The 104,195-nt window shown below is 48.3% G+C and overlaps 4 protein-coding genes and 1 long non-coding RNA gene across 8 annotated transcripts; 4 read left to right on the top strand and 1 right to left on the bottom strand.

The window, feature by feature from the left end:
* The first annotated feature begins 27,516 nt into the window (after positions 1-27,516).
* On the top strand, positions 27,517-38,973 carry CREB3L3 (cAMP responsive element binding protein 3 like 3). Of its 3 annotated transcripts, none has more exons than XM_036241049.1 (10): positions 27,517-27,612; positions 28,108-28,236; positions 28,891-29,191; positions 30,037-30,149; positions 32,516-32,653; positions 33,202-33,308; positions 36,036-36,104; positions 37,479-37,563; positions 37,783-37,879; positions 38,066-38,973. In XM_036241049.1, exons 1-10 carry the CDS (start codon positions 27,586-27,588, stop codon positions 38,377-38,379), a joined length of 1,380 nt encoding a protein of 459 aa, XP_036096942.1. In that variant the 5' UTR covers positions 27,517-27,585; the 3' UTR covers positions 38,380-38,973. The 3 variants fall into 3 exon arrangements, with proteins under 3 accessions (XP_036096942.1, XP_036096944.1, XP_036096943.1); XM_036241051.1 differs by having other exon boundaries at positions 28,888-29,191; positions 32,522-32,653; XM_036241050.1 differs by having other exon boundaries at positions 28,888-29,191.
* An 862-nt stretch (positions 38,974-39,835) lies between these two features.
* Positions 39,836-50,567, bottom strand: SIRT6 (sirtuin 6). 2 transcript variants are annotated; one of them, XM_036240381.1, is made up of 8 exons: positions 50,450-50,567; positions 48,389-48,516; positions 46,400-46,582; positions 44,302-44,361; positions 41,452-41,547; positions 41,288-41,368; positions 40,541-40,664; positions 39,836-40,453 (listed from the first exon to the last, which is right to left on the bottom strand). In XM_036240381.1, exons 1-8 carry the CDS (start codon positions 50,513-50,515, stop codon positions 40,106-40,108), a joined length of 1,086 nt encoding a protein of 361 aa, XP_036096274.1. In that variant the 5' UTR covers positions 50,516-50,567; the 3' UTR covers positions 39,836-40,105. The 2 variants fall into 2 exon arrangements, with proteins under 2 accessions (XP_036096274.1, XP_036096275.1); XM_036240382.1 differs by lacking the exon at positions 48,389-48,516 and having other exon boundaries at positions 50,450-50,541.
* Positions 50,568-53,950: 3,383 nt separating this feature from the next.
* ANKRD24 (ankyrin repeat domain 24) lies at positions 53,951-80,684 on the top strand. Its single transcript, XM_036241631.1, has 22 exons — positions 53,951-53,986; positions 63,534-63,620; positions 63,726-63,856; positions 63,934-64,022; positions 64,976-65,040; positions 65,565-65,622; positions 67,125-67,195; positions 67,383-67,489; positions 67,668-67,855; positions 68,304-68,341; positions 68,931-69,011; positions 69,152-69,259; positions 70,176-70,220; positions 70,308-70,406; positions 71,552-71,624; positions 71,848-71,966; positions 72,146-72,505; positions 72,536-73,663; positions 78,088-78,255; positions 79,844-79,969; positions 80,433-80,498; positions 80,607-80,684. The coding sequence occupies exons 1-22, from the start codon at positions 53,951-53,953 to the stop codon at positions 80,682-80,684; spliced, it is 3,321 nt and encodes a 1,106-aa protein (XP_036097524.1).
* Positions 80,685-81,962: 1,278 nt separating this feature from the next.
* Positions 81,963-90,728, top strand: EBI3 (Epstein-Barr virus induced 3). Its single transcript, XM_036241579.1, has 6 exons — positions 81,963-82,011; positions 82,135-82,215; positions 82,819-82,939; positions 84,821-84,999; positions 86,361-86,518; positions 90,431-90,728. The coding sequence occupies exons 2-6, from the start codon at positions 82,149-82,151 to the stop codon at positions 90,581-90,583; spliced, it is 678 nt and encodes a 225-aa protein (XP_036097472.1). The 5' UTR covers positions 81,963-82,011; positions 82,135-82,148; the 3' UTR covers positions 90,584-90,728.
* Positions 90,729-92,807: 2,079 nt separating this feature from the next.
* LOC118616215 lies at positions 92,808-100,307 on the top strand. The gene is made up of 3 exons (XR_004956534.1): positions 92,808-92,882; positions 95,229-95,332; positions 100,270-100,307. It is a non-coding gene; the product is annotated as an uncharacterized LOC118616215 (long non-coding RNA).
* Positions 100,308-104,195: the final 3,888 nt, after the last annotated feature.

The raw sequence follows: 104,195 nt of genomic DNA, 5'->3' as shown, positions 1-104,195 counted from the left end.
GACCCCACCCTTTGGGGAAGCAATTTAACACTATCTGGAATACCCTCCCTGCGACCAAGGAATTCTACTCTTAGGCATATAATCTAGGAAACTCTTGCCTTTGTTTATGACCAGGAGATGCATACATTAATGTTCTTGATGGCACAAATCTGGAAATGACACAAATATCCACCAATGGAAAAATGTCTTAATATGTTCTCACAAAGAAATGTTAAGGAGCAGAAGACTCACAAATGACAACAACATAAAAAAGTCTTAGGGCCCAGCCCATGTGGCTCAGTTTTGTTGACCAGGAGGTCACCAGTTTGATTTCTGGTCAGGGTACATACCTGGGTTTTTGGGCTTGATCCCTAGTGGGGGGCATGCAGGAGGCAGCCAGTTGATGTTTCTCTCTCTCTCTTTCCCTCTTCCTTCCTCTCTCTGTAAAAAATCAATAAAATATGTTTTAAAAAAGTCTTAGGAACATAAAGTGATGGAAGACTCTTTATGACACCATTTATATAAAATGAAAATGGCTCAACATCATTAGCCATTGGGGAAATGCAAATTTTAAAATAAAATTTAAGTGCAGCCACTATGGAAAACACCATGGCATTACCTCAAAAGATTAAAAATTGAATTGCCATTTGACCCAGTGATCCCACTTCTAGAAATATACCCTAAGAAGCCCTGGCCAGTTTGGCTCAGCGGTTAGAGCGTTGGCCTGCGGTCCGGAGAGACCCGGGTTCGGTTCCCGCTAAGGGCACGTACCTTGGTTGCAGTTTGTCCCCGGCCCTGGTTGGTCGTGCGGGTGGCAGCCACTCGATGTGTCCCTTCACGTCGATGTTTCTCTCTCTCTCTCCCTTCCTCTCTCTCCCTCCCACTCTATCTGTACAAAAAATGGAAAAATATCCTCGGGTGAGGATAAAAATATATATATATATACCCTAAGAAGCCTGAAATACCAATCAGAAAGAATATATGTACCCCCATGTTCATAGCAGCACTATTTACAATAGCTAAGATCTGGAAACAGCCCAAGTGTCCATCAGTAGATGAATGGATAAAAAAGTTGTAGTACACATACACAATGGAGTACTATGCAGCTGTAAGAAAGAAAGATCTCTTATCCTTTTTTTTTTTTTATCCTCACCCGAGGACATTTTTCCATTTTTTGTTCAGATAGTGTGGGAGGGAGAGAGAGAGAGAGAGAAGCATCAACGTGAAAGGGACACATCGAGTGGCTGCCACCCGCACAACCCAACCAGGGCCGGGGACAAACTGCAACCGAGGTACGTGCCCTTAGCGGGAACCGAACCCGGGTCTCTCTGGACCGCAGGCCGACGCTCTAACCGCTGAGCCAAACCGGCCAGGGCATGATCTCTTATCCTTTGAGATGACACGGAGGGACTTGGAGAGTTTTATTTTAAGTGAAACAAGCCAAGAAGAGAAAGACAAATATCACATGATCTCACTTATTTGAGAAATATAATGAACATAACAGTCTGAGGAACAGGGTAGACCCAGAGATGTTGAAGTAGGGTACAGACTGACAATCCTCAGAAGAGGGTGCGGGGAGGGAAGAGATAAACCACAGAACTCACATGCATGTACGAATAACCGATGGACATGGACAACAGAGCTGGGAATGGGGGGGATGGGGAGGAGGGTGTCAATGGGGTAAAAAGGAGAAACATCTGTAACAAAAATAAATTAATTAAAAAAAAGAAAAAAGAAATGAAAAAAAAAATTAAAATGCTGACAATACCAAGTGCTATCAAGGATGCTGAGCAACTGGGGCTCTTACGTTGCTGGTGGGGATAAAAAAAATGGTACAGACCCTCTGAAAAATGATTTGGCAGTTTCTCAGACAGCTAAGCACACACTTACATATACCTAACAATTCCACTTTGGGGTATTTACCCTCCTCCCCTCCTTACCCCTTCCTTCCCCCCTCCTTCCCTCCTTCTTCCCTCCTCCTTCCCCCCTCTTTCCCTCCTCCTTCCTCCTCCTCCTCTTCCTCCTCCTCCTCCTTCTTCTTTCTTTATTGATTTTAGAGACAGAGAAAGGGAGGAGAGAGAGAAACATCAATTGGCTGCCTCCTGCATGTCCCCAACTTGGCATTTGGCCCACAACCTGGGCATGTGCCCTGACTGGGATTCGAACTGGCAACCTCTTGGTGCATGGGTCATTTCTAAATCACTGAGCCACACCAGCCAGGCTATATGACATTTTTAAAATGACAAATTTATAGTGATGGAGAACAGAGATGGCCAGGTGGCAGGACTTGGGAAAGGTTATGACTATGAAGGATTTTCTTTGAGGTAATGGAAAGGTTCTGTATTCTGATTATGGTAGTGGTGACATGAATTTCAACATGTGAAACATTTCCATAAAGCTGTACACATATCAAAAGAATGAGTGCATATAAAAGGTGGTGGAATCAGAATAATGTCTGTTGCAGAAATGTGAATTCTCTGGTTTGGGTACTGTTCTGTGGCTGTATAGGATGTTATCTTTCGGAGAAGCTGTGTGAAGGGTACAGGGGAATTCTGTACTATTTTTTACAACTTTTATATGAGTCTAAAATTATTTCAAAATTTTAAAAAAAAAAAAAGGGCAAGGACAATATGGGAGTTCCTCAAAAAATTAAACAGAACTACCATGCAATCCAGCAATTCCACTTCTGAGTATGTACCGAAAAGAACTGAAAGTAGGCACTCAAACAGATACTTAAACACTCATATTTATAGCAGCATAATTCACAGTAACCAAAAGGTGGAAACAACCCAAGTGTCCATCAATAGATGAGTGGACAAACAAGATGTGGTCCATCCAGATAATGGAGTATTATTCAGCCTTAAAAAAGGAAAGAAATTCTGACACCTGCTACAACATGGATGAACCTGGAGGACATTATGTTCATTGAGATAAATTAGACACAAAAAGACAATTAGTGTGATTCCCCTTATAGAAGGTCCCTAGAGAAGTCAAATCCATAGAGATAGAAAGTAGAATGGTGGGTGCCAGGGGCTGGGCGAGGGGGAATGGGGAACAATTAATCAATAGGTACTGGGCCCAGCCGGTGTGGCACAGTGGTTGAGTGTCAACCCATGCACTAAGAAGTTCGATTCTCAGTCAGGGCACATGCCCAGGTTGTGGGCCAAATCCCCAATAGGGGGCATGCAGGAGGCAGCCAATCAATGTTCTCTCTCATTGATGTTTCTATCTCTCTCTCCCTCTCCCTTCATCTATCTAAAATCAATAAAGAAAAAAAATAAAAATAAAAAAAGGTACTGGATTTCCTTTTGGGGCAATGACAATGTTTGGAACCAGATAGAGCTGATGGTCACAAAACATTGTGGATATACTAAATACAACCGAGTTCTTCATTGTGCATGCTGTTAACTTAATTTTCATCTATTTTTGCTATTTTGTTATTGTATTTGTTTGGTGGAAACAGTATATGATAATGAGCTATTTACTGCATATCTTCTAAACTTTGCATCATTGACATCACACTGGTAGCTTAAGATGGGCCATGGAGGTATTTATACCATGGAAATGGGCAAATGCTACAAATGGGGGCTTGATTTATTATGTTTTTGAGTGTCTAGATCAAGGGTCAAAAAACTTTTTTTTTTTTTTAAAATGAGAGAAGCTCTTTGTTTTTATTTATTGATTGATTTTAGACAGAGAGGGAGGGAGGGAGAGGGAAGAGAGGGAGAAAGAGAGAAACATCAATTTGTTGTTCTACTTATGCATTCATTGGTTGCTTCTTGTATATACCCTGACCAGAAATTGAACCTACAACCCTGGCGTATCGGGACAACTCTCTAACCAACTGAGTGAGCTACCTGGCCAGGGCAGGGTCAGAAACCTTTTTTTTTTTTTTTTTTTTAGTAAAGGATCAGATAGTAAATTTTTTCTGCTTTGTAGGCCCTCTATTGTATCTACCCAACACTGTGGTTGTAGTGAGAAAGCAACCCCAGATAATACTAACCAAATGAGTGTGTCCTTGTGCCAATAAAACTTTATTTGCACAATAAGGTGTAATGTTATAGAATGCTTATGTCTGGTTTAGGCTTAAAAAAATGATGAAGAAAAGTTAATAATAAAAGTTAATTAAGCTTGCTCGGCTGGTGGGGCTCAGTGGTTGAGCATCGACCCATGTACCAAGAGGTCGCTGGTTTGATTCCCGGTCAGGGCACATGCCCAGGTTGTGGGCCAAATCCTAGTGGGGACATGCAGGAGGCAGCCAGTCAATGTTCTTTCTCATCGCTGTTTCTATCTCTCCCTCTCCCTCTCTTTCTAAAAATTAATAAAGAAAAAAAAAGTTAAAAAAAATAAAAAGAAGACATTCGTGTTATTTATGAACAAGTGAAATTCCAACATATGTCTTCACTCTCATGTCACTTATTAGTGTAATGTCAGAACTATTCTTGTTTAATTATTTGCAACCAAAGGTTGGCCATGGATACAGGAGTTTGGCAAAAATCAATAAAAATGTACTTTGAGATTCAAGTAGCTGTATGGAATTTATAGTAGAGTATTGGATATTTTCTTATTACTTGTAAATTTCATGCTACACATTCATGTCTGTAACATTTATAATTTATATATGTACATTATATAATGCATATATGTCATGCAATGTAGACCTTATATTAGATATATTAATATGTAGAGAAATATAAATTCCCCTCCCCAGAGAGTTGGTTCTTTAACATTGAGTAGTACACCATTGCCTTTATACACTAGAGAGTTGAGATATTCCTTTACCAACATACCTGCATTCATTCAGCTAATATTTATCGAGTGTCTACTCTCTGCCAGGCAGAGACATATCCTAGGTGATATGGACATTCACTAATTATTCAATTCAACACAAATTTTGCTGTCTTTGCCTGACTCAACATAGGTCCAGGTGCTTAGCTAGTCAGAGGAAGGGGTGTGGGGAGGGGAGAGATACACCAGCGAGGGAACAGAATGTGCAGGAGCACAGAGGTCCATTTCTGGGGTGCCGCCTAGAATTATTTTAAAGTTTGTTTTTTTTAATTGAGATATAATTGACATATAACATATCACTTTTAGGAGCACAACACAATGATTCATTTTATGTATACGTTGTGAAATGACCTCCACAATAAGTCTAGTTAACATCCATCACCTACACAATTAGAAAACATTTTTTCTTGTGATGAGAACTTTCAAGATCTACTCTCAGCAACTTTCAAATACACTATACAGTATTATGACCTATAATCACCCCAGGACTTGTTAATTTTATAACTGAAATTTGGTACATTTTGACCCTCTTCACCCATTTTTCCCATTCCCACACCTAGAGTTTTTTAGTTGTTTTTTTTTAATCCTCACCTGAGGATATTTTTACATTTATTTTCAGCTAGAGCAGGAGCAAGAGGGGGAGGAAGAGAGAGAGAGAAACATCAATGTGAGAGAGACACATTGACTGGCTGCCACCCGCACAACCGCAACCAGGGCCAGGGACGAACAGCAACTGAGGTATGTACCCTTAGCGGGAACCGAACCTGGGACTCTTTGGTCTGCGGGCCGATGCTCTAACTGCTGAGTCAAACTGGCCAGGGCTAGTTTTTTTGCTTCTTTTTATTTTATTTTATTTTTTATCCTCACCCGAGGACATTTTTTGTTCAGGTAGAGTGGGAGGGAGAGAGAGGAAGAGAGAGAGAGAGAGAAACATCGATGTGAAAGGGACACATCGAGTGGCTGCCACCCGCACAACCGACCAGGGCCGGGGACAAACTGCAACCAAGGTACATGCCCTTAGCGGGAACCGAACCCGGGTCTCTCAGGACCGCAGGCTGATGCTCTAACCGCTGAGCCAAACCGGCCAGGGCAAAATTTGCTTTTTTTTTTTATCCTCACCCGAGGATATTTTTCCATTTTTTGTACAGATAGAGTGGGAGGGAGAGAGAGGAAGGGAGAGAGAGTGAGAAACATCGATGTGAAGGGACACATCGAGTGGCTGCCACCCGCACGACCAACCAGGGCCGGGGACAAACTGCAACCGAAGTACGTGCCCTTAGCGGGAACCGAACCCGGGTCTCTCCGGACCGCAGGTCGACACTCTAATCGCTGAGCCAAACTGGCCAGGGCAGTTTTTTTGCTTCTTTTTAAATGACTTTTTGTACCATGCCTTGACCAAGGGACGGTCACGTTGATATCTATTTTACGGCTGTACAAATGAACAAGAACCAGGAGGGAAAGTGGAAAATGAAAGGAATTTGACTAGGGGAGCGTAGTAGGTGAAATTTATTCTTTCTTTTCCATTCATTTATTTATTTATGTCATAGCACTATTATTTGGTAATAAACAGATGCTTGTTTTCTTATTAATTTTTTATTGAGACATAATGTATGTAATATAAAATCTGCTCTTATAAAGTGCACAAGTCAGTGGTTTTTAGTATATTCACAGGGTTGTGAAACCATCACCACTGTCTAATTCTAGAGCATTTTCATCATTCCCGAAAGAAACCCCATCCTCATTAGTGGTCACTCCCCAGCTCCTCCCCCACCCAACACCTAGCAACTCTGAATCTGCTTTTTGTCTCCATGGATGAGCATTGGCTTTTGCCACCAACTTGTGACAGTGCCAGTAAAATGCCTCTCAAAGGAATGAAGTCAAAATGGGTCTTCAGTTTGATGCCATAATTACTCTGATCAAAGTCCAAACTCAAGGTTTCTAGAAAGAACATGACTTTTTTTTTTTTTTTAATAGGGGCAATTGAAAATCTCCTGAGCTTGGCAAGATCAGAAGGGTGTGTGCAGATTTCTCTCTCAAGGTCGGTAGCCCAGGTGATCTTCAGTTCATGGAGGTCTTTGTCAAAGCGTGTGCTGTATTTCCTCTGAAGCACACGAGATACTGTTTGAATAACCAGCCCATCAGAAATGTAGGGCCTTGAAAAATGCATTTCAACCTCTGGGTCTCAGTTTTCCTTTTGGCAACATGATTTTCTCCTTTGACGTTAGAGCAGAACTTGGCACACTTTCTCCATAAATGACCAGATAGTACGTATTTTCAGCTTTGACGGTCGGACGGTTTCTTTCGCAATTACTCCACTGTGTCAGAAAAGCCACCACAGATGCTATATAGATAAATGGGTGTGGCTGTGTGCCAACAAAACTGTATTTGTGGGCACTGAAATGTGAATGTCTTATCACATTCAGTGTCAGAAAATATTTGTCTTCGTTTTAAATTTTATTTTTATAATCAGTGTTTATAGAGTTTTCATTATATGGTAAGCATTTTTTATTTGCTTTACAGATATTAGCCTGTTTAATACATATAGTAAGCAGATATAACTCATGGGTTACTCATGAAGAAAGTGAGAGATTCCATACTTTAACCAAAGTCTCAGAACTAATTAGTGAAGGTGCTAGGTGTAAAAACTCAGGGTATTGTTCCACTCTGCAGAACAGCATGAATAATTATAAACTTAATAGTATCTGATGGTAAAACAAAAGTTTTAAAAGTGAATTAAAATGTGTTCCTAAATAGTACTTTTAATAATTCCCCATGGGAAGAAGCAAGAACTGAGTATGAATCTTTCATGAGCTTGAATGTAACTTTTCTGTAGCAGTTATGAGTCTTGGGATATTGGTTTGTTGCTCTGGCACATGGTGTTGGTGTCAAGCAGAAATAATACGAGCCACCATATTTGAAGTCCCCATGATTTTCCCACACTAAAAATCAGTGTTAGGCCTGGCTGGTGTGGCTCAGTGGTTGAGCATCGAGCCATGAACCAAGAGGCCACTGGTTCAATTCCCAGTCAGGGCACATGCCTGAGATGTGGGCCTGATCCCCAGTGCGGGGCATGGGGGAGGCGGCCAATTGATGTTTTCTCTCATTGATGTTTTTCTCTCTCTCTCTCTAAAAATCAATAAAGAAAAAAATTTTTTAAAATTAATGTTAGTAGATCCCACTTTAGGTTACTAATTCATCTTGATTTTCCAAGGATATTTCTGGTTGTAGCACTGAAATTCCAGTATCCTGAGAACTTCACAAATCCCACACGTATAGAGTCAGTTCAGCACCCTCTCTGTGCAGTCAAAGGGAACAGATATTGATTGTGTGCCACTTTCTTATCATCCATGGTAAAATGAGCTCTTCCTTTGGTGTCCCCTACCTCGGGGCCCCAGGGCTGATTCTCTTTTATTTATTTATTTTTTAATTTTTATTTCTTTCTTTATTTTATTTTTTATTTAATTAATTAATTAATTTTTGTTACAGATGTTTCTCCCCCCCCCCCCCCACTGAATTCTCTTAAATGGGAAGGCAGAACTTGGATGGAAACACCTGCCTCGAGGGGGCACCCTCTCCACGATGGGAGGAACGGGCAGCCAGTGGCATCGTCTGCAAGAGAATAGCCAGTGTGTCCGATGCTCCAGATCATCTGGAGGCTGACTAGCCTCCAGAAAATATTCTTAATTATTTTTTTTTCAACCAGTTAAAACTATGTAACATTTGTTTTTAGCTCGCAAGCCGTACAAAATAGGCATGAACTGGATTTGGTCTGTGGGCTATATGTTGTGAAGCTCTGATCTAGGGTATCCTTTATGCTGGAGGTTTTGGGGTATAAAGCAGGCCCACGGAGAAATGCAAATCAAAACCGCCATGAGATATCACTTCACCTGTGAGAATGGCTGTTATCAGTAAATAAAAAATAACAAGTGTTGATGAGGATATGGAAAAAGGGAACTTCGTGCATTGTTGGTGCAGGCACTGTGGTAAACAGTATGAAGGTTCCTCAAGAAAATTAAAATTAAATATACCATATGACCCAGCAATTCCACTTCTGAGTATCCGAAGAAAACAAAAATATTAACTCGAAAAGATACATGCACCTCTGTGTTCATTGCAGCATTACTAGTAATAGCCAAGATATGGAAGCAAACATCAATAGATGAGTGGATAAAGAAGACGTGATCCATATATACAATGGAATATTACACAGCAATAAAAAGAATGAAATCTTGCCATTTGCAACAACATGGATGGACCAAGAGGGTATTATGCTGAGTGAAATAAGTCAGAGAGACAAATACTTATGATTTCACTTATATGTGGAATCTAAAAAACAAAACAAATGAACAAACAAAACAAAACAGAAATGGACTCATAGATACAGAGAACAAAGTGGTAATTGCCAGGGAGGGAGAGTGGGGGTACATGCAAAATTAGTGAAGGGGATTGAGAGGTATAAACTGCCGGGAACAGTTTGAAAAAATATTTTTAAATTATTTTTTTAGAGAAAGTGGAAGGGAGAGACAGCTAGAAACATTGATGTGAGAGAAAAACATCTATTGGCTGCCTCCTGCAGGCCCCTGACTAGAGATCGAGCCTACAAGCCAGGCATATGCCCCAACCAGGAATTAAACCAGAACCTCTCAGTCCATGGGACAATCCTCAATCCACTAAGCCACACCGGTCAGGCAACCTTGACTAGTTTGGCTCAGCAGTTAGAGCATCATCCTGTGGACCAAAGGGTCTTGGGTTCAATTCCTGGTTAAGGGCACATACCTGGGTTACAAGTTTGATCCTTGGCCCAGTCAGGATGTGTATGGGAGGCAGCTAATCAATGTGTTTCTCTTACATTGATGTTTCTCTCTCTACCCCTCCCTTCCTCTCTTAAAAAAAATCAATGGAAAAATAGCCTCAGGTGAGGATTAACAACAACAACAAAAAAGTACAAACTTTCAGTTATAAAATAAATAAGTCAAGGGATGTAATACAGTATAGTGAATACAGTCAACATTGTAATAACTTTGTATGGTGACAGGTAGTAACTAGACTTATGGCGATCATTTCATACCTAAAACTAATATAACATTGTATGTCAATTTTAATTTAATCGAAAAAAATATGCTCGTGTTCTTTAGAATCAAGCTAAGGTAAATCCTTTCTCTCAAGTTTCATTCATTTAACAACTCTTTTTTTTTTTTATCCTCACCCGAGGACATTTTTGCATTTATCTTCAGATAGAGCAAGAGGGAGAAAGGAAGGAAGAGAGAGAGAAACATCGATGCAAGAGAGACACAGCAAGTAGTTGCCACCCACACGAACCCAATCAGGACAGGGGACAAATTGCAACCAAGGTGCGTGCCTTTAACGGGAACTGAACCCGTGACTCTCCGGTCTGCGGGCTGAAGCTCTAACCACTGAGAAAACCAGCCAGGGCTCTTTCCTTTTTTTTTTTTTTAATGTTTTTTATTTATTTTTTTAGATAGTGAGAAAGGGAGAGGGAGAGAGAGATAGAAACATTGATAAGAGAGAGAAGCATCAACATCAATTGGTTGCCTCCTGCACGCCCCCCCCACCGTGGATTGAACCCACAACCCAGGCATGTGCCCTGATTGGGAATCGAAAGAGTGACCTCTTGATGTGTAGGTTGATACTCAACCATTGTGCCACACCAACCAGGCCGTTTAACAAATCTTTATTTAATCCCTACTGTGTGCCAAGCATTGACCTATTCACAAAGTGAATTAGACACAGTGCCTGTTCTCATGGAATTCAGTCTGGTGGGGGAGCAAAAGAGCACATAAAAGTAAAATAAACATATTTCCAACGTTGGTAAGTGCCATGGAGAAAAATAAAGCATGAAGAGGGAGAGCAGAAGGTGGGAATAGGGGAAAGGTTGCAATTTTTTTTTTAATTAAAAAAAAAAACTTTTATAGAGAGAGAGAAGAAGGAAGAGAGATAGAAATATCGATGTGAAAGAGACACATCGACTGGTTGCCTCCCGCACAACCCCAACCAGGGCCAGGGACAAACTGCAACCGAGGTATGTGCCCTTGGCTGGAATCGAACCTGCGACTCACTGGTCTACGGGCCGATGCTCTACCACTGAGCCAAACTGGCCAGGGCCCTGGCTGCTGTATTTTTTATTCTCTGCTCGCATCCCCAAATCCAGTGGCCACCCCTTCCCTCATTTGACCCATACAGAGTATATCGTTTCTATTTTATAGACCAAAAACAAAACCATAAGATCAGGAGACACAGCATGAAGTTATCAAGTGCTAAAATTGAGACTTGATCCCAGCTCCATGCTCATAGGCCACACAAACAAGAAAAACCCTTCTAAGATGCTGTGCAGAAGCAAGAGGGGTGTTTGGAACCGGCAACAGAATCAGATCCAACCAAGGAAGCTTGAGTCTTTTGAGTGGGCTGGTTACTGTGTAACAAGAGGCTCTCCTGAGGAGGGAAACCCCTAATTTGTAGCATTTGCCAATTCCTGTGGCATAAATACCCCCACTATGGCCAATTTCAAGCCATCACCATGATGTCATTGAACATCGTGTTAGAGCTGTGCATCATTGGATCCCACCAGCCAGAGCCAGCATACCACTATACTTGAGTCTTCTGTTTGGGTCCTAACATTCTGTTAGTCTAAGCATACGTATCCCTTCCCTTCCCTTCCCCTTCCCCTTCCCCTTCCCCTCCCCCTCCCCTCCCCCTCCCCCTCCCCCCTCCCCCTCCCCTCCCCCTCCCCTCCCCTCCCCTCCCCTCCCCTCCCCTCCCCTCCCCTCCCCTCCCCTCCCCTCCCCTCCCCTCCCCTTCCCTCCCCTTCCCTTCCCTTCCCTTCCCTTCCCTTCCCTTCCCTTCCCTTCCTTCTCTCCTCTCTCTCTCTTTCTTTTTTAATCCTCACCCGAGGACATTTTTTCCATTTACCTTCAGATAGAGCGGGGGGGGGGGGGGGGGCATTGACATGAGAGAGACACATCGACTGCTTGCCACCCACACGACCCCAATTGGGGCCAGGGACAAACTAACTGAGGTACATGCCCTTAGTGGGAACCGAACCCAGGACGCTCTGGTCTGCAGGCCAAAGCTCTAACCACTGAGCCAAACTGGCCAGAGCTGGATTGTTTCATTTATTTTTTATCCTCACTCGAGGACATTTTTCCATTTTTTATTCAGATAAAGTGGGAGGGGGAGAGAGAGAGAGAAACATCTACGTGAAAGGGACATATCGAGTGGTTGCCACCCTCACGACCCAACCAGGGCCAGGGACAAACTGCAACCGAGGTACGTGCCCCCAGCAGGAACTGAACCCGGGTTTCTCTGGACTGTAGGCCGACGCTCTAACCGCTGTGCCAAACCGGCCAAGGCGGGACTGTTTCATTTCTTTTTATTCTTTTTTTTATCTTCACTCGAGGACATTTTTCTACTTTTTGTTCAGTAGAGTGGAAGGGAGAGAGAGGGGAAGAGAGAGAGAGAAACATCGACGTGAAAGGGACACATCGAGTGGCTGTCACCCGCACGACCAACCAGGGCTGGGGACAAACTGCAACCGAGGTATGCGCCCTTAGCGGGAACCGAACCCTGGTCTCTCTGGACCGCAGGCCAGGGCTCTAACCACTGAGCAGACTGGCCAGGGCTGTTTCATTTCTTAAAACAAAAGTAGAACCACAAAGTATAACAAATTCTCACAACTGGCACTGCCAAGTCAAAAGGCATAAATATGTTCGGTAATTCTATTTTCCTGAGTGTTTTCTGTGACCCAGCAAGCACCAGAATATACTGTTGAACAAGAAAAGGTCCTGATCTTTAAGGAGCTTGCAGATTTTTTTCTGGAGAGGTATAGATTGTGTGGGGGAAAAACTCAAAACAACAAAGAAAATTTCAGACAGTATTTCTGTTAGGAAGCCATTGGGATTGTATGTTAGAGTAAATGGGGAGGTATGGGGTGGTAGTGGGGTTATTTTATTTTATTTTATTATTTTTTAATCCTCACCCGAGGATATTTTTACATTTTTATTTTCAGACAGAGTGGAAGGGGGAGAGAAAGAGAGAGAAACATCGATGTGAGAGGGACACATCAACTGGTTTCCACCCATGCGACCCCAACTTGGGCCGGGATAAACCGCAAATGAGGTACATGCCCTTGGCTGGAATCGGACCCAGGTCTCTTTGGTCTGTGGGCCGACGCTCTAACTGCTGAGCCAAACCGGCCAGGGCTGTAGTGGGGTTATTTTAGAAGAGGTAACGAGGACTCTGGGATGACAGTTTGAGCTGAGACTTGAAGAGTCAATAATCCAACGTTAGAATGCTCCAGACAATTCGTATAAAGACCCTGAGGCTAGCCCGGCTGATGTGGCTCAGTGGTTGAGCGTCGACCCATGCACCAGGAGGTCACTGGTTCGATTCCTGGTCAGGGCACATGCCCAGGTTGTAAGCCTAATCCTCAACGGGGGGCATGCAGGAGGTAGCCAATTGATGTTCTCTCTCTCTCATCAGTGTCTCTCTCTCTCTCTATCTTCCTTCCTCTCTATCTTCCTTCCTCTCTCTCTAAAAATCAATAAAGAAAAAAAAGACCCTGAGGCTAGAACCAGCCCGAAGTCTTCACAGTCTGGACTAGGCATACTCCTTCAGGATCCAGCACCGTGCTTGTCACAGAGTAGGCACTAAAACTAAATGGAAATAATCTTGATACATTTTGATGCGTGACGACATCTGAAACCTTGTCAAGGGATCAATGAGTCTGCATCCACTAAGTACCTAGTTTGATGAGATGCAGGGGCTGCTCTGAGGGTGCACAGACAGACGGTTTCTCCAGGCTTGCTTTCATTGGTGAGGCCATTAGCAATGCTGATGTAGCCGGCCTAGAGCAGCTGGCTAATGATCAGCTTGTAGAGCTGCTGGCTGTTCTTCAAGCCCACTCTGGTTCTGTACATCTTGGAGAAGAGGAAAACAATTTCTCCACCAGCCCAAGCCCCCAGTACCCGCGAGTCCAGCTCTCTTGGTCTCCCACTCTTCTAGAAAAAAATCTTTTCTTTTAAAGAATGTTTTATTATTTTTTAATGTTTTTGTTGATTTTTTAGAGAGAGCAGAAGGAAGAGAGAGATACATCGATCAGCTGCCTCTTGCATGCCCCCTGCTGCAACCAAGCCATATGCCCTGACTGGGAATTGAACCAGGACCTCTCAGTCCATGGGATGATGCTCAATTCACTGATGAGCCACACTGGCCAGGCTCTGTCCTATTTCTTTCTTTTTTTTTATCCTCACCTGAGGACATTTTCTCATTTTTTTTGTTCAGATAGAGTGGGAGGGAGAGAGAGGAAGAGAGAGAGAGAGAGAGAGAGAGAGAGAGAGAGAGATCTACGTGAAAGGGACACATCAAGTGGCTGCCACCTGCACGACCAACCAGGGCCTGGGACAAACTGCAACCGAGGTACGCGCCCTTAGCGGAACCGAACCAGGGTCTCTCTGGACCTCAGGCCGACGCTCTATTGAGCCAAACCGGCCAGGGCACTGTCCTATTTCTATACTCTGAAATGTCAGTCCTTGTAGGTGTCAAATAAAATGATGCAGGTCTAAACACTTTGGGCGAACAAAGAATGGCATACTATACAAACGCAAGGCATAGATATAGATAAAAAGCACAAATTAAGAGGTCATAGGCATGTATACGAAGGATCTTTGGGAAGTAACAATGCTGTTCAAGTATGTTGACATCTTTGACTAGCCAAGTCAAATTCACTGAGAACCCTTCAAGAATGTAAAACTGCCCTGGCCGGTTTGGCTCAGCGGTTAGAGCGTTGGCCTGCGGTCCAGGGAGACCAGGGTTTGGTTCCCGCTAAGGGCACGTACCTCGGTTGCAGTTTGTCCCCGGCCCTGGTTGGGTCATGTGGGTGGCAACCACTCGATGTGTTTCTCTCACATCGATGTTTTTCTCTTTCTCTCTTCCCCTCTCCCTCCCTCTGGCTCTATCTGAAAATAATGCAAAAATGTCCTGGGGTGACCATAAAAAAAAAAAAAAAAAAAAAGAATGTAAAACTGGTGGGATAGTGGGATTATGACCCCAGGAAGGGGAAGCCCCGGAGGCCTTTACAGGTGGCAGGGGCAGAATTAGGGCCAGGAGGAGACACCAAGTTAACCTCCCATTTTCCAAGAGACCATGGGGGGAGGTCCTCAAGGAAGGAGGTTGAGGAGGCAGTTGCTTGTGGTGTCCAGAAGAGGGCGCCAGGCACTGGGAAACTGACCTCCCCTCTCCCCAATCTCCAGGCCCTGGGTTGGAAGGGAAGGGGTACATTGTGAGGCTTGTTGGCTAGAAAAGGGGCTGTGTGTCTTTGTGTTTGAACCTGGAAGCCCCCTACTATGCTTCCAGAATTGGAGGTTTGGAAGAGAGGTGTTAACAAATTATGGTAGATGTCTGCAAACATTTTTCTTTCTTTCTTTTCTTAAAGTCCTCACTTGAGGATATTTTTACAAATATCTTCAGATAGAGGGGGAGGTGAGGGAGAGAGAGAAACATCAGTGTGAAAGAGACACATTAATTGGCTGCTTCCTGCACGACCCCGACCAGGGCCTGGGACGAACCACAACTGAGGTACGTGCCCTTGGCCAGAATCGAACCCACGACTTTTTAAAATTTAATCTTTTTTTCTTTATTGAATTTAGAGAGAGAGGAAGTGAGAGGGAGAAAGAGAGAAAAACATCGATGAGAGAGAACATCGATTGGCCGCCTCCTGCATGCCCCCACTGAGGACTGGGCCCACAACCTGGGCATGTGTCCTGACTGGTAATCGAACTGGTGACTCCCCGGTGCATGGATTGATGCTCAACCAGTGAGCGACACCAGCCAGACTGAACCCGAGACTCTTTGCTCCACACGCTGACTCTCTAACCGCTGAGCCAAACCTGCCAGGGCTGCAAACATTTTTCATAAATGGCCATATAGCAAATAATTTCTCAGTCACAACTAGTCAACTTTGTGCTTCTAGTTCCCAAACAGCCATAGACTATGTGTCCACAAATGATCTTAGCAGCATGCCAGTGAAATTTAATTTTTGTGAAGACTGAACTTTGAATTTTATGTAATTCTCCTGTGTCACAAATACTTATACTTTTTTCTTTGTTTTTTTAACCATTAAAAATGCAAAAACTGCCCTGGCCAGTTTGGCTCATCAGTTGAGCATCAGCCTGCAGACCAGAGAGTCCTGGGTTCGGTCCCCGCTAGGGGCACATACCACAAAAAAAAAAAAAAAAAGAAGAAGCAAAAACTGCCCGACCAGTATGGCTTAGTAGTTGAGTGTCAACCTATGCCGGTGTGGCTCAGTGGTTGAGCATTGACCCATGCACCAAGAGGTCACCAGTTTGATTCCCAGTCAGGACACATGCCCAGGTTGTGGGCTGGATTCCCAATGGGGAGCATGCAGGAGGCAGCCAATGATGTTCTCTCTCATCGATGTTTCTATCACTCTCTTCCTCTCTCTCTAAAAACAATAAAGGAAAAAAAAATTTTTTTAAGATATTAATGAGAGATAAGAAATTATTTCCTTGTCGATCCTCTTCTAAGCCTCCTCATTAAATAAAAAAGTACTCAATTGAGTACTGCTGTATCTTAAACACTTATTTGCTAATTTTGTTTTCTAAATTTTTTTTCTTTATTGATTTTTTAGAGAGAGAGGAAGGGAGAGGGAGAGAGAGATAGAAACATCAATGAGAGAGAACATCAACTGGCTGCCTCCTGCATGCCCCCCCACTGGGGATTGGGCCCACAACCTGGGCATGTGCCCTGACCGGGAATTGAACTGGCGACCTCTTGGTGCATGGGTCAGTGCTCAACCACTGAGCCACACCGGCCGGGTTTATTTGCTAATTTTGTTTGAACACAGTCCAGAACCTTCCACAGGCAACAGTAGCTGCATAGAAATTAATAATATCGTCTGGCTGGTGTGGGTCAGTGATTGAGTGTCAACCCATGCACCAAGAGGTCGTCAGTTCGATTCCCAGCCAGGACACATGCCTGGGCTGTGGACCTGATCCCCACTGGGGGGCATGTAAAAGGCTGCCAATCGATGTTCTCTCTCATCAATGTTTCTATCACTTTCTCCCTCTCTTTTCCTCTCTCTCTGAAATCAATGAAGAAAAAAAATTAAAGAAAAAAAAAAGAAATTAATAACATTGTTTTTTTTTCTTTGCCTCTGTTTTGGGTACCAGGATATATATATCTATCTATCTTCAGGGGTTATAATGTTTCATTTTAAGATAAATTTGTTGAACAAAAAGGTTAATCCAGTCTTCAGCATTATTGTCAACTTTACCTTTTTCCTTTGATCAATTTATTTTAGAAAGCTACTTTATAACATGATGGTAAATTGAGACCAGTGTCAGATACCCCAAATAGAAGGTAACTTTAAAAAGAAATGCAACGTGCCCTGGCCGGTTTGGCTCAGCGGTTAGAGCATCGGCCTGCGGTACAGAGAGACCCGGGTTCGGTTCCCGCTAAGGGCACGTACCTCGGTTGCAGTTTGTCCCCGGCCCTGGTTGGTCGTGCGGGTGGCAGCCACTCGATGTGTCCCTTCACATCGATGTTTCTCTCTCTCTCCCTTCCTCTCTCTCCCTCCCACTCTATCTGTACAAAAAATGGAAAAATAGTCTCGGATGAGGATTAAAAAATAATAATAATAAAAAGAAATGCAACGTAAAAACAAATGTTATTAAGTTCTGCCAAGGGCTGTCCTGTTCCAGGCGACCTTTCAGGCACTCTCTGACCTGGAGATTCTGGTGGAGATCCGAGCTTGCAAAGGCTTTCTGCTGGTGCAGGGTGCACATTCTGGACTGAGTCCTGTTTCCAGGGAGAAGAACCAAGGCTCGGTGCTTCCTTAACTCAGCTTGGCCAGCCTCGCTCACATGGGTGGAGACCTCTCCACATATGTACACAGCTTGGCCCATGACTCAAACTCCTGATCAGATTTTCCCTGGGATTAAACATTAATCCAATGTTTGACCTTTCTATCACCTTTAGATCAATCATCACATTTTACAGATAGAGCAACAGAGTCTCAGAGGGGAGAATAGCTGGGGACTGGACATTGGTTTCTTGGTCCCCAGTCCAGAAAGTAATTCTGCACAAGATAGGAAACTTATGACTTGATTAGAGACAAGGCTGACATTTCAGCTTGGCCGAGAGCAGGCCCATTTATCTTGGGATCTGCAGTGCACATGAGTGTGGGGTTCATTCCACAAGTATATTGAAGCCACTTTGATGGTGTGAGATTGTTCTCATCTGTGACCTAAATAGACAGGTTCCTGATCCCTGGTGTAAACAGATAACATAGATAAATAAACAGAGCCCCCAAAAGGTGTATGCTAGAGTGACTGGGGTGGGGGTGACTGGCTGGGGTGATCAGGGCAGCGTCCCAGGGAGGTGACCACTGAGCAAAACCACCAGGCATGGGTTTTGTAACAGCTGTGAAAAGGTATTGCGGGTGACATCGTGTCTTCTCCCTACCCTACCCCACCCCAAATTCATATGTTGAAATCCTAACCCCCAGGACCTCAGAATGTGACAGTATTTGGAAATTACATTAAATAACATCTTAGCAGAGGTAATCAAGTTAAATGAGGTTATTAAGGTGGGTCCTGATCCATATGCCTGGTGTCCTTGTAAGAAGAGAAAACCTGAACACAGAGGCATAGGCGGAAGACCGCATCCACCAGCCAAGGGGAAAGGCCTCCGAAGGGATAGCCCTGCCCACACCTTGATCTTGGACTTCCAGCCTCCAGAACTGGGAGATAATACATTTTTTGTTGCTTCAGCCTCTCAGTTGGTGTCACCTGTTTCAGCAGCCAGGACACATTCAGTACTGGAGACCCAGAGGTGCCTATCACCCCACCCTATAGGCACCTTTCCAGAGTCCCCAGGTTGGAACTGGAGGAGACACCCTCTCTGTCTCCTCCCCCACAACAGGAAGGAAGCTGCGATGACCTCACTTGAAGCCAGTGGAGGCCTGTTTTCCTGGTGAGAGGTCCGCTTTGACCCTTGGACCCACCAGCCATAAAGCAATCGCCAGGATGGCTAGACACGGAGGGAGGGGTGGGGACCGGAGATGAGTCGGGGGCCCGGCCTATTTGCTGGTCAAGGCTCAGGGCCCTCATGGGGTACTGCTGGTTCTCCTGAAGCTGGGGGGCCACCTTCCTGTGTACAGCTAGTGAACCCTGAACACCAGGCTTAAAAAACAGTATCCCTGATACCCGGGCCTCCTAGCCCTGTCCACATACATGTCCTATCCAGCCCCTTTTAGAAACTTCTAGAGCTATCACAGGACTAACCATCAGCCTTCTTTCCCTGGAACAAGGCCCTCGGTTCCCTCCACCCTCCCCTCCTCTTTGCTCACTCTGCTCCAGCCCCATGCACCTCCTTGTTGTTCCTCCTACCTCAGGGCCTTTACACTGGCTGTTCTCTCTGCTCTCAACACTCTTCACATTCCCACCTTATATAAAAGTACAAGTCACCCCACACTCCCCATCTCTTTCCTGCTTTATTTTTTTATACATGGTCTCTTTTTTAAAATTATTTATTTATTTATTTTGATCGTCGCCTGAGGACATTGTTGCACTTATCTTTTAGATAGAGCAGGAAGGACAGGGGGGAAAGAGAGAGAGAAACATGGATGTGAGAGAGACACATCGACTGGTCGCCATCCACACGACCCCAGCCCAGCCGGGGACAAAGTGCAACCAAGGTACGTGCCCTTAGCAGGAACCGAACCCAGGGCTATCAGGTCCACGGGCCAAAGCTCTAACCACTGAACCAAAGTGGCCAGGGCATGGTCTCTTTTTTTTTTATCCTCACCCAAGAACATTTTTCCATTTTTTGTTTAGTTAGAGTGGGGTGGGGGGGAGGTAGAGAGAAACATCGACATGAAAGGGACATATCAAGTGGCTGCCACCTGCACGACCAACCAGGACCGGGGACAACCTGCAACCAAGGTACGTGCCCTTATGGGAACCGAACCGGGTCTCTCTGGACCGCAGGCCAACGCTCCAACTGCTGAGCCAAACCGGCCAGGGCCATGGTCTCTCTCTCTTTTTTTTTTTAATGTTTTTATTGCTTTTTTAGAGAGGGAAGAGGGGAAAGAGAGATAGAAACATCCATGTGAGAGAGAAACATAGATCAGCTGCCTCCTGCATGCCCCTTACTGGGGATAGATCTCGAAACCTAGGCATATGCCCCGATCAGGAATCGAACCAGAACCTCTCAGTCCATGGGATGATCCTCAATCCACTGAGCCACACTGGCCAGGCTGTACATGGTCTCTTAATGTTACTTATTTTCTTTTTGTTTTTTAATATGTTTTTATTGTTTTTTTTTTTTACAGAGAGAGGAAGGGAGAAAGAGATAGAAATATCCATGTGAGAAAGAAGCATCTATTGGATGCCTCCCGCGTGCCCCTATTGGGGATGGAGTCCGAAACTCGGGCATGTGCCCCAGCGGGGAATGGAACTGGGACTTCTCAGTCCATGGGACGATACTCAGTCCACTGAGCCACACCAACCTGGCGTTATTTATTTTCTTGCTTATGCACAAATTATATTATTTAGCATCTCTCTCCTCCCATTGGAACATCAGCTCCACTAGGACAGGGAGTAGGGAACAATTGATGTTCCCTGCTGTGTCCTCAACGCTGGCACACAGTAGGTGCTTAATAAATAGTGGTCACAGAAATGAATAAATGAATTATTGGGCATAACATCCTTCATTCTTTAGGAAGGGCAGAAGGAGCCCCATTCCCTACCAAGCTTTCCTCCCTCTTGGTGTTTGGAGACCATGCTTCAAGCCTTTTCTTCACTCACTCCCAAGAGCCCAGAACTTTCTGGACATGCCACAGTGGATGATGTAAGAGGAGAGAGAACTGGGCAGTCTCAAGGATTAGGCGCTAATCAGTTGGCATTGCCCAAGAGGCAGATCAGAGTCCCCTCTCTCCCCCAACCCCTGGCCTGCCCCTGCCACACCCATGTCACAAGGGTTTTACTCACTCCCTGGCAGGGCTATATCCCAAGGGAGGGACCCAGAGGGGGAGGAGGAAGAGGGCAGGGGAGGAGTTGGCCAAGGAGCTGCTGCTCCTGGAATCCCTCACCTCCTCTCTGTAAAACTGACCTTAAAGAGAAGTGTAGAGAGAAGCCAAAAGAAATGGGAGGTGACACGGTGACAAGGGGCAAGCCCCAGCCTGGAGCAGGGGACCTGGGCGTTGTCTCAACTGTGGCTGACTCATGGAGTGGCCACGGTGAGTCATAACCCCTTATTAGCCCCCCTGTCCTGTGCAAAATGGGGTCTGTCATTATGACCAGAGTGTGCTATGGCCAAAGGGCCCCGAGGCCACTCAGAAGTGACAGGCAGGTGGGCATCCGCCAAGCGTCTCAGGATTGGAGCACGACATATTTCTCACAGAGACACATACTAGTAATAATAGTAACAACCATGACCACTGCCAGATTTTTTGACCTGACTGTGTGGAGGTCCCCTCTAAGCATTTTACATGTTTTAATTCATTGAATTTTCCCAACAACCTGGTGAAGCAGGTCCTTTATTCTTCATTTTGCAGATAGGGAAACTGAGGCAGGCAGAAACATAGTCACATAGTGACAAGTGGCAGAGTCAGAATTTGAAAACAAGCTCTGTTCTAACTCAGCACTGAGAGAAATATCATGTATCACTTTACATTTTCTAGCAGCTACATTTAAAAAAGCATATGTTTTGTGAATCTAAATGATTGGATTAATACACCTAAATTATTATCATTTCAACATATGGTCAATACCAAAATTATTAATGTGGTAATTATTCACTTTTCTCCATACTAATCTTAGGTATCCAATGTGTATATTAATTTGGTCACTAGATCTTCATAAAAAATCCTTGATGTGTACTTATAGACTTCAGAAAATTTATTTATTTATTTTCTATTTATCTTCAGACAGTGTGGGAGGGGGAGAGAGGTAGAGAAAGGGAGAGAGAGAAACATTGACGTGAGAGAAACACATCAACTGGTTGCCTCCCACACGACCCCGACCAGGGCTGGGGACAAACTGCAACTGAGGTACATGCCCTTGGCCGGAATCGAACTCGCAACCCATTGGTATGCAGACCGACGCTTTACCGCTGAGCCAAACTGGCCAGGGCTATAGTAAAAATTTAGACTAACAAACCCATGTGCCATGTGTACTCAAAACTTGTCCGTTGATTGATTTGGGTATTGGTTTTAAAATTTAAATTAACAAAAATAAAATAACATTTGAAATTTAGGACCTCAGTCACATTGCTTATATGTCAGGTGCTCAGTAACCACAGTGGCCTGTGGCTCCTGTATTGGGCACAGCAGGTCTGATCTGCTAAACCTGTGGATTACAGAAAACTTTTTCTGCAAAGGGCCAGATAGTAAATATTTTCGGCTTTGCAGGGGTCTCTGTTGTAACTATTCAACTCTGCCACAGACAATATGTAAACAAATGGGTGTGGTTGTGTGCCAATAAAGCTTTATTTACAAAAACAAGCAGAGAGCCAGAATTGGCTTACAGGCTGTAGTTATACACTAAACAGTTATATTTATACATGTTCCTTTGTCTCTTTTATAAGTATTGATTGGGCAGCTGCTGTGTGGCAGGCATGGTGCCAGGCACTGGGGACACTGCACACAGTAGATCTGGTCATAATGGTTGTCCCTATTTTGCAAATGAATCCTAGTTGGATACTTTTTTTAGCTCTTCATCCCACACCCCTTCCTCTCTCTGACTAGCTAAGCTCCTGAACCAATATTGATGAAGGGAAGGAGAAAAAGACATCTTTGTTGCCTGACACAGAATAGACAATAAATGTGTGTTGAGCTGGGCCGGTGTGGCTCAGTGGATTGAGCATTGTCCCATGGACTGAGAGGTCCTGGTTCAATTCCCGGTCAGGGCACATGCCTGGGTTGTAGGCTCGATCCCCAGTAGGGGGCGTGCAGGAAGCAGGTAATCAATGTTTCTCTCTCACATTGATGTTTCTCTCTCTCTCTCTCCCCCTAAAAAAATCAATAAAAACATAATAAATAAATATTTTCTTAAGTGTGTTGAATGTATGCATACCACAATGAATAAATAAAGTATATGGTGCATCAGTGTTTTCAATATTGTCCTCTATTGGTACATACAAATAATCCTTATTCATTTTCACAGCTACATAATCCATTATGTGAATGCATCAGACTTTTAATCAGTGTGCTATTGGTGGATATTTTGGTTGTTTCTAAAGTTTTACTAAATGCTTTATATGCATGGTTGTTTATTATATATTTTCTATAATTTTTATTGAGGTAGAATTAATTTACAATAATGATGCAGGTGTTAGGTGTGTTTAATTTGGCAAGTGTTGTCTGAGTAGTATTGTGTGATATGGATATACCAGTTCATTTATCTATTCCCTTGTTGTTGGATATTTGAATTCTTTCCAGTTGGGGACCATTATGAATAGAGTTGTCATGAAAATTCCTGTGCAAGTCTTTTTGTGAACATACATTTGCATTTCTCTTAGGTAAATACCCAGGAGTGAAATTGCTATCATATGGTAAATAAATGTTTAGCTTTGTAAGAGACTGTCCAATTTTCCAAAGTTTACCAAAGTGGTGGGGCCATTTTGATTCCCACCAACAGTGGGTGAGAGTTCCAGTTGCTCCACAGCTTTCACCAACATCTGATGTTATCTGTCTTTTTATTTTAGTCATTCTAGTGGATATCTTTCAACATTTTCATGTCAGAAATGGTTCAGAATAAATCAAGTAAAAATTAAAAACAAAACACATTTAGTCCTGGCCGGTTTGGCTCAGCAGTTAGAGCATCGGCACGCAGACCAGAGAGATCTGGGTTCAGTTCCCGCTAAGGGCACGTACCTTGGTTGCAGTTTGTCCTCACCCTGGTTGGGGTCATGTGGGTGGCAGCCAGTTGATGTGTCTGTCTCACGTCGATGTTTCTCTCTCTTTCTTCCTCCCTCTCTCCCTCCCACTCTATTTGAAGATAAATGCAAAGGTGTCCTCGGGTGAGGAAAAAATAAAAATAAAAAAAACAAAACAAAGCAATCTATACAATTATGTTTGGGGAGTACTACAGACTCTGTCCCCTCCAGGAGTATAAAGGATCTGATAAATTTTGCAAAGCTATTTATTAACACAGTGTTCCTTAATCTTGTTTGATCACAGCATTCTTTAGGGGTTGTGTTTCACACTTAAACATATTGGTGGAATCTATTATGGCAATTTTACTTCAGATTCCAACTTAGAATTACTTTGAAGTAGTGGTTGTATTTAGTCAATGGGATAATGTGATGTCAAGGGTATCAAAAAGTCCTGCTGTCCCTCCAATGTTTATCTTTATCCTACTTGTTCAGATATTTCTTCACTGGGGTGTATAAAAGCCTTCTGGCCCTGGCCCGTTTGGCTCAGCAGTTAGAGCGTCGGCCTGCGGACTGGAGAGTCCTGAGTTCAGTTCCCGCTAAGGGCACGTACCTCAGTTGCAGTTTGTCCCGGTCCTGGTTGGGGTCGTGTGGGTGGCAACCAGTCGATGTGTCTCTTTCACATCGATGTTTCTCTCTTTCTCTTCCCCCCTCTCTCCCTCCTGCTCTATCTGAAGATACATGCAAAAATGTCCTCTGGTGAGGATGAAAAAAAAGCCTTCTGAAGTCTATAATTATACAAATGTAAAGAAATAAAAAAATTCTGGGGAGGGGGACTGGGAGGGACTTAATCTACAAGAGGACCTAAGTGAGTAATCCCACACCCTTTTTTTGGTAGATTTTCATAAGAGTAGGATGAAGAATTCTATCTCAAGGGAACAGGGACTCCTGAAAGTCATAAATGGGGCTGAGGGGGAGGCAGAGAGAAGTCCAGAAGTCAGATTTCACCTACTTGGTACACCTGCGTGACTAACCTGGCATAGTGCCTTCACAGCAGAGGCTGGGGAAATGTTATAACTGGATCACTACAGACAAGCCAAACCAAACAAACCCCTTAAAGATCCACCCCAGAGGGATTAAAAGGGAAATAAGAAAGATCTGGGAGCCAAAGACAATATAATGACACCAGCATTCCGAGGGGACAGTTACTGTAATGCAGGGTCTCTCTCCCTTGGCACTGCTGACATTGGGGTCGGGTCACTCTCTGTGGGGTTGTCCTGGACATGTGGGGTGCTGAGCAGCATCCCTGTCCCCCACCTACTCAATGCCAGGAGCATCGCTCAGTCGTGATAACCACAGATGTCCCCAGACATCGCCCAGTGCCCCCTGGGGGAACAACTGTAATGTAAGTTATTGTTGGATAAAAGAATCACATTATGTGTGGTACATAGTAGGTCCTCATTTAATTTTTGTTGCATGAATAAATAATGACCGATGCATTGAGAAATATAAACCAGGATGTGAATTTCTTGGGAGCAAGGAGAGTGTAAACCTAGCTCTTAGCATCATGCCTGGCATACAGAAGTCTTTTTTTTTTAATCCTCACCCGAGAACATTTTTCCATTTTTTTGTTCAGAAAGAGTGGGAGGGAGAGAGAGGAAGAGAGAGAGAGAGAAACATTGACGTGAAAGGGACACATGGAGTGGCTGCCACCCGCACGACCCAACCAGGGCCGGGGACAAACTGCAACCGAAGTACATGCCCTTAGCGGGAACCTGGGTCCCTCCGGACCACAGGGCCGACGCTCTAACCGCTGAGCCAAACTGGCCAGGGCTCGAAGTCTTGATGTAGCCACATATTCACTAAGCTCCCAACAGCTTCTTGCTATATTTGGTATAAGCCAAACTCCTTGCCACAGCCCACGGAGCCCTGCACAACCTGCCCCTGTCCCCTCCCTGCCCTCACCTTCTCCGCTCTCCCCCTTGCTCACTCTGTTCCAGACACGCCAGCCTCCTTGCTGTTCCTCCAGCATACCAGCACAGTTCTGCCCCAGGATCTTTGCATATGCTGGGTTTTGTTTTTTTTTCCCTTTGGCTTACAACATCCTTCCTCTAGATTTCTCCATGGCTGTCTCTTTCTCATCATTCATTCAGGACTGTACTTAAATGTCACCTTTTTGTTGTTGTTGTTGTTAATCCTCACCTGAGGATATTTTTCCATTGCTTTTTAGATAGAGGGGAAGGGAGGGAGGGAGGGAGAGAGAGAAACATCAGTGTGACAGAGACACTTTGACTGGTTGCCTCCCGCACAATCCCCACTGGGGCTGGGGATTGAACCTGCAACCCAAGTACGTGCCCTTGACCAGGAAATGAAACCCTTTGGTCCAAGGGCTTACACTCTAACCACTGAGCCAAACTGGCCAGGGCTAAATGTCACCTTCTACTTATTTTTTTTTTATCCTCACCCAAGGACATTTTTTCATTTTTTGTTCAGATAGAGTGGGAGGGAGGGAGAGAGGGAGAGAGAGAGAGAGAGAGACAGAGAGAGAGAGAGAGAGAGAGAGAGACAGAGAGAGAGAGAGAGAGACAGAGAGAGAGAAACATCAACGTGAAAGGGACACATCGAGTGGTTGCCATCCGCACAACCCATCCAGGGGCCGGGGACAAACTGCAACTGAGGTACATGCCCTTAGCGGGAACCAAACTTAGATCCCTCTGGACCGCAGACTAACGCTCTAACCACTGAGCCAAAACGGCCAGGGCTAAATGTCACCTTTTAAAAGGTTGCCCTTTACTATGGTTACATTTAGTTTCTCGATAGTACTTAACCCATTTATCTGCTTACTGATTTGTTTATACATTTATGGTCTAGCTTGTTCACTGCCTCACCCCTAGTACCTAAAATGGTGGTTGGCACATAGGACGTGCTCAATGAGTAAGAGCTGATTGAGCACCTACTGTGTACCAGGCTTTCGTGGACACAGAAGACCCAGCAGAAAATGAAGAGACTCTATTCTAGCTCCTAAGTCCCTTTTATTCTGGATGCAGTGGGGAGAACTGAGGGAAGACACCAAACAAGTCAATTACATGAATAAGAAAAATGTTAAATAATTCGGGGTTCGTTGAAGACAAAGATGTGATAAAGAGATGTGGAGAGGAGTCTCCTCTCTGCTGGGGTCAGAGATGGCCTCTCAGCCACCCGGGCTGAGTCACAAATATAAAACATTCACAAATAAGTGGGCACAGTGACAGAGTCACGGTGGAGGAGAGGGGAGCTCCAGACAGAGGGAACAGCAAATGCAAAGGCCCTGAGGTGGAAACAAGTTTGGCTCAATAAATAGTTGTTGAATAAATGAACAGAAGATTCTAGAAGGAATCGATTGCACGGATTCAGCCGTGGAGGGCTTGGAGGGAGGGTAGGACGTTGCCAGCTCTGACGAAGAAAGGGCGCTCATGCAGGGGAACCGGCTTCAGCAAAGGCCTGGGTTGGTCTTCCTGCTTCGTTCTGTCCCGGGAGTGGACGGGACCCAGTCAGGAGCCTGGGCTCTCCTGGATTCCGACGTCTAGGACTCTGATAAGAAACAGTCCCCAAAAGTAGGGAAGAGGTCACAGCAGAGCAGAAGCACCCCAGACTTTGGCCTTTGTCCCCTGCCTGCAGGAAAAGCACAAAACATCAAGATAACGGTCTTCTCTCCCCTCCCCCCAGGTTGCCCTGGTATCACTGGCCCTTAACCCTGTCCATCTTACCTGTTTCCCCAATCAGCAGCCGGCGGTGGGCTGGGAGCTCCCCAGGGCTATTTCAGCATCTTTTGGGGGTGGTGACCAGATCCACAGACAGGAACAAGGCTTAGGGTGAGCTTCCACGGATCAGAGACACAGAAAGTAGCTGGAGGCAGAGCTGTCCGGGCTCATGAATGGAGATTTTGCAGCTGTAAAGGTGAGCCCTGCCTGTGTCCATGTTGGGGTGGGGGGTGGGGTCTATGCCAGGAAGCCCTCCCCCAGCTCCCAGAGTTGAAAGGACCCCTCCCCGCACATGGCACAGCTGGGAAGACTGAGGCCCCGAGAGAGAATGCAGTGACCAAAACCATGCCTCCATGCCATGGCTGCTCTGTATTTCTTCCAGGCCCCCACCTCCCAGGAGGGCGGACATGCGCAGGCTGGGAATGAAAGAGAGGGCCAATTCCATCTGCCTCAAGTGAGTGGCCAAGCTGATTACCTCTATGTGTGCATCTAGACAGATGTTTTAAAGAAACTAGCTCTCATCCCCCTGACATCTCTGGGTCAGCCCCTCAGCACTGATTTGAAGGTGGAAGTCAGACCTAGCGGTTGAGCAGAAATTGAACTTGAGCTGGACAGACCCAGAGTGGTAGGCAGATGGGAGATGGGGAGGTGAGGGCTGTGTGACCCTCATGCTGTCCCCTCCTCGCCTCAGATGGCTTCTTCCACCTGTCCCATGGACCCCATCAACAGCCTGGAGCTCCTGGATCTCCTGTTCGATCGGCAGGATGGAATTCTGAGACATGTCGATATGGGCAAGGACTGGTGCCATGCTGGAGACCAGGTGAGGCCCCCGCTGCAGGCAGGACTCCACTCAGCTTGGTAGCATTAACGGCTCATGGTGTGTAATTTTAGCAAAGCACGTTATTGTGTTGAACTTCTCAGCTACCCCAAGGGGCAGGCAGCTTTGGTGCCTTAAAAGTAACAAATCCGAGGCCCAGTGAGAGGCAGTAACCTGTCTGGGGTCACACAGCAGTTTGGAGTTGGGTCCAAACTCAAACTCAGGGCTTGGGCCTTGATGAGGCTGGATGGTGTTCTCATGCCACATGATTGTGTTCAAGCTCCACAAACCTTCCATCTTGTAGAAAGAACAAGTGAAGCTCTGGCCAGTTTGGCTCAGCGGTTAGAGCGTTGGTCTGCGGTCTGGAGAGACCTGGGTTCAGTTCCCGCTAAGGGCATGTACCTTGGTTGCAGTTTGTCCCCAGCCCTGGTTGGGTTGTGTGGGTGGCAGCCACTCCATGTGTCCCTTTCACGTCAATGTTTCTCTCTCTCTCTCTCTCCCTCCCACTCTATCTGAACAAAATATCAAAAAAAAAAAAGAAAGAAAGAAAGAACAAGTGAGGCCCAGCAGGGGTCAGTGGCTTACCCAGAGTCACACAGCAATCCAGAGCAAAGCGCAGACCTCCTCATTCCTGCCCCACCCCCTCCATCCCAGCAGGTCCTGCCAGCCCCGGACTCTGATGATTTCCTCAGCTGTATCTTGGGTTCTGGAGACTCAGTGCCCAGCTCTCCTCTCTGGTCTCCTGCGGACAGTGACAGCGGCATCTCTGAAGACCTGCCCTCCGATCCCCAGGATACCCCTCCACACAATGGACCTGCCGCCACCCTGACCGGCTGCCATTTCTCAGAGTCTGGCAAGGGGCTCTGCCCCTCCTACCATCCTGCCCCCCACAGCCCCCTCAAGCCCCTTGTTGGGCCAGTGGCCCAAGTGCTCGAGGCCTCCGTGGCCATAGACCTAGGTGAGTTCTGTGTTTTCTCTCATTGCTCTCACCTCATTACACACACACTCACTCTTTGAGATGGATGCTGTTGTGGGCCCATTGTCCAGATGGTAAAACTGAATCCCCACGAGGTTAAGCCACAAGTCAAAGCCACGGAGGTGGAATGCACCCATAGCAGGCTGACTATGGCACCAGGTGTCATGCAGGTGACCTCATCTTTGTACCTCCCATGCCTGGGTCATATAGATGCTCCATGAAAGTGAGAGAGGTCGTGGATCCCGGTCCTCAAGGCTGTCCTCTTGGGGCAGGCCTTATACAGGGTGTCCTTTGTCCTTTGAGTCTTGCAGTGGGGTGGGAGCTCTTATGAGTCCCATTGGAGACTTGAAAAAACAGAGGCTCAGAGACCCAAGGTCACACACTTTGCCTAGTGAGGATTAGAATCCAGGGCTATCTGACTCTGAGGTTGGTGCTCTGCGGAGCAGCTCACAGTGGGCCAGGCACCAGGAGGGAGGGAACCAGAGGTGAATCAGATCTAGTCCCTGCCCCAAAGGGAGATAAGACCTGGCTGGCTGCAAATCTAGTCTGCAATCCTGGGTGATAACAGCTGCTCTCTCCTGCATTGGCAGTAAGTCCCTCAATAATGTCCTGATGAATTCGGGTTTCTATTTTGCAGCAGAGGGGAAACTGAGGCACCAGCTGGTGCTGTCCCCTTTAACCCAGGCCTTGGGGCCCCAGGCTGTACCAAAAGTCAGCACATTGGGGTCAATCCTGGAAGCTTTGCTGGAGGAGGCAGGTAAAAGCTAGGAGGTCAGAGGCCCCTGCCTGACACCCTCCCTGTCTTTGTTCCCACCTGCCCTGGTCAGAAATGTGGAACCCGGGCCTCTATCCTGAGGAGCAGGCTGAACTGGCAGTCTCGCCCCCAAGCGGCAACCTCACGGTGAAAGACCTCCTCCTCTCCGGCAGTGGTGGGGACCTGGTGAGCAGCCTCCACCCCAACTCCAAGCATCACAGCTGAGAGGGCCACTGGGGTTCATGGAGACCCAATAACCCCATTTTAGAGACTGGAAAATGAACTCACAAACAAAGGCTGGATTTGTCCAGGGTCATATCCAGAGCAAGTCTGTGGGTCCTGAGTTCTTTATCTCCTGAGCTGGGACATCTACTGTAGCAGTAGTGAAGAAAAAGAAAAAAAGCTAAAACTTATTAAGCACCTACTATCAGCCAGGCACTCCTCTAAATGCTTTAAATGTATCATCTTAATTCACAGCAACCCTGAAGATTGGGGCTCTTATTATCTTAATTTTGTATATGAAGAAGTGGACACAGAGAAGTTAAGTAATTTGCCCCAAGTCACATAGCTGCTGCAGGCTCTATCCCTGGGCTGACTTGTTGGGCCTGTCGTGCCCATTGCATGCTGATTGAGGACCATCTATCTTGCCAAGGGCTTCAAGTACCTGTAAACCAGATCTGACAACCCAATTAGCGCCCTCATTCCACAGACGAGAAAGTCAAGGCCCAAAGAGGTTAAACCCAAAGCTACACAGCAAGCAAGTGGCCCCATAGGATTTGAACCCCAGTTTGTCTGATACCAAAAGTCATTCTGACAATCTCTAGGCAAGACTGAAATGCCCCTGTGAACTTGAAAGATGTGTAGCAAGCACCAGCTGTGTGCTCAGCCTTTGGGAATCTCATGGTCAAGATGGAAAATTAACTGCTCATGGAAGTGTAGTAATGAGGGAGAGAGGCTGGTGGGTCATTGCAGGTCCTGGTGGGCATCCTAGAGGAGGTGGCACTCCAGCAGGCCTTGAAGGATAGGAAAAAAGAATGATTGCTTTGGAAATGCTAACTGGGTTTTATAAATGCATTATATTCAGTATCATTGTTCTGCATGTCAACAACCTTGGGATGTGGGAGACCTTATCCTCATTTTACGGACACTGGGACTTGGACTCTGGAGAGAAAGGGTTGGGCTAATCAGTGACCTGCAGTTCCAGATAGTGGAGTTTGATCGAAGAATGACAGATGGCCCCAATATCCATCTTTATTCCTGAGTCTTCCATTCCTTAGAAATATGATATTTCTAAGACTTGAACATTCTGGTGACAAGATTCTCTTATTTTTAATGTTTATCTTTAATAATTTAAATTTAATTTAAAATATTTTGAATAGGGAAATGCATCCACACAGTCCAAGTTCCAAGGAAACAAATAGTAAATGGGGAGAACCACCCTCTTACCTCAGTTGCCCAGACACCCAGCTCCTCACACAACTTTTTCTTCTAAAGAGGTGATTTTTTTCCCTTTTTTGTTTTTGTTTTAGTTTATTTATTTTTCAGAGAGAGGGAAAGGGAGAGGGAGAGACAGAGACATCGACGTGAGAGCATAACATCTTTTGGCTGCCCCCTACCAGAGACAGAGCCCACAACTGGAGCATGTACCCTCAACTGGGAATTGAACCAGCAACCTTTGGTGCATAGGATGACGCCCAACCAACTGAGCCACACTGGCCAAGGCAAAGAGATGCCTTTTTAAAAAATTTAATATAAAAAGTAGCATGCCACATGTAACAATGTTTTGCCCCTTTATATATATATATATATATTTTTTAATCCTCACCCGAGGACATTTTTCCATTTTTTGCACAGATAGAGTGGGAGGGAGAGAAAGAAAGAGAGAGAGAGAGGGAAACATTGATGTGAAAGGGACACATTGAGTGGCTGCCACCCGCACGACCAACCAGGGCCGGGGACAAACTGCAACCGAGGTACGTGCCCATAGTGGGAACTGAACCCGGGTCTCTCCGGACCACAGGCGGATGCTCTAACCACTGAGCCAAACCGGCCAGGGCACCCCCTTTATATTTTTTAACTTGACAGTGTATCATGGTGATTGCTCCGTAGCATGACAAAGAACCCATCCCTTTTCACAGCTGTGTAGTACTTCATTGTACAAATGGGTCATGCCTTGTTTAACCTGTCCCCTCTTTGCTGGCTATTTTCATTGCTTCCAACCCTTTGCTATTGTAGATAGTGTTACAATGAATGTGCACAGCCCAGAATGGTGCCTGGAATGTAGTAGGTGACTATCAGTAGCTGTCTGCTGACTATTTGTTAAGTGAATGAAAATCCTTTATGTCCATCCTTTTGCATATGTGTGAAGATATCTGTAAGATCAATTCTTGGAAGTGGAATTGCTGGGTCAAAGTGCTGTGTGCTGGGCTCTTGAGCCCTAGTATCAGTGGGGACTCTAGATAAGATGGATTAATAGTTTCTTATTCTGATGTCTCTTTCATTTCCCAAAGACTTTCACTCTCTCTGCCTCCAATGCATTTTTCCCCCCATAGCAACAGCATCATCTGGCAGCTCCCCACCTATTGAGACCTGGAACTGGGCATTGCCAGGAGCTGGTGCTGACAGAGGATGAGAAGAAACTGTTGGCCAAAGAAGGCATCACACTGCCCACCCAGCTGCCCCTCACCAAGGTGAGTTGGTGAGACCCTTGTCTGGGTCTCTCCCCCTTTCTGCTCATGAGTCTTACCTTTAGGCTTCCCACACTAGAATGTTAGGATGTGTCTGTCACCAGAGTCAAAAAAAATCATCCAGAAAGCCAACTTACTGGGACCTCTGAATTTTGCCACAGTTCCCATCCAGCCCGTTCCCTTAATATCAACACTGGAGTTTGCTATTCCAATGGGAAGACTTGACTTAACGTTGTTATTAGCGGGCCCCATGAAAATCACGGTTCTCAGCTATGACCAGAAGGTGGCGCAATTACACCATACACAGAGTTTGGTAGCAGTTACTAACTGGGAATAGGATTTGGGAAGATTACCAGGACCCAGCACCCTCCTAGAGACTCTGCAAGATTTGGGGGCAGGAAAGCTGGTCTTAAAGTCATCAGGAATCTGCTCTCCAGATCCCGGGGTCTGGGATGGCTCCCATGGGAAGAGAATAGGGTGAAATTTTGGGGTCCAGACAACAGAGTAGACCCTCCAGCCTGACTCAGCCTTCTCCCCATGTCACCTGGCAGTATGAGGAGCGAGTGCTGAAAAAAATCCGCAGGAAAATCCGGAACAAACAGTCGGCCCAAGAAAGCCGGAAAAAGAAGAAGGAATATATTGATGGCCTGGAAACTCGGTAAGGCTGGGTCCTGGGACTTCACACTCAGGGGGAAACCTGAGGCCCAGAGAAAGGGATGTAATGGGCCTAAGGTCACAGTTTTTAAGGCCTGAGATCTTTTTGCAAGTGAGCTGCAAGGATGGGAATATGCCTAGAGATGGCACAGGGCAAGGGTTTCAGGGTCCCTTTATCTCCTAAAATATGGTGCTGCCAAGAAAGGAGGAGGTATTACCCATTTTGTTCTAGCTCTATTCCATAACATGGGATTGTGGGATGTTTACTTCCTTTGTCTGAGATCACTGGGCCTCCGAGCTGTTGTGACGGCCAAGAGTGACTTTATGGAATTAAAAAAAAAAATTTTTTTCTTTATTGATTTTAGAGAGAAAGGAAAGAAGAGGGAGAGAGATAGAAACATCAGTGAGTGAGAACATCAACTGGCCACCTCCTGCATGCCGTCCACTGGGGATTAGGCCCACAACCTGGGCATGTGCCCTGACCAGGAATCAAACCAGGGACCTCTTGGTACATGGGTCAGTGCTCAACCACTGAGCCACACCAGCCGGGCTAGAATGTTAAAGGTCTATTTGGGTTTTCCATTTATTCCTGGGTCTGTTTTGGGATGTTATATTTTTCTGTGAAATTGCCTACTTCAAATTTATTGACATTAAATGGTTTATAGTTCTCTCCTATTATTATTTTTTAAATATTTTTTCTTTATTGATAGTTTAGAGAGAGGAAAGGAGAGAGATAGATAGAAATATTGATGAGAGAGAACATCAATTGGCTGCCTCCCACATGTCCCCCACTGAGGACTGGTCCCACAACCTGGGCATGTGCCCTGACCGGGAATCAAACTGGCGACCTCTTGGTGCATAGGTGGATGTGCAGACACTGAGCCACACTGGCTGGGATCTCCTATTATTTTTTTATCTTCACCCAAGACGTTTTTTGCCTTTATCTTCAGATAGAGCAGGAGGGAAAGAAGGAGGAAGAGAGAGAGGGAAACATCAATGTGGGAGAGACAAATTAAGTGGCTGCCACCCACACGACCTCAACCGGGGCCAGGGACAAATTGCAACCGAGGTACGTGCCCTTAGCGGGAACCAAACCCGGGACTCTCTGGTCCACAGGCCGACGCTCAAACCTCTGAGCCAAACCAGCCAAGCCAGTCTCCTATTATTTTTTCAAATTCTGAGCCATCTATAATTATACCCTTTTCGATAATTCATTTGTTTACTTGTGCCTTCTTTTTCTCTTTTATCTTTTTGATCAATCTTGCCAGAAGTTTGTCTATTTTATTATTCTTTGTGAAGAATGGATTTCCTACCTAATTGTATTTTTCTTTTCTAGTTTTTTCATTTCTACTGTAAGCTTTGTTATATCCTTCCTAGACTGTTGTGTGTGTGTGTGTAGTTTACGCTATTGTTCTTTCACTAGTTTTTAAATGTGCATGTTAAGCTCATTGAGCTGAATTAAGGCTATACATTTCCCTCTCAGCACCACCTTAGTTGCATCTCAGGCATTTTGATTTGTACTTCTGTCATTATCATGTGGACCCTAGGTTTTCTCTAATGAATTCTTCTTTTTTAAAATTGTTTTATTGATTTTTAGAGAGAGGGGAAAGAAGAGGAAGAGAGTTAGAAACATTGATGAGAGAAAAACATCAATTGGCTGCCTCCTGCACACTCCCTACTGGGGATCAAACCCCCAACCCGGGTGTGTGCTCTGACTGGAAATCAAACCCGTGACCTCTTGGTGCATGGGTCAATGATCAACCACTGAGCCACGCTGGCTGGGCTAATGTAATTTTTTTTTTTTGAATCCTCACCCGAGGATACTTTTCCATCTATTTTTGGATAGAGTGTGAGGGAGAGAGAGAGAAACATCAATGTGAGAGAGACACATCGACTGGTTGCCTCCTGCATGACCCTGACCAGGGCCGGGACCAAACTACAACCGAGGTACTTGTCCTTGACTGGAATTGAACCTGTGACTCTTTGGTTCGCAGACCAATGCTCCAACCACTGAGCCAAACCCGCCAGGGCTAATGTAATTCTTTATGTTGTGAGTTGTTTAGAAGGAGGACCTTGCAGTGAGGGAATTTCTTCTCTTCCCTGGTTGTGATATGAGGACTGACAGACACATCGCATGCTGTGATCTGAGTATTTCAACTCCTCATCTGAGTGGTATGGACCATGACCATATTCACAGACAAATGCAGATGGGAAAGGTGGGGTCCCCAGGCTGGACCCCAGCACCCTAGATGGAATAATCATTGTCTTGTTCCTCAAATGCAATATGCTAAGCCCCTAGTCAGCTTTACTTCAAGCTATTTTCCCAACCACTCTGTGAACTAGGTAATTGTAACCCCATTTACGAACGAGGGGACTGAGGTCAGAGAGCTGAGTATCTCAAGGTCACAGCGATGGTGAGGATTATAACTTGGTTCTCCTGGGACTCCCAGTCTCCCTGCTATTTTGTCTTCTGGAAGCATCACTGCCTGAGTTAGACATTCCATGCCAATCCTGGGGGCTCAGACTTGGGATCTAGGTGGGATCTAGGAACCTTGGAGACATGGGTTCAGATTCTGGTCCTCTCATAGACTTGCCAGGGTGAACTTGAATGAGTGACTTCCCTCTTTGGCTTTGGGTTTCCTGCCTGTAAGATGGGGCCTCACAGGAATATGTCATTGGGACAGTTGATGACCAGCATGTTCTGAATGTCACCGTGACATTATCCCTGCAGGATGTCAACCTGCACTGCCCAGAACCAGGAGCTTCAGAGGAAAGTCTTGCATCTTGAGAAGCAGAACCGGTGAGTCTTGTCATCAACCATGGCAGATGATAGGGGGAGCCAGCCCCCAAATCCCTTGCAGGAGAGGTGAACAAAGTGTGTGTGTGTGTGTGTGTGTGTGTGTGTGTGTGTGTGTGGTGTCTTCTGTGAGGCGGGGCAGAGCAGGGGGTGAGGGTTCCACTTAGAAAGGAGGCAGGTTGAATAGCAGAGGGGATTTGGTTTTGGGGTCTTGAAGGATGTATAAGAGTTCATAGGGGGGAAGGTATTCCCAGTAGAGGAAATGGCATATGAATGGCCAGAGGCTAGGTACATGTGTGTTGGAGAACTGCACAGAATTCCATCTAAGGGGTGAGTCTATTTAGTCAATTTATTTAGTATCTACTCTGCATCAGGTATAGTCTGGGCACTGGGACCACAAAAGTGAACAAGGAAGACACAGTCCCTCAGTCCCTCCACTTAAAGAACTCACAGTCTAGTGGAAGGCATACTCAAGACAAACAAAAATTTATAAAAGATCATGCAAATAGTGATAGCCAGTGGGAAGAAAAATATAAAGCAGGGTAAAGGGCTATTTTATTTTATATTGATTTGAGGGGGGTGGGGGGGGGAGAGAGAGAGAGAGAGAGAGAGAGAGACTGATTTGTTGTTCCACTTATTTATGCATTCATTGGTTGATTCTTGTATGTGCCCTGACCAGGGATCAAACCTGCAACCATGGAGTATTGGGACAACACTCTAATCAACTTTGCTACCCGGCCAGGGCTGAAGGGCTATTTTAGACAGGAAGGTCAGATAAGGTGACATTTGAGATGAGACTTAAGGGATGAGAAAAAAACAACTGCAAAAAGACCTGTGGGAACAGTGTCCTTAAAGGGAATAGCCTGTGCAAAGGTCCTGGGGCAGGACTGTACCTGGCATGTCAGAGGAATGGGGAGGAGGCCAGTGTGGCTGGAGCAGAGTGAGTGAGGGGGAGAGAGGGAGGAGGAGAGGGCAGGGAGAGAACAGGGGCAAATTGTATAGGACCTCAGTTTCAGGGAGGACTTGAGGGAGGTAGGAGCCCAGAGAGGATTAGGAGAAGCTGTTTTACATTTGAAAAGGGGCCCCTGGTTGTTAAGTGGGGGTCAGGAGAGGAAGTGTGGGAGGGTGGGGGTGAGAGATGGGGGGAACCAGAGAGGAGGCTTAGGCTGGCAGCCTGGATGGGGTGGCAGAGAAGCAGGTGGGATGTCACTGGAGATTTATCAAAGCAAAGAGGGAGGGTCTAGAACTTGTAAAAGCAGTGGGGCCTTGAGGAATGGACAAAATTCAGACATCAGCCATGCTAGAGGACCCCAGAAATGGACAGGGAGCCAGGCTAAGGCCCTGCAGGGCTCAGCCAAGTCTGCTCATTCCACTAAGGTCCCTCTTGGAGCAGCTGAAGAAACTTCAGGCCATTGTAGTCCAGTCCACCAGCAAGTCAGCCCAGGCAGGCACCTGCATAGCGGTGAGTCCCTCCTGCTGCTCTGATGGCCCCCAGGATAAAGGGGGTCATAGGCCTTGGAAGATCAGCCTCTGGGAGGGGGAAGGTGAGAGAGAGTATTATGGCCCCAGCCCCAATTCAAGCGTAATCCAGTCTTCTGGGCCTCAGATTCCCTGCCCATAAGATGGGTGTACTCACAGGGATGGTGGAGGGATGGGGTGACCCTGCCCCCATCTCTGGCAGGTCCTGCTTCTCTCTTTCGCTCTCATCGTCCTCCCCTCCATCAGCCCTTTTGCTCCCAACAAAGCTGAGAGCCCCGGAGACTTCACACCTGTGCGAGGTAGGTGGGCCAGGATTGACTTGGGGTTCCCTCTGGGCTGCACTATGGGCACAATCCCCTTGGCTCCCTAAGTCCCCATATTGGGCCTCTGGGGGGGAGGGAAGGAGCCTCCCCTGCAGCTGGGAGATAAGGAAAGAAGGAACACCAGCCCCCCCCATTCCTCATGAACCCCCACCCCTTGCTCAGTTTTCTCCAGAACTTTGCACAACGATGCTGCTTCCCGTGTGGCCCCCGATACCACACCAGGTTCCGAGGACCCAGGACCTCAGCCAGAGGTGGGCGCACCCCAGGGAGGGTCTCCAGGCAGCCCCAGGGTGCACTGGAAGTCCCGGGACATGCTAGCTCTGGACAACTCGATGGAAGAGCTAAACAAGTCGACCCTGGTCCAAGGCAACTGGACAGAGGAGCTGAGCCGGGCCACCCTGCTGGACTGGGCCTCGCCTGAGCCAGCACTCAGCCCAGGCCGAGTTGGGCTAGAGACCGTGGGGGAGGAACTGTGAGCACCACCTGGACATGACCCCAGTCCCCCTCTCCCCAAGGGCACTGTGGTGGGTGCTACAGTGGAGAGGCAGGGGATTGGAGGTGAGGCAGAGACCTCTGTGGAGATGCCAGGACGGAGATGCACAAACTACAGCTACACACCTAGGGACCCAGACACAGGAGCAGAAACTGACACTCAGACACCGGGCAACCATAAGGCCACAAAACCTGAGAAATACACACACAGACCCAGGCACAGAAGGCAACAGGCAGATACATACAGAGTGATCCACAGACCCAGACAGACAGAAAACACACATGCCTCAACAATTGCCCTGCCTGGGACTCCTCCCTGTCCCTTTACACACAGGGTGTAGGAAGCAGCTGAGACTGCAAGGACCCTGGCCCCTAAGCACTGGCTGAGCTCTGAACTTCAGGATGGCCATGGCCCACAGCCACCACCCACCTCCTCTAAGACTGGGGTGGTCCTTAATAAAACATTGTGACAGAACACAGCTGGTGTGTAAGCGGAATCGGGTGCGGTTGGAGTTTGAGGCTCCCCAACCCCCAGAAGGTAGGTCTGGGCCAGCCTGGAATGGGAGAGTGAGGTGGGGAACCCCAGGCACCCAGGCTGGAGAGGCGGCCCGCGAGGCACCAGGCATGTCTTCAGCACCGTGGAGAGCGGCAGTGGGCGGAGCGTGAGGTCCTGGCGTCTCTGGCGGCCACCAGATGCCCTTCAAGGGCATCCCCCGCCTTCCGGGAAGGCAGTGCTGCCCACTCTGCTCATTTTACCCATTAAGAGGCTGGGGTGTCGGAAGTGAAGGGACCTACGGTTACACTAGGTTGGGGTGGAACCCAGTTGCACCTGAGCTCTCCGGGCCACCCCAGCCCTGTCCCTTTGCGCAGGTGTCCCGAGGGCTGCAATCACGACCAAAGGATGTTTCCTCCAGTGGCTCACAGCCTAGTATAGAAGGCAAACATTTAAAAACTATGCAAATACGTACATGATTACAAACGGAGGGCTTAAAGAATGCTGGCAACGGGTATCACCCTCCTTTGCCCTCAGGTCTGGATTGCATGGAAACCCAGGCTGTCTCCTGGGGACTAGAGAACCACCATGCACTCCTTCCCCGGGCCTGGGACCTGGTGCAAGGTTGTGGATGTTAAACACAGACTCAGATGCAAGAAATTCTGTTTTTATTGCACTGAAGACTTTTCTGGAAGCCTGGAGGGAGCCAGGTGGAACCACCTTTCTCCCTCCAGCCCAAAGGCAGTGTAAGCCTCTACTGTTTGTCTCATCATGAAGTTCAGCTCCTAAATGGTGGATCTGCCCCTATTTCCTTCTGGAGAGACTGTGAAGGCCATGTGGGGTAGGCAGGGATGGGGATGTGAGGGCCCAAGGAGCAGAGGGAATTCATTCCTGTTTAGGCCAGAAATTGAGGGAGGGTGTGGCCACACCTCCCTAGAATATCCAGAGACAGGGGCGGGGCAGAGAAGGTGTCCGAGGTGTCAGCTCAAAGGTCAGGGTCCAGAGCAGGGTTGCTCCTCCCCAGTCCCTTACCAGAGGCCCCTAGAGCTAAAAGGAGCCTCAAGGTAGAGCAAGTTTGTCCCAGGGCCTGCAGCACAGCTCTAGTGCCCTGAGATCTCCTGCCCCAGGTCAAAGGCAAGTAACAGAGACCAGTAAGAAAAAACAAATCCACGGTTTCTATATATAAAAAAAAGGACTCCGCCCTCCCGGCCCCCTGGTCAGCTGGAAAGCACCTCAGTCTTCACCCTTTTAGGGGTCCTGCGCAGGGCAGGACTGTCCAGCTGTTCCCTTTTGGGGATGAGAGGCCAGGGCCCTGAACCGTTGTACTGAGCGGGGGGTTCAGCTGTGGGCTCCTGCTTGGGGCTGGCTGGCGCTGGGCCTTTGGACTGTGTAGGGAGCTCCTCCTTAGGCTCCAACTTGGGGGCAGGCGGGCGGGGCAGGGGTGTCAGAGCCCTCTCCAGCACGCAGGGGCCGTCCCAGGCAGGGATCTCCAGGCCCAGGTGCTTCATGAGTCGGGTCATGACCTCGTCTACGTAGCCGTGGATGCGAAGGTCGGCCTGGCGGTCCTGTTGGGGCAAGGAGGCGTCAAGCGGAGGCAGAGGGCTCATTGGGTGGTGGGGCGGGGTAATGACAGGGATGGGCTCCGCACATACGTGCTTCGTGGGCTGAAGGTTGACGATGACCAGCCTGCCTCCTCGACGCTTGGTGGCGAGCGGCAGGTTCCCGCTGGGGCGGATTTGGAGGGAGGTGCCTAGCGTGACGGACAGGTCTGCGATCCTGGGGCCGGGAGGCAGGGTTAAGCTGAGCTTCTCTGCAAGGGTTTCTGCAGCCCTCCTCCTGCCTCATCTGGCTTGGAGGGGGTGGGGGTGGGGGTGGGGGGATGGGGGGGATGTCTCCAACCCTAAGGTCACAAATTCTATTTCAACATGCCTAGGCACACCCTGGGAGGCCAAGTTTCCCTCAGTCCTGCCCCAGCCGCCTCCCTGCTACTAGAACCACCTCCCTAACTGTTGGCAGTGGGGAGATGATATGGGCAGGACCTTCCACACTTGGACTTCCGGGTTGAATCCTGGCTGGGTAGCACTAGACATAGGAGTCACCTTGCTAAAGCCTCAGTTTCCTTGCCTGTAAAATGGGCCCAGTGTAGAACATCCATGGGCTGTGGTGAGTACCATGTCTGTGAAGTCCCTGGCCCAGGGTAAGGTGTGTGAGAGAGCTAGTACCTAGTAGCTGCCATTATATGGGGAAATCAAGGCCCAGATAGGATCCCAGCCACCTCCTCCAGGAAGCCTCTCTTGACTCCACCTCTGAGCTGGAGTCCCCTGCCCTGTGCTGAAGCTGGTTGTGCTTTGGCCTCTCTCCCTGCCTGCCCCACCCGGGGCTCATCTGGGGAGTCAGACCTGCTGGCCTCATCAGCAAGAGTGAGGTCCCTTTCAGGCAGGGCGTCCTCCCAGTCCAGAATGGTGTCTCTCAGCTCCCCCCTGCAATGGTGAGGGTTGGGGGGAGTCAGTATGGAGACCTGCCACCTCCCCAGGGGCCCAGGGCATAGACAGGGGTCACTTACCTACAGGCCCGCAGGCCCCTTGCTTTGGCCATGGTGCAGAGCCGGCCAGTGGCTTTGAGGCCCATGCTGCCCACGACAGTGTCCCGGACGTACTGCCTATGTTAGAGGACGAAAGAGGGTTGGTGGGGCCAGGTCAAACCTACCACCTTCCCACCTTATGGCCCCACCCAGTGGTTCCTGCTTTGGGGGAGCTCTTGTTCTCCCAGGGAAGTAGGGGCTACATGACTAGAATCAAAGCACAGGGAAACATTCAACAAGCCCAGAATGGTGGGGAGGGGAGGGGCCTCCCATGAAACAGCTGCTTTACAACATCAATAGCATGGAAAACAGGAGAAAGGTTAGGAACTGTTCTAGACAAAGGAGATTAAAGAGATGTGACAATGACATGCAAGTGTGACCCCAGCTTGGATCCTGAACCAGGAGAAAAATAGCAACAATGGGAGCACTGGGAATATGAACTGGAGACTGAATCATCATTTTTACATTTCCCAACTTTAATAACTGCACTGTGACTGGAAGAGAATACTAAAGTCTGAGGGAGGTAAAAAATGTCTTAAGGATTTGGGGGCAAAGGATAAGGAAGTCTGCCACTTAACTCTTGAACAGCACAGTAAACACTGGTAACACAGAGAGAGAAGGGAAAATGTGGCAAAATTATAATATTGAGGAATCTAAGTGAGGGGTCAGCAAACTATGGCTCCACGGATCAAATCTGGCCCTCCAGTTGTTTTTATAAATAAAGTTTTATTGGCACATGGCCATGCTAATTCCTTCATGGTTTCTTTTTTTTTTACCCTCACCTGAGGACATTTTTGCATTTATCTTCAGATACAGCAGGAGGGAGAAAGGGGGGAAGAGAGAGAGAGAAACTTCGATGTGAGAGAGACACATCGAGTGGCTGCCACCCACATGACCCCAACTGGGGCTGGGGACAAACTGCAACCAAGGTACGTGCCCTTAGTGGGAACCGAACCCAGGACTCTCTGGTCTGCAGGCCGATGCTCTAACTGCTGAGCCAAACTGACCAGGGCCCTTTATGTGTTTTCTATGGTGGCTTTTGTGCTACAACAGCAGAGCCGATGGTCATCACAGAAACAGTCTGGCCCACAAAGCTGAAAATATTTACCCATCTGGCCCTTTACAGGGAAGTTTGTGAACTGCTGGTCTAGGTTAAGTATGAGTGCTTCATACGATTTGAGTTTTCTACTGGTTTGAAAAAATTTCAAAATAAATATGGAAAAAAATTTTAACAAGTAGGGGTTCCCACTTGTGCTCCAGTCTCCAAGATTCCACCTGCAGGAGGTTGTTGTCAGGGCCATGCTCCCTGCCACTGACATCCCCAGTTATTCTTATCTGTGAGGCTGCTGCCCCTGCAAGGGGAGACACATCTGTTTCAGGAAGGGCCCTGGCTCAGCCTTCCCAGAGCTGGGGTCACACCCATCAACCCACGACTCTGTTATTGGTTGAACTGTGTGCCCTAAAATGATTTGTTGGAATCCTAATCCCTGTACTTTAGAATGCAACCATATTTGCTTTAAAAAAAAAATTTTTGTTTTTCCTTTATTAATTTTAGAGAGAGAAGAAGTGAGAGGGAGAGAGAGATAGAAACATCGATGAGAGAGAACATCGACTGGCTGCCTCCTGCACGCCCCCCACTGGGGATTGGGCCCACAACCTAGGCATGTGCCCTGACTGGGAATTAAACCAGCGACCTCTTGGTGCATGGGGCGACGCTCAACCACTGAGCCACACTGGCCGGGCTCCATTGCTTTTGAGATAAAGTGGAAGGAAGAGAGGGAGAGAGAGAGAGAGAGAAACATCGATGTGAGAGAGACACATCAATTGGTTGCCTCCCACAGGACCCTCACTGGGTCCAGGGATCAAACCTGCAACCCAGGTACATGCCCGTGACCGGAAATCAAACCCTCAACCCTTCAGTCCACGGGCCAATACTCTAACCACTGAGCCAAACTGGCCAGGGCAGAATGTGACCATATTTGGAAAAAGGGTTGCTGCAGATAGAATGAGTTAAAATCAGGTCACTCGGAGTAGGGTGACCCTGATCCAATATGACTAATATTCTTATAAGAAAGGAGACACATGCCCTGGTCGGTTTGGTTTAGCAGTTAGAGCGCTGGCCTGTGGACCAAGGGTCTCGCGTTCGATTCCCTATCAAGGGCATATACCTGGATTGCAGGTTTGATTCCTGGCCCCAGTTGGGGTCGTGTAGCAGGCAACCAATTGATGTCTCTCTCTCTCTCTCTCTCTCTCTCTCTTCCACTCTATCTAAAAAAAAAAAAAAAATCAATGAAAAATATCCTCGGGTGATGATTAACCAAAAAAAAAAAAAGAAGAAAGAAAGGAGACACAAAGACACAGGGCATGGGCAAGTGATGGCAGAGGCTGGAGTGACGTATCTACAGCCAAGGTACACCAAGGAGTGTCAGAAACCACTGGAAGGTGGAGGAGGTCAGAAGGATCCTTCCTTCCAGGTTTTGGAGGGAGCATGGCCCACCCAACACCTTGAATTTGGACTTTTAGCTTCCAGAACTATGAGGAAATAAATTTTTGTTGTTTTAAGCCACTTGGTTTGTGATTGTTGTGGCAACCACAGGAAATGAATATACCTCCCCAGGAGGAAGACACACCTCCTCAGAAAGAAGTTATGGCCCCCAGCCCTGCCACACCTCCCTCCCCTGGGTCACACCCCAGGCCTATTCCTTACCCTGGGTCTCTTGGTCCCAGATTCATAAAGCCCTTTTGCAGAGCCCAACCTGGGAAGTGACAGAAAATGGGCTAGGGACCTGGGTCACCACACCTTGCCTGCGTCCACCCCCTTATGCCACTCACATCTTACACTTGACACATTCTTCTACAAACATGTTCCCGTGAAGCTCCGCCAGCTTGTCCCTGTGGGAGGAGAATAGGCTTGGTGGTGCAGTGGGCTCCCCGAATCCTGAGGCTTCAGGTCTGGTGCCAAGCTCTCCTCTTCCAGGAAGCCTTCCCTAATCCCTCATCCACAGGATCCATGGACTCCCTCTTTCTGGTTCCTCCAGCTGTGCAACCCTGGGCAGGTGGCCCAACTTCTCTGAGCCTAAGGAATCATTGACCCCCCATAACTGACCCCACCTTCACACATGGGCAGCCCATTCCATTCCCCAAATCCACCCATAAGCATGGTGGAACCTCCCAATGTCAACAGGTCTAAAGGACGGGAATTCTAATACCCAGTTTGCAAAGGAAAAAACTGAGGTGATGAGTGGCCCTCGAGCATGCACTTTGGACGCAGAGGAATATGAAATCAACACCTAGCACTGTTTCCCTGCTGTGTGACCTTGGGCAAGTCACTTAACCTCTCTGTATCTCAGTTCCCATCTGTGAAATGGGACGACAGTGTCCAATTCTTAGTATGTTTAGGAGACAATTATCAGGCCTGGAAGGTTCTTCCCCATGGATCCCTCTGTCACCTCCTTCACGTCCCTGTTCAACTGTCACAGCCAACTGTCCCTGTTAAAATCTGCAACTCCCCACCTCCCCTCCCTGCACAACCCTCCATGGCAATGATCACCGCCTGACATAGAATTTAATATGCTTATTTATCTTGTTTTCTGCCTGTTTCCTTCCCACTAGATATAAGCCAGAGGAGCAGGGCTTTCTATCTGTCTGGTGTACTGTGTCCTTCATCTGGAACTGTGTATGGAGTGCAGTAGGTGCTCAATAAATAGTTGAGTGTGGCCAGTTTTGCTCCTAGCTGTACTCAGTTGGTGTTGGAGGACTGGTCCTCCTCCAGTATGCACAGAGTTTGGTGTCACTGCAAACTGGGCAGTGGGTGCTGGGAGTGGCCTAAGTGCAGGTGAGGGAGCTGGCGCAAAACCCATTAGTCAGGAAATTGGAGGCACTGAAATCCCCAAATACACTCCCGCCTCCTCCCCTCAGTGGCTCCCTCCATCTCTGGGAAGGAACATGCCAGTGGGTGGCTTTGTCCCACTTCCCATCCACCTACACACCCCAATTCAGCCATATCCAGGTGTGTAGGAAACAGACTTCCCTGCATTTCTGTGTTCCTATAAAAAGTCCTAACCACCTGTGCCACAGAAATGTATTTGCTATACAGTGAGAAAATGTTTGCTTTCATTTCTAGAAATGTCTACACAGACCATAAGGGCTAGGTCTGCAGTCATCTACCTAGTGAATTACTCTGATTGGAGAGATAATAAGGTGCCTGGTAGTTATAGCCCAGAATAGGGCCCAAGGGTCACCTAGCCAGGAAGGCTGAGGTCTTGTTTTCTCAGGTATTTATATGTCAAAGTGGATGAAGACCCAGAACTTAGTGATATTTCTAGGTCAAAAGAGCTGCCTGACTCCTGAAGAAATTTTATGCCTGTGCCAGAGGCCTAGCATTAGGACTCAAGCCCATTTCAAAACAGCAGGGGACAGCTGCCTCATTCTCCTCTGTAGGCAGAGACAAGTCCTTTCCCTTATCCCTTGCCTGTGAAGGATCTAGCTACTTTTAAGAAAAACTGACTGGGGCTCCCATCACCCCAAGGGTAAGTGGGTAGGAAGGGCAACACAATTGGTATTAAGGAATTAGTCTTTCTGCCCAAATCCTGTGTTCACACTCAGTATAAAAGTTATAAAGAGGAATATTAAAATGCAACTGCAAATCCTAGACCCTGACCATCTTCTTCCCCACTCCTAATTTCTTCTCCTCCTCACCTCAAGGGAGATTTTGCAGATGCCCTGGGACCTGGAAAAGAGGACCCCAATTCTTGGGATGTGCCCAGGAGGCACAAACAACGACAGCTCTGGTTTGCAAAATCCTATTACACATCAAGTGCTTTTCCCCTGCTACCTTGCTGAATCACCACATTGACCTCTCCAGGGAGGGGCTGCTATCAACCTCCATTTTACAAATGAGGAAACCGAGGCCCAGAGAGAGGGGTGTTACCTAGGAAAGCCAGAGCGCACGTGCAGCCCGTCCACGTTCTGGCTGACAAGGAAGTGGAGAAGGCCCACACGCTCCAGCTGCACTAGCGCCATGTGGGTCTTCGTGGGCCGTGCACTCTCGAAGGTGGTGTCGAACTTGGGAGCCAGCCCCTGCTCCTCCATCGTCCAGACGCCATGGGGGCCCCTGAGGGTGGCACGTGGGGAGACATGCAGAGAGAGTTTACGGATCAGGGAAAGAGGGGAACAATTGAGACATAGACAGCCCTGGCTTGGAGCATCATCCCACGTACCAAAAGGTTGTGGATTCGATTCCCAGTCAGGGCAAATACCTAGGTTGTGGGTTCGATCTCTGTTCAGGAACCATATGGGAGGCAACTGATTGATGTTTCTCTCTCGTATCAATGTCTCTCTCTCTCTCTAAAATCAATAAAAACATATCCTCGGGTGAGGATTGAAAAAAAGACAGACAGACAGACAGAGAATTCGAGACAAATAAAACAGAAAGACAGAGAGTGAGAATGAGACAAAGGGGGAAAAGAGGAGAGAGATAGAGATTGAGAAAGGGAGGGAGGGGAGGAAGGAGAGAGAACGGTGCACATCAAAGGCAAAAATTAATTATTTCATTCAACCAACACTTATTGCTGCTGCACTGAGCCTGGTCCTGTGCTAGGTGATGCTGTGGACCTGAAGGAACAAGGTCCTGCCCGTGAGGAGTCCTTGATCTTGTCAGGTAAGACACAGGCAGACACAGACCCTTCAGCCGTGTGGGTTGGGATGGCCCAGTGGAAGCAGGGAGGGCTCTGTGCAGGGAGTGTGGCAAGGCTTCCTGGAGGAGGCTGAGCTGTCTCTTGAACTGTGAGAGGGAACGGCAGGGCTGTTCAGGCAGAAGAGATAAGCAAAGGCCTGGGGTGCTAGCAAAAGCTTGTGAGTTTGGAGAAATGCAAGTGGCCTGAAGGCTACAATGGCAGCAGGAGGGGTCTGAGGTTAAAGAGATGACCCAGGGTTGGGTTGGGAAGGGCTTGGAACTCTTCTGTGTGGCAATGGGGAGCCATGGCAGGTTATGGCAAAGGGGTGGGGGGTGGGGGAATTCATGCCTTAGAATTCTAACATTTCTCCAAGGAATCAGCTCTTTTGCTGTTGGAACTTGGGTTGGGCACCCAATAAGCCTTGGAAAGACAATATAAATACAACAGACCTACCCTTTGGGGCAGGGTTGCAAACTCAGCACCTATAAGAACCACTCAGGGGCCACCAGTTTGAGAACCCTGCTTTTCAGCTACAAAAAAAAAAAAAATTTTAATGTTTTTATTGATATGATAAAGAGAGAAACATCAGTGTGAGAGAGAAACATCAACTGATTGCCTTTCACCCCGACTGGAGATCAAACTCACAACCCGGGTATGCACCCTGACCAGGAACTGAACCTTTTGGTGCATGGGACAACGCTCAACCAATTGAGCCACACTGGCCAGGGCTCAGCTACAAAATTCTTGTCACACAGGCTGCCTAAAGCATAGGGTGGTTTACACATTATCCTGTTTCACACGCTTATGTATGGGTGAGAAAACTAAGATCCAGAAGGTTAAGTCACTTGCCTGGCATCAGGTCTGAGAGAAAAATATTTGCAAGTGACTGTGGAGCTAATCGTCTCTAACACGATTCTTTCCATTTTCTAGGGTAATAGTAACCCAATATTTAGCTATGCACAGTAAGCCTAGATAAAAGACTACATTTCCCAGCATCCCTTGTAGATAGGCATAAACAAGTGACCAAGTTTTGGCCCATGGGGTGAGTGAAATGTTGGTGTGACTTAAAGGGACAAGTCTGAAGGGAAGGGGTCTTTCCCATCCAAACATCCAGGGAATGGAGGATCACTACTCAGTGAGAGGAGGCAGCAGGTCGGATTCTGATGCCTGGGTATCTGTAGCTCACAGGGAAGCCCTCAGCAGCTAGCGGGTCCTGCCTCGACTTCCCCTCCACACCTACACACCTGAAATCAGGGATGCCGGAGGCAGTGCTGATGCCAGCGCCTGTGTGAAACACCACATTGGAGGACTGCCAAACCAGCTTTGCCAGCTCCCACACCTTCCGCTCCAACTCCTCCGGGGGGTCAAAGATCTGTTGTGTGGGAGAGCAAAGGGGAGTGGTCAAAATGTGTCCCACAGTCACTAGCCACAAACTGAGCTGCCCTTGCCTTGCCTAGAGGAGGAGAGTGAACCTGAAAAGGCAGTCTGTCATCATGTCCCTCCTCTGCCCACAGCCCTCCAGGGCTCCCACCTTCCTCAGGGTAAAAGCCCAAGTCCTCCCCGTGGCCGACTGCCTAACATACTCTTTTCTTACATTCTCTTCCTCACCTCCTTTAGGTCTTAGCTCACAAGACACCTCATTTGTCCAGCTAAGTTTACAGCAGTATTATTTATAATAGCTAAAACATGAAGCAACCCAAGTATCCATCAATGAATGAAGGGATAAACAATGTGGTCCATCCAGACAATGAAATATTACTTAGCCTTAATAAGGAAAGCCCTGGTTGGTTTGGCTCAGCGGTTAGAGCCTTGGCCTGCAGACTGAAGGGTCTCAGGTTTGATTCCTGGTCAAGAGCACATGCCTGGGTTGCAGGTTTGATCCCTGGCCCTGGACGAGATCGTGCAGGAGGCAACCAATCAATGTGTCTCTCTCACATCGATGTTTCTCTTTCTCCTTCTCTCCTTCCCTTCCACTCTCTCCAAAAAATTAGTGGAAAAATATACTCGGGTGAGGATTAACCAAAAAACAAATAATAACAATAAGGAAGGACATTCTGACACACACTACAATGGGATGAATCTTGAGGACACTGTTCTGAGTGCAATAAGCTAGACACAAAAGGACAAATACTGTATGATTCCATTTTATGAGGTTCCTAAAGGAGTCAAACCCATAGAAACAGGAAATAGATAATGGGTGCCAGGGGCTTGGGGGAGTGGGATGGGGAGTTAAGAGTTTAATGAGGACAGTTTCAGTTTGGGAAGATGAGAAAGTTCTGGAGATGTATGGTGGGGATAGCTCTGCAACATAAATATACTTAATACCAAATGTTATGACAGGTGTACTTTATCACAATAGAAAAATTGAAAAAAGTCATCTCAGTGATGCCTCCCTGACCACCTGGTTTCAACGCAGCCCCCAGTTCTCATCACTGCCAGCTTTACTTTTCTCCCTGGTGCTTTTCTCCTGAACTCCAATCTCAATTCTTATATTTATTTGCTGCTTTTCTCTTTCCCCACTGGAATGAGGGAGTTTTGTCTGTCTTGCTCCCTGCTGTGGCTCCAGGACCTAGAAAGTGCCTGGTGCACAGGAGGTGCTCAATAAATATTTGAGGAATACAGTAAAGCGAACATAGGCAGGAGAGGCACAGGACTTCCAGAGGGATTCACAAATGTCTGTCTCAGAATGAACACACTAGCTTTCATGGGATGAAGGCAATCTCCCCCCACACAAGTTTACAGAACAGGACTCTTCTCCAGAGTGGAAGAGACAAGCCCAGGGGTCTCAGTGTATGGAGGGACTTCCCTGGGAGTAGCTGGATGGGTCTGACACACACTTACATCCATCCAAGGTTCCTCCCCAGCTCAAAACCTGTTTCCATCATCCGCAGGATAAAGTGTCAACTTCCCAGGCTGGCATGTGAGGCCCGTCCTGGCCTGACTCGGGAAACGTCTCTGGCTTAATCTGTCCCCCAAGTGCGTTTATCCACCGCCCACCCCCCTCAGGCTTTGCCCCTGTAGTGCCGTCATTCTAGAAGAACCACATCCCCTGCTCCCCATCAAATCTTCAGGACTTCACCGAGCGGGCCCTCCCTTTGTGCCAGCCCGGCCGACCCGGGGCCGGGCATGTTGGGGTCCCGGGGCGTGCTAGGGGCGTCACTTCCCACCAGCTCCTCAGTGGGAAGTCCCTCCCATTGTCTAGCCTCGGTGCCTCTTCATAGTCCCACAATGCCCTGCTACCGCTCGGCCCCGCCCGGTCTGTGGCCCTGGAAGGAGCGGCCTTCGGGACCCCCGGCCGCGCTCACCTCGGGGAGGCCGCACTTGCCCTTATCCGCGTACGGCGACAGCCCCGCCGCGTAATTCACCGACATCCTCACCACCACAACGGGAACAATAAAGTTTCCCTTGTTGAGGCCACTTCCGCCGGAAACCGGGTGGGACGCGTTAGTGGGAGGAGCCGCCCGGCCTCTTCCTCCAAGGCGCACACGCCTCTCGCTGACGCCGCCGGCACCATTTTAACTGCTGGGAAAAGAAGGCGGCTTACTTCCAAACGCTCGCGTGGGGCGGGAACCGGCCGGGCCCCCGGGAAGCTGGGGCGGCCGCCCCCGCGAGAGCGCCCCAGTTACCTCTAAACGAGCGGCACAGCTGTTTCCCCTTTTCATTCGTTAGTGAACTGATGCTCCACCCCCACCTCCACCCCACCTTCCTTGAGGATAGAGCCCGAGGGAAGGGGCCCAGGACTCGGACCTCCAGCCCAAGATCTTTCCGTTGCACATGTCAGAAGTTTGTGAAGTTGCAAGTGAAGGGTACCTGTGGCGGGAAGCAACTGGAAGCCTCACTAGAGCGGGTGTAGGATGCCACGCTAACTTACATGAGTATCATTCAGGTGATGCTGAGCCCTACTCGGCAGCACAGGCCGGGGCTGCACCCAGGGCCAGAGAACCTGCTCAGGGTCACGGGCTGGTGCGCTTTAGGACTCAGTTAAGAAACACGGTTGAGCAGGCTCCCTCTGGAGCATGCCCACGCCTTTCTTCTCCGTTTCTTTCTCAGGCTGCTTTATCGCCCTAAGTTCTGTCTCCAAGGCCCTTTTCTCTGACTTTTCAGGGGACCAGCAGCAGCCCTGCCTTGGCTCACTTCTTTCCTTTAACATCTCTAGAGAACCAAAGCAGCACCCCTAGGCTATCTCCTTTTACTTTTTCTATGTTAAGCCCTTCCCTGTGTCACTGCCCCCAGCTTTAATAAACGTACTTTCAAAATTAAAAAAAAAATTTTTTTTTTAAGAAAAAGAAACACATGTGGAGCACCTACTTCTGTGTGCTGAGGAGACACTGGAGAACAAAGGTGGTACCTTGTGGTTAATGATGGACACAAACCAGTGAGTGGGCAATGGTGACTTAGTGTGACTGAGATGCAATGAGGGCATCTGGCAATAAGGAAACTCCAAGGAGGCACCTGACCCAGCCTGGAGGCATCCAGAAAGGCTTCCTGGTGGAGAGGATGTTGTAGCAAAGATCTGAAGAGTGAGGGGGGACAATGAGCCTGTTGGGGTGACAGGGGATACAGAAAGAGTGCCCCTGGTAGAGGAAACCACAAGTGCAAAGGCCGGGAGAAGAGGAAGAGAGTGGTTCATTCCAGAAACTGAAATTGGTCCAGTGACGATAGGGGAGAATGTTAGTGTCTTCCCACTAGATCTTGTTGGCTAAAGGCAGCCCTGCTGCCAACCTGCCTCCTCCCTCGGCTCATCCCCGGCCCCCTGGGGCTGCTGCCCGACGCTCAGAGCTGATCGGGTGTCAGGGCTGAGTGCACGGAGCTGCTGGTGCGAGCTGGTGGCCCAGCTGGGAGTGGGTAACCGGAGCCAGAAGTGAACACGGTGGCCTGGTGCTGGAGTCACTGGAGCTACGAGAGGTAGGAGAGAAGGGAGGCCTGGGATGGGGGCTCCCCTTAGGACCTTGGGCTTTTTGCCCCTGGGCCCTGGCATGTAGGATAGAGGAACCGATATATATCCCAGACACACTGAGGGGTTACCCAGGCACCCTGACAAATGCACACTTGTGTGTGCATGCACCTCTCACTTCTCATCCTTAACCCTGTCTAGGTTATGTACTCTTTTCCTGCTGCTTAATATCCTGCCTGGCCTTCAGGCCCTGCTTATATATTGTCATCTCTTCCTGGAAGCAGCTCCCTAGATGAGGGCACTTCCCCCTCCCCCAAACCCACAGATTCCCAGCCTGCTCAAGCAACCTGTGGACTCCTCTCGTGGGTGTCTTATTACACTCTTCTCTGGGTGTGATTGAGTCCTTTAGACCCGGGTAAAGAAAAAGGATGGGGTAGGTGGTGAGCAATGGCATACATTGAGTGAATGGCGTAAATTGAAGAGATGAATGAACAGATGGGCAGTAGATGAATGAGTAGGTAGATGGAAGAGTGAATGGATCAGTGGGAGGGTGAATGTTTGGTTGGACGGTAAGTTAATATAAGTCAATATAGGATAGATGAAAGACGGATGGATGAGTAGATGGGTGGATGGGTGTTGGATATTTGGGTGAGTGCATAGGTGGGTAGGTGGGTAGATGGATAGGTGGGTGGATGGATGGATGGGCAGGTGTATGGAAGGATAGATGGATGGGTGGGTGGGTGGAAGGATGGATGGGTGGGTGGGTGGTGGTTGCACAGTGAATGAAGCATGGTTGAAGGGTGTGTGAAGGACCATGAGAAGATGAGTTGGGCAGGTGAGTTCGTGGGTGGATGTACAAGTCCTTGGGAGGAAGGTGAGTGGGTACGTGGATGGAAGGATGGTTTGGAGAAGTCATGGGCAAGTGGACAGGTGAAAGAAACACCTTCACAGAAATCCCACTCAGATAGAAGAAGGAATTCTGAGCCCCACATCTAGCAAAACATCTCAAGATATCCCCGCCTGACCTGCCTATTCTCGCACATGCATGGAACATGGACAAGCCAAAGTGCACAGACATGCGTGCACACACATGCCTCATGCTCGTGTGTGCACATACATACACATAACCATCAAATCAGACCTCCATTCACCTTGGGAGACTTTCCCTCCATGCTCTCACTCATGCAGAAGCCAGGCTGGTGTAAGGGGATTTAGCTGCAAGGGTGTTCTCTCTGACTATCCAAGAAACATGCCTCTGTCCTAAGATCCTCACCTCTGGGCCTGGTCCCCAAAGAGCCCCTCACTGTTCAGGACGATAAAAACCAGCCCAGATACTTTGAGTTTGTGGAGACAGGGCTGGGTTAGAAGAGACCCAGGCAGGGCTGGGGGAACCCACTTTGGTGAATTAAAGCTCTGCCTACTGGTGAGAGGCAAAGTTGATCAATCAGAAAATGAGATTTTGAAACTGGGCTGTGTAGGATACATAGGAGGTCACCAGAGAAGGAAAAAAGAAAGGCATTTTAGGTAGAAGTAACTGCACAGTTAAAAGCTTGGAGACCAGAAAAAACTTGATCTGCTTGGGCCACAGGGAGTACTGGTGACCCCTACTGTTTGCTGACCCTGTGCTATGGACCTCACTGAAGACTGGCCATGAGTTGGTCAAGAGGGAATTATCTTCCTTATTTTAAGGGTGAGAGATGTGAAACTCAGCGAGTGCTAATGCCCAGCTGAAGGACACACAGCAGTTGGAGATGGGCATGTCTGTATCCTGCTCAAGGGGCCAGGATGGCCCAGGGAGGAAGTAGTGGTCCTTTTGGGGAGGGGAAGGCAGCTGACCCTCCTGCTGGCTGGGACTGATGTCCCTCACTCCCTGTCCTTTCCCAGGGTTGAGGAGAAACATTGGATGCTGGCCATGAAGACACTCCGGGCTCGATTTAAGAAGACAGAGGTAAGTCTGTGGCCACTGAGATGCATGCTGTCCCCCAACTTCAGGTTGCTGTCCCCCAGGGCCTAGTTGAAGATCCACTGGGCCTTTGGGCCCTTATCCCCTGCCCATCAGATTCTTTTAGCAGCTTCCATATGACCAGGGTCCTTCCTATTCAAAACTCTTCCATAGTTCCTCACCTCCTACAGGTTCCAGTTTACCCCTTTAAGCCTCTGGCCACCTCCCCTTCTTTTCCTCTCTACTGCCCCCTGCTGTTATGATGTCCCTACTGTTTCCTGTTCAAGTTTTCCAACCACCATACCTTTGCCCAGGCTGCTCCTCCACCTGGAATGCCCTCCCCTGGAATTGTTGTTGCCTACCAGAACCTCCTATCCCTGCTAATTTGGCTCCAATAACACTTCTTCCAGAAGATCTCTGTTCTCACCCAGCTACAGTGACCACTTGCTTTTCTGAGGACTCACTTTCTTGGGGACCTTGATCTCTTGCTTTTTTGTTTTTAACAGGCAACTTTGTTTTAGTTTGCATGTGTAAGAGCAACTTCTTATTCAAGGAATTCATTTGATTAAAAAATACAGTTCAGCCCAGTCAGAGTGACTCAGTTGGTTGAGCTTCATCCTGTGCACTGAAAGGTTGCTGGTTTGATTCCCAGTCAGGGTACATACCTGGGTCGCGGGTTCAATCCCCAGTCGGGGCACATACGGAAGTCAACTGATTGATGTTTCTCGCTCACATCTCTCTCTCTTTCTCTCTCTCTCTCTCTTTCTCTCTAAGTATGTCCTCGGGTAAGGATTAAAAACAAAAACAAAAAGTAATTCAGCCATTATCCTGACATTTCTGTCACATATTTAGATGCTTTTCTTTATTTATTTTATTTTATTTTTTTATCCTCACCCGAGGATATTTTTTCCATTTTTTGTACAGATAGAGTGGGAGGGAGAGAGAGGAAGGGAGAGAGAGTGAGAAACATCGATGTGAAGGGACACATCGAGTGGCTGCCACCCGCACGACCAACCAGGGTCGGGGACAAACTGCAACCGAGGTACGTGCCCTTAGCGGGAACCGAACCCGGGTCTCTCCGGACCGCAGGCCGACGCTCTAACCGCTGAGCCAAACTGGCCAGGGCTTTAGATGCTTTTCCAAGTCACATTTAATTTTCAATATTTTACATGATAAAGTTTCCAATTACCCTTGGGAAAAAAATTTTTCTTTTAGTCTTCACCCAAGGATATTTTTCCATTTATCTTCAGATAGAGTGGGAGGGAGAGAGGGAAAGAGAGAAACATCGATGTGCTAGAGATACATTGATTAGTTGTCTCCTGCCTGACCCAGTCCAGGGCTGGGGACCAAACCGCAACTGAGGTACGTGCCCTTGACTGGAATTGAACCTGCCACTCTCTGGTCCATGGGATGTGCTCTAACCATTGAGCAAAACCGGCCAGGGCGGTAACATTTTTTTATTGAATTTATTGAGGTGACATTGGCTAATAAAATTATATAGGTTTCAGGTATACAGTTCTATTTTTTAATAATTTTTTTTTTTATTGATTTGAGAGAGAGAAACATTAATGAAAGAACACTCATTGGCTGCCTCCTACATGCCCCTCACTGAGGATTTGGCCCAGAACCTGGGCATGTGCCCTGACCGGGAATCGAACCAGCGACCTCTTGGTGCATGGGTCAGTGCTCAACCACTGAGCCATGCCAGCCAGGCTCAGGTGTACAGTTCTATAGTATATTATCTGCCTGTTGTAGTATGTGTTCACCATGATCTCTTGCTTTTGACTGTTTATTCAGCAAATATTTGTATCAGGCACTGTTTTGGCACAGAACAAACAGCAATGAATAGGGCTGACAGAAATCTCTGCCCTTAGGAACTGATAGCCAGGTGGGGGAGATGGACACAAAACAAGATAAATGAGTAGAAAGGCATATTTTGTGCCATTGAGACAAAGAAAGCAAGGAAATGGAATTGGAGTGTCTGGGGAGATGGATGCAATTTTAAACTGGTTGTCAGCAAATTGAAACTGGGCATGTAGAATGAATAAGTTGTAATTTTATTTTATTTTATTTATTTGTTTGTTTTTATTCTCACCTGAGGACATTTTTGCATTTATCTTCAGATAGAATGGGAGGGAGAGAGAGCGAGAGGGAGAGAGAGAGAGAGAGAAACATTGACGTGAGAGAGACACATCGAGTGGTTGCCACCCACAGGACCCCAACCGGGGCCGGGGACAAACTGCCACCAAGGTACATGCCCTTAGCAGGAACCAAACCCAGGACTCTGGTCCACCAGCCAACACTCTAACCACTGAGCCAAACTGGCCAGGGCATAATTTTATTTTGTTTTAAGATTTTAAAAATAAATTTTTGTCCCTGGCCAGTTTGGCTCAGCAGTTAGAGTGTCTGCCTGCGGTCCAGAGAGACCCAGGTTCAGCTCCCGCTAATGGTGTGTACCTTGGTTGCAGTTTGACCCGGGCCCTGGATAGGTCGTGCGGGTGGCAACCACTTGATGTGTCCCTTCGATGTCACGTCGATGTTTCTCTCTCTCTCTCTCCCTCTCACTCTATCTGAACAAAAAATGGAAAAATGTCCTCGGGTGAGGATTAAATAAATAAATAAATAAATTTTTGTTTATTGGTTTTGTGTGTTTTTTTTAGAGAGAGAGAGGAAGGGAGAGAGGGGGAGAGAGTGAGAGAGAAACATCCATCTGAGAGAGACACATTGATTGGTTGCCACCTGCATGACCCCAACTGGGGCCGGGGAGTAACTATAACCGAGGTAAGTGCCCTTGGCTGGAATTGAACCCAGGCCTCTTTGATCCACTGGCCAATGCTCCAACCACTGAGCCAAACCAGCCAGGGGGAGAGAGAGAAACTTTAATTTCTTATTCCACTTATTCATGCACTCATTGGCTGATTTTTGTATGTGCCCTGACCAATCAAACCTGCAACCTTGGCGTATCGGAACAATGATCTGACTAACTGAGCTACTCGGCCAGGACTAGGTTACAATTTTATTCTATTTTTATTTTTTAAAGGCTATTAGAAAGTCATCATTAAAAAATTTTTTTAAATTGATTTTAGAGGGAGAGGGAGAGAGAGAGGGAGAGAGAGAGAGAGAGAGAGAATCATCGATGAAAGAGAACATCTATTGGCCGCCTCTTGCATGCCCCCCACTGGGGAGTGGGCCCACAGCCCAGGCATGTGCCCTGACCAGGAGTCAAACCAGCAACCTCTTGGTGCATGGGTTGATGCTCAACCACTGAACCACACCAACCGGGCTAGGTTACAATTTTAAACTGGTTTTCAACAAAAGCCTTGCCAAGAAGTTGATATTAGAGCAAAAATCAGAAGGGAAAGAGAGAGGGATTTATGTGTTTACTTGAGGGAATTGCATTTCAGGCAAAGGGAATAGCCAGTGCAAAGGCTAGGATTGAGCTGGCTTCCCTTGCAGCTATGTATTGGATTATGTACCCCCAGAGAGAAATGCTCCTTCTTCTGTTATCCCTACACCCTCCTGCCCCACCCCAGTCCTTGCCACTGTGGGGGCCAGTCCAGAGCACAGATGAAGAGACCTAAGTGAGGATTGGCATCTAGAGGCAGAGTGCCCCTTTGTGCTAGTCTTGGTCAGGCTTGGCTTCACACTTACAGCACAAAGAAACCAAGGTCCAGAGAGGTTAACTCATCTCTCCTAGTCACAAAGCACACAAAGCAAAGTGGCAACATAAGATTCAAATACACACGTGCCTGACTTCAGAGCCCTTAGTCTTTATATCAAGTGATAGGGCCTCTTGTCAGCAGGCATAGCCCAGAGCAATCAGAGAAACTACCTGGAGGAGGCAGTGCTGGAGAGAAACCTGGAAGAACAGGGAAGATTAGACAAGTGAATGCAAAACCGGATGGGGACCAGTATGGGGACCAGTATGGGCAAAGGTTCAGAGACTAGATGGGTCCTGGTTGATTATATGGGATTATAAGCGGGTTCTTCTGGCTGAAGCAGAGAACATGACAGGGAGCTGAGAGCAGAGAGGGCCTGCCCAGAGGAGTCCTTGAAAGCAAGAAAAAGTGGGCAGGGCTACAAGTCTGGTTTTAAAGTCAGGCAGCTCTGGGTTTGAATACTGTCCTTGACAAGCTGGGTGACTTTGGGTCTGTTGCCACCCATTCTGTGGTCTCCCTCAGTTTTTCCAACTTATTTTATTTTTGTTATTTATTAATTTTAACATTCCTTTTTATTTAAAATTTTATTTTAATTTAATTTTTTATTTCTTAATTGAATGTCATGGAATTCATTTTTATTTCATTTTATTTTTATTTATTTATATTCAAATACAATAAATAGCTTACCATGTGCTTGTTTTTGTTTTTATCCTCACCAGAGGACATTTTTTGCATTTATCTTCAGATAGAGCGGAAGGGAGAGAGAGAGGAAGAGAGAGAGAGAAACATTGATGTGAGAGAGAGACATTGACTGGTCGCCACCCACACAACCCCAACTGGAGCTGGGGACAAACTGCAACCAAGGTACATGCCCTTAGCAGGAACAGAACCTGGGACTCTCCGGTCTGTGGGCCAATGCTCTAACCGCTGAGCGAAACCGGCCAGGGCACCATGTGCTTTTTGTATGTTAGTGCATTTACCTCTCTTATTGGGATAGTAGCTCTTATTATCCCCATTTTATAGATGAGGAATGGATGCCCAGAAAGGTTAAGGAATTTGCCTAAGGCCACACAACTTGGAGTTGAGACACCAGACTTCCCCCAGGGCTGTGTTCCTGTGACATAATTTGGGTTTTTGCGGGGTGGGGCCTTGGGGGGGGGGGGGGCTGGTGTATTGAAAGAAAAGAGAGAGAGAGAAAGGAGAAAGAAGTAGAGAAAAAGGAATAAATGGCTCATTAATCTCCTACAGAATGTAACACGAGCTCAGTTTCATTTACTATGAAATGACCCTAATTATTTTCCTCCAGTTTGGAATCAATTTCTAATTTAGATTTTTCATATTAGCCAAAATAATTTTTGAGAAGTTGTAGCCAGTGGTAAACCAAATAGCTTTAATTTCAAAAGCGGAATTATGTTAAAATGAAGTCTTTCAAAAAATTTTGTGCAACTAAAAAAAAAAAAGGACTCCTAATTCAGAGCATGAATGTGTTTTGATAGGTGTGTGGCACAAAGTCAAGGGGAGAGAAGCGGGGACTGGTGGGTGTTAAAATGTCAAACTGGGTATGAGAGTCTGGGGGTCTGGAGTGGAGGGGAAATACACTGTTTGCTCCTAGCAGGGAGGAGCCTGGGTTGGGCTGGTGGGGGGTTGCTGGAGCAGTAGTGCAGCTGGGACTGCCTGGGGGAGTAGCTTGTCCTCCACCCCCCACCCCCCCAACACACACCCAGCATCTGCCATCCCTCCCTCCACCTGCCCGGCTCCAGTTTCTCAGCAGGCAGCAGGAGTCAGGTTCAGCTTTTGTTCAGCTCCCCTAGGGAAGAAAGCAAACACCCGTGACTGCAGAAATCCCACCTCATGTCTCTGCGGACCTTTTATTCCTCTTCTCAGCACACACAGTCCAGCCCTCACACCTTTTCTCCAGTCCTTCTCCGCTGCCTGCTGCGCCTCCCACTCCATTCTGCTTCCGCTAATACCAGCCTGTTTTTCAAGGCCCAGCAGAAGGCAATACTTGCTCTGGGCCTTCTCTAGCCATCTCCGAGTCTCAGTGTTTCTACCCATCAAATCGGAGTTAACTGGAGCTGCAAGCCTCCTCTGCCACTACCTGCTGCCCTTATTTCAGGTTTTAGAAAAATTCCACAAGAAAGAAGATTGGGGTTTTAGAGAGTCTTAGACTCCCAATGCCTCAACACTTCCTGGAAAATCAGTCTCTCTCTTTCTGTCATATTTCATCTCCAGAGTCACCATTTCTTTAATTAATTCAACAGACATTTATTAAGCACCTACTCTGTGCCAGGCCCTGTTTAGGTGCTTGTTTGGTTTAACACTCTGTTCTATCATCTTGAAATTCTTTTTTCTCTCTAGTTTGCTTTTTTCCCATCACCATTTATCCCTCTTATACCCTCCCCCACCTCCACTCATCCCCCACCTTGAAATTCTTAATAAGTTTTGAACAATGGGCTCTACATTTTCCTTTTGCACTGGGCTCTGCAAAGTCTATCCCCAGTACCTGCTAGGGATACAGCGGTGACCAAGATGGACCAAAATCCCTGCCTGTGTGGAAGTGACATTCTAGGGGAGAGACCAAAAAGAAACAGAATGGGAAAACAAAAAACAAAAAACAAAACAATGTCTTCAGAAAGGTACACAGTATTACGTCAAATGGTGATAAGAGCAATGAAGGAGCAATAAGCTCTACTAAAGAGCTAGAGAGTAACAAGGGTGGTCAGAGTCGGCTCTCTGAAGGCGTGTCTTCTAGCACAGACAATAGTAAAGGAACCAGGCCTGTGGGGGAGGGATGATGCTCAAGGTGGAGGGCACAGCAAGAGCAAAGGCCCAGAGGTGGGACCAAGATGTGTGAGGACCGAAAAGGATGCTACAAGCAGGATGAATTGGACCAGGGGAAATAATGTAGGGAAGATGAGCTCAGAGAGCTGACAAGGGAATGTTTAGAACAGGGGTGAGGACATTTTTCCTGTTAAGGGCCAGACAGTAAATAGTTTTGGCATCTTGGACCCTCCCTCCTCAATTCTGCCATTGCAGCTTGGGAGCAGCCATAGGCCATCTTTAATGGATGGGCATGGCTCTGTCCCAATAAAACTATGGGCACCGAAATGTAAATTTTACCTGAGTTTCATATGTCAGAAAATATTATCCTTCTTTTGATTTTCTCTCCTAGCCACTTATAAGTGTAAAATTCATTCTGAGCTCTTGAGCCTGACAAACCAGGCAGGGATGGGATTTGGCTCAGGACCACAGTTCGTAGATCCTTTGCCATAGAGTTCCCTGGGCCTTATGAGCAGTCAGCATTTTATGCTGAGTGAGGTCGCTAGATATCTGATGCAGGCTTTAGGAAGCCAGTAGACAAAGAACCAAGGGGATGCCCTGGCCAGTGTGCTCAGTGGTTAGAGCGTCAGTCCATGGACCAAAGACTCACAGGTTCAATTCTAGTCAAGGGCACATACCTCGGTTACAATTCAGTCCCGGCCCTGGTCAGGGTTGTGTGGAAGGCAACCAATTAATATGTCTTTCTTTCTCACATCAGTGTTTCTCTCTCCCTCTCTCTCTGTGTCTGTTTCTCTCTCCCTTACCCTCACTCTATCTGAAAATAAATGGAAAAATACCCTTGGGTTAGGATTAAAAAATAAAAAAAGAACCAAGGAAATGAGGGCAAAAGCTGGAAGGCCAGGGAAGAATTGTCCCCAGATAAAAACTCTTAGTGATGGGGCTGGACCACCAGCAAGAAGGGGTGGGCCTGAATGTAGTTTACAGCCAGTAAGGTTGGCTGTTAGATTTGGTGTGCAGTGAGAGAGAGGGGTCAGATGATGCCAAAACTTGGCTTGAGCCCCTGGGGGACAGTGATGCCCATGGCACACTGTGGGGGCCTGTCCAGGAGGACAGGCTAAGGGCAATTGGAAATCCAAGGCCTGAGCCAGGAGATCCATTTCAGTCTTCTTTCTGGACAAGCCATCCCCTTGGAGTTAGAGCCAAAGGTTGTGTCTTCCCTGTCTTTCAGTGACTTAACTAAGCACCTACTATATCCTGCATCCCCAGGATTCAGCATTAGATATGCACACAGGCCCAACCACATCTTTTTTTAAGGAGTGAATTTATGTTTATGGCACATTTACTATCTGCCAGGCATTGTGCTGAGTGCTTCGCATATAGTAGCTTATGTGGTCCTCCAATAACCCTCTGCAGTAGCTACTGTTTATTATGAAACCCATTTCCCAGATGAGGAAAGTGAAGTCCCAAGCAGGTAAGTGTCTTAGCAGAGTCACATAATACATGTGGGGGTACAGGGAGTGGGGCCCTGGATTCAAACTTGGATTTATCAGACTGCAGAGCCCCACTGGCAGTTGAATGAATGAGTGAATGAATGAATGAGGAATGAATGAGTGAATGAATGGGGCAGTGAGTGAGCTGGGATGTCAGGGCGGCAGTGGGAGGCTCTGTTTGTCCAGGGCTCAGGCCAAGAGTCACCTGCCACCCAGCCAGCTTGAAGGAGGTGGAGAACACACAAGCAGGCAGGTCCTTGGAGATCCAGTGGAGAGCCTGCAGGGAGCCAGGGCCCTTGACTGCATCCTCTTCATGGCAATCAGGTTAGGTAGGGCCAGGGTGGCACCCCTCCCTGCCACTCCCCACCCACCCCTCCCCCACCACCCAGCCCAGCCCCCTCCCTGGCTCTGCCCCTACCTTGGGGGAGAGGACACCAGGAGGAGGGCAAGCAAGCCGGTAAAGGGGGTAGGGAGGGGCGGCGCTTGGTTTGGCACCACTGCTTGGCCAGATCACGAAGCTCTGGCAGTGCCTGCCCCGCCCTCCGGCCCCTCTGGCCGTGGATGCCATGAAGCAGCTGTGTCTGTGCGGCGCGGCCACCTCCTTTGCGGTAGGCCAGGGGAGGGGGCCTGGCTGGCTTCCCGACTGGGATCCTAACTCTCCCTCCCTCTCCCGCCCCTTCCCACCCCCTGATCACTAGAGGCCCGGACTCCCCACCCCCAGACCCGGAAAAGATGAGCTGGGAGGGGACAGAGGTAGGGGGATGGATGAGGCTTTTGGGGAGACAGATGGGGACTTTGAGGACATATGGGGACACTTAAGAAGGCATTTGAAGGGACAGTTTCAGAAAACAGTTTTGGATAGGGTCATTTGGGGGGATAATTTGAATGCTATTTTGGGGAACCATTTTTGGAAAAAGATACTGACATTTGGAAAACAATTTCAACGGACACTTGAGAGATTTCAGGGGAGGACACTTTGGGGACAGACGTTGGGGTCGTTTAGGGGGACGGTTTTGGAAAACACATCAAGAACTTTGGGAAGACATTTTGGAATGCATTTAGGCTGTGGTTTTGGGAACAGATCTTGGAGGACATTTGGGTGACAATTGTGACATTTTGGGGTGGTGGTAGAAGGATAGATGGCAAAGGATGGTTCTGAGGGATATTTAAAGAGACACTTTTAACCCTGGCCGGTTTGGCTCAGGGGTTGGAGTGTCAGCCTGAGGACCAGAGAGTCCTGGGTTCAGTTCCTGCTAGGGGCATGGACCAATAAATAAATAAATAAATAAATAAATAAATAAATAAATAAATAAATAAATAAAGAGACACTTTTAGAGGTTCCTATGGGAAGACTTCTGAGGGTAATTCGAAAAGACGCATGGGTCAGTTTGATGGGGTGATGTTGGAAAGGTGGCTGTTCATTAAGGGACAGGTTGGGGGCCTAGGTATGGGGGACAATTTTGGGAAAGATTCTGGGGTCTTATCTGGGAAGTTTAATGGGAGGATGCTGGCACTGGGTGTTGGATGGACATTTGGGGTGATGGGCTTAGGGACAGATGTAGGGAGGCACAGGCTTGGAGGATACTGTCTCAGGCCCCCACCCAGGACCACCTCCCCCCACAGCTGCGACTCGGCCCCACCGACCTTGGCTCCTGCCCGCCCTGTGGTCCCTGTCCCATCCCGAAGCCGGCAGCCAGAGTCAGGCGCCAGGCAAGTGCCCATGGGCGGGCGGTGAGAGCCCAGAGCCCCTGCCAGGGGGAGTGGGGAGGGGGCAGCAGCTGCCCAGCCCTATGGTCCTCTGGGTGTGCCCCACAGAGCCAGGACTGGGGCAAAAGTGATGAGCGGCTGCTGCAGGCTGTGGAGAACAATGATGCTGCACGGGTGGCCTCCCTCATCATCCGCAAGGGTCTGGTGCCTACGAAGCTGGACCCCGAGGGCAAGTCTGCGTGAGTGCCCATGCCCGGGGGGTATGATGGTTGAGGGGTAACCACCCTGCTGCTTACCTCTCACTTCTAACCTCCAGATTCCACCTGGCGGCTATGAGGGGTGCAGCCAGCTGTCTGGAGGTGATGCTGGCACACGGCGCCAACGTCATGAGCACAGACGGGGCAGGTACTGCCCACCAGGTCCCAGGGGAGGGAGGAGAACTCAGACCAGGTGCCCAGCCTGAGGGTTCAGCCAGGCCCTGCTTCATGACCTCAGTGTCTTGCTGAAAAGAGGGGGTTCCTTTTAGTGCCCCCAGGGAGTCCCAGGGGCATGTCAGGTTGCAGTGCCCAAGGACAGGGATCATGGCTGTCATCAAGCAAGGTGAGTCAACTTGTAGATGAGGAGAAGCTGGGATACAGGTAGTGGTTGAGTCAGAAGAAGTAGCTGGAACACAGAAGTATGTGAGCTTGAGAAGTGTCTGGGAGCTTGAGAATAATAAGTAAATTTGGAGGGAGTGTCTGAGTATGTGGAGTAACTGGGGTTTAGAGGTAGCTGGAGCTCTGGGACTAGCTATAACAAAAGGAGAATCTGGATTTATGATTTAACTACGAACCTGAGATAATAACAGATATATTGCATGGCCAAAGGAGTAGTTGGGGCTCCTAGGCATGGTACATAGCCATGTCTGAAGCTTCAGGCAACAGGCATAATGCCAGGATGTGTAGAGTAACTGATTTGTAGAGTATCAAAGACAGGGATATAGCTGGCACATGGGATAGCAAGGGCGTATGGATTAGCTGAGACATACAGAACAACCATGGATTCTGAGGGGCATAGCTGGCACTTCGGTGTTGCTGAGCATATAGAGTGGCTGGGGATATGGGAAGTAGCTGGGGCAGTAGGGCTTGAGGAGTGGGTGGGTGTAGAGTGTAATTAACATGAGATTGTCTGGGATATAGACTGGCTGGGGCTTGGAGAGTCTCTGCCCACAGGGAGTATCATAGTTTTGAGAAATGCCTGGGTTTGGGGACTTGCTAGACACAGAGAAACTGAATCATCACAAATAGTTGACACAGGTTGGGGAGCAGTCAGAACTCCTTGAGTATTTGAAGCCCTAGTAAGTCCCCTCTCCCTTTCAGGTTACAATGCCCTCCACCTGGCCGCCAAGTATGGGCACCCACAGTGCTTGAAGCAACTGTTACAGGTCATTTTCTTTCTTGTCCTAGATACTCCCTGAACCCCAGATACTCCCCTGCCCTGACTATTCCTCATTACAGCAATTCCCCGAACCCCCATGTATTCCCTGAATCCTAGATATTCCTTGGCCCCTTTTACTCCTGAGCTACTCCTTGGATAACTAGATACTCCCTGAGTGCCCAGATACTTCCCGCATACAAGATATACTTCCAATATCAGATATTTCCAGAGCCCCAGTTTCTCCTAAAGCCTAGGTACTTTCTTGGCCACAGGTACTCTTAGAGTTCCCATCCATTCCCCAAGCGTTCAGCTGCTTCTGAACTCCTAGCTATTACCCTTTTCTCGCCAACTTTTATAAAAACAAAGTCACTCAGAGGCCTATGAGGAGACAGGCTCCACAGAGCAGGAAAGTGGGAGGGGAGGAAGGGCTGAGGCAAGGAGCCTGAAATATAGCAGAGCCAAGGAGGAGCAGCTCCTAGAGAAACCAGCAGCAAAGAGGAATGGCTCCTCAAATGACTCCCCCTCCCACAGGCATCCTGCGTGGTGGATACTGCGGACAGCAGTGGGTGGACGGCCCTGCATCATGCAGGTGGGTGCAGCCCAGCCTTGACCTGCCCACCATGGCCCACTGGTGCTAGGCTTGGGGGTTATTCTACCCAGTGCCCTTGGGACCTGCCTGCCTTCTCTTTGTTCCTTACTGAGCACTTACTGTTTGTCAGGCACTGGGACTCGTCTCTTTGAGCTACAAACAATGATCCTATTGGACAGACAAGGTGATTGAAGTTCACCCACAAAACAGTAGGGAGAACCTAGGCCATCTGACCCCAAAGCACAACCTACTGTATGCCAGGCCTGGGGAAGGATGATAGGGGGATGACCAGACTGTAATTTCCTTGGAGGAACTCCTAGGGAATCTCAGGAAGGCCAAATCCTACCCACTTGAGCCAGAACCTAGCCCTGTGTCTGTCTACCATGCACATGAGATTCTGGAATGACTTTCACTGATGACTCCAGAAATATCTGTCCCCTTGGGAACACAGAATAAATTTGGGTTTGCTTTAGTTTTATTTACCAGTTTAAAATTCCTTGCAGTTGGAGTACGCTACCACCTAGTGGTGACAATGCCTAAGTCACACTACGGAAGCTCATTGGTTTTTTTCATTCAATAAATATTTCTCAAGTACCTGCTATGCACCAGGCTCTGTTCTAAGCGTTAAGATTATAGCAGCAAACAAAATCTTGTACTCTCTCAGCCACACAGCAGGTATCACAGTTTGCTGACTTGTCCACGACACCTCCCTTCCCTTTTTGAGGCTCTGGATATCCATACCATTTCCCACATCGACCCTGCCCAGCTTTCTCTTCAGGACTCTTGCCCGTGCAGTAATCTCTACTTTCCCCTTTTCACCTTCAAAACTCAGAACTCAGATCAAACCTCAAGAAGCCTGCCCAACCTCAGCTGAGGTCTGATCCCTCTGGTAAATTTTTTTTTTTAAATCCTCACCTGAGGACATTTTTGCATTCATCTTCAGATAGAGCGGGAGGGACAGAGGGAGGGAAAGAGAGAGAGAAACATTGATGTGAGAGAGACACATCGACTGGTTGCCACCTACACAACCCCAACTGCGGCAGGGACAAACTGCAACCAAGAAACCCAAACCCGGGACTCTCTGGTCCGCGGGCTGACGCTCTAACTGCTGAGCCAAACCAGCCAGGGCAACTCTGGTAAATATGAATACTGTTTGTATGAGAGTTTGGTGCATAGTAGGTACACAATAAATGCTAAGTGAATCAAAGAGGAGAACTACATGAACATTGGCCCAAAGTTCCAACTTAAGGGAGAATCACAATGGAATGTGGAAAGAGCTTGGGACTGGGAGTTCTCACTCTGCCTCTGACCCCATTGGGTGACCATGGACTTGGTTGGGCCTCAGTTTCCTCAACTGTAAAATAGGATTCATACCTTTGTTATTGATCTTTCAGGGGAGGTAGGAATTTCTTATGAAATAAAAGAATCACACTTAGACAAAAGGCTCCCGGAAAATATTTGTTTTACCTACATCCCCGCCCCATCCTTTTCTCTTTTTCCAGTGGCTGGTGGCTGTATCTCTTGCTCAGAAATGCTCTGCTCATTCAAGGCACATCTGAACCCCCGAGATCGGGTGAGCCTCTGTGGTCTTTTGGGAAAAAAATGCTGTACTTGACATATGCTGCCACCAAGTGGTAGCATCCTAGGCACCCTTTGAAAAGTGGGAAAGTTTCAGGTGAAGCTCAGGGGCAGTTATAGAGGCTTTGCAAGCTCCCAGGGTCAGCCTCTGATGTTTTATTCCCCCCCCCAACTCCCACCAGTTGGGCACAACGCCCCTCATAATAGCAGCTCAGATGTGTCACACAGATCTGTGTCGCCTCCTCCTGCAGCAGGGGGCTGCTGTGAATGACCAGGACCTGCAGGGCAGGTGAGCATCATCTGTCCTTCTAGCCATTCCGTCGTGTGCTGTGTAACATTGTGAAACCTCTTAATGTTTCTGTTTGGGGGGATCTAGTTGGCCTCTTCTCTCAACCCAGGCTGGTGTTGAGGAAGGCATGGGGGTTTGAGGATGTCCTTACCCTCTCAGTAGTCCTCTCTCCTGGTAGGACGGCCCTCATGCTGGCCTGTGAGGGGGCCAGCCCTGAAACAGTGGAGGTGCTGCTGCAGGGAGGGGCCCAGCCAGGCATCACTGACGCGCTGGGCCAGGACGCTGCTCACTACGGCACCCTGGCAGGAGACAAACTTATCCTACACCTCCTGCAGGAGGCAGCCCAGCGCCCATCACCACCCAGTGGTATGAAGCCCTATCTCTAAGCAGTTTCAGGCACCCTCCTAGGCATTTTCTTGTTACCCCTTTCTCTCCCTACTGTGGCTAGTATCAAGATAATCCTATATGCTGCATTACAGGAGGTTTCATGGCTTCCCTGATCCTAATCAGGACAGTTTCAAAGAGCACCAGAGCTTTTAGAATAGTCTAGGGGGTCTACTCTACTTTCCTGGGTCGTCTTTATTCTTGGGTCTTTGCCTTTTCTAAGAATTGGCATCCCACTTGCCCCATCTTGGAGATGCCACTGTCATCTCTTTTTGAGAGTTTCAAGGCCCCTCCTATCAGCATTCTGCCAACATGGTTGATTCCGGAGTCCCCCTCCCCCATAAGACCACTGGGTTCACTGATGCCCTTCCTAGGATGGGAATGGAGTCCCGAGAAGACAGTGCCTGACCCTGCTTTTCTTTCTCCCCTTCCCTTCTAGAAGATGATTCAGGCGAGGCATCGTCTCAGGTATGGATCACTAAGCAGTGATTGAGTTCCCTACCCTGTGCAACACTACTTTCCCTTGCCCTGAGCTCTGTGGCAAGAGAAGGAAAAGATGGACCCCTGCCACTGGGTTATGTCAGGGTACATTGCCACCTAGTGGCAGCATCACCCACAGCATAACTCCCAGAACTGCATGAGAACATTGGGGGATGAGGTCAAATCATGGGACTTGAGTGGGGTGGTGAGGGAAACTAGATTGGTGAGAGCTGATGTAGTCAGGGAAGGAGGCAGGTCTGGCCTCTTTCCAGCTTCCAGCACCTCAGTTCCACAGGGAAAGGTCACTTAGAGACAGTGTGGTCCAGCTGGGGAGAGTCCTAAGGCATAGAGAGGAGCAGAAAGTAAAGCAAAAGATCTGGAACTCTCTGGGAACATGGTTTTATCCCCTTTTAGGCTGGGATAAGCGAGAACCAGTCAGAGGCAGGGACTTGCTCAGGATCACACAGGAAGTGAGGGCAGAATTCGGGCTGGCAACAGATAATGGGCTCTGTGGGTTGGCTTATCTTGGTAGGAGGCTGGCATGTCCCCCATGTGTCCCTTCACTCCCTCCCATCAGAACTCTGTGTCCAGCCATGAGAAGCGAGGGGCTCACAAGAAGCGGAAGGCACCTCAGCCCCCCACCAGCATCCCTATGCCGGTGAGAGATGCCCTGGCCATGAAGAAGAACGGGGAGCCTTCAGGGGTAGCAATGGGGTTAGGAAGCTCCTGCTCAAGTATGGGATGGGACAGTCCTTGAGCCTCATATAAAAGTGGTGTGTCCTGGGGTTGGGAGAACAGGATGATCGTGATGCCTATGAGGAGATTGTGCGGCTGCGACAGGAGAGGGGTCGCCTGCTTCAGAAGATCCGTGGCCTAGAGCAGCACCAGGAACGAAGGAAGCAGGAGGTGAGTAGCAGCAGGAACACAGGCCTGGGGCTTAGCCTGGGGTGGGATGCAACTCTGAAGGGAAGACTGCTCCTACCTGCCCACCCTCACCTCCTCTCTTTCTTCCCCTTTCTCACTGCACTTAGCCTCATGGGCCTCCCTGCTGTTTCTCTGATATACCAGGCACAAACCCTGCCTCAGGGCCTTTGCATGTGCTGTGTCCTTTGTTCTGAGAGAACACTCTTCTCTCAGATCTCTCCATGGCTCCCTCCCTTACCTCTTTCAGGTCTTTGCTCAAAGATTTAAAATTGTAACACTCTTCTATTCACAATTCATATATATACATACACAAACACGCACACATTCTTTTTTTTTTTAGAGAGAGAGAAAGGGAGAGGGCGCGAGAGGGAAACATCGATTGACTGCCTCCTGCACACCCCTACTGGGGGAACAAGCCCACAACTCTGGCATGTGCCTTGACCTGGAATCGAACCGGCAACCTTTTGATGCACAGGACAGCACCCAGCCTACTGAGCCATACAGGCCAGGGCCTAGTTCCCTTTATTTTTATGTAAAGGATTTACTGCTGTTGGACATACTATATATTTTATTCATGTTTTCCCGTTCTACTGTAAGCCCACGAAGGAAGGCATAGTTAATGGTGCCTGGTTCACAGTAGATACTTGATCAATATTTATAGGATGGACAAATATTGAATGAATGAGTGAGTGAATGAATGAATGAGTGGCCAAAAATGGGGTCTGGCACAAAGTAGGCACTCAATAAGTACTAAGGAATGAGTGAGTGGGCAGAGCAGTGCTGGGTGTGCAATAGGCGCACAGGCGATATCTGGTTGGGACGGAGGGCTACTAAGCAGGAGGTGGGCCGGGGAGGGCCCCAGCCTAGATCCAAGCCCTGTCCCCACTTCTTTCATAAGCTGCCAGAGGTGGAAGCCAGCTCCCTTCACAGCCTGGAGAGACAGGTAGGTGGAAGGTCAGGGGACATCCAGCCGCCCAGCTGCCCAGTGCTTTTCCTGGAGACCGACTGAGCCTCTGCCACCCTCCTCCAGGTGCAAGAGCTACAGCAGCTGCTGGCAGAGAAGCAGGAGGAGAAGGAGAGTCTGGGACGGGAAGTGGAAAGTTTGCAGAGCCGGCTGTCCCTGCTGGAGGTGGGCTGGTGGAGAGTGGGGCCGGGGGCCTCCAGGGGCAGGGCCTTTCTTGAATCAACTGCATGACAACCACACTAATACACCTATAGTCTCACACACACAACTGACATACAAACACAATCACACACAGATAACACACACACAATGGACACTTCCCAAACACACAATCACACACACTCATGTGCGCATAGAGATGACAACCATGCTCATATACGTGGGGTTTTGCACATATAACAGGCAAACAGACAACAAACAAATCCATGAAAGCACAATCACACATACATCACAAATATATGCACACAACAAACACTTCTTATTCAGTCACACAGGTGACACACCCACGAATACATGTACACACACATATTTCTCAAAATACATAATTACACAAACATATTTATATACATGCTCAAAACACAACTGTGCACATACAATGGACTAAAACACAAGTGCAGAATCATACACTGTTACAGGAACTCACACGGGAGAGGCAAGGGCCACTGCGCACAGGGACACACATAACATGTACACATATGCCCTGGCCGGTTTGGCTCAGCGGTTAGAGAGTCCGCCTGCGGTCCGGAGAGACCCGGGTTCGGTTCCCGCTAGGGGCATGTACCTCGGTTGCAGTTTGTACCCGGCCCTGGTTGGTCGTGCGGGTGGCAGCCACTCGATGTGTCCCTTCACATCGATGTTTCCCTCTCTCTCTCTTCCTCTCTCTCCCTCCCACTCTATCTGTACAAAAAAATGGAAAAATGTCCTCGGGTGAGGATAAAAAAAACAAAACAAAACAAAAAACATGTACACATGTGCTCACTGCAGACCCACAACCTCAAACCATATACATGCACCCTTGCGAGGATGCACCCCAGCATCCCTCTCTCAGTCCCATGTGTCTAGGCTGCATGTACAACCCCCATCACTGGGGTTATGGTCACATACTTAGGCAGTGATTGGGCCATTTACTAATCTTCCCGGGAGCCTAGCACACAGTAGGCACTCAATACTTGTGAACCAAACACAGCCAGTTTGATGCTTGTGGGGAGCCAAACAGATCCATGAATGCCTCTGTCCACTCTAGATTCCTGGGGATCCCTGGGGGGTGGGAGGAGGCAGAACCCCAAGCTAGACATTGGGTCCCCTTTCAGAATGAGCGGGAGAACACCAGCTGTGATGTGGCCACCCTGCAGGATGAGGAGGGTGAGCTGCCTGACTTTCCAGGTAAGTCCCTACCTTGTCCTCCCCCCATGCACCCCCACCCACCTGGCCCCTGGGTCCCAGGAGATGGAGCTTTCACCTACAGGTATGGAGAGAGTTTGAAGCTGAAACGAAGGTTGGCCCTCATTTATTTCACATGCCCTGGGGCCCCAAAGCAATGTTCCAGACCCCAGCTTTCAACCCCTGTGGCTTGGGACCCCAGGGTCTGACTCTGTGCCACTGCCAGGGGCCGAGATGCTGCTCTCCAAGCAGCTAAGCCCGTCAGCCCAGGAGCTCCTGGCCTCGCTGCAGGAACAGGTGGCCAGCCTCACCAGACAGAACCGGGAGCTGATGGAGAAGGTCCAGGTGGGGAAACCAAGGCCTGGTAGAATGGGCTGGGGACAGATCTGAGGGATCGTTCCCCCAGGGGTTGGGGTAGGCACATGGCTGAGTCCATGGGCAGGGAAGGTGGCGAGACAACCCTATGCCCCCACAGCCCCTTCAGTTCCTGCTGGCTCCCTTCCCACCCCCACCTTCACCCCCAGATCCTGGAGAGCTTTGAGAAGGATGAAATGGAGGCAGATGGTTCAGCCGAAGTCATCCCTCTGGCCCTCTATGACTCTCTCCGGGCTGAGTTTGACCAGCTGCGCAGGCAGCATGCAGAGGCGGTGCGGGCGCTGGAGCAGCAGGGAGCACAGGGGCCTCCCAGAGGAGAGAAGGTAGCCCCTGGGGAGTGCAAGGACAAGGGAGCCAAGACCACTCAAAATGGGCCAACAGAAATGGAGCTTAATGGCATTGTGGCTCCAGAAACCAAAGTTAATGGAGCTGAGACCACAGACGACGAGGCTGCAGAAGTTGAAACCATGAAAGCCCAGACTTTGGAAGCAGCATCCACAGGGACCGAGGTCATGGAAACAAAACCCTTGGACACTCAGGCCATGGAAACGGAGGGTGCAGGAGCAGAGGCCTTGGAAACAAAGGCTACAGGGGCTGAGGTCACAGAAACAAAAACCCTAGAAGAAGGAGGAAACCTGGAAACACAGGCCACGGGAGCAAAGGCCACAAATACAAAACTAGAGGAACCAGAAATGAAGGCCAACGGAGTGGGTGCTCTGGAAGGAGAGCTCACAGGTCCAGAGACCACAAACATGGAGGCCACCACCCCTAGAGCCCCCACTGGCCCTGTCCTACACCCTGGTGCTGCTGAGGCCTCAGAAAAGCTGCAAACCGAACTGGAGATTAGGATTCGTGGCTTGGAGGAGGCACTCTGGCAGCGGGAGCGGGAGGCAGCCACTGAGCTGGAGGCAGCCCGTGGCAAGTGTGAGGCCACAGAGGCGGAGGCTGATGGGCTGCAGGAACGGATATGTGAGGCCGAGGATGGTGGGACTGGTGGTGGAGGCAGTGGTGACATGGTCCAACTTCGGGCAGCCCTGGAGCAGGCCCGGGAGGACCTCCGAGACCGGGACTCTCGCCTCCGGGAGCTGGAGGCCACCGTAGCGTGGCTGGATGAGGCCCGAGCGGGCAGGCTGCTGGCCGAGGAGGAGGCTCGGGGCCTCCGGGCAGAGCTGGCCCAGCGGGAGGAGGTGCGGCTGGAGCAAATCCGGGAGCTGGAGGTGCTACGGGAGCAGCTGGTCACCTCCACGGCCGCTGAGGAACAGCAGCGGGCAGCAGCTGCTGAGCTGAGTCAAGCCCGGGAAGCAGCAGAGGCCCGGGCTGCTGAGCTAGCTGCGGCCTGTGAGGAGGCTCGGCAGGGCCTGGCAGAGCTGCGTGAGGCCTCAGAGGTGCTCCGCCAGTCAGCAGTGCCAGCCTCTGAGCATCACCGGCTGCAGGAGGAGGCCCTTGAGTTGCGGGGCCGTGCCGCCAGCCTGGAGCAAGAGGTGGTGGCCACGGGCAAGGAGGCTGCCCGACTTCGGGCAGAGCTGGAGCGGGAGCGTGTGGGCAGTGTGGCCCGCTTGGAGCATGAGCGCATAGTGGGTGCACTTCAGGCTGAGGTGACCAGGCTGGAGGGGCAGCTGGAGGAGCTTGGACGCCGCCACGAGAAGACCAGTGCTGAGGTCTTCCAGGTGAGCATGGTCGGCCCCCACCAGGGACACCCAGCAGCCACTTGGTCATCTGTTTTGACTCTGCAGCCAAGGGATGTTTCAATCCCATAGATTTCAATCCTATAGACAACCAACCCTCCAGTGTTTCCAGGTTGACCTTTGACCCTGTGGCCATTCTGACCTGGATGTTTCAAGTTGCCTTTTCTTGTTTTTTTTTTTTTAATTTTTAAATTTTCTTTGTGATTTTTTTCTTTAAATCCTTTTGGCCATTTTGAGCCTATCATTTTTTTTTTTTTTTTTAATGGCTTGCACTTTTTGCAATCTGTTTATAAAACCTGCTTGTATCCCAGAAGCATGGGGAAATTCTCATGTTTTCTGCCAGCATCTTTATTGCTTTTGTTTCACGATCTTCTTAATGCTATGGCTCTAATTGTGTATATGGTTTGAAGTGGGACTCAATGTTTACTCATTTTTTTTGCAAGCAGTGAATTGGGGGGTTTTGCCCTGATGTTTTTACCAAATGTCCATTTTCTCTGCTGGTCAAAATGACCCTATGGCTCAAAAAAAAAAAAAGTTTTTATTGAGCCCTGGCTGGTTTGGCTCAGCAGTAGGGCATTGGCCCACAGATCAATGCATCTTGGGTTTGATTCTGGCCAAGGGCATGTACCTCGGTTGTAATTCGGCCCTGGCCCTAGTTGGGGTCGTGTGGAAGGCAACCAATCGATGTGTCCCTCTCATGTTGATGTTTCTCTCTCTCTCCCCTTCCCATTCTGCCTGAAGATAAATAGAAAAATATCCTCGGTTGAGGATTAAAAAAATAAAATAAGCCCGGCCAGTGTGGCGCAGTGGTTGAGCATCAACCCATGTACCAAGAGGTCGCTGGTTCGATTCTCAGTCAGGGCACATGCCCAGGTTGTGGGACAAATTCCCAGTGTGGGGCATGCAAGAGACGGCCAATCTATGTTCTCTCTCGTCGATGTTTCTATCTCTCTCTCTCTCCTTTTCCCTTCCTACCTCTCTCTAAAAAAAATCAATAAAGAAAAAAATAGCCCTGGCTGGTTTGGCTCAGTGGTTGGAGCGTTGGCCTATGCACCGGAGAGTCTCAGGTTCAGTTCCTACTAAGGGCACGTACCTTGGTTGCAGTTTGTCCCCACCCCTGTTGGAGTCATGTGGGTGGCAACCAGTCATTGTGTCTCTCTCACATCAATGTTTCTCTGTCTCTCTTCCCTTTCTCTCCCTAAAAATAATAATAATAATAATTAAATAAAATATGTTTTTATTGATTTTTTTTTAGGGAGAGCGATAGAAACTTTTTTTTATTCTCACCTGAGGACATTAAAAAAAATTTTTTTTTATTAATTTATTTTTGTTACAGATGTTTCTCCTTTTTTTCCTCATTGACACCCTCCTCCCCATCTCCCCCTACCCCGTACCTGGCTCTGTTGTCCATGTCCATCAGTTATGCGTACATGCATATAAATTCTGTGGTTTATCTCTTCCCTCCCCCCGCCATCTCCTCTTTTGAGGGTTGTCAGTCTGTATCCTTCTTCCATGTCTCTGGGTCTATCCTATTCACCTGAGGATATTTTTGCATTTATCTTCAGATAAAGCAGGAGGGAGAGAGTGAGGAAGAGAGAGAGAAACAATGTGAGAGAGACATAATGAGTGGTTGCCACCCACACAACCCCAACCGGGGCTAGGGACAAACTGCAACCAAGGTACGAGGTATGTGCCCTTAGCGGGAACTGAATCTGGGACTCTCCAGTCCACAGGCCAGTGCTCTAACCACTGAGCAAAACCGGCCAGGGTGAGAGACAGAAACTTTTAAACATCCATCAGCTGCCTGGCTAGTGTGGCTCAGTGACCGAGTGTCGACCCATGCACCAAGACATTGCCAGTTCGATTCTTGGTCAGGGCACATGCCCAGGTTGTGGGCCAAATCCTCAGTGTGGGGCATGCAGGAAGCGACCAATCTATGTTCTCTCTCATTGATGTTTCTCTCTTTCTCTCTTCCTCTCTCTCTAAAATCAATAAAGAAAAAAATGTTTTGCCCAGCTGGTGTGGCTCACTGGTTGAGCGTCGACCCATGCACTAAGAGGTCACCAGTTCGATTCCCAGTCAGGGCACATGCCCAGGTTGTGGGCCTGATCCCCAGTTGGGGGCATGCAGGAGGTGGCCAATCGATGTTCTCTCTCATCGATGTTTCTATCTCTCTCTCTCTTCCTCTCTCTCTAAAATCAATAAAGGCAAAATATTAAAAAAGAAAAAAAAGAAAAAGAAAAAAAAGAAAAAGAAAAAAATGTTTTTAAAATAAAAAATAGCCCTGGCCGGTTTGGTTCAGCAGTTAGAGAGTCAGCCTGTGGTCCAGAGAGACCCGGGTTCAGTTCCCGCTAAGGGCACGTACCTCGGTTGCAGTTTGTCCCTGGCCCTGCTTGGGTCGTGCAGGTGGCAACCACTCGATGTGTCCCTTTCACGTTGATGTTTCTCTTTCTCTCTCCCCCTCCCACTCTGTCTGAACAAAAAATGGAAAAATGTCCTCGGGTGAGGATAAAAAATAAATAAATAAAAAATAAGCATCCATCAGCTGCCTCCTGCACATCCCTCACTGGGGATCGAGCCCCAAACCCAGGCATATGCCCTGACCAGAATTGAACCAGGACCTCTTAGTCCATGGGACAATGCTCAATCCACCAAGCCACACCGGCCAGGCTGACCCTAGAGCTTTTTCCAGCTGGCTCTTTTGAGACTGTCATTTTATCTTATGATCATTTTGATTCTTTAACCCATTCTGGAAGAGGATGTCATGCACAGGGATTTTTTTTTTTTCCCCTTTCATTTTGAACCCAGTAGATTTTGATGCTGAATTTTGTTTTGTTTTGTTTTTTAACCCAGGGAATATTTATTTTGTCCCTGATTGTGGACCTTTTGATTCCATCTTTTTTTTCAGTTAAAAAACAAAACAAAACTGGGAACTGTTCTAACAAATTTGTAAATAAGAAGCTACATTCATTGCTGGTCAGGAAAACATTTTCCTTTCTGAGCTTCTGTTTACTCACCCATATAATGGAGATAACAGTAATTCCTAATCCTCACATGGAAATTAAGTGGCTTAATTTATATTAGCTACTTAGGACAGTGATGGTACAAGTGATCAATAAATGACAGCCAGAATTATTCTTTCTCCAAGAACACTCTCTTTTATTAATTTTTAACATTTTATTTTTTATTTTTAGAAATATGTTTTATTGATTTCAGAGAGAGAAAGGGAGAGGGAAAGAGAGATAGAAACATCTATGAGAGAGAAACATTGGTCGGCTACCTCCTACATGCCTCCTACTGGTGATGGATCCCACAACCAAGGCATGTGCCCTGTCTAGGAATTGAACCCATGACCTCCTGGTGCATGGGACAATGCTCAACCAACTAAGCTATACCAGCTGGACAAGAACACCCTTTTTTAAACCAGTTAAACCCTTGATCATAGTCCAACCTAAGTATGACCATCTTCATGGATGTCTTTGCAGTTTTACTTTCTCATGATCACTTCTTATGTGTGCCAATTATACTAATCAGAACATCTAATTATTATCCATTTTCCCTGGAGCTGTTATTTCTATAAAGGCTGGTGTTCCCTCCAGGATCAATTTTTGCAAATCAAACATTGTTTCGATCTCGATATTTTCATGAAAATGCAGTCATCATATTTGGAGATCTATTTGCTTTTCATCCAAATTCTTCCGGTTTTTCTTTCATTTTGTAAGAAATCTAAAAACTTTCAACCACTGGCAGAGAAAAGAACATTAGTGGTAAAAAATAATATCACCAACTCAAATATAGCACTCACTTACTGTGTGCTGGGCACTGTTCTAAGCATATTCCATGTATTTGCTCATTTTATCTTCACAACCATCCTAGGAAGTGGGGGGCTATTATTATCCTCATTTTAAGTATAAAGAAACTGAGGCACAGAGAGGTTGTTTCTTGTGTAAGGCCACACAGCTAGCAGATCAGAGGTGTTTGGTAGGGTCAGAAGATTCATAGTGCTCTGTGGAATTCAGAACTTCCCTGAATCAAACTCCTTGAGATCAAAATAGGCTTGGAGCCCTGGCCAGTTTGGCTCAGCGGTTAGAGCGTCGGCCTGCGGACTGGAGAGTCCCGGGTTTGGTTCCCGCTAAGGGCACGTACCTCGGTTGCAGTTTGTCCCCAGCCCCGGTTGGGGTTGTGTGGGTGGCGACCACTCGATGTGTCTCTCTCACATTGATGTTTCTCTCTCTCTCTTCCTCCTTCTCTCCCTCCCGCTCTATCTGAAGATAAATGCAAAAATGTCCTCAGGTGAGGATAAAAAATAAAAAAAGAGGACAAAATAGAAGGTCAGAGAAACTCTGGGGTCCAGGCATCTTTGGGGTCCAAGTGTCCTCAGGGTCACACGTGGGCTTGGGCCACAGGTGCAGCGTGAGGCATTATTCATGAAGAGTGAACGGCATGCAGCTGAGGCCCAGCTGGCCACGGCTGAGCAGCAGTTGCGTGGGCTACGTACCGAGGCTGAGAAGGCACGCCAGGCCCAGAGCCGTGCCCAGGAGGCCCTGGACAGAGCCAAAGAGAAGGACAAGAAGGTGGGTCTCCTTTTCCTCTACTTAGTTGGAGGCCCCCACTCAACAGAGGTTGGGGTGTGGGGATCTAAGAATGTCCCAGCTAAAAGGATTCTGGGAAATGATCCCATTTTCCAGATTGGAAATTGAGACACAGAAGGAAGAGGACAACTCAGATATATAAACTACTGTCCCAACTACTAATAACTACCACAGTAACATTTATTGAGCACTTATTGCATTGCAGGCCATGTGCTATGCATTTAATATGGATTAATGCATTTAATCCTATCATTAAGTTCCAACAAGATTGGGGCTTTTATTATTCCCATTTGAGGAAACCAAGGCACAGAGAGGTGAAGCCACTTGCCCAAGGTCACAGGCTATGTGATGGTTCCTCCAGGGTTTAAACTCAAGTTCCCAAGTTCTTTTCTTAAATGGTAAGAATAATAACAGAGGCCTCTGGTTATAGACTCAGCTGAGTTTCACACACCACCACTTTTAACCTCACAACCCTGAGAGCCAGAAAGCATTTTTATCTCCATCTTCCAGATGCGCGAACTGAGGCTCTGAGAGGCAAAGTGAATGCTCAAAGTTACACAGCATGTCGCTGGACACGGGATGTGACCCCCAGAGCCCCAGATACTTTAGTGCAAAGAGTCACTCAGACATGACTTGCTGTGTGACCTTGAATAAGTCACTTGACCTCTCTGAGCCCCAGTTTCCATCTCTGTAAAATGAAGATAAAATTGTGGTAAGGATTATGCTTTATTTGTAGCAGAGTTCCTCTTTCTCAGCACTAGTGACATTCAGGGGCAGGTCACTCTCTGTGGAGGGCTGTTTTGGGCACTGGGTTGTTGAGCACCACCCCTTGCCCCACCCACTTGATGCCAAGCACATCCCCAGACATTGCCCAGTGTCTCCTAGGGCAGAATGGCCTGTGATTGAGACCTCTGATCTATAGGAATAATAATAAAGCTTAGCATTTATTGAGTGTCGGCTCTTTGCCAAGCAGTTTAAACTTAATCACTGTTTAGAATCAGTTAACTGGTGAGAACCATGATTCTCCTTATTTTACAGATGAGGAAACTGGGCTAGGAGGGGTTAAGTCATCTTCTCAAGATCTCTGAGAAAGGGATAGAGAGGGACCCAAACCCAGGGCCGTGTGACGCAGCCCCACCAGGTTTCCTGTCCCCCTGTTCCATCAGCCTTCTCTTTCCAGAGAGTCCATGAGATGTGACAGGATCAGCAAACCTTTACTGTGAAGGACCTGATAGGCAATGTTTTGGGCTCAGGTCTGCCATTGCAGCAGGAGCCACAGGTGAAGTGATCATGAATGGGTGTGGCCACACACCAATAAAATTTTATATATGAACATAGAAATTCGAATTTGATCTAATTTTCATGTATCACAAAATAGCATTCTCCTTTTGACTTTTAATCCCCCAACCATTTAAAATGATGAAAACCATTCTCAGCCCAAGGGCCAGAGCTGGCCCCTAGAATGGGACCTTCCCTCGAAAACCTCTGTCCCACCTCTCTTACTGCTGCTGCCCCCAGCCCTGGACTCAGGGTGACCATGTGACTGCTAACCCTCCCACCCCCACCCCAGATCACAGAGCTCTCCAAGGAGGTCTTCAGTCTTAAGGAGGCGCTGAAGGACCAACCAGCAGCCCCAGGCAGCTCCGAGGTGAAGGCCCTCCGTGACCAGGTGAAGGCTCTACAGGGGCAGCTGGAGGTGAGAGCTACTCAGGGCTCATGCAGAGACCCCAGGAGAGGGCTCGGGGCATGGGAGGAAAATACTGCAATGTTTTGTCAACTGGCACTGTCACACTGGTCCATGCCATCAAAAGAGGGGCTCAGGCCCTGGCCAGTTTGGCTCAGCAGTTGGAGTGTCAGCCTGCGGACCAAAGAGTCATGGGTTCGATTCCAGTCAAGGGCACATACCTCGGTTGCAATTTGATCCCCAGCCCTGGGGGGGGGGGGGCTGCTCGGGGTCATGCCAGAAGCAGCTGGTTGATGTGTCTCTCTCACATTGATGTTTCTCTCTCCCTCTCTCCCTCCCACTCTATCTGAAAATCAGTGGGAAAATATCCTTAGGTGAAGATTAAAAAAAAAAGAGGGGCTCAGGGTGCAAAGGGGGCATTTTGGCATCTTGGAGGGTGTCTTGCTTTTCTGAGCGCCATCCGACATATCCACAGGAAGCTGCCAGGGACCACAGTGCAGTGGTGGCCTTGTATCGGAGCCACCTCCTATACGCCATTCAGGTGAGTCAGCCCTGGCTTGGCCATACCACTGGCTGCTCTCTGGTCCTCCGTTTCCCATTTGTACAATGGCAGGGGTGCCAGGCTCTCCCTCTGCTCCCCCAACCACAGGGTCAGATGGATGAAGAAGTGCAACAGATTCTGAGCCAGATCCTACAGATGCAAAGGCTCCAGGCTCAAGGACGCTAAGCCTCGGAACACTGACCTTCCGCTTGCTAGGACTTGCACAGGGGGTGTTGGGGCTCATGAACTGACCTTCTGAACTTGGAGATCAGTCTGGCGCACCCCTCCCTGGCTGTCCACCACTCGGGTCCTGACCATGCCCCCCACCCCAGAGAATCTGTGAGTTCCCCCCCTCACATCCTGCCACCCCAGGAATAAAGCTCATGGAGCAGAGGAAAGCGTGTGGCCTGATCGCTGGGCTCCCACTGCCAGGAGGGGTGGGGATGGCCCAGAGCAGGTCTTAAAGATTGGGGTGAGGAGAGTGAGGCACTCCTCTCCCGCAACGAAATCTCAGTCCCCAGGATGAATGCTATGTTAACGCAATATTTGAAAAAGTCAAAATGGATGCCAAAAAGTTTACGAACAAAATATTCAAGTGTTAAGTGAAGACAGGAGCTGAGCCTGCACTTACCTCACTTTTCTTACCCTAAACCCAACCTCCCTGCCCCTGGGCAACTTCCCTGAAATCCCCTGAAATCTCCCTCTTTCCAGCTAAGGGAGGGGAGGTGACTATGACTGTTAATGCCCCCCCCCCAACCCATCCCTGGGGGTTTCCTTGCTCATTCAGTCAGGCATGATGTCCAGCAGGGGTTCCGACTGTCTCTGGGCATCCCCATCGCTAGGAGAATGTCCGTGGGGGTGGAGGCTGCCTCCCCAGGGTCTGTGTTTCTGTCTCTCTATGGCCTGGGGTGCAGAGTGTGGCTGGTAAGTATGGACCCATCGCTGTGGTCGATGAGAGAATGGGCGTCTCCTATGTAGATGCCTGGGTCTCTCTCTGTGTCCCTGTCTTCTTTTTTTCCTAGATCTTTGTCTCTGTCTCTCCTGTTTCTGCCGCTCTCCTCTCTCTCTCTCTCATTCTCCGGGCTGTTTCTCTTTTTTTGTCTCTATCTCTGTTTCTCTTGTCTATTTCTCTCTCTCTTATTTTTCCTTGTCTCTATCTCTCTGTCTCCTCTCTTATCTCCATCTCTCTCTGTCTCCTATCTCTTCTCTGGCTCTCCTTCTGTCTCCCTCTCCCTCTCTGTCCCTCCCCTCCTGTCTGTCTCAGTCTCAGTCTTTCTCCATGTGATCATCCCCTTCCCGGGGTTTCCCCAACCCCTCCTCACTGCAGCCGGAAGGAAGGACTGACTGTGCTGGGAAAGGCCACTGGGTCTCCACTTCTCCCTTTTGTGGCCTCTTCTCCCTGCCCCCACCCTCAGGGCCTTCCACGCACTTGTCCCAGGGTGGCCGGTAAAGGGACGTCCGGCTGCTCCTCTGCTGTCCCTGCTTGACTCTTTGCGGCCCCACCAACCTGCCAGTGAGTCGGACTGGACCAGGAGAAGGGGAAGTGGGGGGCTTTGACAGGGGCTGGTTTCCTCCCAGGTGGGTCAGCGTGCCCTGCCTCCCTGAGGGTGTTCCCTGCCCTACCTCTTGAAAGCAGAGCCCACAGGAGCCATGGCCCTAAGACTTCTCCTGGCCCTTGCCCTCTGGGCTGGCTACTCACCCTGCAGTGGAAGAGAAGGTATGTAGGATCCCTGGGGGGTTGGGGGGTTAGGGCCAGTCTGGGGATTGGACCTTGTTTGCTGTGGAACATTCTGGGGTGGGGTGGGAGCTCACACACCTCCTGTATGCATGCCCCCTGGTGGTGGTGGGGTTGCCATCCCTTTGCACAGGTGGGGAAAGTGAGACACAGAGAAAATGAGTCCTACCCCAAAGTGGCATCCACAACCTAGAGAGAGAGGGGGTAGGGATGGGGGTGGGGGATTAACTGCACTGTATTCTTTTCATGAGCTACAAAACCAAACTGTAACAGAGAAGATACAGTAAAATATCTCTCTTCCATCAGGGTTCTCCACTTCCCAGGTCTCCTCTGTGGCTTATTAAACTTCAGTTTCCCCATCTGGAAAATAAGCCAATAATTCCTACCTCCGCAGGTTGTAGTAGGGGTGAGAGATGACGTAGGTGCCTTTCATTCATATACTCATTCATTCCACAAACCTTTATTAGGCACCTACTGTATGTTTGGCACTGGCTGGCTGTGAGGTGGGGACAAACCCATGGTAGGGCTTTGCAGTCCTGGGGTGGATCGAAAGCTCATGCTCCTCCCTCCTCCCCCTCCCCGCAGTCCCCACCCAGCCCAGGGTGTGGTGCTGGGCCTTTAGGTACCCGATTGCTGTTGACTGCTTCTGGACCCTGCCGCCTGCTGCAAACTCCACCAGGCCCACATCCTTCATTGCCACATACAGGTCAGAGAGCCTGAAGGGGCTTCCTGGAGATGCCACAGCTAGGCCTGACCCTTGGGATCAGGACCACTGCAGACTTATCGCTAACCTAAATCCTCCCAGTTCTAGGGCAGCGCCATCCTGTAGAAATATACCTTCTACAATATTTCAAGCCATGTGAGTAGTATAAAATTTTCTAGAAGCCACATTTAAAAAGCAGAAGAAATGGGTGAAATTAATTTTTTTTATCCTTACCCAAAGACACTTTTGTATTTATCTTCAGCTAGAGTGGGAGGGAGAGAGGGAGGAAGAGAGAGAGAGAGAAACATCGATGTGAGAGAGACACATCAACTGGTTGCCACCCACACAACCCCAACAGGGGCCGGGGACGAACTGCAACCGAGGTATATGCCCTTAGCGGGGACCAAACCAGGGACTCTGGTCCGCGGGCTGATGCTCTAACTGCTGAGCCAAATCAGCCAGGGTGAGTGAAATGAATTTTAATATTGTATTTAGGTAATATCTATATATTCTAAATATTTATCACTTACTATGATTGAGCATGATGTAATTAAACATGCTTATATACAATGTATATATATATATATTTTTTTTTCCATTGATTTTTTTGGAGAGAGTGGGAGGGAGGGAGAGAGAGAGAAACATCAATGTGAGAGAGACACACTGAATGGTTGCCTCCCGCACAACCCCAACTGGACTGGGGATCAAACCTGCAACTGAAGTATGTGCCCTTGACTAGAATCAAACCTGTGGATACTCTAACCGCTGAGTGAAACTAACCAGTACACAATATATATATTTAAATTTAGAATAGAAATTAATATTTAATAGGAATAGCTAAAATATTATTGTTTCAACATGTAATCATTATCTTAAAAGTTAATGAGACATCGCCCTGGCCAGTTTTTCTCAGTGGTTAGAGCATTGGCTTGTGGACCAAAGAGTCTCGGGTTTGATTCTGGTTGAGGGCATGTACGTTGGTTTCAGTTCAGTCCCTGGCCCTGGTCGGGGTTGTGCGGGAGGCAACCAATCAATGTGTCTCTCTCACATAAATGTTTCTCTTTCTCCTTCTCTCTCTCTATCTGAGGATAAATGGAAAAATATTTTTGGATGAGGATTTAAAAAAATTAATGAGATATAAAAAATTAATGAGATAGTTTACATTCTTTTTTTCATACTAAGTCTTCAGAATTCTATGTGTATTTTATGCATATAGTGCATTTCAATTCAGATACTAAACTTTCATAAATATTCTTGATCTATGATTGGATTTCATAAAATTTTCAGTTTTAGCAGGAAATTCACACACCCACCTTGTTCCAAACAACTTCCCCAAGTTTTCTGATAACTGGAAACTTTACATTTAGATTAGATAAAATAAATTAAACTTAAAAATTGCACTGAGTTGTGCTTGCCATGTTTCAAGTTCTTGATAGCCGTAGGTGGCTAATGAGTGCTACACTGGACAATGTAGAAAAAGGACATTTTGAATGTTGTAGAAAGTTCTGCGGATGGCACTGAGCTCAAGCCTCTTCACATCTGAAATCTTGGTGTCTCACAAGTGGAGAGAATCAGAAACTTACTGTTTCAGATTCCAGAGTCTGCGAATCTATAGACCTCAGAATGTTGAATTATAAGGCTGGAATGTTGACATTTCAGAAACCTTTAGAGTCTGGGACCCGAGCATCTTCTGTGGCTTTCACCCGAAACCCTGGGTCGTTTTGGGCTCTGTGATGTCAAGTGAGTGCCTCCCCGAGGATCACAGAGACAAGAGCAGGACCCCAAACCAGGGCTTCTCACCTGCTGTCCTCACTTGGGGTCCAGGGCACAGGCCCGGCCAACAGGAAGTGCTGAGGCCCTCATAGTGCCCACCCCTATGCCCAGGCTTGGAGTGGCCGCCCATGGGGAGAGCCAGCCCTGCCTTCAGCAGACACCAGAAGCCACCAGTTGCACCATCCCAGACGTCCAAATGTTCTCCATGGTACCCTACATGCTGAACATCACAGCTGTCCACCCCTGGGGCATCAGCAGCAGCTTCGTGCCCTTCTTCCCAGAGCACATCAGTGAGTAGGGGCCATGGGGGGGTGTAGAGGGCCACTGGCTTGTTCCTGCTCTTCACCCCTCTCTCTAAGCACCCCACCTTCTACCTGTCACCTAGTCCTGTCTGTCCTCTATCACAGATCCTGTGGGCCCCACCTTCACAGTTAATCAAGAATATGCCCACTTTCCCCTCATCATGAACCTCCACCAGATCCAGCCTCATTATCACCCACCTTGACCACTGTCCTCCCACCCTGGTTTCTGGTTCCCACCCTTGTCCCTCAGGAGCCACCAGAGGGCGCCTGTGAGCACCCTAGTCAGGTCCTGTTCCTCTTTTTTTTTTTTATCCTCACTGGAGGACATTTTTCCATTCAGATAGAGCGGGAGGGAGAGAGAGGAAGAGAAAGAGAAACATTGATGTGAAAGAGACACATCGAGTGGCTGCCACCCGCATGACCCAACCAGGGCCAGGGACAAACTGCAACCAAGGTACATGCCCTTAGCAGGAACCAAACCCAGGCCTCTCCAGACCGCAGGCCAATGCTCTAACCGCTGAGCCAAACCAGCCAGGGCTGGTCCTGTCCCTCTTTTGCCCACAGCCCTCTAGCTCCTACTTCCTTTGAAGTAAAAGCCCAAGTCTTCCCCAAGACCCACAGAGCCCTGCATGACCTGAGCTGCCTCCTCCCTGCCAAGAATAGCAAGGGGTGACTGCTAATGGATGTGGGATTTCTTTTTGGGGTGATGAAAATGTTCTGAATGAATAGTGATGGCGGTCACAAAACATTACAAATGTACTAAAAACCACTTTGAAAGGGTGAGTTTTGTGGTATGTGAATTATGTCTCAAAAAAACGTTGCATGTCCTGGCCAGTTGCTCAGCAGTTAGAGCGTCGGCCTGCGGACCAGAGAGGCCCAGGTTCGGTTCCCAGTAAGGGCACGTACCTCGGTTGCAGTTTGTCCCCGGCCCCGGTTGGGGTCATGTGGGTGGCAGCCACTTGATGTGTCTCTCTCACATCGATGTTTCTCTCTCTGTCTTCCTCCCTCTCTCCCTCATGCTGTATCTGAAGATAAATGCAAAAATGTCCTTGGGTGAAGATAAAAATTAATTAATTAATTTTTAAAAAACTCTGCAAATCACTCCCTTCCTTGTACTCCTGAACTCTCTTCTCTACTCTTTATGATCAGTAGATTTGCTTCTTGCCTCTTGCCTTCTGTCCTGTGGATTGAGCTCCAAAAGGATAGGAGTTGGGTCTGTATTGGTCAATGCTGTGTCCCCAGTGTCCAGAATATCACTGGACACTCAGTAGACCCTCAATTAATATTTGTTGGTTGTTTGAATGAATGAAACTGCCCTCTGCTGACCCTGTCTCCTGTTTGTCTATCAGTCAAACCAGACCCTCCAGAAGGTGTGCGCTTAAGCCCCCTCCATGGGCAGCAGCTGTGGGTACAGTGGGAACCTCCCAGATCCTGGCCCTTCCCAGAGATCTTCTCACTTAAGTACTGGATTCGCTACAAGCGTCATGGAGCTACGCGCTTCCGCCAGGTGAGGAAGATGAGAGACAGCTGGGGAGGGTGATTCCCAGGTAGAGGGCACAACACGTAAAAGGTGTCCTGGGGCCTCCCATGCAGCTTTAGGTTGCTTATGGCTAGTGTGCAAAATAAAGGCAGCCCAGCAACTTCACTCCTGGGTATCTGCCCAAAAGAATTGAAAACAGGGACTAAAACAAATTCTTATACACAAACGTTCATAGTAGTGCTATTCACAACAGCTGAAAAGTGGAAACAGCCCAAATGTCTATCATTGGGTAAATGGAGACACAAAACATGGTCCATCCACACACTGGAGTATTACTCAGTCATGAAAAGGAGTGAGGCACTGATACTCACTACAACGTGGATGAACCCTGAGACCATGCTGCTCAGTGAAAAGCCAGCACAAAAGGCCACAGTGTGTGATTCCATTGATGTGAAATGTCCAGAACAGGTAACTCCACAGACAGAAAGTGGATTCGTGGTTGCCAGGGTCTGGGGAGGGGGATGGGGAGTGACTGCTGATGAGGACAGGGTTTCTTTTTGGGGTGATGGAATTTTCTAGAATTAGAGGTGCTGGTTGCACAACATTGTGAATGTATTAAATGATAATGAATTATCCACTTTAGAATGGTTAATTTTATGCCATGTGAATTTCCCCTTGATTGAAAACAAGTATTGTTTTAACTTCTTTTTTTAAAAAGATTTTATTGAGTCCTGCCAGTGTGGCTCAGTGGTTGAGTGTCAACTCATGCACCAAGAGGTCGCTGGTTCGATTCCCAGTCAGGGCACATGCCCAGGTTGTGGGCCCGATCCCCAGTGGGGGGCATGCAGGAGGGGGCCAATCAATGTTCTCTCTCATCACTGTTTCTATCTCTCTCTCCCTCTCCCTTCCTCTCTAAAATCAATAAAGGAAAAAAAATTTTTTAAAAGATTTTATTGATTTATCAGAGAAAAAGCGAGGGAGAAGGAGAGAGACGTTGATCAGCTGCCTCCTGCACACCCCACACCAGGGATTGAGGTTTAAACCTGGGCATGTGCTCCCACTGGGAATTGAATGATACCCAACCAACTGTACCACACCAGACAAGGCTTCTTTTTATTATTATTATTGTTGTTGTTGTTATTATTCATTTTAATCCTCACCTGAGGATATGTGTTTTTCTGTTTTGTTTTGGGGTTTTTTTTGTTAACCCTCACCCAAGGATATTTTTCCATTGATATTTTTTTAGAGAGAGTGGAAGGGGGGAAGAGAGAGAGAGAGAGAGAGAGAAACATCAATCAGTTGGCTGCCTCCTGAACTCCCCCTACTGGTGATCGAGATGGCAACCTGGGCACGTGCTCTGACCAGCAGTTGAACCAGTAACCTCTTGGTGCATGCGTCCATGCGCAATCACTGAGCCACACTGACCTGGCTGTTTTAATGTCTTAAAAAATAAAGACAAGATCCGGGGAGCATCCAGGAAGGTCAGTGGTGTCCTGGTCAGTTTTGGATCCTGGGCTGAGAAGCTAAGTCTTTGCAGACTTTAGCTTTTTACAACCTTGTCCCATAGACCTTTCTGTGACGGTGGGAATCTTCTACATCTGCTCTTCTCAGGATGGTGGCTGTGAGCTACAGATGGCTGCTGAGTCATTCCAATGTGGCAAGTAACCCAGGAACTGGCTTTCAAATTGTATTGGTGTTCATTAATTTTTTTAAATCTTTGCAGTTTTTAAATTGAGATAGAATTCACATGGCATAAAACTCACCATTTCTAAGTGCTCAAGCCAGTAACTTTTTTTTAAAATCCTCACCCGAAGACATTTTTCCATTTTTTGTTCAGATAGAGTGGGAGGGAGAGAGAGGAAGACAGAGAGAGGGAAACATCTACATGAAAGGGACACATCAAGTGATTGCCACCCACACAACCCAACCAGGGCCTGGGACAAACTGCAACCGAGGTATGTGCCCTTAGCAGGAACCAAACCCAGGTCTCTCTGGACCACAGGCCAACTCTCTAACTGCTGGGCCAAACTGGCCAGGGCGGCTTTTTTTTTTTTTTTAATCCTCACCCGAGGATTCTTTTTATCATTTTTATCTTCAGACAGAGTGGGAGAGAGAGAGAGAGAAACATCAATGTAAGAGAGACACATCAACTGGTTGCCTCCCACATGACCCAACCAGGGTTGGGCACAAACTGCAACCAAGGTACGTGCCCTTGACTGGAATCAAGTTTGGTCCACGGGCCAATGCGCTCCTGCTGAGCCAAACTGGCCAGGGCTTTTTTTTTTTTTCTTTATTGATTTTAGAGAGAGAGAGGAAGAAGGAGAGATAGAGAGAAATATTGATGAGAGAGAACATGGATTGGCCGCCTCCTGCATGCCCCCGACTGGCGATCTGGCCCACAACCTGGGCATGTGCCCTGACTGGGAATAGAACCGGCGACCTCTTGGTGCATGGGTCAACGCTCAACCACTGAGCCACACTGGCCGGGCTAAAGTACTCAAACCAGTGGCTTTGAGTATGTTCACAAAGTTGTGCAACCATTAATCTAAATTTGAAATGTGCAGGGCCACATTGGCCTATGATATGGGACAATGTAGGTAGAGCAAGGAAGGGAGATAGTCAGACCTGGGGTTGGGAAGCTGAGTGTGGTGGCTGGGATGGGATAGTCTGAGGATGAGGTGGGAGTTGAAAGGAGGTGGAGGCCAGGTCAAGGAGGGAGAGTGTAGAGCAGCGGGGATAGGGAAGAAAAGATGGACAGGAGAAAAGCAGGAAAGGCGGAGCTGAGTGGGTGTCTCATTTGTGCCCATGGGATTTTAATCTATGGAGGTACCTGAGTGGGGACAGGGAGAGGTCAAGGTCACTGAAAGAAGAACTGGTTACATTTCCTGAGAGAAGAGGACACCCCAAACCATGCAGGGCCACACGGGCAGGAGGCAGGAGCAGGAGGGAGTGAAGAGCCAAGGCCAGAGCCTCTGCTGGGGTTTCCACGGGAAAGACGAGGAGCGGGTGAATGCTTGGGGCTGGCGAGTGTGAATAATTCTGGCAGGCTCTAGGCTACATGGGTGACCTCAAGTTGCCTGGCATCTGGCCCTGGCCTGATCTAGGGCAGGGGGAATACTCACTGGCTTGTGAGGGAAATTAGAGAAAAGGGTGGATGGGGGTATAGACTCAGGATCGGTTGGTTTGTATATGAAAGGCGTGCTCCTGGCTGACCCTTTACCATCTCTAACAATTGGATGACCTCAGAAAGGGCATTCTGTTCCTGGCCAGCAAGATGTTTAAGATGTCAAAACACCATAAGATATAAAAAAAATTGAAAAACAGCCCTTGCCGGTTTGGCTTAGCGGTTAGAGCGTCGGCCTGCAGTCCTGAGAGACTCGGGTTCGGTTCCCGCTAAGGGCATGTACCTCGGTTGCAGTTTGTCCCCGGCCCTGGTCGGTTGTGCGGGTGGCAGCCACTCGATGTGTCCCTTTCACGTCGATGTTTCTCTCTCTCTCTGTTCCTCTCTCTCCCCCCCACTCTACCTGAACAAAAAATGGAAAAATGTCCTTGGGTGAGGATAAAAAAAAAAAAGAAAAACATAGTTAATAGAGTAGGATGGGGGGTAGGGAGGCACTGAGGCCAATGATAGAGGCTCTAGTTTAGGGCCGGGAGGAGGAGTGGGATTGGGAGGGGCGGTTCTGGGGAGTGAGGGCTCTCATGGATGAGATATCTCTGGAAACTGGTGTGGTCCACGAAGTTCGAATGAGTTGGCTCTGGGACCAGCATGGAAGTCCACACAGGTTAGGAACAGGAAAGACCAAAGACTGGGATAGTGCTGTGGAGGGTGTGCAGTTTAGGGTGGAGCAGAAGGACTGAAGGCTCTGTCACACAGGTCTGTGCACAGTGGCCCTTCCCAGCTGCCCCATTCCCACTGACCCACCCTCTTTCTGCCCTCAGGTGGGACCCATTGAAGCTACATCCTTCACCCTCAGGGCTGTGAGGCCCCAAGCCAGGTACTGCATCCAGGTGGCTGCTCGAGACCTCACTGACTATGGAGTGTCAAGCGACTGGAGTCTCCCTGCAACAGCCTCTGTGACTCTGGGCCAATAGCAGGGGCATCCCAGCACCTCAAGGAAGGGCTGGTTCCTTGATATCCCCCTCCCCCGACTGCTACCCACTCAAAGGTGGATGGAAACTGACTGGCCTGGGTTCACTGCTGCTGAGCTGCTGGGAAACCTTGGACAAGCGACTTTGCCTCTGACATTTAAGTTCCTAATCTGTGAAATGGGGATGTACTCCCTGCTTTGACTATAGAATATGAATGTGACATATTATTTATTGTTTAATTAGACAAGGGCCATTATCACTAGAATCAGGACTCTTCCTTTGTTCAACAGACCTAGAGAAGACAGAACAGAGCAGAACATACATACAGTGAATCGCCACTCTGTGGATAGGGTCAGGGCTCGACCAAAGGAAGCGATCGGGGCTGGAAGAGGTGGGGTGGGTGTGGAGGGGTGTCTGCCTGGGATGGGATGGTGGGATCCCTTCAGTTCAACAGTTTGGTTCACCAGTCATCTCAAAAGTTGCTCAGATGTGAGCCCCAATGTGGGTAGACACAAATGGGACATGAGTTTAAGATTTCTCTGAGGAGGGAGCAAAGCAACCAGGCCCGGAAGGATTTTCTCAATCCATGGGTTTGTTTATGAACGTCATTTAGGTTTTATCTCAAAGTTCACCTCCTCCAAGAAGCCTTCCCTGACCACCTCATCCATGGTGGGCAGAATAATACCCCCCCAAAGATATCCACATCCTGACTCCCAGAACCTGTGAATATGGTACCTTACATGACAAAAGGGACTTTGCAGGTATGATTAAATTATGAATTGTGAGAAGACTCTTTCATTTAAAGTTTAATGATTTCATTAAGTTAATAAGCATCAAGGAGGCCTGGTTGCTTGTGGTGATGTGTTACAGCAGCCATAGGAAACTCATACACCATTTCACTTTCCATAGTTGCCTGTTTTGTCGTCAGACCATTTATGAAGCCTGAAAGGGTTCTTTTTGTGTGATTATTGTTCATCTGCCCCACCAGACAGACAGTGATTCCTGTTAGGGCAGGAATCTCCTGTTTTGTTCTCTGATACATCCTCAGTGACTGAGCACATATCTGGGGTCATGCAGGAGGCAGTTTCTCTCTCTCTCTCTCTCTCTCTCTCTCTCTCTCCGTCCCACTTTATCTGAACAAAAATGGAAAAATGTCCTCGAATAAGGATAAAAAAAAAAAAAAAAAAGGACAATGCAGACTGGCTGGTGTGGCTCAGTAGTTGAGCATTGACCCATGCATCAAGAGGTCACCGGTTCAACTCCCCATCAGGGCACATTCCCAGGTTGTGGGTTAAATCCCCAGTGGGGGACATGCAGGAGGCGGCCAGTCAATGTTCTCTCTCATCGATGTTTCTATCTCTCTCTCCTACTTCTTTCCTCTCTCTCTAAAAATCAATAAAGAAAAAAAATTTTTTTTTAATAAATAAAAGGACAATGTAGCCGGGCATGGGGGAACATTTGGAAACTAGTGTGTGTGTAGAGGGAAAGAGGATTTGCAGCCTGGTCTTCAATCAGATAAACTTAGTGTGGGCTGTCCAGGGTACTCTTTTGCTCTTTTGCCCCAGACCTCTGTAGCCTGTGGAAACTGCCCCTGGTCCCCACGTGAGCCCTAAGAACACAGGAATGATTTGTGCGTTCCTAGAGGCCAGCACACAGGGTAAGCGCCCAACACTAAGCATTTTATTTTCTGAATAAAAGAACAACAGGGTCCGGCCAGTGTGGCTCAGTGGTTGGACATTGACCCATGCACCAAGAGGTCACCGGTTCGATTCCTGGTCAGGGTACATGCCCAGGTTGTGGGCCAAATCCCCAGTGGGAGGCATGCAGGAGGCAGCCAATTGATGTTCTTGCTCGTCGATGTTTTTCTCTCTCTCCCTCTCCCTTTCTCTCTCTCTAAAATCAATAAAGAAAAAAAAAAAAAGAATGAACAACAGGGAGTATCACGACAAGCAACCACATGATGTCACAAAGAAATTTTAACTAGCCGCTGCTGACCTCTAGGGGCACAGCACCTCCTTGGAACTTTTCCAAATCCAGAAGGCCCCGGAACCTTTGTTGCGAACTACCACAGTTGCAACTCGGGTAGGAAGACAACTGTATTAAGATTTTAACAGATGAGAATCGGACCCAATAACAAAAGCAAGCTGTGTATGCCGCAGCCAATACTGGACGCTGCAGGAAGTGACAGAACCGGAAGTACAAGGGACGACCGGGGAAGTTCAGCCAACATCGACCCTAACCCGTTTTCTTGTACATGTGAGAAGAGTAGGAGGCTAAGTTATGGGAGAGAAAAGTTTTAAAAGTAAGTGTTGGATGTCTAGGGCTTTATACCCAGGGTGGCAGATTTCGGGGCTCTGGCCAAGTTGCTCCTTTCTTTCTAGTCTAAAGGCCTCCCAATCACCTTCCGCGAGAGGTAGGCCTTCGCTAAACCTTCCCGGGTGGGTAGTACCCAATCACAGATGGGGGGGAGCGGAGTTTGGGATATTTACCCAATCACTTCCCTTGATAGGGTTTCCCGAAGGGAATTGGCCAATCACTTTCCTTGGGGCGGGGCTTCTTTTAAAATATTGTTCCTTCTGCACAGTTCACTTCGGGGACCGGGCTCTGCTAAGCCGCGCCCCTCCTGGGTCTGTAGCCAATCGCGTTCTTGCAGGGGTTAGCCCTTGGTAAATAGTCTTTTCTGCCCGCAGGGGCCGATCAACTTCTCTTCCCAACTCTGTTGGGGAAAAGCAGTACTCGGGTGGAGAGGGTCGTGGAAGGCAGGGTTTGGCGTTTGGAAGAGAGAGCTCTGGAATTCTGAGTACCTGTCATCACCCCACAGGAGAGTGTACTTCCAGAAAGGGAATGAACTCCCAGGCCTGGGAGTGCGTAAGTCCGAGATGTCAGTCAGCAGCCGGGAGCCCAGGGTTTGAGGTGGAGATGATGTTCTTTCTTGTGACAGTGCCTTCATCTTTTAAACACCTATGTTAGGAATGCAGCCCCAGCCTTTTCCCATTCCAGTGCAGTGTGCAGGACTCCGGGTCCATGAAAGTCCTTCCAACCTGAACATTCAACTGGAAACCATCTATTTCCATAATTTACTGGTAGATACTTCTGTGTGCCAGGCACTGCGCCAGGTGCCATGCTGATCAAATCCTTCAAAGTGGGCGAGTGGAAGAGCTAGGAAAAGCTAGGGAGTGGAAGAGTCAACCCCAGGCTCCTGGCTCTGAAATCTATGCTCCTAATCACTGTGCCACACTGTTTCCACCAGAGTGGAGTCTCCAGGTCTGAACCCTAGCTCTGCTATTCATGCTCTGTAACTCTGAGTGGCTGAAATCACCAGGGCTCAGTTTCCTCCTCTGTGAAATGGGTGTATCACTCTCTGTCTCATAGAGACTTTGAAAGCAGTAGAGCCCTGGCCAATTTGGCTCAGTGGTTAGAGTGTCCGCCTGCAGACCAATGGCTCACCGGTTTGATTCCAGTCAAGGGGCTGGTACCTCAGTTGTAGTTCGTCCTGGCCCTGGTTGGTCATCAATTGAGAGGCAGCCAATTGATGTGTCTCTCTCCCATCAATGTTTCTCTCCCTCCCTCCCACTCTATCTGATGATAAATGTAAACATACTCTCTGGTGAGGATTAAAACAACAAAAAACAAGAAAGCAGGAGAAAATGTTCCACGTGGTGCCTAGTGCACAGAACACAAAGTGCTCTATTTTCTGATTATCTGGTGGAGTTTTTTTTATAATCCAAACCCTCCTTCCCTATGTCTCCCATTTCAGGATCCTGTGCAGAAAGTTTTTTTGTTTTGTTTTTTATCCTCACCTGAGGACATTTTTGCATTTATCTTCAGATAGAGCAGGAGGGAGAGAGGGAGGATGAGAGAGAGAAACATTGATGTAAGAGAGACACATTTAGTGGTTGCCACCCACACGACCCCAGCTGGGGCCAGGGACGAACTGTAAACGAGGTACGTGCCCTTAGTGGGAACTGAACCCTGGACTCTCTGGTCCACGGGCCGATGCTCTAACCGCTGAGCCAAACAGGCCAGGGCTGCAGAAAGTTTTAATACAGCAGGTCTGAGGCTGCTGTCCTTAGAAAGGCCAGCTTACAAGGTTGGACTTTGGCTGCCATCTGGGAATTTGAATTTCAGGATGGTTTCCACTGTTTCCTGATAAGAATGGTTCTCAGGGCTTAACTGTGCAAACAATGTGGTTTATGCTGAGCACCTGCTCTCCTCCTGGAGTTTGGAATCTTGGTTTGTACTGGGCAGAGGTGCCTGCATGACCAACCCCCATTGAGAACTCTGCATGCTGGGTCTCCATGAGCTTCTCCAGGAGACATTTCACACCTGTTGTAACAACTCATTGCTGGGGAATGAGCACGTCCTGTGTGACTCCATTGGGAGAAGACTGTGGAAACTTGTGCTTGGTTTTCTTGGACCTGCCCCATGTGCCTTTTCCCTTTTCTGATTTTTCTCTGTAACTTTTTGCTGTAGTAGATTGTAGCCATGAGTGTGATTGTATGCTGAGCCCCAGGAATCCCCCTACCAAATCATTGCACCCAGGGATGGTCTTGGGGACCCTGACACAGCTCCCAGAGTCCCTTCCCTCTGCCCCGGGCCTACCCTGCATCACAAAGCAGCTCCCCTGACACTTTCTTCCTCCCCACAGAAATACTGCTCACCTGACTCTCATCCATAAAAGATCCCAATCTCAGGCTCCCCAAAGACTGGCAGACAGTACATGGTGCAGTTGAAGGTTCCATTCAACGTGAGGTGAGTGCCTCACGTGCCCACCCTCTCCCCCTAGTTGTGGCAGAGAGACCTGATGCCCAGAGTCCACAGAGAGTGGTTCATCACCGGCATTCAGACCAGGTCACCGTCCTGGCTCAGACGTTGACCCAGTGGGCAGGTGACTGCTCCAAGCCTTGCTTTCTCACCATTCAGGATTACTCTCCCTGCCGTGTTAGAGCTCCAGCCAGTGCCTGCACGGGGATGGGGCCCTGTACATACATTCACCTCTTTTTTTTTTTTTCCCTTAATATGAGGGTATGTTTATTAAAGCTGGGAACAGTGAAACAAGGAAGGTCTTAGCATAGAAGAAGCAACAGGAGAGCTTAGGGTGGGCTGCCTTAGCTCACTGGAAAGTCAGAGAAAGGAGGCCTTGGAGACACATTCAAGGGCTTAGCCAGAGACGAGCTGCCACTGTCTCGCTCCACTGGCTGAAAGTCTTGTGGGGACCCCTAGAGTTTAGAAGATGTGTGCCTGTGGAGGTAAATGGGGAAAGAACAAGGGGATGGGAATGGTGCAGGCTGCTCCCCAGGGGGAGAGTGTAGGTTGTGTCCTTTGTCTTGAGGATTTTATCTCTCTCTTCAGGCAGGAATCTTAGAAGGGGTCTCAGGGGAGGGTTTCAGCAGAATATTCATCAGTTTCCCAGGTGTGTATTTTCAGGGTCGAGGTCTCTACTGATTGGTCAGTGCCAGGACAGGGCATCATTAGTCACTGCAGCTGGTTCTGGTGTCACCCACCTGGTTTTGCTGCTTTTCTGGGTCTGAAGCTTGGGCTCCAGCAGAGGGAGGGCAGACAGGACTGGAACTGTGTGTGGACACTCGGGATTTGGAGGGCGCTCAGAGAGTTTGCTGAGTTGCAGCCACGCAGGCGGTGGCCATCTTACCCATATATTCACCTCTTCCAGCAGCCATGGTTGTTCCTACTTCAGGACCTTTGCATAAGCTGTTCCCTCTGCCCAGAACACTCTCCTTTTGTTCTCACATGGCTGGCTCTTCACCCTTGAGGTCTCGGATTAAATCACACCACCTCACAGAGCTCCTCTTGATCCCCCATCTAACCCATCCATTATTCCCCCTCACGGTTCCCTTATCTTGTCCTTCACACTAGTTTTGAATTACCATATCTTACTAGTTCCAAGCCTCATCGTCTTTCACATTTTAGCATAACTTGAAATCAGGTACACCTGATAAAGATGCCTTGGTTCAGTGAAATTCAGTGTGTTTACATATTGTTGATCTGTTTATTTTCTGTCTCCTTTCTTCATTCTTTTAACTTTTCATTCAGCATTCATTTATTAGGCATTTGCTGGGTGCCGAGGCCAAGGCTGGTTGCCAAGGGTGCTGTGAGGATCAAGACTGACAAAATCCCTGACCCCATGCACCCCACAGTCTGATGGGGAGTGGAGATAATAAACAACAGCAGGTGTATGTGGGACACATAAATCAATCACGAGAGAGTGACTGGACAGGGCCAGGAAAGAGAGAGTGCTTAGCTGGGGTCCAGGAAGTGTCAGAGGAAATGCCAGTGGAGCTGGGGTCCGAGGATGAAGGGTGTCATGGGCTGTGGGAACCACAAGAACAAAGGCCCAGAGGTGGGGCCAGGCTGGGGTGTTTATAGGAACGGCCAGGAGGCTCGCACGCTGGGTTGGGAAGCACAGGGCTGAGCAGGAGGGGCTAAGGTGAGGCAGGTGGCAGGAACTCTGCCTTGTTCCCTGGGGCTTCCCTCCTGGTGGAACCTTCCCTCATGAGGTCCAGGAGCCCCCATTTCTCCTTCCCCCCGAAAAAAAGGTTTGGGGGATGTGTCTATAGCAGCATTATTTATAAAGGTAAAAAACTAGAAACAACCCAGATGTATGATAATAGGGTACTCAGTGAACAAGCTACTGTACAGTGGAATCATATATAGCCAACAACAGTCACATTTTTACTTTAATTGTCACCCCAAGGGTGGTATTAGGATTTGGGAAAAGGACAAGGAGAGCTTACAATTTTTTTCTTCACATACTTCTATACTATTTGAGCATATTTTTGCCAAGTTTTTTTTTTTCTTGGGTTGAAAAATCAGATTTGGGCCCTAGCCAGTTTGGCTTAGCGGTTGGAGCATCGGCCTGCGGTCCGGAGAGACCCAGGTTTGGTTCCCGCTGGGGGCACGTACCTCGGTTGCAGTTTGTTCCTGGCCCTGGTTGGGTCTTGTGGGTGGCGGCTACTCGATGTGTCCCTTTCACGTCGATGTTTCTCTCTCTCTCTTTCTCCCTCCCACTCTATCTGAACAAAATATCAAAAAATGTCCTCGGGTGAGGATTAAAAAAAATCAGATTTGGGCCCTGGCTGGTTTGGCTCAGCAGTTAGAGCATTGGCTTGTGGACCAAAGAGTCCCGGGTTCAATTCTGGCCAAGGGCATGTACCTTGGTTACGGATAGTCCCCGGCCTTGGTTGGGGTCATGCGGGTGGCAACCAATCGATGTGTCTCTTTCACATCGATGTTTGTTTCTCTCTCTCTCTCTCTCTCTTCCTCCCATTCTATCTGAAGATAAATATAAAATATCCTCTGGTGAGGATTGAAAAAAAAAGGTAGCCCAGGATGCTTTGACTCAGCAGTTAGAGCATCAGCCTGTGGACCAAAGGACTGCAGGTTTCATTCCTGGTCAAGGGCATATACCTGGGTTGCAAATTTGATCCCTAGCCCCGATCTGAGTCATGTAGGAGGCAGCGAATCAATGTGTCTCTCTTACATCAATGTTTCTCTCTCTCTCCCCCTTCCTCCCTCCTACTCTACCTAAAATATATATATATATCCTGGGTTGAGGGTTAACAACAATAACAAAAAGTATGTCTTTTAGTTATTTACTGTTTTAACAACAGCTTTATTGAGATACATTCTGCATACCATACAGTTCACCCTTTTAAAGTATACAATTAGTGTTTCTTAGTGTATTTGCAGTGTATTAAACTACCACCTCTAATTCCAGGACATTTCATCACCCTAAACATAAGTCCTATCTGCATTAGCAGTCACTCCCCCTCCACCTCCCCCTACCCTCGGCAATTAGTAATCTACTCTCTGTCTCTGTGGATTTTCTGGACATTTCACATAAATGGAATCACACCCATTTGGCCTTTCATATCTGCTTCTGTCACGAGTGATATGTTTTCAAGGTCCATCCACACTGTAGTCTGTGTCAGAGCTTCTCTCTTCTTCATGGCCGAATAGTATTCCAGTGTGTGGATGGACCTCGTCCACTGATGGGCATTTGGGTTGTTAGCAGAAAGTGATTTTTTTTTATTGAATTGTAAAGTTATGTGTATATTTAGATTTTAAAGACCAGATGAACTTTGGCAAAATATTATAAATTGGCCTTTCTGGTGAAGAATTTCAGGTGAATAAATAACTAGGATTATAGTTTGGCTGGTGTGGCTCAGTAGTTGAGCACTGACCCATGCACCAAGAGGTCGCCAGTTCGATTCCCGGTCAGGGCACATGCCCAGGTTGTGGGCCAAATCCCCAGTGCGGGGCATGCAGGAAGCAGCCAGTTGATGTTCTCTCTCATTGATGTTTCTATCTCTCCCTCTCCCTTCCTCTCTCTTTAAAATCAATAACAGAAAAATAAAATAACTAGGATTACATATATATTTATACATAAATATACATGCGGTAAAAAATGGAATTGAAACATTATGGCAGGATTAACACTAGAAAATTGGTCTACTGCTCTTCTCTGTCCTGAGCCCCTTCTGCTTCTTTCTCTAACTAGTCCCCAGAGTGGTGCCTCCATTTTGCTCATTCTCTTAAACACCTTGATTGAACACTTACTGTGTGTCAAGAACTGTTTGAAGCACTGCACACTCAGCAGTGAATAAGACAGGAACCTACAGCACAACTGGGGAGGCAGTTAGTAAGGCAGTAGAGGCCCCTGTGTGCATGGATATGCAGCACTGACTGGAGCTTGAGCTGTGAGGAAAGGCTTCCTGGGGAGGAGATACCTGAGTTGGGTATTGAAGGATGAACTCACTGAACTAGAGGCCAGTGGGGGCATTCCAGGAGGAATGAAGTACGAAGGTATGAAGATGAAAAGCCATGGTGACTGAGCAAGTGTAAGCAGAGGGTGTGTGGGATGGAAAATGGGCAGAAACCTTGATTACCAAGGGCAACAGGGAGCCACAGAAGATTTTAGAGCAGGGGAGACACTTGATCAGCACAGCAGGGAGTTTGGGGGTGGTAAAGGTTGTGGTTTAGCAGGGGGTCTAGGAGCAGGGAGGCAACTGAACGGACAGGATCTGCAAAAGAGCACCCACTCCTGGCCCTCCAGCACTCACAGGCCCCAAAGCCAAGAGGAGGGCAGGGAGCTGGGAGCAGAGCATGGGCACCTTGGCAGTGGTGGGGCTGGGTTTCAGTAAAGGAAACAGATCTGATGGCAGCTCCAGGTAGGGCCCAGGGGTGGGGAGCTCGTCATACATATGAGCCACTGTCATCAGTACATTTGTCATTCCACTTAGATGAGGAGATGGAGGCCCAGGAAGAAGTCACTTGCCCATAGCCAAACAGCCATGGGTGCAAGGTGAGCCCAGGGTCTGCCCCCCTCGTTTTTGTTTTTTTTTAATCCTCACCTGAGGACATTACTTGATATTTTGTTCAGATAGAGTAGGAGGGAGAGAGAGAGAGAGAAACATCGACGTGAAAGGGACACATCGAGTGGTTGCCACCCACACAACCCAACCAGGGCCGGGACAAACTGCAACCGGGGTACGTGCCCTTAGCGGGAACCGAATCCGGGTCTCTCTGGACTGCAGGCCAACGTTCTAACCACTGAGCAAAACCGTCCAGGGTGGGTTTGCCCTTCTTAAGCATTGTGTTATGTGGCTTTGAGTTTATTTTTTTATTTTTTTATCCTCACCTGAGGACATTTTTTCATTTTTTTTGTTCAGGTAGAGTGAGAAGAAGATAGAGAGAAACATTGACGTGAAAGGGACACATTGAGTGGCCGCCACCCACATGACCAACCAGGGCTGGGGACAAACTGCAACCGAGGTACATGCCCTTAGCGGGAACTGAACCCCGTTCTCTCCGGACCGCAGGCCGACGCTCTAACCGCTGAGCCAAACCGGCCAGGGCTGGCTTTGAGTTCAGACTTGGAGCCTGGCACAGGTGCCTTGCCTGCCTGGGTGGGGGTTTCCATCAGTCAGTTTTCAGAAGTGGAGTTGCTGGGTCAGGGAGCATGTGAGTTCCATTGTAATGTGCCCTGCCAGTAGTTTGCCAGAAGGGAACCAGCAGAAATGACCAACCCCACTCTCCCGGCCTCATCCCTGGCTCAGCCCTTCTGGAACTGTCCAGAGGTGGGCTTCAGGGACAAAGCATGGTGGGCGACCGCTTGCCTCTCCCCGCGCACCATGAAGAACAGGAAGGTGGCTGACCCTGCACCCTGGACACCTGTCACCTTCTCTCTAAGCCAGTTAAGTGTGTTGTATTCCAACATAGAGGACCGTGACTGCGCCCCACCCAGGCCCTTCACCAGGTCAAGGGTTTCACATCCAGCTCTAGCTAGAGATCCAGGCAGGAGGCTTTGGCACCAACCAGAGTCACACCAGACAAACACGAACATCCTCTGAGGCCAGCGGGGGCAGTGAGGGCTTCAGCTGAGGGACTCTCTCTCCTGTTCCCCCACCCACCATCCCTTCTGACCTCGAAATCCCCAGCTCACACTGCCACCCTCCTGGCACGGAGTTCAGAGGTGCGACATCTTTGGAGCAGCTTCCAGCTGGCCTTCACAGTCCTCTCTTGGACAGTCCTTGAGACATCAGCCATGTTTTGGGGCATGTGGGTAAGCCTACCCACTCCTGGTTGGCTCTTTCCCTTCTCACCACAAAACCATCTGGGACCAGTAAAAGGAACCCACCCATCTGGCCTGGGCGCCTTCTCTCTGCCAGGGTCTGAGGAGAGGCACGGAACCATGCAACTCAGCCAGTCCTCGACTCCTGCCTCAGAAACCACACAATAAATGTGTTGTTTAGTATGTGAAGTGTGGGGATATTTGTTATACAGCAGTCGATAGCTAACATGGTCATGTAATCGGTAAGTCTGTTCCCAAGCTCACATTCTTTTCAAGATTGCCAGGTTTCCATTCATGTAATTCTCTCCCATCCCAGCACTTTCTAGTTGAAGGTCCTGTGCCACCAGCAGACTCCTTCACAGCCTTGTCTTCTCTCCCGCCCTTTCCCGGTGCATCTGACGTCAGCCCTGCTCGCTCGTGTGTGCGCTCGCGCTCTCTCTCTCTCTCTCTCTCTCTCTCTCTCTCTCTCTCACACACACACACACACAGCTTTTATTTGGCACTTGATAATGACGTTTTGTGTTTTTGACTGTCAGAGTTTGAGGGTCCACTTTCCTATGACAATTTTCCTACTTAGATATGACAAACAAAGAGGCGACCTGGGATCCAGCCAGGGCTTCTGATGACTTGGGGGGCCTCATATCACTGCTCCATGGCTGTGAAGACAGGACCCGGGGGTCCTGGCTTTGAAGCCCTGACAGCTGTGGACTGAAGCCAGCTTGTAGTGGCAGCTGCTCAGAACTGACACATGGCACACGGACTCTCAATCCTGCATTCAGCACATCATATTTGTGGCTTGAAATTGGCCACGATGCCCTGGCTGTTTTTGCTCAGTGGTTAGAGTATTGGCCTGTGGACCAGAGAGTCACGGGTTCGATTCTGGTCATGGGCATGTACCTCAGTCGCGGTATGTCCCCGGCCCTGATTCGGGTCATGCAGGAGACAACCAGTAGATGTATCTCTTGCACATTGATGTTTCTCTCTCTCTCTCAAAAAAAAAAAAAAAAATTTTTGGCCACGACAGGAGTATTTCCACCTTGGAAATCCGTGAATGATACAAGTCAGTGCCCCAAGCCAGAGATCCTGTTGTGAAGAATCGATCAGTGGACCGCATCTGTCTTCCCCAGCTTAGCATTGTGAACATGCCTGGGCTGCAGTGCAGTCAGAGACTCCCAGTTAAAGCGAGTCATCCAAGCCCTGGCCAGGTTGCTCAGTTGGTTAGATATATCCTGGTTGTGGGTTTGCTCTCTGGTCAGGGCACATACAAGAAGCAACCAATGAATGCATAAATAAGCGGAACAACAAATCGATGGTTCTTTCTCTCTACTCCCTCCTTCCTCTCTCTCTAAAGTCAATAAAGAAATATCTTTTTTATACCTGGCCAGTTTGGCTCAGGGTTTAGAGCGTCAGCCTGCGGACCAATGAGTCTCGGGTTTGATTCCAGTCAAGGGCACGTACCTCAGTTGTAATCCATCCCCAGCCCTGGTTGGGGTCATGAGGGAGGCAGCCACTCGATGTATCCCTTTCACATCGATGTTTCTCTCTCTCTGTCTCTCTCTCCATCTCTCTCCCTCTCACTCTATCTGAACAAATATGGAAAAATGTCCTCAGGTGAGGATTAAAAAAAATAATAATAAAATAAATAAAAAGTCATCTAGTTTAAGGAGTTGTGAAAAGAGAAGGAATAGGGAAGGTGAAGCCTCTCGGGTGCATTTTGATTTATTCTTTCAGACTATTTCTTGTACTTCTGTCATTTTTGATCCACCGTAATTTTTGCCATGCATATGCACCGTCTGTTACTATTATTCACTAACTATTATTAAGTATTAACCTAACTCCACTGTAAAACTTGGCTTAGTAAACTACAGTCCATGCAAAACCTGGCCCATGACCTGTTTTTGTAAATAAAGTTTTATTGGCACACTGGCTTGCACATTTGCATGCATATCATGCATGGCTACTTCTCTCCAGTGGCAGAGTTGAGTAGTTACCTCATGGCATGCAAAGCCAACATGGTTATGAAGAAAGCTTGCCAGTCCCTGTGTGGGTCACCTAGCTCAGCTCCACAGCCTCAGGGAAAGGTGGCCAAGAAATTCCCCTTCCAAATTTTTAAGCTCACACTGTCCCTGCAGCTGTCTTGGTTGTGGTCACCTCTAGGGAAGGGGCCAGTTTTCCTCTCCTCAAGTGACATGTGGATGGAGTACCTAGAGTCCAATGATCAAGTAATAGCATCAGCCAACATTTGTGCAGCACTTAGTACTGGCCACATTGTGCTAAGCTCTGTATACAAACTCACTTGTTTAGTTTCCCAGTGCAAGTGTAGTAATCCATTTGCTCCTTAAAAAAAAACATTTATTGAGCACTTACTGTGCCCAGCTCTGTTTTAGGCACTGGGGCTACAGCAGGTAAAGAAAAACAGTCTCCGCTCATAAAGGTGACATTCTTTTTTTTATCCTCACCTGAGGACATTTTTCCATTATCTTCAGACGGAATGGGAGGGAGAGAGAGGAAGAGAGAGAGAGAAACATTGACATGAAAGGGACACATCGAGTGGCTGCCACCTGCACGACCAACCAGGGCCAGGGACAAACTGCAACTGAGGCACACGCCCCTAGCGGGAACCAAACCTGGGTCTCTCTGGACCCCAGGCTGACACTCTAACCGCTGAGCCAAACCGGCCAAGGCAGGGTGACATTCTTATAGGAAGATGGGGGATGATAGAGTAAACATATCTATGTATAATGAAATAAAAACAAAATAAACAGACACTGGAGGTGCTGCCGATGATGAAGGAAATAAAGCAGGGTGAGAGCTCTGAGAGGGTGGGTGCCTTGAGGTGTGTGCCCGTGTCTCCGAGTTACCTAGTGCTGCATAACATGATCCCAAGTTAGTAGCTAAAACCACCGGAGTTACATGGTTTGGCTGGGTTCTCTGCTCCAGGGTCTCACAGCAGTAATTGAGATGTCAGCCAGGGCTGGGGTCTCCTCTGAAGGCCTGATTGGGACAGGTCTGCTTCCAAGCTTA

This window comes from Molossus molossus, unplaced genomic scaffold (assembly GCF_014108415.1).
Source record: "Molossus molossus isolate mMolMol1 unplaced genomic scaffold, mMolMol1.p scaffold_m16_p_4, whole genome shotgun sequence".
NCBI lineage: Eukaryota > Metazoa > Chordata > Mammalia > Chiroptera > Molossidae > Molossus > Molossus molossus.
This window is presented reverse-complemented; position numbering and strand designations above follow the sequence as displayed.

Bases quoted from the DNA above. Each gene is read 5' to 3' on its own strand.
- CREB3L3 (XM_036241050.1), top strand. From the start codon at position 27,586: ATGAATGGAGATTTTGCAGCTGTAAAG. The intron at 29,192-30,036 runs GTGAGTTCTGTG...TGCCCTGGTCAG, and splicing joins CTCCGTGGCCATAGACCTAG to AAATGTGGAACCCGGGCCTC. The intron at 37,564-37,782 runs GTGAGTCCCTCC...CATCTCTGGCAG, and splicing joins AGGCAGGCACCTGCATAGCG to GTCCTGCTTCTCTCTTTCGC.
- SIRT6 (XM_036240381.1), bottom strand. From the start codon at position 50,515: ATGTCGGTGAATTACGCGGCGGGGCTGTCGCCGTACGCGGATAAGGGC. The intron at 48,517-50,449 runs GTGAGCGCGGCC...CCCACACAACAG, and splicing joins GCAAGTGCGGCCTCCCCGAG to ATCTTTGACCCCCCGGAGGA. The intron at 41,369-41,451 runs GTAAGTGACCCC...TCACCATTGCAG, and splicing joins AGGGGCCTGCGGGCCTGTAG to GGGGGAGCTGAGAGACACCA.
- ANKRD24 (XM_036241631.1), top strand. From the start codon at position 53,951: ATGAAGACACTCCGGGCTCGATTTAAGAAGACAGAG. The intron at 63,621-63,725 runs GCAAGTGCCCAT...TGTGCCCCACAG, and splicing joins CAGCCAGAGTCAGGCGCCAG to AGCCAGGACTGGGGCAAAAG. The intron at 68,342-68,930 runs GTATGGATCACT...CCCTCCCATCAG, and splicing joins CAGGCGAGGCATCGTCTCAG to AACTCTGTGTCCAGCCATGA.
- EBI3 (XM_036241579.1), top strand. From the start codon at position 82,149: ATGGCCCTAAGACTTCTCCTGGCCCTTGCCCTCTGGGCTGGCTACTCA. The intron at 82,216-82,818 runs GTATGTAGGATC...CCCTCCCCGCAG, and splicing joins ACCCTGCAGTGGAAGAGAAG to TCCCCACCCAGCCCAGGGTG. The intron at 82,940-84,820 runs GTCAGAGAGCCT...CCCTATGCCCAG, and splicing joins TCCTTCATTGCCACATACAG to GCTTGGAGTGGCCGCCCATG.